Source organism: Saccopteryx leptura, chromosome 1 (assembly GCF_036850995.1).
Source record: "Saccopteryx leptura isolate mSacLep1 chromosome 1, mSacLep1_pri_phased_curated, whole genome shotgun sequence".
NCBI lineage: Eukaryota > Metazoa > Chordata > Mammalia > Chiroptera > Emballonuridae > Saccopteryx > Saccopteryx leptura.
The window spans coordinates 157,705,409-157,849,587 of NC_089503.1; the positions used below are offsets into that span (position 1 = coordinate 157,705,409).

At 42.4% G+C, this 144,179-nt stretch overlaps 2 protein-coding genes and 2 non-coding genes across 4 annotated transcripts; 3 read left to right on the forward strand and 1 right to left on the reverse strand.

Annotated features, from left to right (window-relative positions):
- Positions 1–356: 356 nt before the first annotated feature.
- Positions 357–62,854, forward strand: MROH2B (maestro heat like repeat family member 2B). Its single transcript, XM_066360126.1, has 42 exons — positions 357–402; positions 9,725–9,786; positions 11,211–11,321; positions 12,341–12,500; positions 13,180–13,278; positions 15,897–16,051; positions 19,160–19,300; positions 19,650–19,742; positions 19,833–19,902; positions 21,774–21,887; positions 22,784–22,857; positions 24,438–24,560; positions 25,297–25,410; positions 26,248–26,404; positions 26,547–26,587; positions 27,522–27,663; positions 28,227–28,270; positions 30,376–30,483; positions 31,167–31,283; positions 33,737–33,844; positions 34,342–34,494; positions 37,071–37,097; positions 37,845–37,964; positions 38,185–38,264; positions 43,863–43,998; positions 44,096–44,191; positions 44,469–44,558; positions 44,886–45,006; positions 46,992–47,089; positions 49,354–49,506; positions 51,986–52,143; positions 52,676–52,802; positions 53,329–53,516; positions 54,564–54,704; positions 55,109–55,223; positions 56,109–56,255; positions 56,507–56,689; positions 60,135–60,290; positions 60,619–60,753; positions 61,138–61,240; positions 62,262–62,327; positions 62,748–62,854. The coding sequence occupies exons 1-42, from the start codon at positions 357–359 to the stop codon at positions 62,852–62,854; spliced, it is 4,779 nt and encodes a 1,592-aa protein (XP_066216223.1).
- Positions 62,855–77,969: 15,115 nt separating this feature from the next.
- C7 (complement C7) lies at positions 77,970–133,437 on the reverse strand. The gene is made up of 18 exons (XM_066378453.1): positions 133,280–133,437; positions 129,184–129,239; positions 126,949–127,024; positions 122,003–122,144; positions 119,633–119,780; positions 118,416–118,554; positions 113,936–114,106; positions 112,045–112,288; positions 109,389–109,499; positions 104,901–105,067; positions 102,408–102,636; positions 100,346–100,523; positions 94,757–94,844; positions 93,670–93,802; positions 87,530–87,721; positions 83,618–83,708; positions 81,653–81,837; positions 77,970–78,759 (listed from the first exon to the last, which is right to left on the reverse strand). The coding sequence occupies exons 1-18, from the start codon at positions 133,283–133,285 to the stop codon at positions 78,578–78,580; spliced, it is 2,538 nt and encodes an 845-aa protein (XP_066234550.1). The 5' UTR covers positions 133,286–133,437; the 3' UTR covers positions 77,970–78,577.
- On the forward strand, positions 81,526–81,627 carry LOC136390292 (U6 spliceosomal RNA). The gene has a single exon (XR_010748710.1). It is a non-coding gene; the product is annotated as a U6 spliceosomal RNA (small nuclear RNA).
- On the forward strand, positions 84,152–84,255 carry LOC136390321 (U6 spliceosomal RNA). The gene has a single exon (XR_010748730.1). It is a non-coding gene; the product is annotated as a U6 spliceosomal RNA (small nuclear RNA).
- Positions 133,438–144,179: the final 10,742 nt, after the last annotated feature.

A 144,179-nucleotide genomic window follows, 5' to 3' on the forward strand; every position in this document is an offset into this window, starting at 1 on the left:
ACTAGAGGGCCAGCTGTTCCCCAGGGAGATCCTTCCTCCCTAAATGGAAGATAGAGGAAGTGAGGGCTGTGAGGAGTGTTAACCCCCTTGGCTAGGCAATACTGCTATCCCCTGGATCTGGAGGGTGTGTGAAGCTATAACTTCTGACCTAATTAAGTTTAGCCAGTTGTTTTCCCTTCTTGTTTATTATTACCTAGCTACCTAAACTAATAATTAGAGGGTTAGAACTTTCAATCCCATCCCCTGACCTTCACCTGAGAGAAGGGGAGAAGGGCTGGATATTTGAGTTCAATCATGATGATCAGTGATTTCATTATTCATGGCCTCTGCAATGAAGCCTCTATAAAAAAACCAAAATGGCGGATTCAGAGAGCTTCTGGGCTGGTGACCACATTGAGACGGGCAAGTGCAGTGCCAGCAAGGTCATGACAGCACCTTGCCCTTTGCTCATACTTTGCCCTGTGCATCTCTTCCATCTGGCTCTTCCTGAATGATACCCTTCTATAAAAACTGGTAATCTAGTAAGTAAAATGTTTTTCTGAGTTCTGTAAGCCACTCTAGCAAATTGGACCTGGAGGATTTCATAGAAACCTCCAATCTATAGCTGATCAAGAGCCAGTAAGGGATTTAGCATTTGTTTCATTTCACTAAAAACAAGCACATTCCAAATAACAAAAGTAAACTAGGCAAATTTTATTGACTGTTTAGTTAAGAAATGAGAGGAATTGACAGTATTCTTTACATAGATATGAAATTTCTAAAATCACAATTAAAATCTAGATTAAAAGAGGCATAAGACACATATCAACTAATTGGGTCATATTCAAACCAGTAAACTCTAGACACATAGAATGATACTTAAGGAAATTGAACTGATCAAATACTTAATGATATTAAGAAATTGCTAGGTTTTTTAAGCATAATAATGGTATGCTTATGTTTTCTTTAAGGACTCTTTGAATCTTGAACTTTTAGAGAAACATTCTAAAATATTTGTGAATAAAATTAGATAGTGTCTGGGATTTGCTTCAGAACAGTTCGTGAATGGGGGAAACAAAGGGGACGTAGAGGAGGAAAATGGCTATGACTCGATAATTTTTGAAACTGTTGATAGAAACATATCTGAGCATTTATTATACAATCGTCTCTACTTTTATAAATGCTGATATTTGCCATGTATTACAAAGTAAAATCAAATTTAGACATTTCTCTTCTCTCCCAGACTTTCTTCAACCACCAGTCATCAAAATTTCCCGTTTCACTGCATTTTCTCTCAAACCCCTGTGTTTTCTCCAGCAATTCAACCCTCACCTCACACTTAAACTCCTCAGAGAACAAAAGACTTGAAGCTAACCCCACCTAGTTTTTAAAGGACACGTTAAAGATTATTGACATACTTAAAGTTTATCCCTTGAGATCTTGCTTCCCATGACAAAACATCTGTTTAATCATTTAACCAAATCACAGTTCTCCCTGTAAATTATTACCCTAGAATTTTGAATACAAAGCAAATGTATTCTCATAAATTTTATAAACTCAACAGCATCAAAATTTGTATGTATAACTATATTTACGTGTGTGATCTGGAGGCACAAAAGCTTAAGTGAGAGTTGGAAACTAAGTTTTGAGAGCTCGTTAGATAAAATAATAAACAAGTCAAAATGGAGTAAACCTAACAAATTAGGACAGTGATATGAGGTATAGTCTTCATTTGAATAGATCTTTTATACCCTAAACTAAATTTATAATCTTGCCCTTACTTCTGTTCACTATTGAGGATTCATATAAATCAGCGGTTCTCAACCTGTGGGTAGCGACCCCGGCTGGGGTCAAACGACCAAAACACAGGGGTCGGGACCCACAGGTTGAGGACCGCTGATATAAAGCCAAATGACAAAAAAACACAGAAGGAAAATGTGATCAAACATAGAGACTAAATGGCCGTTTTAGCTGGCTCCCACAGATCTCTTATATTATTTAGGCTTATGGCAATCTATATACCCTTAAACATTTGTAACATGATAGTATATTGTTCTGGCAGACACCCTGGACTGTCTACCCAAAGAGGCTCATAACCCCTTTCTTCCTTTCCTTTCTCAATTGAGAGGCATGGATACTAACATATATGATTTCCCAGACTCCACTGCAGTAAAGAGTGGCCATGTGATCAAATTCTTACCAATGAAATGTGAATGAAATTCACTGTGGATGTTTTCTCTTCCCAAATTAAGAATGCTAATATCTCACACGGAGAAAGCTTCATATTTTTCTGCCTTCTTCCCTCCTGGAATACAAATGGGAGGTCTCTGGGATCATATAGCAATCTTCCTGCAGCTAAGAGGTCAAAAATAGTAAAGCAGAAAAAGAGAAAGAGCCTAGATCTATAATAGCATTGCTGAACAGCTGTTTTAGCTCTGGCTACCTGTCTCCTGATGGAATTTTATATAAGAACAATAATACACTGTATGTTTCAACCACCATTAAAAGTGTTTTCTGGGTTTTTGGTGTGGGGTTTTATTTTGTGTGTGTGATTGGTTGTTTTGTTTTTATTTTACAAGGAAACATATTTCTAACTTATATACTAGTGTTCCTGGGAGTAAACTAGGTGGCAGAAGTTCACAAGACAGAAACACATAAATGTATATAACAATGTTGGCAGGCTTGTGCTCCTGGTAAAGATAAAACAACTGGGATTGGATTTACCTTTCCATATGAAATAACGAAAACAAGAGGCATAACATTAAAAAAAATGACAGTTTTCAGAAACTGAACACGAGGTAGTTCAGAACATTGATCTCTGAGAGTGGAGAAAAATATGAGGTTAGCCCTAATGATTGCCCAACCTTACTTGAGAGAAAGTCTCCAAGCCCCTAAACTGAGTAGAGGAAACCCAGAGGAGGTTGGAGGTCTTAATACCGCAATATACCCCATGCTGCTGCAACGATGTGTCTGCTTAATCTGAATTTGGTTAAATTACAAAGACAATGAGAACAAGAGCAACACAAACCAAACAACAGATAACTACAACTTTCTGATAGCTCAGTGCAACTTATCTCCCTTGCATTACTCAATCTACACATCTAACCACTTCACTGAAGATGGAACTGAGGCTTAGATGGAGTAATAAACATCTCTAATATTTTTTTACAACTTCTTAATTAGTTTTATTTATTTTTTAATTATTTAATTTAATTACTGTGTTTAAATAGATTCTAGGATCACCCCGAATGCATCCTCCCTCCCCCATATTCCCTTCAACATCTCCCTTGTCCCCTCCCCATAGCACCCTCCCCCCTTCCCTTCAGGTTTATCCCATCCTACCATCCCCTTTCCCTCTGTCCTCTTTTCCTCTGGTCCCTTTGATCCCTCCTCTGTCTCAATTTCGTTCCTCAGTTCTCATTGTTCCTTGGATTCCTCAAATGAGTGAGATCACAGATGACTAATGGACAGATAAAAAAATATTCAACATCACTAATCATTAGAGAAATGCAAATTAAAACCACAATGAGATACCACCTCACACCAGTCAGAATAGCGCTCATTAACAAAACAACACAGAATAAGTGCTGGTGAGGATGTGGAGAAAAGGGAACCCTCCTGCACTGCTGGTGGGAATGCACAGGGGTGTGGCCACTGTGGAAAACAGTATGGAGATTCCTCAAAAAATTAAAAATGGAACTGCCTTTTGATCCAGCTATCCCACTTTTAGGAATATACCACAAGAACACCATAGCACTGTTCCAAAAGGAGAAATGCACCCCCATGTTTATGGCAGCATTGTTCACAATAGCGAAGATCAGGAAACAGCCCAAGTGTCCGTCAGTGGACGAGTAGATTAAAAAGCTGTGGTACATACATACAATGGAATACTATGGGGCTATGAAAAAGAAGGAAATATTACCTTTTGCAACAATATGGAAGGACCTGGAAACTATTATGTTGAGTGAAATAAGCCAGGCAGAGAAAGAAAAATATCACCTCTAATCTTTTTTAATGGATAGGTCTTTCTGCTTTAGTAAGCACCAAATGCTGAGATGGGCTCCAGATCCACCTTCTTGAGTTCCTGTGCTCATCTGTACGCCCTAGGAGCAGATGAAGAATTATGTATACTAACACTAGGACCAACCACAAATATTACGGCTTTTTTTGAATTCTTGACCCAGATTATGCTTTTGTGATGGGCCTTTTTTCTGGCAAAATTCATACTCGTATTTCAATGATACTGGTAATGAGAAATTTTATTAATTGAAGTTTTATCTAATATTTTACCATGATTTCTTGACATGTGTTTTTTTGTGTGTATGTTTTGTTTTGTTTTGTTTTACAGGGACAGAGAGAAAGTCAGAGAGAGGGATAGATAGGGACAGACAGACAGGAACAGACAGAGATGAGAAACATCAATCATCAGTTTTTTGTTGTGACAGCTTAGATGTTCATTGATTGCTCTCTCACATGTGCCTTGACCGCGGGCCTTCAGCAGACCGAGTAACCCCTTGCTCGAGCCAGCGACCTTGGGTCCAAGCTGGTGAGCTTTGCTCAAGCCAGATGAGCCCATGCTCAAACTGGCAACCTCAGGGTCTCGAATTTGGATTTACCTTTGGGTCCTCCGCATCCCAGTCCAACGCTCTATCCACTGCGCCACCGCCTGGTCAGGCATTGACTTATGTGTTTTTGAAGTTTCACTTGATAAGTTGTTTTTATAAAAGTCACTGAATATTTATTAGATTCTAAAAGTCTCCAAGTGTACCAGGAAAATATCCACATCTTTATGGCATATCTAGAGACCACTGAAACTACCAAAATAATGAATTTTAAATGTGTTTTTCATCTTATAAAAGGAATCAAAAGACAATAGAGATGTTTGTTTCTCTAAAAAAAAAGAAAAAAAAATATATATATAAGATCTTTTTCTTTGTAAACATAAGATAATCACCCAGAGGTAATAAAATTATCTTTTAATCCTTAAAAATATAATGTTAATTATATTTCTTTTAATATTTATTTACTTAGGAAGTTACAGGACACAAGTAGTTTATTATAAAATGCTGAGACATTAAAAATATCTTACTTTGAATTATCCAGCAACCATTAAAGCTAAATTCCTCAGTCAAAAATATGATGTTTCATTTCACACTAATATGACTTGATGGTTAAAACCTAGTCCCTTTAAGAGCTCTGGCCAAACTTAATAGATCCAGAAAGCAGACAGCCCAGTCCTGTGACGCCAGGCCACCAGCTGAGGTCTCCTGAGGTAAAGGGCTTCCTCACTATCCCAAACTATAAAGTCAGGCCATTCTTCTCCTGACACCTGTTGGTAATGAACCTACAAATGGCTACTTACTCATCTGTAGGGCTTGAATTATCAATTACTGAGAGTGAAATCATATAAATCCATCTGCAAATTCCCTTCTCTGGATTAAATTCTTGAGCATCTCCTGAAGGGATGACTTTAAAACCATTTCTCAGTTTTATTTTACTGTTATTATTTTTTAATTTACTGGCCATTTAAAAATTTTAAAATGTAGTGTGCTCAGCCCTGGCCAGATGGCTTGGTTGGTTAGAGCTCCGTCCCAAAATGCAGGGGTTGCCAGTTCAATCCCCGTTCAGGGCACATACAGGAACAGATCGATGTTCAGGTCTCACTTTCTCACTCCCCTCTGCTCTCTCTCTAAAATTAAAAAATTTAAAAAAAAAAAAAGGAAGAAAGAAAGAAAATTAAAATGCAGCATGCTTAATAATATACAGGAAAGTAACTGCTGTTTACACATGTTTTAGATTAGCAATTCATGGCTAATATCCCTGGGGCTTATTAATCAGAAAACATTAATGAGGCTTAGCCATTATTAGGCTTTGAGGTATATTTGCCTATCTTACTTTGCCTTCTATAGTGATGGCTGCCATACATTCAATCCCCAGATGTTTCTCTGACCTCTTCTCCCTCCATCATCCGCTGCTGCTATCAGTGCGAGGAAGAAGGTAGTCTCCATACCAGGGGTTTATGGGGAAGAGTATAGGAAAGTTTCTACCCCCAAAAGGGCCAATATAAAATAATCATTTGTAAGTTTGCTATTAAGGAATTAAAAACAGCATTGCAAATGATTTTGGCACTATCAAGAAAATGAAAACAAAGTTGATTTATGCAGGAAATAATACTCCTTAGGTCCACTATTTTGATTCTCAGATTTTACAATTGGGAACAAAAGCTCAGCCCAGAGAGGTCAACTTTTCCAGAGTAATACATCTAGTTTGAAGCAGAACTTAGATGCAATTCCAGTTTCTGAACTCCAAGTTCCATGTTGGTTTTTCTCTTTCCTTTTATTTCCTAAATAAATCTTGTCCTGGAAAAAAGAAAAAGGTGTTTTGAATATATATTTCATCATAATAACTGATGAAATATATTTCAATATATAGCCGAAAACCATATATTTACACTAGAAACAATAACTGTCTAACTCTTGGAAAATAGAAAGTCAATCATCACCTAACTTTTCCAATCTCAATGACAAAGTAATTCATTATGTGCAGTCGCAAAATTTTTGCCACCAATTACCAAAGGAGAAAGAAATTGATTAAAACAATACCTAAATGGCTAGCTTTCCTTTCATTGATCCTATGGCATATTGTTCTTTAAGATTTTTTAAGTGCATATACTTCCCAAGGTTTTTATTTCCCTATAGGACATTAGGAGTTTTAGGCTGTCTCCCATCACCTCAACACCTCTTTGACCCACCAATCTCAGCAACTTCTCCAATGAGTGAGTGAGCCATGTGCTTGGGATGAGCTGCTGCTGTTCTTGCCCAACCCAGTGAACGTACTTCAAGGAAGTGCTCAATTCTCCATTGTCCACTAATGGGTGACTAGGCAAGGATCTCAGCCAGTGCTTCTGGGACTTCAGCAAACCTAAGAATCACCAGCGGTACTCATTAAAAATACAGATTTCTGCCTCTCGTTCTAATTGACCAGGTTTGAGATGGGCCTGGAAGGGACGTTTTAAGTACGGACACCAGGTGATTCGTGTTACCCAGCACTTCTGGACCCATCAGAAAATAGAGATGCTGACTTTGGAAGCCAAAAACGTTTTTAAACACAAGCCTACTGAGGACCCTGACAATAAATACAATGCAAAATATCTGCCTGTAGAAAGAATGGTGAGTTCAAAGATTTAGTTGGAAGCATTTTACCTTTGCATCTGCAATAAACTTCACTAATGAAGAAAGATAGCCAGGGAAAGCAGCAGCAGCTGAGAACTGTGCTGAGCCCTCCCCTCGGCCCCGCTGCCATCCAGACCTGTAGACTGCCGGGACCCACTTCCCACCCTCTGACATCTGCCGCATTAACATACCATCTGGACACACCTTGGAACTTGTGCTCCTATAGATTGAGGGTTAGGAGGGCGTGGGACCAGACTTAGGTCTATACTAGTAAAATTGAAAGCATTATAGCCAAGAGGTCTAGATTTAAAAAGAAAAAATGATTTGAAAACCAGAAGAGAGAATGGAGTTAAGAGAAAAGGCTGAGGTTGGAGTGAGGCCACATCCATGATGGGGGTGGGGTGGGAGAGCAGGAAGGGAGGGAAAGGAGGCTTTGCCTCGCTGCTGTCAGTTGGACATTCCATTCAACTGCCCCTAGCAGGGATTCCAGTCCACTGGGCATGCCCAGTTTGTGTGACTGACTCTCACCAAGTAGAACAATCAACATCACCACCATACAGCTTTACCAACACCAAGCCAATAAAGTGACCGCTGAAAATTATTCTCAAATTTGTGATCAATGGACCCAAGGTTAGGGAAAGGAGCTCCTTTGGTCTGCAAAAATGATTTGAGTTCCAGTCTCTAATTTCTTTCTTCTCAGGTGCTCTGGTCTCCACCAAAGGGACCCTATTTGGTGAAATGCAGCCATTTTGTTGTTCAGCAGGAGCTCAGAAGCAAGAACATGTCACAGTGGTAGACTGCAGTATCCTCCTCAACAGCCGACCACCACTCGAAGTGCCCGGGTCGTTGTGCCAATCAAGTAAAGGAGAGACTTTCATTTAGAGAACCTCATGTGAACCTTATGTGAGAAACCTACCGACCTGCTTCTTTGAATTTTTAGCCTTACTGTTTCTGATACTTAGGTGCTATCTCTTAGCCTGAAACAGCGAAGCTATGGCTCAGGGCACAGAGGAGCCTGTGGGTGAGCATCACCATCTCCTGAGGAGCTGGGTGCTTTGTGTCTTTGTGACCATATGCATATGGGGGGTGGGAGATGGTTTTTGTCTCTGTGGGAGGTCTATATGACTTAAAGGTTTTATGGAAAGCTATGCTAAAGTAAGGCTGTTTCTCTCTACTCTCCCTTAATTCCAAAATAATAAAATCACACTGATTGCGAGTGACCAATGATAGATGAGGAGCCTAAGGTATGATTGTGCCTCATCCTCTTTAAAAATGAGTAGTCTACCTGAGAATAAAACAATGAAGAAAGTTTGTTTTTGTCAATGTAAGGAAAAGCCAAGCCTGTACTTAAGTTTTATGAGTTTATTTGAGCCAAACTGATGACGTATGCTGGGAAGCAGTATCTCAGATACTCTGGAGAGTAACCGTTTTGCAGCTTATTTTATGCATTTGAGATTAAGGAAGAAACATAAGGAAGAATACAGGAAAGTGGGAGAAAACAAGGCAAGGATTGGATTACAGGATCACTAATAAGATTATGAGCTCTCTTGAAGCTGGTTACGTCTTATTTCAAATTTGTGTTAATCGAGATGCATGAAAACAATAAACAGGCTTTGCTTAAGGCAAAGATAAACCCTTTACTAAAAGGTTATAGACCCACAGTATGACCACCCAGCATGTCCTGCCCATTTAGGATTTTATGATCAGAGGACTCTGTAAGGTTCCTTTCCTTGACCCCACTTCCTCCTCCTTTTTTTTTTTTACCACGCTCTTTAATCTTAAATACTGGAAGGATGTTTTGGAAATATTTTCCCCAGTTTTCAAAGTATGGTCGCCTTTCTGCGTTGCCAAGAAGAACTGTGCGAAGGGACCATCCTGTTTGACATGGAAGCTCATGGAAAATCACCACCTCCAAAAATATCTCTTCTACCAACTTGCCCTGTGGCCGAAAATTGCTCCATTTTTTTTTTTTTACTTCATTATTTTTTCAGTTTCCCAGAGAGCTTTCTTTAAATGCAAATATTCTAGGAGAGTGCAAGTCAACAACTTTTAGATAGTAATCATAAAAAGACAAGGTTCCACGAGCATGAGACCCTAAGAGAGATGTGGCAGGGTGCGGAGGGAAAGGATTGGGGGAGGAGCTAGAAGGTGTGCTGCTGCCGGAGAGCCGCATCGCACCATCACCTGCCCCTGCTCCGGGCAGGTGGGCGGGGCTCAGCTCACTGAACCTGAACGTTGAGGCTTGCTGGGGGTGTGGGGGGCGGTAAGGCGATGCCTACAGGCAGTGCTGGAGGGTCACATGGGAATCGAGCATCTTTTATCTTTCTCTCCACATTTAATTTAGTTTAAAAAAAAATACTTAGCATCAGCTGGTTTTAAGTATGTCAAGTATAGGAAATATGAATAAGACATAGTTCTTGCCAACAAAGAGCTAGCAGTTAAGGTAAAAAGGCGAGAGTGGGTGAGAAAAACGAGGAAGAAAGAAGAGAGAGAAAGCGAGAAAGCAAAATTTCTATTGATTGTAATTAACAGGAGGGCCTTTCAGTACATACTTCTTTTTCCATGCATTTTAGAGACTTTTGGAGATATTAACCTCACTCTTGGCATGCTGAACAAGGACAATAATACCAGCAAGGTAAGGAAAATAGAGAAAATTCTCTTTCCCATTCACTTTTCCTAGTCCGGCTTTTGCAATATTTTACACATGTCCTTCTTTGCCTTGACCTCCTCTTTTCTGTCTTCTTGTGTAGTAATCAATTTTTCAGAAAATGCTCTTACAATAAAAGTCACTACCATGTCTAGACAATTACATTTGGCATTTGAGGAATCAGAATATCCAGTTCTAGAAGTCAGCAAAAGAATGCCCCCTTCCATAACCTTTTGCAGGAAGATATGGAAAGAGAGGATTGGCAGACTCAACCTCGGGGACATGTGGATTACAGCCTCCTCCTGTCTGATTTCAGGGCTCCTCTGAGAATCCCAGAAGATCTCCCCTAGTCATCTGTAATGCTAACTCACAATTAGAGGTTCTTACCTCTGGGGTTTGAAGATTATTCTGGCTTTATTAACCTTTTCTAAAACAACAATAGCTACCCTGAGCTGAACATTTACTCTTTCCAAACAATAGTGCATCATATTATACTCCCTCCTCACAAATTTATAAGGTAGGTATTGTGATTTTTATTTGGCAACTAAGCAAAAGGAGGCACAGAGAAGTTACGTGACTTGACTAAGAATAGCAGGACTATAGTCAAACATAAGCCTGTCCGACTCCAAAGTAATGCTCCTAATGATTATTCAGTGTAGCCTTCCTGGGAACGGTAATGCCTAGTTCTTGACCCAATGGTTCTCAACCCTGACTTCATATTAGACTCTGTAGGCAGAGAGAATTATTTCACATTTTAAACATAGGCACAGTACCTTGAGGTAGCATGCTTGAGGCTGTTGGAGATTTCAGAACACCTGACTCTCATCTTCCAAAGGCCATGGAGACAACTAAGAGATTTAGAGGACCCTTCACATACTGTGTTGGGTCAAGCCATACAATTCCCAGAGGCTGTAGTTCTATCCAACAACAACAAAAAAATCACAACTCTGTTCCCACAAAGGCATGAATGAAGCAAGGGCCTATAAATCTCCCTTAAGAACAAGTTTCATAGCTTAGTAGCCTCTCTGAAAATCAAACTTGTTCCTTGGTACCATAGTCAATTCCTGGTAGTAAGAGCAGCAGTTAGGTTGATGGGCATTTCCATTCCCCTGAGCGCTCTACTACAGTGATTTCCAAGAGATTTTGGTTGTCAGGTAGCCCGTCCCTGCCTTCAGTTAGACTTTGCAATAGAAGTGCAGTCAAGCTAAAATAGTTTTTAGTATAAACTTTGCTCTACCTAAAAACCTTTGACTCCTAAAGATGTATAATATGTTCGGGAAGCCCCAGTTAAGATGCACATAATCTATCGTGTAGTAGAAATACACTAGTTTAATGATGTTATTCATTTGGACTTCATCTGATTCCTTTAGTTTTGCAACACAAATGTCTGTGTATCCTTTGTATGTTCACAGGAAGAAATTTATAGTCATCTCACTTCTGTTATTCAGAATACTGACATCCTGGATGACGCCATTGTCCAAAGGTTGATTTATTATGCTTCTAAGGACATGAGAGACAACAATGTAAGTCTGATTGTTGACAATGAATCAGCAATGGGTCTTTAAGTGACCCAACTGCACCCATGTAGACATCCATGAGCTTTTTCCACATAGCTGCCAGGATCATGTCATTTGTCTTTGATCTTCATGGTAACTTGAACACAGGAACAGTGCCTGTTACTTACCCTTTCACAGTTGAAGAAACTGAGGCAAAGCTAGGAAAGACATTAGAGGTAATATTACACAATCCACTTTTATAAGAAGCAGTTGATGTTTAGAGAAATTTTTTTCAAAGTAACAAGCTATGTATTGACAGAACAAATGACTAGAAGGCAGTTTTCTTGGCTCCCACATAAATTTTTATCTTTTCATGTGCCTACTTGTCTATGCACATTGGCATTGTAGCTGAAAAAATTATTTGCAGAAATTGAGTCCTAGGAGAATAGTATTTTCTTCCAGGAAGGATTTTTACTTGTTTACCTGCCAAGGGCACTAAGAATTCATTATTAATTTCAGAGCTTGAGAATTTTCTAGGCAACTGCTCAGCGCCAGGGTTGATCGAATTTATCTAGTTTCCCATTACCAAAGGCCCAAGTCCCTCCAAATAGCTCCAGTACCAAAGGTATTATTAGATCAGGATAGTAAATATTAAATATTAAATCCAAAGCTCTAGAGTGGCAGCCCCTGTCTTCTCTCATCGTGGCCTTTCCATCACAGTCATTTGGCCAAAGTGATTCATATCACTCAACCATTACACATAAATCCTATATGTATGGTGCTTGATTCATTAGTGAGAAAATGTACATTGACCCCAAGTTTACAAGATTTCTGTTAAAACCTAGTTTTAAACTGCATTAAAATGACCTCTGCTTCCCCAGCTCCTGATACCTACCCTGAGGCTTTCGCCCCGGGTGTGTAAACAGCCCTTCTCCCTCTGATCTCAAATCCGGGAAGCATACACATACCGTGTACTTTATTTCTCCTCTATGGACTCACCCTGCCCTTCCTCCACTTAGCATTGTCATTCTCCTTTCCTTCTACAGCTCCTCAGAGAAACCAGAATGCTGGCTGGCGAGGTTTTGGTGTCTCTTGCTGCACATGATTTCAACTCTGTGATGTCTGAAGTGCAGAATAACTTCAGGATCCTGGAGCTACCAGATGAGTTTGTTGTGCTCACCCTGGCTGAGCTGGCAACCAGCTACGGTATGGGGGAGGAGAGGGGTGGGTGGAGGGGGTACTCCACGTCTTCCTGGGAAACGAGCCGCCAGACTAATTGGTGAAAACCCCCATGGAAGCAAACAGCAGAAGGGAGAGCATCTGTACCTCGTGCTCAACTAAGGAACACTGATAGAGGGATCTGGGCAGCTGTGCGTGGGCAGGATGAGCCTGCTGACCACCATGGGTCCACACCACTCTGACTTTGGCTGGGTGCTCACCCACCCCCACCTCCCCTTTCCTCCGGCTTTGTGTTGGCAGGAGCACATTTTCCACAAGGCACATTCTGCAAACCAATGAATGCTTACGCAAAGGGTTTCTTAAAGATCTTTTTCTACACCACTGTTTTATTTAACAGATATTTATTGAGCATCTGTGCTAGGCCCTGGGGATAGATACAAGCAAGTTCTGATGGAAAGGATGAACATTAATGAAATAATTATCCAAATAAGTGATTGCTACTAAACATAAGTAGGTACAGGTGGCTCTATAGCTAGTACCTTACATTAAGCCAGTCATTCCCTAATCTTTTAACAACAGCCTGGCATCACAGTTGGGGGCAGGAAAGAGAACATCTCTTGCTGTTGGCTTGAGGAGGGGACGAGGAGGAGTGGCAGACTTCCCAGTGTGAGGAGCTAATGCCTTTCTCCCCTCCTCCTCACGGTAGCGTCCCAGAGCATCCCCTTTATGATGATGACCCTGCTCACCATGCAAACCATGCTCAGGCTGGCAGAGGACGAGGGGATGAAGGGAGCTTTCTGTGTGGGTGAGTACCCTGTGCTTTCCGCTTTGAGACCAGACTATGAACTGAGCGAATACCTCAGTTTTCTTCTCCGCCAGCTCTGTCCTTTCTAATAGCTACCATTTATTGAGTGCCAACCGTATGGAAGGCCCTCTGCAGAGTTCTCTCTCTCAATATTCACAACAGTTCCTCAAAGTAAGTACTTAACTAAATCATTATAAAGACAAGAATCCGAGGGTCATGGAAATGAAACAGTTTTTTTTAAGGTGGTGACACAATCAATGAGATGGCATTCAAACCCAGGTCTCTGTAGCCATCCAATCTATACTCTTGCCACTGCCCTGTGTGGTCCCCATGTCTACTAGCCTCCTTCTGCAATTGAACCACAGTTTCTCTACAATGACTATGAGGGCTTACCTGTTCTTACCAATTGGCTAAATTTTAGCATCTCTTTATAATGCAATATCATAATAACGATAAATAAATGATCTAATCAAATACAAGCAATCATAAAATAAAGGAAAATAGGTAAACAATTACAGTCCTAAAACCCCTCCACTTTCAAGCTGATATACAAGCACAGTGAGAGCTTCCTGCATGAGTCTGGAGACCTAGACGTTTGTCCCTGTTCTGCCCTGAGCCATGAGGTGTCTCCACCCTTAAATCAAGCTCAGTTAAACCTCCGAAAACATGAATGAAGTGAGTGCTAAGATCCCTTTCCCCCCTTAGCACCCCCACTGTTATTATTCTGTATTATTTGAAAGCCCATGCTGTCAAAAGTGTCTTCTTTACCTATAAGCCAAGGCTTTTCTATTCTATTTTGCCCTTTTTCTCTTGTTCTGTCCTCAGTGAAGGTACTATTTCCATCTGATATATGCTGTACTAAGAATTAACAATGAACCTGGATGCTGCTTTGGGTATTTTATTTAACCCTCACAGTAATCCCATTAGGTAGATAACATTTTTTTGCATTTTGGAGATAAGAAAATTAAGGCTTAGAAATGGTAAACAGCTCGCCTGAGAACACAGAAGAGCCAAGATCTGAGCTATAATAGCCTGACTCAAGGACTGGAGCAACTAGACTAGATCAGCCCACTTTTCAATACTTTTTGCTATCTCTATTTACTGTGATAGCTGACCTTGTGTTCTGAAAATAAACTTTGGCACCTCTGATAGCATTTCTACTTGCAAAATTAGCAACTAAGAGAGAAAAAGAAAACACTCTAAAATCAGAAATCCTAATGACAATGAATAAGGGAATCTTCTGTCTTTGTGTCATAAAGTTATCTAGTGTCCTTTGGTCCTAAAGCAACTTCTGTCTGATTGCCACTAAAGAAAAGGTATAAAATTCCACAGCCATCCACCCACTCATCTACCTAACTGTTCAATCAGCAAATAAGCAGACCCTGTATCTGTTGTTTCAAATACCATCAGCAAACAAAACATCATGCCTTCTCTCGCTATACTTATAGGCCTTTGCGATACACACAGAGAAACACACACACACACGTGCGCGCACAAACAATTATGATAAAGTGTAGCAGGAGGTTATCAGAAAGAGTTTGTAGGGAATGTGAATGAGCAATAAATGGCCAGCTTTAAAGCTAAGACACTTAACATCTTTTCTAGAGTTTTCTTTGCATAGGAAATATCCTTGAGAGAGGAAACAATGAATTTTATGTATCATCTGTGAAAAGGGGAGGAGGAGGGCTGAAGGAAAAGATAATATTATTTAATGCATTTGATGCAAATAAATACGGGTTAGTGGCCCAAATGGTATTTTGTGTAGTCCCAAAGTCTTTTCAAATTTTATTAAAGTAAAAGAGACACACAAGAAGACATACAAATCAAAAGTGTCCAGGTTGATGAGCCATAACAAAGTGAACGTATCCATTTGACCATCACTCAGGTCAAGAAGGGACTTGACTAACACCCTAGGAGTCCTCTTCATCTTTTCTTCCAATCACCACCCTCTCTATCCTCTCACAATCTGGACTTCTAACACCATGGATTCTTCTCGCCTATTTGTGAGATTCATACATGCTGCTTTGTGGAACCGTAGTCTCCTTTCACTTTTATCTATTAGTACCTGTCTACACCAAAGTTTAGTTTTCCATTCTCTCAGGTGACAGGTATTTGGACAGTTTTTCTGTTTGAGGCTATTAAAAAAAACTTAATATGAATATTCTTGTACAAGGTTCTAATGCCTATATGAATACATATCTAATGATTATATATATATATATACACACACACACACCTAGGAGTGTAATTTCTGGATCACAGAGATCACACATTCAACTTCAGTAGATAGTGTCAAATGGCTTTCCCAAGTATTTGTATCAATTCATACTCCCACCAGCAGTGTGTGAAAATTCCACCAGCACCTTAGACTTGCCAACACTGGATATCGTCTTAGATTTTAGCCGTGCTGGATAGTATAATAGGGTCTCGTTTTAGTTTTAATTTATATTCCACTATTATAGCTGAACACTTTGCATGTGTTTATTTGGTGTAGTCATAAGAATTTACAGAAACTATTAACACTACATTTGCTAATTATCAGTACTCTTTTGTCAAATTATTTTATGGTCCTTCCAATCTTTATATTTTTCTCAGTCTTGGTTGTTTTTAAAACGCAGCCCTTGAGAAGTTCAGCAAGGCCATTTACAAGTATGTCAACCACTGGAAAGATTTCCCGTACCCCAGACTGGATGCCAACCGGCTATCTGACAAGGTCTTCATGCTGTTCCGGTATATAATGGAGAAGTGGGCCCCCACGGCCTCAGCCATGCTAGTGAGTGGGGCCTCCGACTAGCTCTCCTTTGGTGCTTTGTCGAACTTCCTCTTTCTTTACACTTGCTCATTAATCTCAGTTGTTTTCTAAAACTATGGGTTGTATTTTATCAGGTTTATCAAACCTTTTGTTTTTATTATCTCAAATCAATATTTATCCATTCTTTCAATTATTACTTAGTGGGTCCACGTGACACATCAGACAGGGTACAGCAGAGATGAATCAGACCAGGAGCCCCACCCCCATGGCACTGACATTCCAGGTGTGGAGAGAACAATAAGCAAGATAAAATGCAAAAAGCCTCTAGCATGCCAGCTATTTCATGTCATATATCAGAATTCATATTTGGGCTGAGTCACTGGTTAGGAAAAATGACAGTCCCCAGAAATTTCCTGTGTGTGTGGATATCACAGTGAAATAAAATGACATCTAAAGAATTTGCTAGGCTGCTTCAAAATATTATAATTCTTTACAGAGAATATATCACAAAGTGCATATATATATAATCCCATCTTTATCTCACTTAATTGCTATCGTTTTTTAAAGTTGGCTAAATTATATCCTATTTAATCTTCTACTGCTATATTATAAAACATTTAACATTTAGCTACCTTCTCTAGTTCAGTTTTTTTTCTATACTTTAAGCTAATAAGGCATTTATTTTGCTAACATGCTGGGTTTGTTAAATCATTAGTAAATGTTGAATTTAAAAAATCCCATGGAAGTTTTTTTTTTACAAGACACCTGAAAAAACAAAATTCAATACAGATTTGATAACTACTTTCCTCACTTCCCACAGGAAGAGTCAGGCAGGTGATGGGGGCGGGGGAGGGCATATATACAGTACTCAGGGAGCACAGAGGGAAGCACTGGAAAGGCTGTGACATTGGAACTGAACCTATAACCCTGAAGCCATTTACTCCAGGGAAGGTGCATTCCCTAAAGAGGCAGGGAAACCTTCTGAAGCATGGGTCAGAGTTGGGTTCCACACACGCTTGAACCTGGTGGGAGAAGGCAAAAGGGACAAGGGATATAGAAGCAGAAAGAAACAAAACCAGAAAGGTCTTAGTCACGTAAGGAAGAACCTTGAATACTACTCAGGAACTCGGACTTTTTTTTTTTTTTTTTAAGAAATGAGACACTTTTAAAGGATTTTAAACAAGGATTTGAGTGCCAGAAAAGTCATTGTAATATCAAGGTCAATGTAGATAGGGAGTAGGGGTGGAGTGAGACAGGACTATCCTCGGGGGCTATAGAAACATTCCAGGTTGTCAATGCTGTGAGGGTCAGTTAATGTGCTATCAGTAGTCCAGATCGAAGGAGTCACATGCTGCAAAATAGGTTTGGCAGGACTCGGTATCAATTAGGTATTTACAATGAGGGGAAGGGAGGCATCTGCGAGGATTCTTAAATTTCCAACTTGAATGATCTTGGGGCCATTCATCAAGATGAGAAAAACACATTTGGAGCAATAAGAACAGTGGGTTTGATTTTAGACATTTTGACTTGAACATCTATGGGACATCCAAGTGGACGTATTAATAGGTTTGGGGATATTTAGGATTGGTGTTAAGAAGAAAAGCAGAAACTGGTTATGCAGATTTGGATATTTGCTTTCTATAAGTGACAGCTGAGTAATCAGCTGTGGATAGACTTGTTCAGGAAGACTATGTACTGAATTATCAAAGGGAACATTTTGTAGCCTATAATAAATGTCTCTCCACTGCACTGTACACCTGCAAATGATACCAAGTAGTGTTGAATTCAAACTGTCATCAAAAGATAAAAATGTTAAAAAGAGTATGTAGAATGTAAAAGTACTAAAGATAGAGTTTGGGGTGTTGAGGGTCCCTGTTTAAGGGAAAGCAAAGAAAGAACTCGCGATAGAGAAGTGAGACTGCTGCCTAAGGCCGTGGGTAAAACCAAGTGGAATGAGATCTTATAAACTCAGAAGGGAATTTCCAAGAAGCAAAGAGAGCTCTAGAATCCATTGGCATAGTGCTCAAACAAGAAAAGTCTTGAAAAATATTCATTTCACAGAAATGTGCTAGGAGAACCACTTAGCTAACATAGTCTTGATCGAAATGAAAGGTGGTTGTTATTAGCCATTAAGTGTTGAAGTGGTTTTCTGTACAGCAAAATTTAGCTAATAGAAAACAATTGATAAAATAATATTAGGTAGAAAAAGCAGAATGTAGAACTATATATTAAAGAACAATGTCAATTTTTATAAATTTAAGTCCAAAGAATAAAACATTTTTTAAAAGTCAAATAAAGAACATGTAAAAAATATACCAAACTGTAATTACCTATGAGTACTGTAGGTACCATGTTTTCCTCATCATAACCTTGGGGATTTCTCCACTTATTCTTAAGATTTTATTTATTGATGAGAGAGGAGTGGAGGTGGGGAAGAGCGAGAAACATCAACTCATAGTTGCTTCCCTTTAGTTGTTCATTAATTGCTTGTTGTAAGGGCCTTGATCGAGCAAGCCCAGGACTTCAAACCAGCGACCCCAGCATTCCAAGTCAACGCTTTATCCACTGTGCCACCAGAAGCCAGGCAATTTCTAAACTTTTATAATCTAAATATCACATTTATATTTTACATGTGCTCATTTTTTATGTCAATGGAAGACAGGTGATAGTAGATTGAGGGGTAAATTGGAGTAGGGAAGAGGAAACAGCAAACCACCTCTTCAGAAAGCTTTGCTCTGAGGGTAAGAAAACAGAAACAGAAATGAGTGAGGATGACAGTTGGTCAAAGTAACATGGAATCAAAGAAGGTTTTTAATATGAAGGAAACTTTATATTTGTTAATATAGTGAAAGAAAGTGACAGAGAGAGGTTAAGGAAATAAGAGTGAGCAGATATTGAAATAAGAATCAGTCTAGATACAGACGTAGATACAAGTAGAAATACAAATATAACTATACCTGCCTTGTGCAATGATGTTAACCTAAAGGTTTTCAAACGTTTTGTTGAAATATTTCTCGGTTGAAAGCGGTGAGGGAAGTCTGGGGAGGGATCTGAACCTCCCGGTATTCTGAGACATGGACACAAGCAGATTGAAGAGCTAGACGCACCCTTGCTTTGCCGCCTCTGTAGACTTTGTCCATCGTGAAGGCCCTCGGCCCCACTGTGAGCCTGCTGCTCCATCAGGAGCACCTCTGTGACTACGCCCTGGGCCAGGTGCCCTGGCTCCTGAAGCAGTATAAAGACAAAGAGACTGACTTCCAAGTCACTCAGGTGAGAGTCACACCCCAAAGGAACTGATTCAGGGGGGCCACTGGCCACCATCCTGGGGCACACAAAGTCTCAAGAGGGCCTAAGGGACTTGAAGCCCTGCTTGGGCAGCTGGACTTAAATCCCTCTTGGGAAGTACGAGGTAGCAAGAGGTTGGCACAGCTGGAGGATGAAAACGCCAGGAGGGATGATGAATTATTTTTTCAAGCTGCAGAAGCAGCGGACCAGGTAGAGGGGCCAGATTCACTAGAACAAACTGGCGATTCTGGGAAGATAACGGTTTTGTTCTCACAAAACAAACATCTCTGCCTTCCACATCCAGGGATTGCCTCCAACTAACCTTTGATTCTAGAGCCTGAAGCACATCCTGACTGCGGCTGTCCTTTATGATGTGGGCCTCCCTAGGGACGTGAGAAGGGCTGTCTTCCTCAGCTTGCTCCACCAGGTAGGAAGCCCACGCTGTCCAGTCGCTGGTTGGTTTTTCCCCAGTTAGCTGACTTTCACACCTGCCACCTGCTTTTCCCCTCCCGCTCAGGTGTGCAGAGTTCCAGAGCCGCCAGCAAAGGAAAATGAAATGGAAGCTTCCAGCTGTTTCCTCATTCTAGGTAGGACCAAGCATCCAGAGGGATTTTAGTAAAGAGGTGACAAGGTGATTTAAATGACGATGACAAGGGTGAAGGGTGTGCAAACTGTCACGTTACTTTGACACATACATACAAGAAATGTTTCTTCAACTCACAATATTCTGTGCCTGTCTCCATCTTACCTGTTCCTCAGAAGAGCACAATATATAAATATAGGGTGACTAGTCATCCCAGGAGATAAGGCTTTCAGTTCTAAAACCAGAAAATTGCCAGGTATATTTTGGATATTGATCCCTTGTTGGACATATCATTGGCCATTATTTTTTCCTACCCCATACATTGCCTTTTCATTTGTGTCAATGGTTTCCTTTGCTGAGCAGAAGCTTTCCAGTGTAATGTAATCCCATTTGTTTATTTTTTGCCTTTGTTGCCTCTGCTTTTGGTGTCAAATCTAAGAACTCATAGCCGAGACCCATGTCAAGGAGCTTGCTCACAATGTTTTCTTCTAGTTCTGTGGCTTCAGATCTTATATTCAAGTCTTCAGTCCATTTTTATTTTTATTTTTTGTATATGGTGTATGGTAGGGATTCAGCTGATTTTTATTTTTATTTTTTTTGCACGTGGCTGTCCAGTTTTCCCAGCACCATTTACTGGAGACTGTCCTTTCTCACTGAATAGTCTTGGCTCCTTTGTCAGAAATTAATTGACCATATACACATGGGTTTATTTCCAGGCAAACCAGGGTGAGTTGGTAACTTTAAGGATTGAAAATGTGTTTTTCCTGGTATTTGGGATTATTTCAAATCATCAAACCCAAAGTCATGCTGTTTTGTCCCTGCTCATCTCTTAATATCTACTCCCGTCTGTCTCCCTCCTCCACTCCCCCCTGTTCTTGCTACTCTGGCTCTGCAGTCTCACCCACAGCCTGGGTAGAGTGCCCAACAGGGGTGGCAGAGGAGGTGCCAAGGTCTTGGGGTCAGGATTCAAAACTGTGTTCCTTCCAACATAGCCCCCGAGGATGAAAGACCAGTATAATCCTGTGCCTCTCCAAAATATTCCTCCCAAAATATTCCATTTCTGCTACTTCATTGCATGCCTTTTTCTTGTGTTCTAGTTTTGTCCTGATTCCTCTGTTTCTATATTTCCCTTTGTTCTATGCCCCAGCCAAATTAGCTGTTTCACTTTATCTCGAATGATTTCCAACCCAAACTGCTGCACCCTGACCTCGCTCCCGCTGCATCCTGCCCTTCCCTATGTGTCTCTTGATCTCCACAGCTGGTGAGCCTCACTCCCACTCTGCCTCCACGTTCACAAGGTGCTCTTGTGTGTCCCTGCCTCCTGGCTTTTTCTTATAAAGGCATTAGCCATATTCAATTAGGGCCACCCTACTGACTTCTGCCAATTCATCTTCTTATTTAAAAGATTTTATGTATTGATTTTAGGGGGGGGGTGTATTGAGAAGTATCAACTCATAGTTGCTTCACTTTAGTCGTACAACAATTGCTTCTCATTTGTGCCCTGACCGGGCAAGCCCAAGGTTTTGAACCAGTGACCTCAGCATTCCAGGTTGATGCTTTATCCACTGCACCACCACAGGTCAGGCTCTGCCAGTTATTCTTGACTTGATTTAACATGCCAAGAACCCACTTTCCAAATAAAGTCACATTCACAGATCTGAACAGACGTGGGCCTACTTAAAGAAAGCTCTCTTAGTCATCAACCTGCCTAATTAATTCTATGATTACCAAAGAAGTAAGAACATAATAAAATCTGACTACCAACCTAAGAATCACTAGGACAATCCTTGTAAAATTTCCCTCTTCCCATTCACAAATAATTTTGATTGGGGGTGAAATGAGTTCTTACGACACCAGTGTTTCTTAACCCTGCAGCCCATTCCAACCCTGCACACCTGATGGAATTTTTTGATGAACAAATGAGAAGTAATAATGAAGTCATTCGACGGGGAATCTTGACTTTGTTAAGATCGGCTATCAGTGCTGAAGGTAAGGAGCAGGGATGGAGCCAGACAGTTCATCCCACACCGGGGTAAGCCAAAGCCTGTGCCTGCGCTAACCCTATCTTCTGTCTTTGCATTGTTCATGGAACATCATGTTCATGGGAGACTCTGTCTTTTGGTTGTTAATGTTAAATAGGCATTTTCAGTTACCTCTCTTCTTTTTTCATATTTATGGATGCATTGAATTGAGAATAATCAGTAGAATATTTGAAAACTGAATTTAGAATTTAGAAGATCTAGTTAGCCAGGTAAGTGTCCAATAAACAGGCGGTGGGTGAGAAGAGTGCACAATATTCTGGAGGTTAGTACATTAGATAAAAGTAGAATTGAATAAACTGTCATATTTCATTAAATCCAAGAAGCACATATTTTCATGATATTGGAATATATCTTACAATTGACAGCATTTTAAATTATAATCAGCTGCTACAGTTTTTATTTTCTGAAGCAATGTAAAATCACGGTGCCTCGTAAAGTTGATGACATCTTGGATTAATAAAATATGATCATTTATTTTTGTACTATATCATAATAGTTTTTAAAATTCAGTTAGCACTAGGACTTATTGAAAAATCAAAGAAGAGATATGAAGTGGTTTCACAAAATTTAAAGCTGATCCAATGAATGTGAAGTATTGAATTCACTTTGGACCCTAACTTAATTTTAAACAAGATAAAACCAAATAGAATAAGGAGCGAAGGAAGCAATCGACATCTTGAAAGGGTTGGGGAAGAAGAGGGTGGGAAGGAAGTGAGTGACACGAAATGTTCAGGATGGGAGTCTTTGCGGTCGTGCCCCTTAACTCGACCACGTTTTCCTCAACCCCGGGACATACTGTGCTCCTGCTGTGTCATGCCTGTCAATCCCTCCTCTGCCTTTCAGAGCCCAACTTAAGGGATCACATCACTTCAATCGAAAGAATAGTCAAAGTCGTCATGAGTGACCTCAGTGTAAAAGTAAGAGAATTAATGGGGACTTTTGTTTGGCTGGTGGTAGTTTTAGGAGTAAACAGAACAGTGTTGATGGTTTAAGGGTCCAGCTATGAGATTGCTTTATACAGAACTCTGATCAATTCTATTTTTCAAAGAACTTCATTTTCCTCCAAAATATGAACCAAATCCAGAAACAGTTCTAAAGTACATTCAGTTCAAGAGCTTCTCAGCAAAACAAATACTTTTTTCTCAGAGAACCACTGTGCCATTCTATTCAAATAGAGGATTTAAAAATAAGTTGTTAATTATAAAGATAATATACCTTCCTCCAAAAAAATAACCCCTGAAACTTGTTCTGTGCCTAGACGTTCTATTTTCCAAGCAGAGGGCACCTAGACAAGTCTTGCACATAGTAGATTGCTCAATATTTCCAGATTATTTAATTAAAATATTTCATGTTAAGAAAGATACAGAATTTATGCTAAATTTTTAAAACTCAGCAATTGTATTTTTTGTGTGAAAACCATAATTTGTTTGGATCAAAGCCCTACCTAGAAGTCAACATGAAGAAGAAAAAATTCCCCTAAGAAGCTTTGATTGACTGTAATTGTGTTTAAAATAAAAGTTATGTAATAAATAACAATGGAGAGATTATATGGAAAAATCTGACCCAGTAATTAGCCAAGCCAGTTAAAGAATTAGTAGACGATTTTCAGATAGAATAAAAGAACACAGAAATTTTAAGAAAGGCCAGCTCCTCGGGCAGAAACCGAGAGATGGTGTACCTCTTTTTTCTTCACTTAAGGAGACTACTGGGAGACCTTTTTGATAATTGCCACCATGTAGCTCTGCCTCCCTGTTCCAAATTATTCTTTTCTTCCCACCCTCCATTAAAAGACCCATTCACTAACGAATTAGATCTGAGCTTTCTATCCTCCAGGGAAGCAATCTGATAAACTAATTGAAGCCAAAATTTTAAAAACTTGTAACACAAGTTCATAATCCTTTCTTCCAATCCCTAGGGTGAGATATATTTCAGAATTCATAATTTTTCAGATTTTAGAGAAACATTACCATGACAATAGCTCACAGTCAGAACCATTAATATTTCTACAAGAAATGTATGGCTGTCCACACTCCATAAAATAAAGACTACAAAAAGCTTTAACACAGTTCAGTTGGGGATTTGCAACTAATGAGTTGGCATCAAATTTTTAAAAACTCCCAGTTTTTAGGGTTGTTTGAATTTTGAATTTGTGGATAAGGGATGTGGACTTTTACTTCAATGTGCTAGCTTTCACTGAGGATTTTAAAAGTGAGGCAGTGTAGCCCAAAGTTACCAATATTGTGCAATATGTAATAGGAGAATATATTTCTTGAGATCTAAGGAGAAAGATTTTGGTTAAGGAGAGCTTTTTGCTGGCCTTTTAACCATAACCTATAAATTACTTCCTGTTCCATCTATTGTAACATTATTCAATTTTATTCTCTTTTTAAAAAAAGATTCCCACTAAATGACCCATGAAGGTTTAAGAATAGGAAAAGTTAAATTTTCATTCTGCCCAACATAGTAAAATGTTGCAAATGGGTTTTTCTTACTTTAGGTGAGAAATTCCATCCTCCTCCTCATCCAAACCATGTGTAAAAAATGCTACATCGAAGCCCGGGAAGGATGGCCGCTGATCAATTACATCTTCGCCCAGTTTGCAATGTCCAACAAGAATCTGGTAGGAAGAGGGTGCAGTTTCTGAGTGTTGGCCTGTAATGTAGCAAGCACAGTTGACTCAACTGGGTTTTAAAAGAAGTGGGGGGGGGGGGGTTCTGCTCAATAACTGATTTGGAAGTTATATTTCATTCTCATCATTTCTATTGATAACCTTTTCAGCCTCTATGTTATCAGTTTCCTTTCACATGTATCACTTCTGACTCATACAAAACACAAGGTAGTTAAACCACAGTTTTCCCTAAGGAGGAGGCAGGCTGGCCTCCGAGGCTCGGGAGTGGAGGAGGGAGAGGCCGGGGAAATGAGGAAAGAAGAGACAGCAACCGGCTCAGCCTCTGTTGGAGGAATGGCATGAGAAGCGTGTGTGTAGGATCTCAGTGACCTCAGCAAGCTTGTCACTACTGGAAGTACAGTCCTCTCCACTTAGAAGCATTGTCTTTGACATTTTTTGAAAAAAACGGCAAGGGCCTGAGAGAGGGAGGGAGTATCTGCAGTCCCAGGAGCCTCACAATCTTCACTTTTCTGCTTCAGTAGGGGTGTTTTTGCTAACCCATTCCTCCAAGAAGCATTTTAAAACAAGGAGTCAATGCTGGAGATGCAGATGGCCGGGCTCCATGGCCCCTTCAGTTGAGTGACTGCATTCTCCACCTACCTCAGAGTCTGAGAACACACCCACATCCAGTCAGAGAAGACCCACAGGAGGGATTATTAACATGTCACCCATTTCATGTTTTCTAAAGGAGAAACCATCAAAACCCAACTCCCACGAGGATGAAAAGGGAGAGAAATCTGTCCGAGAAACAAGCCTTTTGATCTTAAAGATGCTGGACCCACTGGTCATTGGGATGCCTGAGGTAAGGGGTCTTTGTCACCCCTTACAGTCACCTAGATCACCTTTCCAAAGCTCTGCCCATGCAGCAGCAAGGACACGAGTTTGTACTCCATGGGTCCTCACTTTTCAATGTTCTGACTACAGGAAGGGGGCGAGATACTTGGTGCATACACTAGTTCCATAAACACAGGTTTAGAATTGATTGATTAATTAATTAATCTCACATCGGGATAGCAAATGATAGTTTATAAGTACCTGAAAATAATATTTCTCTTCTTTCCCTAACATACCGAGACGTGTGATAAGTAGGGAATGGTGATTCTAATGCAGTGAAAGCTAAGCCTCCCCATCCGTCTGGGGAGATGTAAAAAGCACACGTTCTCAGGCCTCCCTTGAAGTTTAATATAATCTGGACTGCAGGGAGAGGAGCCTTATGCTCTGTTTTCCTTAAGCTGAACAACCAGAGAAAGGATTTAGTGGTCAGAAATACCCAGCACAGCCAGGAGACAATCAAAGGCCAGTATGAGTGGACCAGAGGCTCTGTCTGGATGGGGGCACTCCCTACAGTGCCTAGAATACTTCCTCACAATGAAGAATCCACCCTCCTGCCCCAAAATCCAGCAGCAACCCCAGAGAAAAACACCGGCCAACACTCACTCCAGCCAACAGCTGGAGGTGGACGTGCTGTGCAGAGGTTTTGTTTAATGATTTCATTTTGCTTTGGCCTGAACCGCAAAATAATAACAAGTGGGGAAAGGGGAAAATGTTTCTAATGCAGAGGGGTAAACACAGTAAAGACCAAGGAGAAATAACGGAAAAGAATAAGCAACCCTTGTGCCTTGGCCTGGGTTTCCCGCAGGTACTGTGGCCAAGAATCCTGACGTTTGTGGTCCCTGCAGAGTACACAGGGACCCTGGACTATCTGTTCAGCATCATCAGAACTCTGATTATGGCGGAGGAGAGGAAGAAGAACAATGCCTCGGAGTCAACAGCCCTGGTCATCTCTACGGGAGCTGGTGTGTACACTGAGAAGCAAAGCAAAACATTTAGCTGAGGCTCATTCACAGAAAGGCTGCAGGGCTTTGAGCATATACCCAACCCCAATCGGAAACTTTCCAGCCCCCACAGCAATAACGAAAGCTGTTTTCTCTCTTCTAGTGAAACTTCCGTCACCACAACAGCTCCTGGCCAGACTTCTGGTGAGTGAGTTCCGAAAAGCCAAGTGGGGTAAACGGAAGCCGATGGCGGTAACTCAGTTCCAAATAAGTGCTAATAAAAATTACATAGCTGCTCCAAACCAAAAGAAACACCAAAGGCATCATAAATGTTTTGCTGTACTGATGACACTCGTGAAAATTTATCATTGGCAAGATTATCCTCTCACTCTGAAATGCTTGTTAAACTTGATGATTTTGAAACAAGCACAGGCTAAATTTGAACCACGAGTACCATTCAAACAGCTTCCACATCTATTGCTTAAGACTGCATTCTCTTTTTTGTCCCCCATGTGTTATTTACTCAGGCACTATTTCCACATGCCCTTATTTAAGTGTTGGTATCTTTTGTTTATTTCTGCTCTTGAATAAGTGAGAATAGACTGTGGAGGTTTATGAAAGATTAGCTAATGTAGGATTCAAGGGAATCCAGGACAATAGTAAAAAGGAAAAGGTAGGTGGCCTTTTAAATACCCCCAGGCTGGCCCTGGCCAGTTGGCTCAGTGGTAGAGCGTCAGCCTGGCGTGCAGGAGTCCCAGGTTCGATTCCTGGCCAGGGCACACAGGAGAGGTGCCCATCTGCTTCTCCACCCCTCCCCCTCTCCTTCTTCTCTGTCTCTCTCTTCCCCTCCCGCAGCCAGGGCTCCATTGGAGCAAAGTTGGCCTGGGCGCTGAGGATGGCTCTGTGGCCTCTGCCTCAGGCACTAGAATGGCTCTGGTTGCAACAGAGCAACGCCCTGGATGGGCAAAGCATCGCCCCCTGGTGGACGTGCCGGGTGGATCCCGGTCGGGTGCATGCGGGAGTCTGTCTGACTGCCTCCCCGTTTCCAACTTCAGAAAAAAAAATAATAATAATAATAAATAAAATAAAATAAATAAATACCCCCAGGCTAACCAGCATTTGCTCTTCTGTCCTTCAGGTAATATCTATGCTTGCCAGTTCAGGGAAATTATGTGGGGCTGGTGCAATAGGACTTTTGAAGATACTGCCTGAGCTGATTCACCCCAAATTGGTAAAGCTATGGAAAACACGCTTACCTGAACTCCTGCATCCTCTGGAAGGTACAAGGGAATGGGATCAGGTCTTTTATCCAAAAAAGACAAAAACACAGAAAAAGGAGGCACCACTCCTCTGTCTAAAGCCATTGGTTCATTCTAGGCAATAAAAACAATGCACTTGACATACAAAATAGACAGCTATATTTTTTCCTTGCTTGCTCAAGTTCTGTTTCTCTACAAAACACTTGTACTACAAGAAGACCTGGTGGGCAACGTCCTCAGCAGGAACTTTTACTTTTGTGCTGGCCTTTTTCTTGTGCTTAGAGAAACGCTATTTTGGTATTGTCCTAAAATGTTATTACTCATCCATGTTAGAATGTTAAAATATGGTCATTTCGGTAGTTCCTGTTGAGATTAGCAAAGAGCCTAGAGTTTTTCATGGATTGAAGACCCTCTGCCCATCTGACAACAAATAATATTTGGCAACATGGTAAATTTCATCTGAAACAACCATCCTGTATAAAAACAAAGCTTGAAATGCAACTCCAGCATCCTCTGGGGATTTTGCAAAGGAGCTATTGAGCCTTGATTTTGGAAGCAGTTATTGCGTGAATTTCTTTTTCTAGGAAAGAACATGAGTCTTGTGCTGTGGGAAACCATGCTGCTCCAGGTAAGGGTAGCACCTAAATTAACCGTTGATAACGCAGTGATATATGTAATCAGCTACAGTTACCCACCTTAACCAGAAAGAACTGCACTCCAAAGGGCAGTAATCAGCATTTCCTTTACTTAGGAAAAGGACCAGAATGTTAGAAGTCATCATGTAAGAATTATGCTCTTTAAGTCACCATACCTTGAGCAACAGTCTCCAGTCTCCAATTTGATTAGGAGTTCAGATAGCTTTGAGTATTTCATTTGCGAATATTTTTTTCTATGTTTTTCTTAAATCTTCTCCCATTTTCAGAGATATTTTTCTCTCCTTGCAATTGCATTCTTTTACTATTCATTAAAGAAACACAGGCTAACACCATTTTCACTTCTATACTTCTGAATACAACTTTCCTCCTCTATCTGCTTCTCATTGTCTTTTTCCTCATTTCTAAAAGCCAAAGGGCCACATTGTACCCCGGTTGCAGAAAAGAATCTTCCTTTTCTCACACAGAACTTTTTAGATTTTTGCAACTAAATAGTGCCTCAAAGGATGATGAATGCCCCAAATGGCAAATTGCAGGCAAGAGTCATACACTGGACGCACAGGAAGGATTTTGATTCAGGAGCCCACAGGAGGTCAAGGAGCCCGTGAGCAGGGAGCCTTTACTCTAGCAGGATTTCTGTTCATAAACCACCCATGCAGGCATTACATATGACTTTCTTTCTTTATTTTTTTTTTGGAACTTTTTTTCAATTACAGTTTACTTTTAATATATTATTTTTGCATTGATTTTAGGTGTACAGCTTAGTGGTTAGACAATCATATACTTTACACAGTATTCCCTTGATATTTCCAGGAGCTGCCTGGCACCAAATATAGTTATTACAGAATTTTTTACTATATTCCTTATGCTGGTCTTTACATCTCTGTGACTGTTTTGTCACCGACACATGGCTTCTTTTAAAACGTCAGTTTTCAGTGACCTCTCCAGAGCACCCCCCACCTCCCATCGCCCCCTCTCGTAGAATCAGAAACTCTGGGGGAGCTACGTGAGAATAAACATGCTGTATAAACTCCCACAGGGATTCTTACCCAGTAAGAAATGTGAGAGCCACTGTCTACTCTCCTGTCCTTAATTCTAGGACTCACCTCTTCTCCTTGTTCGTGTTTCTTTTATCTGCCCTGCACCCATCAACTGTTCTTACTGGAAAGGAAGGTTCTTTCTCTAAAAAACAAAGCCTTGAGAACAGTTTTGTCCCCCTTCCACTCTTGAGGGTCTCTTAGCCTTCTCTGCAGCTGTTGGCATGTGCCTCCTTCCCTGAAACTTCCAATGCTGTTTAATTCTTTCTCATCAAAGAACGCGCTCCCTGCATGAGTCCCTATAAAGAAAATGCGTGCAGATTTTTTTCATTGGCTTTCATATTAAGTGTTCTTTTCTAGGCATTAAGTAGAAAAAAACATGGAAGAAATAATAGATTTTAGAGACTGCAATGGATTTTGTCCTCCAAAAAGACAAAAACGCCTTTTGATATATTGTTCATGAAGGACATGAGTTCAGATGACTGCCTGTAGCCTTGGCTCAGAACAGTTGGTGACAACACTAACAATAGTTACTAGAGTTCAAGTTAGTCCAAAGTACCTGTGTATCTAATTGGTTCTTTAATACATTTATTTCTTTATTCCAGAAATGTCCCTTTTCTTTTAGTATATAATAATGAAAACTAGAATTGACAGATGGAGTTTGTCCAGATCTATTCACCACTTGAAAACCAGTAACTTCTATTTCAGTATCAAGATAGGTTACTTTCTTTTAAATCTTTAAGCAATTTTTATTTAAGAAGTTAAAAAAAAAAGCACTTACCTAGAGTGACTTCCACATTCTGTGTAACTTATTCTTATGGGAATTAGAAGCATAACAGAATATGGCTTTTAAAATAAACTAAGATGAAAAGTTCCAAAGTAACTAGTAGTTTGTTTTTTGTTTTTCATTTTTCTTTTTTTAATGGGAAACTGAGTCATCCCATTTAATATATATTTATACTTTTGAAAAATAAAGTAACAGAAAAGTACCAGGAAAGCCCACTAACATGCACGTTATGTCTGACTTCCACCTTCTACCACAGTTGCTCAAAGAATCTTTATGGACAATCAACAATGATGCCTGGACCATTCAACTGAGTCGGGATTTCAACCAGCAAATGCGCAGTTACAACAACCCCTCCATTGAGAAGGTTGGTGTAAAGCTAAGGGGCCTCAGCTCTACCTCGTGATGTAAAATGTCTGCTCAGGTCTCACTGGTCTCCACTGCAGTGAAAAAGAGGGAGGAATTGCTAGGAAAATGCTATCTTGTCTTCAGCTCATGCCTGGCCAAAAGTTACCCTGAGGGCCACAGCCTTCTGGGAGGAAAACGAAGTACCATGTCTGCAAGATAGATAGATACAGGGCTAACTGAAAGCTAGGGGTCTGTTCTGGAGAAGGAAGAAGGGTGAGAACTGGGCAGCAGATAGCAGCCCCACACAGTACTTGGCACACAGCCCATGTCACTGGGCCAGCTGTGTGAGGCCACCTACCGAAAAACACCTACCACAGTTTAACAAAAACGTAGAGCTGAAAGGATACTCAAAGGCTGGATCTTTCTCCCCTCTGTCCCCGGCTGGCTCTGCCTAACCCTCCTCACTGCAGCCATCCATTCCACGTGGGGTTTGAATCCACTTTCTGCTACTTACTACTTACGTAGTTTTAGGTAAATTACTTAACCTCTTTGGAGCCTCAGTGCACTCACCAATGAAGCAGAGATTATACCCAACTTTGAGGACTGTGGTGTTAAGAGGCTTCAATGAGATAAAGTACATAAAGTCCTCTGAGTCTTGCTTTCTAACCTTTAATGTTCTGTTGCTTGTCCTTTGTTTCCCAGAAATTCCTTTGGAAAGCCTTGGGAACCACCTTAGCGTCCTGCCAAGACACAAACTTTGTAAGCTCACAGATTGAGGAATTTCTGATCGCTCCCAGCCAACTCGGGAACCAACGACAGGTGATCTCTCCATCTCTTCTTATGACAATGATAATTAATTCCATCCAGAAAATCTTTGACAGTCTTATGATAATGTCTTACGTATCCAGAATCACCCATGAATATACTCAGAATAGCCAAACAGAATTTTCCAGAAAAGTGACACATCCCTGTTTAAATATCAGTGCTTCATTATTTAACCAGATTTGTGAAAATATCAAGGGATGAATCTTAATTGTCCTTACTTAACAAGACTATCTTCAATATATTTTGACATTGGCTTTATAACGAGGCTGATCACAAACATCAAAGTCATTGAGTTTATAAGCTGAAAGTAACTTTATATACCGATGATCTTCAAGCTGGATAGAATGTACGTACACCTGGAGAGCTTCTGCTATTCCCTGCCCTAGCCCGGGCTGGATAGCACGGGAGAATGTGGAGGAAGGAAAGGACCACCTATGAGACTTACAGAATAATTACTGGGTTGTGTTATAGACTCTCCTCAGAAATTCCAAGGATTTTAGGGGGGGGGGGGTTCTCTGCTATTAAATGTGCAGAGACCATTAGACTTACTAAACTTTTGAAACTACTTTTTTAAAATTTTTTATTGCTATTATTTCTTTTGTCCTTGTCAGACATTCAGTTATCTGTTACTGCTCTTGGTATTGTTTCTAACACCATTTTCCCTACCCTGGTTGCCTTTTTAGTTCTTCTGTGGTAGCTGGGAAATAAAATAAACATGTTTTAGATACAAGCATACACACTAAGGCTCTCATTTGAAGTCTAAAGATTTTACAAACTTCCAAAGACAAATTTTGTGACATCCATTTGAGCTCCTCGAATTCCTTTCTTACTTCACTTAAGTCACTGAGAGTGTCCCGCACACTTGAATTGCTTAGTAAGTGATCTCTGAATGGGTATGGTGTTAACACTTAACTTTCTGAAATCTGTGAGCCTGTTGACTTTTCATCTCTTAGGTGTCACTCTCACTCACATAATGCCAGAGCTCAGATTTTGGGATCAGGCTAGATGGATTCAAATCTTGGCTTCCATATACTATCTCTACTCCTGAGGTTCACCCAAAGTAAAGTAAGTGAAAATAGAACACTTCTGGAACCTCTATTCATGGAGCAGTGTCAGCGGAAGAGATTAGAGGCTGCGCATTGTTACTAAGAGGACTGGAGAGAGACATGGATCACCGGAAGACAGTCGGGCATTTGTGCAGATTGGAGGGCCCAGTTGGGCCCTCATCCTCTACTGCTGCTGATGGTCTCTGTGGGGTCACCCTTTTTTCAGTAGCATCCAGAAGACCAGGTGTTGGCATAGTTGGAGAGTCAGATTTTTCCAGAGCTTGGTATTGCCAGACTTAAATGATAAAAGGATGATGGCATGTAGAAAAGTTGTGGGAGGACACGGGAAGTTTGGAGGATGAGTGGGGAGAGGAGAAACGCAGAGCATGATGGGACGAGAACACAAAGAGGGATAAAGACACAGAGAGGAGTCTGTCTGAGGCCTCAACCAAGGAACACGGCAATGTCAAGCTATGAGCATTTGAGTAATTTTTCTAAGTATTTTCTGGTGATGGAAGGTGTGTTGCCTGGTACCTCAGGACTAAGTACAGCGCTGGTTCAGACCCTGGTAACACTGTTCTAACCCCTGGGTTCTCTAGCAGAGATATGTAACCAAATAAAATATAACAGGATTCATGAACAAATCATCAGGAAGGTACCATTGTGAAACCAGCCTGGGACAAGAGAGGTGGACAGGGTGGAAGATGGGTAAGAGGGAACATAATCTTAGAGGGTAAAACAGGAGCTACCAGCTTTCAAAAACTTAACCATTTAAGATAAAGCTTCAGCAACAGAGTAATCCTTTTAAACTGTCAGTCAACTCAAGCTCAAAAAACCCTGCCAATCTAAGACTAAAAATCCAAAACTGAGTACATCTCAGAAGGTTCTACTTAAACCAACCTCTACCTCCTCTTTGACCTCCTCTTGCATGGCTCTCCTCCTTGATAATTCACTCAACCCACCTCAGGGCCTTTGCACTTACTTTTTCTCTATTTGGAACTCTCCTTCCCAGATGGTCCAATGACTCGCTTCCTCACTTATTTTGGGGTTCTGCTTCATGTCACCCTGTTTGTGAGGCTTTCTCTGGCCACCTTCTTTAAATTGCAAACTCCCCCCAACCTGCAGCAACTGTGCCTTTTTATCTATTTCTCTTTTCTCTATAGCAATTATCGCTATCAAAATACTATGTATTTACATTTACTGAATTTGTGTTGGTTTAACGTCACTTCCCTGCCACTTCCCTTGGTTGTACACTCCACAGGGATGAGGAATTGTGTGGGCATCTTTTTACGTCTACATCCCCAGCACCTAGAAAAGTGCCTGAAACAGTAGTTGCTCAGTAAGTGTTTGCTGAATAAATGAACAGATAAAGTCAAAATCACCTATCTTTTCTGATTTTAGGGAATAACATCTATTTTAGGATACTGTGCTGAAAGCCACCTAGATACTGTTTTAAAAGCTCTTAAGACATTCCAGGATTGGGAAAAGCGTTTCATGAATCGATGTAAGGTAAAAAAACAAACAAACAAACATAAAGCCTCACTCCTCTTCAAAGCTTTCAGTCATATATACATACTCCTGTCCCCAGGTATTTATTCCAGGTCAGAACCTGGGCGGGAGCCCAGGCCTGTAGAATGACCAGCTAGATACCAACCATTTTCTGTCACTGATGCTGGCCTGGAGGTCCTGAGGAGCTGTGTGTGTGCCTAGGTTTGTCCCCTCCAGCTGCTCTAGCCTCATGAACAGTTTCCACTGCGTACGTCCCACTTCCCCCGAAAGCGACAAACTTAATAAGCAAAAATGAGCACAAGCCTTCTCGCAGGTGCCCCTATTCAAGCCTGCTGTGTCCACAACACACTCCGGGGTGTTTAAATTTGGACAAACGAGAGTCTCTGTTTTAGACAAATTTTAATCACCCCAGTCTCATTTCCTCATAGGATTAGGGAAAGACACAGAGAAAAAGAAACTCCTTCTGTCCCATTCTTCATGTCTTGCCTCGTCTGTAGGGTCTCTTCAGTGGGAAGAAGAGCCTGAGCAAGACCGACGTCATGGTGACCTACGGAGCTGTGGCGCTCCACGCGCCCCGGGGCCAGCTCCTCGCCAGGCTTGATCAAGACATCGTCCCCCAAGTCCTGTTTCTGTATGGCCAGTGCTCGCAGGTAACAGCCCTAACAGGCCGCCTCACCTCAATGTGCAGGCGGCGGTTCCCAACCCGTGGAGGGCTCAGTCCCCGGGGCTGGGGAAGCCAAGGGCAAGATAGGATCGAGTATGTTTGGGAGATGAGAACATGTGGGAACAGAAGAGTTTATGATGAAACAGGGTCAGGTCATTTGCTTCTTTCCTAAGGTCTTGGGACATTTCTGTCCTACCACCCCCGTGATGCCTGCCCACAATTGTACCCATAGTGGTCTCTCCCACTTTTGAACTTCAAACAACTACTCCCATTCTACTTCAGGGCAGCTGGTTTATTCGGGGCTTCGAAGAGCCTCTACCCTGTTACTAATGGGAGTTGTTTCAACTTTTATATGGCAATATTTATTTATAAATAAATTCATAAATTTATAAATATTTACTTATAAATATAAACCAGTACTTCACAAATAAATGCCATATATGTACTTTTTCTTTTTTATTGATTTTAATTTATTGTGTTTGCAAAGATTCTAGTGTCCCCCTGAATGCATCTCCCCGTGTTGCCATATATGTACTTTTAAGTGAATAAAGTGTCTTTCACCCATCTACCCAATCCACTTCACATTGTACTGTCGTCCCCTCTACATTCATCCCAACCCCCTGGCTGTCCTTGACACTCCACAAACATGTCAAGAATGTTCTAACTAGGCCTGACCTGTGGTGGTGCAGTGGATAAAGCATCGACCTTGGAACACTGAGGTCGCCAGTTCAAAACCCTGGGCTTGCCCAGTCAAGGCACATATGGGAGTTGATGCTTCCTGCTCCTCCCCCCTTCTCTCTCTCTCTCTCTCTATCTATCTATCTCCCCCCCCTCTTCTCTAAAATGAATAAATAAAAATAAAAAAAGAATGTTCTAAGAGCCACAAAATTCAATTAGGATTCATCCAATCATTTCTGCCCCCATGGCACTTTTTATATCTTTAATAAAGTGCTTTACACATATTGTCTGCTCAGCCATTTTGCTGACTACTGCCAAGTTCACCAACTAAGACTCACCTAGCGATCAAGTTTAAAACTGCTCCCCAGAGCCATTTTCCAGAGAAGGCAATTCAGTCAGTGGGGTGGAATCTGACCTCTGTATTTTTCAAAGGTTTACAGATGATTCTTATCCACAGCCAGGTTTAGGGAACTAATTGATTATGGGCACATCTGCTCCTCCCATTAGATTGTTGACATCTTGATGTTAAGGATTGTACCTTATGCTCCTTTATCTCCTCTTCTGTGCCCTCCACAAAACACCTGCTGATACATCTGTGCTCTTCACACTTATTTATGTGTGTATGTGGTAAGAATGGAACCACAGGGAGCTCATGATATACAGATATAAGCCTATGCCAGTAGAGGGAACAGGGCACTGCGTCTCACACCTCAGCTGCATGAGAGTTATTTCCTGGAGCTGTTATAAATAGAGGTCCCTGGTGAATCACAGTCCTCAGGGATGGATCACCGAATCTGTATTTTACATATGCTCCTCAAAGGATGATTCTAACGTACCCAAAATTTAATACACAATGATGAGACAGAAAACATAACAAAAAATATATTTTCAGCTCATCATTGAGAGAAATAATAAAAATAAAAGAAAAAAGGAGATAAAGATGTTTTAGATAAAGATAACTGTATACTTTCAAGGTACAATCAATTTTACTATAACACAACATAGGCACCGAGTAGTATAGGAGAAGCCACAGGGATGATGGCACATGGGTTGAGAGGCACAACATTCAAAAAAATCCATCAATGATACATTAGAAAAAAAAAGAATCTATTTTTTAAAAATTTTTTAATAGTTGAATATATATACTATAAAAATTGTGGCCTTTTTTCCTTTAAAAACTCCAAAAGTCAATTGTGAAAGTTATAAAATATTATGAAATATTGACAAAGGAGGGTTATCTGAAATCTGAATGGACACTTGTAATGCCAGATTTGGATGGGGAACACTCACAACACAGTAAACTGAGGCAGCTGGCAGACGTTTGAGGGGTGTGTATGAGTATTTTTACGTGGTTCAGTTCAACTGGAGCACCATTTTGTTCTCACGGACACAGCTGCGCATAAGCAAACACAAACCCCAGCATTGCTACAAGTATTCCCTCATATACTGGTCTCATTGGAGCAAATTTGCATTTTCAACACTAGAGTCAGAGGAGAACTGACTTTGCCAGCTCCAACGTAAGCTGCCCTTTTAACTTCCCTTTCAGAAGTTCTACTGCTCTTTCTGCCACGAGCCCTTCCCCTTTTTCTTACCAAAGTCTGGAGGAACCTCTGTAAAGTGGGAAGCCCGAATCCCAAAGGCTGGACATCCTTACACTGCCCTTTGTAGCATAGTCATGACTCACTCAAGGGAAAGTTTCTGCCAGTGTATGAGGTCTCACTGTGAAGGTGGGGGAGGAAGTGAGTGGACCCCACTCCTCAGCAAGACGGGGTAGGCTGCTGCCCTGTGTCCTTCAGGTTGGTCCTTCAGGATGCTTCGGTCTTGTTGGGCTCTGGGAACTCCCTCACTGTTGCTCCAGTATCGCTTTTGCCTTTGAATTTTCAGGTTCTGGGCATGTCCATGATGAACAAGGTATGTGATATACTTGAATATATATATTTGAACACAAAGCGTGCTCCCTGGAAGCATAGTCAGCACAGATGTCCTTGTGCATTGATTCCTGAGGAAAGGGTCCTAACTTATAACTAACTCAGTTCTGAAGCCAGGGTCCCAGAACCAGATCTAGGACAGGACAAGCTGCTGCATTTAGTTCCGGTTGGTTTGGAAGTTAGTAAACTACAGCGGGGTTTTTAGGACTGTGCATTGTGACCCACCAGTAGACCATGAAATGAATGTAATAGTTCACAACCAGAAAATGTTTTGTAGTGAAATAAAAGAGAAATGGAAGAATACATTGCTTATAGCAATAAGCATCCTACAACTTTTATTTCATATAGATGGATAGATGATAGATAGAGAGATAGATAGATAGATAGATGATAGATAGATAGATAGATAGATAGATAGATAGATAGATAGATAGATAGATAGATAGACATTGTGTATATAAATACCAGGTGGGATTGTAAACTATTTGAAAGCCACTGCTGTAGAGAAACCTCCGTCCATCAAGCAGGATCGAGATGCAGGGAGGGAGTGGAAATTCATCTTTGTTTTTCAACTTCCCTGCAACCTCGACCCTAGGTGAAGATAGAGGTGGCAAAGGGGCAGAGGTTCTCGCTCCTTCTGGGCACCCATTTCAACTCTGGGGCCCATGTTTTTTGGAGCCGGATGTGCTGCCTAAGACCTCGGCTTGTACCATGGATCACTTTGCTTTAGGACATGGATCTGCAAATGAGCTTCACAAGAAGCATCACGGAGATTGGCATTGCTGTCCACGATGCTGAGGATCCGAGGTTCAAGTTCTCCTACAAGGAGGTTCTGCTGGGTTACATGCTGGTGAGTGAGCGGAGAAAGGGGTACAGGCAAGGCCCTGAGGAGCCCACAACCAAGGGTGTCAGGCTGTCTTTTTAAAAGCGGGTAAAATGTGCCAGCCCCACGGAACAGATCTCTGCCCTATTTCTGCCCATGGCAGCTCAGGGCCCCGTGAGGTTGCAGCTGCGTCTGGAACCTCCCTTGCGCCCTTCTGAAGGGCACCACCTCCTTGTTTGTGCGGCAGGACTTCGTCAGGGACGAGCCCCTGGACTCCTTAGCTAGCCCTGTCCGGTGGAAAGCCTTGATCGCCATCAGATACCTCAGGTAGAGAATTTTTTGTTGTTCTCCTTGAAAAAGTATTTCCTGCCCCATGTCCTCCCTCTGACTTAGGAATAGGTGCGGACTCCAGCGCACCCTCCGGAGGACAAACACCATCCATCAGTGGGTTAGTTCAAACAAGGTCTTTCCTGTTTCCAGAGCAACAGAACTGACAGATGGATCATTTGATGACTGACAGAGACTAGCGAGCTACTTAGAGGAGTCCAATTTATTGATAGATGAAAACTGAAATTTCTATGCGAAAGGAAATTTTTCTTCCTAGATCTAGGCCTGCAGGCAAATTTTAATCTTCCCATTAAAAAATGGTGAATGCCCTAATCACATTCTGGTTGGTTAGTAGCAATAAACCTGAAGCAGAAAAATAATTTCAAGCAAATTTTTTAAATTAAATTCCCCCCCCCCCCCCCGCAACAAAAGAAATACAAGTTCACTGTTAAAACTTGGAAACTATAGACAGCTTGGATGGACCTGGAGAATATTATGCTAAGTGAAGTAAGCCAGTCAGAGAAAGACAAGTACCATATGATTTCACGTATATGTGGAATCTAATGAATAAAATAAACTAACAAGATAGAAACAGACTCATAGATACAGAGAACAGACTGACAGCTGTCCCAAGAGGTGGGGTAGGAGGCTGGGTAAAAAAAAGTGAAGGCATTAAGCAAAAAAAGAAAAATACCTCACAGACACAAGAATGTGGGGACTGCAGGAGGGAGAAGGGTGCAGGAGGTGGAGGAGGGTAGAGGGGACAGATGGTGATGGAGGGAGACGATGTGGGGTGAACACACAATGCAACATACAGATGATGTATTATAGAATTTTACACCTGAAACGTATAATTTTAGTAACTGATATCACCCCAATAAACTTAATAAATGTTTTTTTTAAACTTGGGAACTATATAAAGTTTTCAGTGATACTGAAATCACCTCTGTTTCCTCCCTGTCTTTCAGCACTTTATAGATGGGGCTCCATTTGGATTAGAATTGAGCCCCTACTGCACGTGTGCCTCTTCATCCTGCTTTTTCTTCCCCGCCTTTTATATCCCCAAATCTTCGCTAATTCTTCACAAACATCATTCTTTTTAACTAAAAAAGGTTTTTAAAAATGTTTAACTGTGTTAAAAAACACACACAGCATAAAATGTATCGTCTTAGCTATTTTCAAGTGCATGGTTCAGTAGTATTAAGTAGACTCGCATTGTTGTGCAACCTGCAGCCATTAAACAAGAACTCCCCATTCCCTCACCCACCCGCCCCAGAAACCACCGGTCTACTTTCCGTCTCTGTGAATTTTTTATGTTACCTCATATAAGCAGTCATACAATATTTGTTTTTTTTCATTACTTAATTCACTTCGGATAAATTCCTCAAGGCGTATATGTGTTATATAGCATGTACCAAAATTTCATTTCTTTATAAGGCTGAATAATCTTTCATTTGTATATAAACCATTCAACGAATGAACATTTAGGCTGTTTTCATGTTTTGGCTATTGTGAGTAATGTTGCTGTAAATAGGTATGTAAATAACCCTTCTAGACCCTGCTTTCAATTCTTTTGGTTATTTACCCAAAAGTAAGACTGCTGGATAGTATGGTAATTCTATTTCTGATTTTGTTGTTGTTGTTGTGGAACCACCTTACTGTTTTCTATAGAAGTGGCACCATTTTACATTCCCACCAACAGTGCATGAGGGTTCTTATTTTTCCATATCCTTTCTAACACGTTACTTTTTTAAAATAATAACCAGGTATTTCATAGTGGTTTTGAGTTGCATTTTCTTAATCAGCAGGTTTGGGCATCTTTTAATATGTTTATTACCTATTTCTATGTCTTTGGCAAAATGTCTGTTCAACTCCTTTACCCATTTCTTATACACTTTATAAATTTTTATTTTTTATTTATTCATTTTAGAGAGGAGAGGGAGAGACAGAGAGAGAGAGAGAGAGAGAGAGAGAGAGGAGAGACAGAGAGAGAGAAGGGGGGGAGGAGCTGGAAGCATCAACTCCCATATGTGCCTTGACCAGGCAAGCCCAGGGTTTCAAACTGGCGACCTCAGCATTTCCGGGTCGACACTTTATCCACTGCGCCACCACAGGTCAGGCCTCCTTTACCCATTTCTTATTGTTTCTTTTTTGTTATTGTTGAGTTGTAAGAATTGTTTATATTTTCTGGTTATTAACCCCCTTATCAGATATATGATATATATTTTCAGATATATATTTTCTTTTATGTCATAGGTTGTCTTTTCACTCTATGAGTTGTGTGCTTTGATTCACAGAATTTCTTAATTTTGATGTAGAATCATTCATTTATTTGTACTTTTGTTATCTGTGCTTTTAGCATCCTATTCAATAAAATCATTACCAAATCCAATATCATGAAGATTTCCCCCTGTGTTTTCTCTGAGTTTTTTTTTTTTTTTTTTTTTTTTGTATTTTTTTTTTTTTTTTCTGAAGCTGGAAACGGGCAGAGACAGTCAGACAGACTCCCGCATGCGCCCGACCGGGATCCACCTGGCACGCCCACCAGGGGCGATGCTCTGCCCACCAGGGGGTGATGCTCTGCCCCTCCAGGGCGTTGCTCTGCCGCAACCAGAGCCACTCTAGCGCCTGGGGCAGAGGCCAAGGAGCCATCCCCAGCACCCGGGCCATCTTTGCTCCAATGGAGCCTTGGCTGCGGGAGGGGAAGAGAGAGACAGAGAGGAAGGAGGGGGTGGGGGTGGAGAAGCAAATGGGCGCTTCTCCTATGTGCCCTGGCCAGGAATCGAACCCGGTCCCCCACACGCCAGGCCGACGCTCTACCGCTGAGCCAACCGGCCAGGGCCTTCTCTGAGTTTTAACTCTTATATTTAGGTCTTTAATCCATATTTAGTTGATTTTTGTATATGGTATAAAGTAAGGCTCCAAATTCATTTTTTTCCATGTGGATACCCAGTTTTCCCAACACCATACTGAGTTGTCTTAAAACCTTTGTTGAAACCATTTGAAAGTAAATGCTAGAGTCTATTTCTGGGCACTCATTATATAATATTTTATTGATCAACACATCTGCCCTTTTAAACCAGTACCACACTGTTTTAGTTATAGTGGTTTTGTAATAAACTTTCAAACCAGGAAGTGTGAGATCTCCAACTTAGTTCTTTCTAAAGATCGTTTTAGCTATCTGTAGTCACTTGAGACTCCATATAAATTTTAGAGTAGATTTTTCTATTTGTACAAAAAGTGTCATTGAAATTTAGAGAGGAATTGCAGTAAATTGGTAGACTGTTTTGGATATTATGAACTTGTTAACAATAGTAAGCCCTCAATCCCATGAACATGGGGTGTCTTTCTATTTATTTGTGTTTTCTTTTATTTCCTTCAGCAACATTTGTGGTTTTTAGTGTACAAATATTACACTTCCTTCACTAATTTATTTTGAAGTATTTTATTTTTTCACACTCTTGTAAGTGGAATTATTAATTTTCTTTTTGATTGTTTGTTGTTAGTGTATAAAATACAGTGGTTGTTGTGTGTTGATTTTGTATTCTGCAACTGTAGAATTTATGATTCTAACAGTTTTTACATGGAGACTTTAAGCTTTCTTGTATAAGATCATGTAATCTACAAAGAAAGATAACTATTAAGTGTCATCCTTGTATCAGGCATTGAGCTAGCTTTTTTTTTTTTTTAATTTAGTGAGAGGAGGGAGGCAGAGATAGACTCCCAAATGCACCTCGACCAGGATTCACCAGAAAAACCCACTAGGGGGGGATGATCTGCTCATCTGGGGCCCTTGCTCCACTGCAACCAGAGCCAATTTTTAGAGCTTGAGGCAGAGGCCACAGAGCCATCCTTAGTTCCCAGGGCCAGCTTACTCCAATTAAGCCATGGCTGTGGGAGGAGAGGAGAAGAGAGAGAGACAGACAGAAAGAAGCAAGAGGGGGAGGGGTGGAAAAGCAGATGGTCTCTTCTCCTGTGTGCCCTTACTGGGAATTGAACCAGGGACATCCACACACTGGGTGGACACTCTACCATTGAGCCAACTGACCAGGGCTGAGCTAGCTTCTAAAAGGACAATAATGAACAAGATATGGCTTTGCCCTGAAAGAGTTTTAGCCTACTGGGGAAAAAGATGCAAAACACACCTACTTAATTTCTCTAAAATGTGGAAAGAGTTAAGATAAGGGAAAACACAGGTTACCATGTTTACAAAGATGAAAAAAAATTGAAAACAGCTCAAGTAAATAAACCTTGAACAGGAATTAAGAATTAACCAGATTCTAGGACAGTGTTGTAAAGTAGAAATATAATGCAAGTTACATATGCATTTTAAATTAATTTTAATGATTTTACTTAATCTAATATACTTGGTATATCATCATTTCAACACATAGTCAATATAGAAAATAGTAACAAGTCAATCTGCACAGTTTTTCTTACTAAATGTTTGAAATCCAGTGTGTCTTAGACTTGCAGCTTCTCTTGATTCAGACTAGCCATCACTCATGTGTTTAATAGCCACATGTTAGTGGCTGTCCTCGCTTGGACAGGACACCTATAAACTAATCTGTAATGACAGAAAGCTAATGAGTGTTTTCCTGGAGCCAAGGTGGAGGAAGAGGTGAACTACAAAGGGGTGTAAGGAAAAATCTGGGGTGACGAGAATGTCTTATATTGGTTATAATGGTCATTTCATGGGTGCAAAACTCATTTAATTGCACACTTTAAATGGATACAATTTGTTGTACATAAATTATACCTCAATAAGTTGATTTTTAAAAATTCAGCCAGACAACCAAGATGAGAAGACTACTGGGCACATATCAACACATTTAACCCTTTCAAGGAGCTGTCCCCTCTGTCCTGACTTCTCCTCCCCACTAAGGGGACCAGTTCCACCCTGTCCTGAGAGTGTCATCATTTTTCATTTCTTTGCTCATCTGGTCACTGACAAGTTCTATTATATTGTCCTAATTTACATTTATTTAATAACAAATTGGATTTCTCATGTTTTATGGAATATTTTCATTTACCAAGGTATATCCAGGTTTGTTCATATCCTTGTATATCTATAGTAGATGTAAGAAAGAGAGAGAAGGGGGGAGGGAAGAAGAGATTATTTATTCACTTGTGCATTTATAAGAACATGTAGTATATATGACATCACCTATAACATAAGAGGACAGATTAAATTGGTAAACTCACTACTCAAACTTAGAATCCTTCTCTCTCTCTCTCTCTCTCTCATGCATACACATAGATAGATGCATACACACAAGCACACAAGCCCTGAAGAAAACAAATAGTTAATGTTATCTCAGATTATATACTCAAGGGTTAAATAATGCAGAGCAAGTAATGAGTTGCTTATCCCTCTAATAAACTATAATTGAGGCATGCTGACTGACAACGCTCACCAGTACAGTCGCATTCTATGTCCCCCATCCTTCCCACGACTGTCACCACCTCCCTCAACATCCCAACATGTCAGGAAGCTACCTGACCCTTTCTGATGTGACCGGCAGTTCTCGGAAACTCTCCTGGGTCCTGTCTGTTCAGCCTCCTCAGCCCCACTCCTCCACGTGGTTCTCATTTCAGTAAACTGAAACCTCGGCTCTCACTGAATGACCATCTTAATATTCTTGAAGAGAATGTCCGCAGGCTGCTGCCCCTTCCACCGCTGGAAAAACTCAAAAATGAGGGCGAGACGGACAAGGACAAGGAGCACATTCAAGTATGTGGGTGAGGCCTGAGTGGAACGGAGAGCTCGGGGGGGCCTCTCCTCTCTTACTCAGACTCACAATCCCCCCCCCCCCCACCTCTGATTTCAGTTTCTCTATGAACGGTCCATGGACGCGCTCGGGAAGCTGGTGCGGACCATGATGTGGGACAACCTGAAAGTAGAGGACTGTCAGGAAATGTTCAATGTGAGCAGAGCCGCTGCTCCACCTACTCCCCCCTAGCCCCCAATCCGTGCGCTACGCGCCACCCAAACCTGTGCGCCGTCGTCCTCACAGGGAGACCCAGCCTGACCCGCTTGCCCCACCATAGGGCCAGGCCAGTTATAAGTAGTTTGTGGGGAGGGGAGTACCGGTTCCAGTAGTCAGAGAGAGAGCCGGGCTGAGAGAGGGAGCGAGAGCGATAGAATGGGAAGGGTGGCCATGGAGGGCACTAAGGGAAGGACGCTCATTCTTTCACCAACAGCTTCTCCGAATGTGGCTTGTTTCACAAAAAGAGTGGGAAAGAGAAAGAGCCTTCCAGATCGCCGCGCAAGTGCTGACAAATGACGCGGAGGTGAGTAGTCCTCCCAGGTAACCAGGTCTCATTGCTCACCACCAGCAGGGATCTCTGAGCCCGGGGAACCCGAAAGTCCTCTCCAATGGCTCTCCAGTCCGGACAGTGTGCTTTCCTGAGGGGTGTCTCCCAACCCCAGGGGCTGGTGAGCACCCTGGGCCGAGCTACTTGGTGGTCTTGGCATGCTTGCTTCTTGACTTCTGCACCGCCCTTACGGGCAAGTTCAAAGTCCAGTTCCGTTCTAGGGGCCTTACTCTCCAGTGTTGGGAATATTCACAGCCATTACCAAGCCACCCCATGACCTGGGGGGCCTCCTTTGTCCTGCAGGCACCAGCGAATTTTAAAATCGGCTCACTCCTCGGCCTCCTGGCTCCTCACTCCTGCGACACCCTGCCCACCATCCGCCAGGCGGCAGCCAGCTCCACCATTGCTCTGTTCTGCATCAAAGGTGAGTGGAAGACATATGAAGAGGAGGTGTCTGTTTTTATTTGTTCTCAGTTTTTCTCCTTGTACATCCATGCCCCTCTCCTTTCTCTCCTCTCCTCTCTTCTCTTTCTCTCTCTCTCTCTCTGTCCTTCCCTTCCTCCCTCCACAGCTCAGCCACTTCTGAGTTCTAACACCTTTATGTCACAGAATTTGTATCTTTTTTTCTCAGTGGTTCTGTTTCTCTCTTTTTCAAAATAAAGATAATGACACCAACGCATCTTAAAGAGCCATTCCAGTGGGTAAATTGCTTGGAATGAGTCCAGTTTATGTCACTGAGCAATCGGGCATGTTAGTAATGCTTCCTCTACCACATGGTTTTCTTCAGGGGGAAATGGCATTGTTATTATGGCACTAAGTGACTTTCAAAGGTCTCTACGGGGAGGAATGTTGTGCAGGTTTCCCCAGCTGGCATAGCAGAACCTTGGTCTGCTCTCTGCGTGCATGTGAAGATCTGTCAATCTGAGTGGGTGTAGGAATGGTGAAACCTCCGTCTCGGGCTGACCCCGCACGCAGGGCCTTCTGTCCAGGTTAGCTCAGCAGGTGTTCCAGGGGGCACTCCTGCCTGTGCGCTCCGCTCTGCTACATGGAGACGGGAGGCCTTACACAGGGTCTCAGTTTAGCGTGTCTCACGTTTATGTCTCACTCCCAGTCTTTCAAGGTCCTCAGAAAACACTTCCTGAGTACCTTCTCAGGTGTCACGTACAGTTCTGATACTGGAGACACAGAGATGTTACAGTTCCAAGATGCACATAAGAAAAGTGTGTTAAAGCCAAAAGCTAGGGTTTGGGGGGGGGGGGGACTTGGGAGAGGGAGTAGTGAGTCAACAAGAAAAAAGCTTTTCAAGCAGAGACAGAGTAGGTGTGAAAGGCCTTTGGAATATGGAAAGATAATTCATTAAAAATGTATGCTTTTACCAAGCCAGGGGGGGAAATGAACTGAGGAACCAGTAAGAGGAGAAATGTGTCAGAGCGGAGACCTCCGAGGAAGAGAGGGATTCGAATTCCATTACTCTTTTGCCGATTCTTCCGTTAGCCCCTTCATTTCCTGAAACATGCAAGGTTCAGGTCATCAAATCCTCTTTGTTAACAGGAAATCCCGTAATTTGTTATTCACTTTAACTCTTTCTCTTGATCAGATAAGCACTATAGAGAGAAAGAACATGAGTATTGAACACCTACTAGATACAAGTAACTAATGTGGTACAAAATTTAAAAAACATCTGATAGTCATGGGTGGATGTTGCTCGGTCCATTTTGAGATGAGGGACCTGAGGCTGAAAGTGCACTGGGAGCATGGACTGCTGAGCTCGTGTGACGCCAGAGGCTGTGTGTTTCATTAGGCTAGGTGGCCTTCCACCAAATCATTCAGGTGTGAGTTTCCACAATTACTGCATGTTCTAACGACAAACATGAAATCATTACTGTTTAGGCCTCCTTTTATAAATTGAGATAACAAGCTCCTACTCAGTCGCTGTCATTCCTATTGCAATAGTTCCCTTCCCATTCCCCACACAGTGGCTCCCTGCAGACGGCAAGTCTGACAGAGTCAGCAGGTGGCACAGTGGTAAGAGCCTGGGCGTGGTGTCAGGGTGTCAGACAGATGAGGGGGCAAGTCTGACTTTCCTGTCTTGACTCACCATCATGGGGCCAAATGGCTTCATATCTCTGCCTCAGCTTTCTCATCCGCAAGACAGGGACAATAAGAAGAGAGTCTGTCTCAGATGATCTTTCTTAGTAATAAACGAGATGATTGCGTGTGAGGATTGAACATGGTGCCCAGCAGGTAGAAACCACTCGGTACAAGTTTGTTCTCTTGCTCACTGGCTCCTCAGACAGTCTTTAGTGCGTTTGTTAGAGGTATCCAGCAGCTTAATTAGTGTCACATCAAAATATAGCCAGCCTGTCAGCTGTATGAACTCTTACATACGCTTCCCACTGTCGATTTTAGGTATTCACCTGGAAATGGAAAGACTGCAGGGTTTGCAGGAAGGGCTGCAGTGTGATGATGTGGAGGTCCAGATCAAGATTTCCTCTAAAATAGCAAAGGTAATAGGCTTGAAGGGCTGGCCCAGGGACGAAAAGCTGACTCTGGGTTGACTTTCAAGTGGGTGAGCTGTGTATACCTCACCACCAGCACGGGCAGTAGTATAGCCATTCAAGCCGAATAAAAGACTTTCGTCCTGTTGTTTATAAACTCTGGGTGGACGTGGGCCCAGTCGATGCCTGCCACTGCTCATTTCAGACTCCGGGAAACCCTGCCCACCAAGCGGCCCTCTCGAGTGAGGGAGGCAGTAGGGTGGAGTATAAAGGACAAGGGCTACAGAGTCGATCAGACAGATTCTGTGTGCACTACCCAAAGCTCAGAATCCTCATCTTCAAAAGCAGTACCTAACCTACCTCTCAGAGTTGTGAGGATTGGTCTGATCAATTCATTCGTTTATTCAATCATCCATTCATTCACCTAACATGCACTATACATCAGCCCTCCCTGAGCTTGCACACTAGTAGGTATTATCCACCAAATAAATGTCAGGTAGTGATCATTGAGAAAAATGAAGTCAAGTAAGGGAGGGGTAATCCCTTCGAGAAGGTCACTCTGAGAGAACCATCCAGACATCGAGAAAGGAACATTCCAGGTCGAGGAGAAACAGCAGGTGCAAACACCCTGCAGTGGAGAAAGAAGTAAATAATGAGACCCAAGAGATAGCCCAGGGTCAACTCAGGGACCTTCAAGGCCTTGAAGGGCCCTGGCTTTTACTGTAATTGGAATCTTCTGCTTAAAATTGGATTTTGAGCAGAAGAGTCGGGACCACTACCTACAATTGTGCCAGCTGGAAAAAATGTACTGGGGCACCCCCGAGTGAGGTGGTATCATCCCTAAAGTAGGCATTATAGATTTCTATGCATTATGTCAATTATTCACAGATGGCAGCCAATGGTCCAACAAAACCAGTCAGACTATAGGACAGAGCACTGTTACCTAATTTGCAATGATGTTTTTTAGTGATGGCTCTGTGAGGAGGAAGATGACTGAATTTATATTTCTGAAAGATCATCTGGCTGCTCTGTTTAGACTAGAATATGGGCTGGCCAGAGTGAAGTCAGTTAGGCAACTTTGGAGGAAACTACAAGAATCTAGGTGTGAGATTAGGTGACCGGGACTAAGGAGGTCAGCGGTGACAACGACGGAGTGATCAGATTATGGGAATGAAGCAAAGTGGGGGCTGGGGGAATATATGCCACTTGCCTAAGAAAGTGTCTGACACACAACAGGTGCTCAAAACCACAAGTTCCCTTCTTTCCTTTCTTCTAAACCAACATCCATCACAATGGGATTTTTTTTAAAAGAAAAGAAAAAAGAATGCCATTGAGCTTGGACCCCAGACAGGCATTTGGTGTTACATAGAACAGAAAAGCCTGTGTAGCCCTTTGATCTGGGAACCATAATAACACACAAACTGGCTGGGACACGCAACAGCTCATGTGGAGCAACTCATTCCTCTCTAGGATGGTTCTACCAAACAACGTTAGGCCATTAATACAGCGGAAGTCGGTTGTGAAAAGAAATGTTTTCATACCTGCAGACTTGTAATTATGACCACCTTGCTTGGTTAAAGCCCCAGGTAATGATTCTGGAATTCATTCACACTGCTAACTTTTCACACACACACACACACACACACACTCATACTCGCATACTGCTATCCATCAACATTCTGTATAGTTCCTGTACATAGAGACTAAAATTGCGAACTTTTAATTTCTTGACCTTTTATTGACTACTCTTAATATTGAGACTAGCAGGAGCAAAATACAGGGCTCATAATAGCTCCTACTCTGTGTCTATAGAGGTCCCTGGTATTACGCACAGCACCTGGTACACGGGGATAGATTTTCCTGGGTCTCAGGTCTTGGCTAGTCTTCGGCAATGCAAGACCTACTTCTACATTATAGGAAATGTGTGTGAAGGATGGTGAGGCATGTAAATTACTATGTAAAGGTCATGCACCACTTTTCCTTTATAGAGTACACTATAATAGTTTGGAAAGAAATTGTGTCAGCAGGCCTGGGTTTGGCTAAGTGTGAAACGATAAAAACACAACTCCAGGGAAAGTCTGCTTAGAGGTAAAAGGTCATGTCTATGTCCCCCTTTAGTATTTTCTCTGCTCTCTAAGGCCCCAGTCATCTGCTCACTGTTTGCCACGCCCATTGGTCTCCAATATCCTAAAACAAGAAGCAACTGCTTTTGGTAGGTGTCCAGCTATGAAGTGAGCTGGTTGCTAACATGGCTTTTTCTGTCATGTTCTCAGATTGTTAGTAAACTCATCCCAAGTGAAGAAATTCTCCCATTCCTGGAGGAAACGCTGGACGGTCTGGAGACCCTCAGCCCCACGTGCACAGTGGCCTGTGGCACGTGGATGATCACTGTCCTGAAGGAACAGGGAGTTGCCCTGGAAGACCAGGTAAACTGACAGCCAGTCTGACAGCTGAGCAGAATTCTAACACTTCTGACCTGCCACGTCGGCCGCCATTTCTCACTTTGTCCTCTGCCCAACGCAAGCAAGAGCCTGTGTGTCCTGGGGAGGCCTTGACAGAGACCCAGGTTGTGTATTAATAACCAGGCTCATGCTGAGTGTCTCAGCGGTCTCAGTTGCTTCTCTAGTATGTGATCATTATAACTTTCCAAACTGTCACTCATTGGCCAGAGGAAACAGCCCTTTACCCAGGGATTGGACTGTGGAAAACTGGATTCTTAGATCTGCAAGGATGAGAGTGGTCCTGGGGTTGCCTCCGAGATGGTCACTAAGCACCAGGAGAGTCTCTCATCCCATCACCATGCTGCAAGCTGGTCTTCCACACTCCTTAGAATTTATTTTGGGGTGAGGAGGGAGGGCTGTCACTGAGAGACTGATGAAAGGGAACTGGAGAGGGAAGCAGAGGAACAGGATTTAAATTCAAGAAGCTTGATCAAGAGCTCCAAATGGACATGCTCTATCCTCTCTCTTGAAGTTGGAAGCAGAATGCAAACAATTTGAAAATTAATAAGGAGGGAAAGAATCTTTAACTCAATGAAGGTATCTCAAGGAGAATAGGACAGAGACGTTATGGTCCCCACCGCCTACAGACAACCACACTAAATCAAAGAATTCTCTATAGCATGACTTTTACAAATGATCTCTGTGTTAATTACTTACCAATCAGTTTTTTTTTCAAAACCCCTTATTGATTACATACAATTTGTTGACACTGGGCTAGGCATAGGAGAATCAAATGTTAACAAATTTAGAATGTTCATGAGTTTGTGTTTTGTAAACGAGAGTTACTCACACAATAGGTGACTTAAATCCTCTCCAGGAGTCATTGAAATGAGACTCTGTAGTAATCATGTTATACTTAATCTAAAAATCTTTATCCAAAATAATTAAGAGAAACATCTACTAGAAGCAAGTTACTTTAGCTTAGAGCCATAGCCTGCTCCAAGTCAACAATATAAATATGATATATATAATATCATTCTATGCTATAATATCAACACCCAAGTTCCTAAAGGTGGCCTTCAGTGCCCTCTAGGCTTTGGCATCATCTTTGCTATGAAATTGTCTTTTCTTTATCACCCTCATTCTCTCTGTGCTCCAAACTAGACCATTCTCCGATTCCAGGAATCTTTTCTGCATTTGCTTGTGCCCGTGATCTCATGCTATTTCATTATATAGATATTTTTAATTTTACTTTGTTTTTTAATTAAATTAATCACAGTGACAATGGTTAATAGGATTATATAGGTTTCAAGTGTAGATTTCTATGATACATGATCTGTCTATTGCAATGTGTGTCCACCATCCCCAAAGTCACACCATCTTCTGTCACCATGTATTTGACCCCCTTTCCCTTACACTACCCCTCACCCACCCTTCATCTGGTAACCACTATACTGTTGTGTGTGTCTATGAGTTCTTATCTGTTTGTTTTACTTGTTTGTTCATTTGTTGCCTTCAGTTTTATATCCAACATGTGAGTGAAATCATATGGTTCTTAATTTTTCTGTCTGATTTATTTTGCTTAGCATGATATCCTCAAGAGACAGTTTTTATTTTTTAGAGCCATTTTAGGGTCCCAGCCAAATTGAGCAAAATGTAGAGAGTTCCTCTATGGCTCTTGTCCCCACACACACATATCCTCCTCCACTGTCAATATCACCCACCAGCACAGAGGTACATTGTTTTACAACCAGTGAACCTACATTAACACATAATATAACCACCCAAAGTTCATAGTTTACACTGGGCTATACTCTTGGTGTTGGCAAGTGTATAATGACATGTATTCACCATAGTTGTTTCATCCAAAACAGTTTCCCTGCTCTAAAAATCCTCTATGCTCCACCTAATCTCCCGCTTCTTGATTTTATACCTTTACTTGTGTTCTTTCTTATGAGGATGACTTTCCCCACCATTTCCATGTTGCTTTATGAAATTTCTGTGTATCCTTCCTCAAGTCCTAGAGCAGATGTCCCTCCAAGTGACCTCCATTACTCTGGCTTCCCCTCTCCATCCTGCGTACCACCTGTCTGTCATTGGCCATGCACCGTCTGTGCACCAGACTTTAAGCACATGTTTAACAGCCTTTCTGAGAGTGCCCATGTCTTCTGAGAGAGAGCTACAGCTCATTCATCTTGGGTAAACTTCACACAGTGCCTAACACAACATGACACCTGGCATAACACAGCCTTTCACCGAACATTCACTAAATTGACTTAAGAATAAATACCCAATTCATCAGTAATTCTCCTGAATGAGAGAAAGCCCATGGGTAGAATTAGTTATCAGTTTTAACACTTTTTACAATTCATCATCCACTGACATGCTTACCATTACCCGCCTGAAACGTTTCACATGGAGGGAAGATGACAACTGGGTATTTGATTTGGCCTTTGCTTTTCAGCTGTTGGAGATCTTGAGCATGCTTTACTACCACATGCCAGTCCTCAGACAGAGGGAGGAGAGTTTTCAGTTCTCGCTGGATGCTGTCTCTCAGATAGCTGGCTTCCACATGGATGCGGTCGTGGCCAACCTTTTGCAGAAGCCTCTGCCCTTTGACAGGTAAGTCCTAACTGGCCTGGCTCCTTCTCCAAGGACAGGCTGCTCTGCAAGGCACCAGGGAGGGCTTGCTGTGTGAGAAACAGACAGCAAGTAAAGGCCAAAAACATCTTACTGAGTAATAATTTTGAAATTGGTGTTTGAATCACAAATAATGTTTTCCCAAGCCTTTTCCATATACGTGTGTGTGTGTGTGTGTGTGTGTATGTGTGTGTGCTCATTGAATGATGAGATTTTTCTTAAGCCCACCATAGGAATAAGTGAACATTAGAAAGTGAATATTTCTTCTCTGTTTTGATTGCCCAGAATACACCTATCTGAGAGGTTTCTGTCTTGATGGACATTCACAAGCCTCAGTAACCCAAGCCCAGAATGTTGGATTGCTGAATAAAACATCCTTATTCTCCCCAGGCATGCTAACCTATCCACCTGTCCTTGGAGTGTTGATTACGTCATGTGGTTTCAGAGTGAATTGGAGGGAAAAGCTCATATTCCAAGGAGCTGTGCTTTATCCCTTCCTGCCCTGCCCCCCTAGGGACACCAAGACGCTGTGGACGGCTCTGGCCGAGAAGCCGGCCTCCAGTAGGAAGCTCCTGAGGGCCCTGACTGACAAGCTGGGGGCTGGACTGGAGGATGACCTGGCTGGAATGGACGCCATCTCAGTGAGTTGGACCACCCACCATGCGTCTGGAATGGGTCCCACCCCATGACTTGTCCCCACTTGGAACACAGCGATATATCATTGATCATACTTGTCCTCTCGTGCCCTGATTTTAAATCAACTCCATTTTATAGCAGACAGACAGGGCAGTAGTTGTATCTGTGGCTGCCATTTTTAAAAGCAAATTTCTCATCAGCCCAAAGAAAATCTGTGTATCTGTATTTCCAGATTTGTCTTCAAGATATCCAAAGCACCCTTTTGTTGTTGTTGTTGTTGACATATCCTACTGCTGGAAAACATTTCATTTTACCTACTGGGGTTCCCTGGAGTTGGAGTCACCCAACATGCTAGTCCTGAGTTGAGATGTATCCAGATCAACCCCTCCCTTTTCTGTGTGTTTTACCATGAGCGTGGTCAGCTTGGGTGACAGCTGTCCCGGGAGAAAAGGAACTTGGCAATCAGCTGAGTGAGAGGATGTCCTCGGAGGAAAGCAGCCCACGTGACCACAGGCTCCTTTGTCCCCTCAGGTGGCCTGTGCAATCCAGGAAGTGGTCACAGTAGGCATCCCAGTGACAGTCCTGTACCCAGAGCTGTTCACCCTTCTCCTGAAGCTGGTCAGCTGCACGCTGGGCCAGAAGATGCCCACATCCACCCTGAGCTGCCGGCGGCGGGTGATGCCACACGGGGAGCGGCAGCAGATGGCTGACCCCTGCAGGTACACAGCGGGCCGGGCGAGCCTTCCTGGTCCCGGACGTGCACCTTCTGGCGTGACCTCGGCTACCACAGAGAAACAAGTCTCCAAGGTCCTCAAGCCTTGGGACCATTCTCCCCTGAGCTGGTCCCCAGTGCCACTGCCCAGGATGGCTACGGGACAAATGAGCAGCCGTCTTCTTCCCTCGAGGGCCCACTCGGTTCCCTTTGTTTTCTTTCACTGAGACTTTTCAGGGAAAGCTGGGATTCTACAATATTCAAAACCACCAGGGGGAGGAAAAAAACATAAGGACCATATTTTACTGAGTCTAAGCCTTCGCTGAGCGAAGGAAGCAACCTTGTTCTGCGTACCATTGAGAAAGAAAGGAAAAGACTTAATTGATGCTACATCACGAATTAAGCCATTAACCCATACTTTCTTATACTTTAAAACATGTATTTTGTATTTACCCAAAGAGCTGCTTTAGGATTATGAGGTATATATTTTTATCCAATGTCACATTGTTCTATTTCCCTACCCTTTTGTATAACTTTACATTCCAAGGTCAAGTCAAGACAGTTTAAATAGCAGTTAGGAGAAACACATGTCGTTTCAGTGATACACGTCACTTTACTAAAATGACACCAGTACAGAGAGCCATGCCTAAGTCCGTGCATGTACGTGTGCATGCGCAGGCAAGGGCATCCACCCCACAACTACCGTCGGGCCAACAGCCGTGACACACTGTCTGTCACGAGATGCCCCCTGATCCCCGAGGTGCTGTTTCAGAATCAGGGCAATGTGCTGTTTTGTCGTTGTCCGTGCATAGGGCTGTATTTTCTCATGGGAGGCTGACAAGATTTTGTGGCATTGTTTACCAGCTCAAATCACCTTGAGGTTCCCTTTGACCCCACAGCTAACATGGGAGGCCCAGCTGCCTATCTTCTCCTTGCACGGCGTCCATTAGAGCAGGACTGAGGGGCACCGTGGGGAAGAGGAGGGGAGGACCGGGAAGTCACAGGTCACGGAACGGGGCGGGTCTACTCCTGCAATGCCAGCTGTCGCCCACAGGCTCTCAACCACCACCCTGAAGTGTGTGCAGGCCCAGGCCGTGAAGGAAGGCCTCGCCAAAGAGTCTGATGAAGGAGACAACGTGTGGACGCTGCTCCACACTCCCGGTACCCACCACATCGGAGTGTGTGCACTGGCCAGGTACTGTGCAGAGTGCCTAGCCCTGTACACAACAGAGCAGACAACTAAAAAGAGTAAAAGTGCACTACAGGCAACTTCGCTGAGAGCAGTTGACTCACCCAGGCCCTATATACAGTTGAGGAGAAGAAACAGGGAGGACAGAACAGAAGGGCGTGGGGGGAGATGGTAGGACCAGCCCACAACTCACTACCAGCTCAAAAACCCAGCAATACATTGAACAGTCCTGGGCAAACTACCCTTAAACTGGGCACTTAGTGGGCAATGTTATCATCTGGGCATTAGTGCTCTTCCTTAAGCATCCTCCTTTTAGAGGCTTTACTGTTTTGACAGAAATAGACTGAAATTTCCTCCATTGCTTAGAAAGAAAGAAGCCTCTGCTACAAGCGGCGACTTGCGTTTTCTAGGAGCATGGCGGTGTGGCAGCACAGGCTCATCCTGGACATCATGGGGCAGCTGCTGCCGGCGCTCACCTCGTCCTCGGAGAACTACCGGATAACTGGCACAGCCTTCTTCTCTGAGGCGAGTCCAGACAGCACAGCAGGCTCGCGGGGCCCTGGGGCGTTTACCCAGGGACCTTCCTGGGGGGCTTTGGTGGTGGAGACATACAGCGACCTCCAGGGACATCCAGCCACTGGACAGAGACATCCAGCCACTGGACAGAGAAGGGTGGAGACTGAGTATGAGAGGGACAGAACAGAAAGTAACCGACAGGCTTATTAGTGCCGCTTCCCAGTCTAGGATAATGGTAGTCCCAGCTGATCAGAGAAGGACGATTATCAGTAACTCCTGTTTTCCCCACCCCGTTTTCCTACTTAGCTTAATTAAAAGCATCTTCTTTTTTATTTATTTATTTGTGTGTGTGTATGTGACACAGAGAGGGAGAGACAGAGAGAGAGACAGAGAGAGAGAAGGAGAGAAAGGGACAGACAGGAAGGGAGACAGATGAGAAGCATCAATTCTTTGTTGCGGTGTTCACTGATTGCTTTCTCATGTGTGCCTTGACTGGTGGGAGGCTACAGCAGACTGAGTGACCCCCTTATTCAAGCCAGCGACCTTGAGCCTTGCTCAAACCAGATGAGCCTGCGCTCAAGCTGGTGACCTCAGGGTTTCAAACCTTGGCCCTCTTTGTCCTAGTCTGACGCTCTATCCACTGTGCCACCACCTAGTCAGGCTAGAAGCATCTTCTTAACTAGGCATTCTCTTCCCATCATCACATAACCTTGACCTGTGGGCTGCTCCCATCTAGAGCTCAGTTTCCGCGAGACTGGCCGGCTCACCGCGGGGCTCCTCCCCCTCCGCTCCCCCAGCCAGTGCCCCTGCTCTTAGACAGCAGTTGCAGTGCCCTGGCATGCTCCCGAAGGGGGGCCACTCCCTCCACTGACAGGGAAGAGGTGTCGATTTCAGCTCATGAAGGAGCCCATCCTTTGGAAGAGCTGGAACCTACGGGACGTGCTCATCATGATGGACCAGAGTGCTTGGGACTCCAACGCCACTTTGAGACAAATGGCCATCCGCGGGCTGGGCAATGCAGCTTCTGGAGCCCCTCACAAGGTCACAGGAGTTTTCTTTGGGGGGGGAGGGAGAGGAATAGTTTCCTTAAGTAGAGTTTTAAATAACTTATTTACTAACCCACATCTTGCGGTTGCAAAGAAACTAAGTGCAAATTCAAATACTTTGCTGAAGCTTTAGTTGAAGTCCTTGTGACCTTAACAGGATTTCCATCTCCTTGTCTGCGGTCTCCTACCCTATCCCAGATACTCATGCAACAGCTTCTGCGATTAAGAGACTTCATTTCACAATAGGTGAAGAAGCACAAGCAGGTTCTGTTAGAATCCATCATCAGAGGGCTGTATCACCTGGCCCGCACTGAAGTCGTCTGCGAAAGCTTGAGGGCTCTCAAAAAGATCCTGGAGCTGCTTGCAGATCGAGATGTGAGCTTCTACTTCAAGGAAATAGTGCTTCAAACCAGAACCTTCTTTGAAGACGTAAGTGACCCTGTTCGGGAATCTTCCCTCCCCGGAGGAAGTGAGTGAACACAGAGAGTGTCAGGGCATGCTCGTAGTGAACAAGGTCAGTGCCCTATCCTTCATGGCCTGCCCCAGAGGTCACCACACAGAGGTCACCTGAACAATTCCTATGCAGGCTGTTGGCTTCCTGTGTCTCTCTGTCTGAGGGTACTCACTGGCCCAGGAATCATAATTGATCTGAGCAGGTTGTGTGAGACATTGCAGAAAAACCCTCAAATGATCAGGTGCAGGAGTTTGTAGATTACTCCCCAGCTTCCTCATCACCCCTACCCCGAGGTTGCACTCCACCTTCCCACAGGGGTAATGCCCTCATTAACATTCCTTTTTGTCGCTCTTGTCTCTTCCCTGCCTCGTCCCCACGATCCCATCAGTCAGGCTTCCTGTGCTCACCTCCCAAATATATAAATTATTTATGCCTAAATCCTCATCTCAGAGTTTGCTTTGGGAGGAGCACAAGTTATGGCAGTAACTCAATACAGGAGAAAAGACATTGTCGCCTCCCACACTATCTTTCCCACATCTGAGTTTCAGAGACTCAAAACACTTACATAGTTTATTTCATCCAGGAGTCGGTATGAACTACAACTCATGGGCCAAATCCAGCCCGAGTATCCGTTCATAAACAGTCTTATTGGAACACAGCCATGCTCACTGCTTGCCTTAATGTCTCTGGCCACCTTCCCATTTCATTCACAGAGTTGATTAGTTGTTACAGAAACCAGATGTCTAAAAAGTCCAAATGATTTACTGTCCGGCCTTTTAGAGAAAAGTTTGTCAACCCCCTGAGCCAGTACATAGCCCTAATCTCAGAAAATATGAGGCAGCAATCCTGAGTCATTTCCCTTGATAACTTCTGGGAAGCTGAATTTTATGATTTATTTTTGGTGTATGCACTGTCATTGGTATAAAAACCTGTTTCGCATCTAACTTAACCCTGTATTTCTGTGCTCCACCTCTGTTTTCCCATGTTGAGTTATCAGAGGAGATGGAAGACTGCTCATTGCCTCCTTCTGCAACATGGAGGCTTTATTACATTACCTACTTACCTCCAGTCTCCGGGCTGAAAAGTCTTCACTTCCTTCGTTATTCATCATAAACCTAATTTCTCAGCTCCTTAAGTATTTACAAGCCGGCCACTGTGTTGTATCTCTAAATGAGGCCTGAGAAGTATTGAATAGAATCTGAAGACAAAAAAAAAAAAAAAAAGCTCTCAAGTCCACTCTGTTCCTATTCATTCATTAGATTTTTTTTTTTAATCTAGCCCTTTCTTCCGGACTCTTCAGCCATTTACTAACCACACAGACCTCTAGATGCTGGCCTGCATTATGTACCCACCGTCAATAATTCTCCAGTTCCATATTTCTCAGTGTCCCTTTCTTACTTACCTGCTAACCGAAACCAGACCTTTGACACAAGCTCTCTCCAATGTATCAATATTACTTTTAATTTTCATTTTGTTCTCAACAAGGTTCACTTGGCTCAGTGCTCAATTTGGTGTCTTTTCTAAAGTAACAAATGTGCTCTTTTTCTATTGTTATTATTACACAGATAGCTGGTAATGAACTTTAACAACGAAGGGCTGAAGTCACGCCTGCAGAACCTCATCTGGTTGTTAGGTTTCCCTGGGTTGTTGTTGACCTGGTGATAATAATTCCCTTGGAGCTGAGATTCTAATAATCACAAATTCACCTATGACGTTTGTGGTTAAGATAATGTTTTTCCATCTTACTGCAGAAGAAAAAAATCTAAAGTCTGGCTGATTGTTAGGATAGACTGTTCTCATTCCTAATGGACATCAATTCCATCACATTTGCATAGAAGTTGGATAAAACTTGGGTCATGGCAATGACATGTGATTTATTCTCCAGTAATGTTCTCTTCCTGCAAATATATTTAACTATACTGTATGGAACTTTGCCCCTATAATTTTCTATAGATTAAGCATACCATTTTATAATCTCCAAATCCCTCCCCCCCCCCTTTTTTTTCATTATTTAAGTATGTTCCTGAACCTCTCAGAACATGACCAAACTTCAGTGAAATAGTAGAACAGAAAATACGCCTGCCGTCCCGTGCTCCAGACCCTGTCTGCTACTGTTCCCCACGCTGTCAGCCCCAGCAGCACCTCACTGTCTGTGACTCCATCTTCTCAACTCAAAACAGGACATTAAATTCTAACGTCTCTTTCAGCACCCAAAATGCTTTTGCCGCTTCATTTTGCTCCTTTTTCAACATCCCAATTAGTACATTCTTTCTTAACCTATCATCATTAGGTCATCAATTTTGGAAAATTCAAAAGATTTTTTTTTTAAGTAGATAGCTCTCTACCTTTTGGGTACTTTGTTCTTGGTCAGCTTTCTTTTTAAGAACAACCTCTTTGAAAAATATATCCTGCCCATATCCCTCTGCATGTAAAGAACATTTCTCTCATACGAGATCACACCTCATGCATTCATTTAACTTCTCTGGCGCTTTCACAACATGCTGTCAATTTCTTCTGGAAGATCTTTATTAACTTCCTCTTCCATGGCATTCTGTTTGGGTGCCCACTTATACATTTAATTTGCCATCAAAATTAACTCCATCTTCTCTCATGCATATTCTTGGGAATGCCTTTTGTTGGCCTTTGTTTACTGCTAATCTAAATAAGATTCTGCTATTCAGGGTGACTCCTCATCCCTCTGCCCCCACATGGGTATTTTAAACTAAGTTTTTAGACCCGGGGAAAAGTATTCTCCAGAAAATTCATCAGAGTGTGTTAGAACTCTGGACCATATCACAGAGTGTCTGAAACAATAGGAGGCCGTCATTCTCCACCGTCTCACCCTTTGGTTTTCACTGCTTACCATCCAAGACAAGCGAGGATGTCCCAGAATTTCACATTCACAAGAACAAGGCTAAGCACTTCTTTGTTTATTCTCTCTCTCTGAGACCCAAAGCCCAAATTTCTGATTGGCCTGTCATTGCATTAAGAAGTGTTTGTGATCTGGAAGAAGAGTCCCAGGATATGGGCAATTTAGATGAGAGGCCCTATAACTCTAGGCTCATGATGTAATCAGGCTGATTTGTGTAAATACAAAGTAAGTAGGGACCCTCCCTGGCTCTCTGCTCCCTGCTGCTCTTTCCTGTGGTCACGCTTCCCCATCAGCTACTTGAAGGCAGAAACCAAGTATCCAGTTCTATGGTATCACTTAACCCCAGACCCATGGTCACGTAAACACTTGTTGTGCGGGTTGGAGAGCTGCCAGGAAAGGGACACTCAGGGGCTGTGGCCGGCCAGCACCACGCCTGCGTGCCAGCCTTCCTCAGCTGAACAGGCCAGGCAGGGCAGGGGCGGGGTGGGGGTGCTGGCCGGAAATGGCCCAGAAGGGGTCTCACCCGTGACACGTGTCTGTCACCGCAGGAGCAGGATGATGTGAGACTGACCGCCATCTTATTATTTGAGAATCTGGCATCCTTATCAGGGAGAAAGTGGAAGATTTTTTTCTTGGAAGAAATTAAGAAGAGCATGATTTCATTCCTGCTCCACCTCTGGGACCCCAACCCCAAAGTCGGAGCTGTAAGTGGCCTGGGCCCCGACCCTGGTGCCTTCTCCTCTCCCCGTGGCCTGCAGTGCCGGTGCACCCAGTCTGCCAGGGTTGGAAGCCAGAACTGAAGTCACCCCTCTCAGCTGAGCCTGAAAGAACTTCTCCTTCCCTGGCTTCTTCCTCGCCATCTCTTCCCGAGTTCGCTCTCCATCCTTGAAACTGAGGAGGCGACACCATGGATGAAGAAGCCCTTCACATCACCGGCTTTTCCCGCTCCTTTCCCGACACGAGTTCACTTCCCTCCCCTTCTGCAGGGGTCCAGTGCTATGGACTTGACACAGAGAACTAACTGTTTTTCAGGCTTGCCGTGATGTCCTGATGGTCTCCATCCCTTTTCTGGGCCTCCAGGAACTCTATGGGGTACTAGATCATCTCCTTGATGGTCAGGACCCGCCAAGGGCCAGAGATTTCTACAGGCAATTCTGTGTGAAACTGGTGAGTGTGCACCCGGCGTGGCCAGGAAGGAATGCAGGCAAGAGACCCGGCAGATCTCAGAAAGGCAAACAGCATGGCGAGAGTCTCTGGCCACATGCAGAACGTCTTTGAAAGACAGCAGTGGTTCTCGTTACCCTGCCATGTTTCCCTGGCTGGAATCTGCCCTCCTGGACTTCTGCAACACATCTGTTGATGAATCCCATAATCCCAGTGCCATTCTGATTAAATTTAGGTTGGAATGGCCATAAGACATCTTCCAATAGAATAATGACTGGTGTTGAATTTCACTGACCTTGAGGTTTCCCTTCTTAGCACCTCTAGGATGCGGCTCTTCACGAAGGGTCTCTTTCCAGTTGCCTTCTGTGCAGTACCTGTCTCTTCTAGGCCAAGAAAAACCAGGAGATCCTGTGGATCCTCCAAACACACTCATTCCCCTTCTTCAGCAGCAGCTGGGAGATGATCAGAAGTGCTGCCCTCAAACTCACAGGTGAGGGCACCTGCACGTTCCCTATTCAGGTGTGTCTTCTCTTTGCCACCCCATTGTGCTCTGACTACAGGCTATTCCAGTGTGAACACTGGTGTGACTAGTATGACAAGAAAGAGAGAGAGAGGGAGAGAAAGAAAGAAAAAGGAAGAGAGAAAGAGAAGGGAAGAAGGAGAGAAAAAAAAGGAAAATTTTATGTCTTGCAATATCTCCCCTCAAAGGAACCTACTCTCTTTTGTGAATGAAAGCTTACGTCTGACTTTCCAACACTCACTCTCCATACTGGGCCCTGTGTGCTTCTCCTGATTCTGAGTCATTGCTCCTTCTTTTCCTCATCTTAGCTCCAAGCCTGCTGCCCCTGACCAATGTTTCCCTTTGTATCATCTCTTAACATAAACCATAATAGACTTAAGCTCAGGTCAAACTGAGAGCTTTAGCTGCAAGATGATACAATTGGAAAGAGTGTTGGTGTAGGGACCAGCAGACTATTGTCCTGCTGTGTGATTCCAAACAATTTGCTTAACTTCTCTGTGTTGCCTCTTTGTCTGATCTGTAAAATAAAAGAGGAAGTAAGCGACTCACTGAGGATCCTTCTATTAAGAAATTCTAAGTCTTATCATGATGCCTGTTCCAAGTGATCAAGCCCAGAGTGAATAGACCCACTAGCTTGGCCACTTTAAAGAGTGAAGATTTTTATTGGCTATTGTATATAGTCCCCCAATTCAATTTTAAACTTTTTGAAGATGTTGAAAACCCTGACAATGAATGGCACACACCCCTAGGAGGAAACAGGGTGAGCTTTCTCAAATACACATTGAGTGAGTGAGCGCTTCCATACACAGCAGTCAAGGCCCAATAGCCATGATCCTCGCATGATCCTGGGGCTGCAGGGGGAGTTGTAAGGTTTGCTCATGCACTGACCAGACCATTTAATCTCTGACCAGGGGCAGAGTCTGACCTCACCCGCCCTGCATGGCCTCTTGCTCTATAATGAAACAGTATCTTTTTCTCCTGTCAATTTTAGATGCCCTTGTTCTCAATTTGACCCACCAATATGTGGAATTACTAGAGCGAGAACAACTGACCACACGTGAGTACCAACCCCAGTTTCTGCCTGGCCGATTAGTGTATTCTTAGAGAAAGAGAAACCAACACCGCTCCGGTTTTCATGTTAGCCCAGAAGTTGAAAATCATAGTCTCCCATGCTCCCTAGACCCTGAAGTTTGTTCAGGGTAATAAGGGAGCCCAGCCCTACCCCTGGGCAAGCATCATCCCCAGTAGAGTACAATTTCTCAACTGTCTGTTGATCTCAAGGTCAGGATCTTCTCTCACCTTATTTCAATGTTAAAGTAATTCTCAACTAGTGGCTCCAAATCCAACCTTTTAGGATAATATGAGAGTGGGAACCTGAGCCCACCTCGTGCTGATGCAGGTGGGCAGCCCCCCAGCACTGCATGGCGTGGGCCTGGCTTTCCTAGCTCACCGGACTTTGCTGTTCTCTCCATTTCAGGGCTCCAGGCACTTCGGCAAGACCCCTGTATCAGCGTCCAGAGAGCAGCCGAAGCTGCCTTGCAGACCCTCCTGAGAAGGTGCAAGGAGATAGGCATCCCGCCGTAGACCATCAGGAAATAAACTGCTAGGCTTTTCCCATCACTGGCTCCCATCTTCATCCTCATAACCCACACTGGCAGCATCCTGGGGACACGCAGGCCTGGGGCGGGGATGTGGAAGGGCTGGTGTGCTCCTTACCGGCCACGGACTCCCTGATGGCTTCCACCAGCAAAAATTAAATCCCACAAATTCACTTCAGCACCGACAGCCCCATGGCTTTGCCACAGGTTAGCCCTCCGTCTCGGGAAACTCAAATCCCAGCAGATAACAACAACAACAAAAAGACAGAACCTGAAACAATTCTGCTGCCATCAAGGAGAGGGGCTGCTGCTGTTTTCCACATGCGACCCTTTTTTCACCTGTCCTAGCCAGCTTTGAATTAATGCCTACACTCTTTTCTTTGTAACAAGCGATCTTACAGCCAACTTTAACCTGTGTGTTCTTTTGTTCTTTCTTTTTTATAATTTATGTGTCAGGACGTAGGCCAGGTACTTTTCTACAAAAGACCCTTTCTGACATTCCATTAAATCTCATGGTTTCCTCTCCATTTTTATCCTAGAGCATATTTCACTTTGAATTGTGTGTGTGTGTACACCCGTGCGTGTGTGTGCATTTGTGTGTTAGTTAACCTTCTGTGTAACTCTGAACTCTTCTCCATGGTGCACACCTGACAGGTTACATACATGAAATTACATACCTGAAAAGAAGTTTCTAATACAGAACCTCCCATTCATTTAACAATAATACCACCATCATGGTTATTTATTAGCAACATTATTAAATTGATGTATCTCTTTACAGATTCCTCAGACATATTCTAATCTTTTCATCCTCAAACTCTTTGAGGAAACATCTTTTGTTCCTATAAGTCCTTCTAAGGACCAAAGGAATCTTTTAGGTCAGAGACTTTAGGCCAGAGTTCATGTATTCAGTCATTTAGCAAATATGTATTGAGTGCCTCCAATTTATAAGGCACTGTTCTAGCCACTGGGACTACAACTATGGGGGAAATTAATTCCTACCCTTATGGAGCTTATATTATTCTATGAAATTTGTGTGGAAATTCCAGCAGCTGGAGCCAGCCTCCAGGATGACCTCCAGGGATTCTTGCCTTCTGGGATTCATGTAGTCCCCTCCCACAGTGAATGGGAAAACAGAAATGACCTGCGCAATCAATACATGATTTCACAAATGGCAATGCGTGACTTCTGAGGCAAGGTCGTAAGTGGAGTTGCACTCTCTCTAGTCACTCACTTTGGAAGGATCCAGCTACCCTGACATGAGGTATCTCATGCAGCCCCAAAAGAGTTCCAGAGCAAAAAACTGCTGCCTCCTGCCAACAACCAGGGTTTTTTTCCTGGACATTTTAATGCCCCATCTTGGAAATAATTCCATGAGCCCCAGGGAAAGTCTTTAGATGAGGGAAGCTTCAACTGACATGTTGACGGGATTATGAGATAAAATACAGACTGCCCAATTAAATCTGAATTTCAGGTAAACTTTTTCTTTTAGTAAAAGTATGTCCTGATTATTCCATTGGACATACTGTACTTATAATAAAGAATTACTTCTTGTTTATCTAAAATGCAAATTTTACTGAGCATCTTGTATTTTATTTGCTAAGCCTGACAACCCTACAGCAATCTAATGAGAGTCCCAAGCCACAACCACTCAGCTGAACTCTTCCTGAATTCCTGAACCACAAAACTGCATGAGATAATAAATCTTTGTTTCTTTAAGCCACTGAGTTTTAAGGTAATTTGCTATGCACCAGTGGGTAACTATTACAAAGAGGGTTCGTGATCCCACCAAAGCTGTATGCAAATTTCTGTAATTGCGTAAGTGCAATTTTCTGGATAATGGCTTTCATTACATCCTTAATGGAGTCAGAAGTTATTCCCAAGCCTAGCATATGAAACAGAGCAAGAAAAGAAGGCAAGAGATATGGGTTTAGTTGACCTCTTCTGGCAGGTTCTTTTAAGTCAAATGACTTTTTTTAAAATAACTCTGCCCAAGAGAACTTTCTACAATGATGGGAGTATTCTATTATCTGCACTGATCAATATGGTGGCCACTAGCCACATGTGGTGACTGAATGCTTGAAGTGTGGTTAGGAATTAAATTTTCATCTTTGAGTTTAATTAAATTTAAGTGGTCATAGGTAGCTAATCGCTATGATACTGCACAAGATAGTTTCAGAATGTGGGGTCCAAGAGTTATAATGGAATTTGGGTTGAGCCTCTCCAAAAACTGTAGGACATTCTCAACAGATGTATAAACTCAGTGACACAGCACCTGGACTGACCCTTCTTTATAAATCTCCATTATTACTTTCCACCCCTCCTAGCAACCCTCAAAGAGTCTTCCCCATCATTGACTGATGGAAATAAGGTAGAATGGCCACGTGAAAAATGCATCACCACTGAACCTTTATCTGTCTAAACCCTAATCTTAGAAAAATTCACCCTGACAAGAATTTCCAAGACTCATCTTTAATCATGTCCCAGCTTCACCTCTTAGAGCCATGTTACTTGGGAAAATCATATGACCTCTTTGTCCTTCCATTTCAGCATCTGTACAGTTGGGATAGTGAGTATGTATGCAAAGTGCTGCTGTAAGGATTAAGTGTATTGATGTTCACCTAAGCATCCAGAAACATGGCACAGAACCGTTAAGCAAACATCCACTGTACAATACAAGTAATAACAATATTAGCAAACGTATTACTAGAATCACAAATAGTAACAGAAACTTGGGGATTGGTACATAATACTAGCTAATTATCCAACCCCCACGTGGCACATGTTCATGGCCTTCTTGGGAGGTGACAAAGAGGGGTCAGAAGATCTGAGCTCCGCAGCTCCTACACTACACGTGCTGTGGCCGCCTCTTTGTCACCGCAGTGCCCCATGGAAGCCTTCTGCCCCCGTATCAGACAGAGTCCACCACAGTCAGGCAGTGTGACAGGAGAAATTTAGAACTGCTTGCTCTCCCCGACCCTTCCGCTGATGAATCCCAAAAACTACTCTTCACTCCTGAGAGCTGCCAGCAGCCCTCTCTCGTGACTGGCTGCCTGCCCAGTCGCCCTCCGTCGGGCCCTGCAGTTTATCTCTGGGGATCCGCGCAGGCACATGACTCAAGGCAGCGAGACTTCCTGAGCGTTCTGGGAAACAGGATTCCAGGGAAGCATGTGTCCCCGCACTACTGAGGAAATTACAGATTCTGTTCAGCCTCACTCCTGTTGTTTGCATCCCCCTTGTGAGCACAATTCATCATTTTTCAACTCCTGTTTACTTGAGGATAGAGGGTCTATGATGTCCACACACTGCTTCCTGGGCTCGCACTGTTTGCTGGGCTCTGAACCACGTTGTTTTGCAATTCAGAACACCGCCCTTGAACCCCACAGTGAGAGCCAGTGCTCTGCTGGTAAACTAGGGACATTTAGCTTGGCTGACCTTGCTAAGAAGGCCATTTCACCAGAAAAGAGGAGAGCAAAGATCACAGATGGGAAGAAAGGAGCAAACTTCCCGAGAAAAAGCCATGGGATTGCTTAATTGGGATTGTCCCTGCGTGACCGTAGTTGTAAAGGACAAAAGACAGGAGCAGCCACTTTTGAAGGCCTCGAGAGACTCTCATATTACAGCAAAGACTTTTTTTAATAGTGTCCTGTTATGACTTGATTGAGCCCTCAAACTCACCATGATCCTTCAGTTAGCTGAGTAGAGGACATGCAGGCCAGCCATGGCAGTAACCCGTGAGCCAGCCAGGAGCTGGGATGGAGGCCCCTGACCAAGAGCGACTCTCTGACAAGCAAGTTCACACAGCCGCCACTCGGAATGATCACCTCTTGCAATTTCTCTTCTTTACTCATCTGTTGCAGGTATCCTTAAACGGGGACAGCACAAAACATGGAGACAGTGAAGAGCGACACGAGGAAAAGATAGTGGGTTTCATTCCAGAAATGCGTGTGTATAAAAATACCAAGTCGTGACTTGAGAAATGGCATTTGCTTCTCACCTCTCCTTTGTCAAACTATTTATCCAATGAAACAGCCATCCTTGTTTGTATTCCTTTTGGACACACTGTCCTGGGTTTTATTTGTTGAATTATGTGGTTGTGCTGAAAGCAAGATAAATTTGGAAACACAATTTTATAAATATCCATGACTCACAGCTCCTTTCTCCATTTGAGAGCCACCGAAAAACACAAGATAAGAAACACTTCCTTTGACATTACCTACCACTTCCTGAACATATCCTCAGAGGTGAATCCTGAGGATTAAATTGGTACCTTCCTAACTGCACAGTGGTCAGGAAAAGGCTCTGTCTGGAGATGGAGAGCCTGGAGATTTGCCTGTGGCACAGGCTGACCGGGACCTCTCTCCTTTCAGAGGGAGCAGCGGAAGTTGGGATTTGTCTTTACCCCGATCCCAATGGAATCAGCATAAAACCATTAGTTTCCCCACATCCAAACCTCAGAGGTTTTGCTCAGGGTTGGGATCAAGAGACAGTACCAGGCCTGTGGATGGGATAGACACAGGCCTGTAGGTGGGGCTTGCAGGATGGCCGTTTTCCAGTTTGTAACATTCTATAGAAGACAGAATAAAATGCCACCTGACAGTAGCAGCAAGGTTTTATTAAGAGATAGAAATGGCTAAATAGCAGGGTACCAATATAGAAAGATGAATCTAGTAAGAGGATGGAAACAGTAACCAAAAACCTCCCAACAAAGAAAAGTCCAGGACCAGATGGCTTCACTAGTGGATTCTACCAAACATTTAAACAGGAATTAATACCAATCCTTCTCAAATTCTTCCCCAAAATAGAAGAGAAACTACTTCCTAACTCACTTTATGAGGGCAGCATGACCCTGATACCAAAACCGGCCCAAGTCACCAAGAAAAGAAAATTACAGACCAACACCCCCGATGAACAAGGATGCAAAAGGACTCCACAAAATCTTAGCAAATTCAGCAGTATGTTAAATGGAGTATACACCATGATCAAGTGGGATTTATGTCTTAATTTAGTTCACAGAAATCTTGACCACCTTTTTCTTCTATAAGATATTTCTTCTACAAGATATACCGACTCATTGTATTAATCACTTTATGGTGATCGGACTAAGTGAGCAAGATATTACAACTTCTCTAGACTTATTAATAAGACATTTGCATGTCAGAGGGTGAGAGATAAATCCGCCTGAATTCGAAGGCCTCCACCTCAGTGAAATCTGTAGGGGCCCAGTGGTGTTGGGGTGTGTGTGTGACAAGTAACCTCTTCAAGGTGAAGGGTAAGTTGTTGCATCTGGTGCCCCACAACCAAGAAAGGCACAACACCAAGTGGGCATCTTTAGATTTTAGAGACAACATATTTCTCAACTGGGTGTGTTACCCTGGCCCACTTACTGACTGACCTGAGAGCTGTTAATCTTAAGTGAGATCCAGGATGAGAGAAGGTTCTGCAAAAGATCCAGGCTGTTGTGCAAGCTTCTCTGCCCCGTGAGCCCTATGATCCAGCAGAATCCATAATGCCTGAGGTGGCAGGTAAGGATGCTGTTTGGAGCTCTGGGCAGCCAGATAGGTCTATCTCTTCCATATCAAACTGTAGTGGCCCCATTTCCAAGTGAACCTATTCAAACACACACACACACACACACACACACACACACAGACAGACAAGTTAAGGAGCACTAGAACTCCAAAAAAACTTAAAATTTATTTTAAAAGATGAGTTTAAGAAATATATTATCAGCCCTGGCCGGTTGGCTCAGTGGTAGAGCGTCGGCCTGGCGTGCAAAAGTCCCGGGTTCGATTCCCGGCCAGGGCACACAGGAGAAGCACCCATCTGCTTCTCCACCCCTCCCCCTCTCCTTCCTCCCTGTCTCTCTCTTTCCCTCCTGCAGCCAAGGCTCCATTGGAGCAAAGATGGCCCGGGCGCTGGGGATGGCTCTATGGCCTCTGCCTCAGGCGCTAGAGTGGCTCTGGTCGCAACAGAGCGACACCCCTGATGGGCAGAGCATCGCCCCCTGGTGGGCATGCCGAGTGGATCCTAGTCGGGCGCATGCAGGAGTCTGTCTGACTGTCTCCCCATTTCCAGCTTCAGAAAAATACAAAAAAAAATAAAAAAATAAAAAATAAATATATTATCTTTATCAAATCTTTTTGAAGAATCAGAGTTTTGCTGTTTTTATTTCAGTAACTAAATCATATTCTTATTTTGAACAGGACCAAGTATAGCAAAAATTTCAGACCTTATTAATATTTTACATGAATAAAGAGTGCTATTAGCATCTGCAACATATCAGAATAGTGATGAAGAGTATGATCTGCTGAACCACAGGGATTGGATGTGAATGCTGGTTCTTCCATTTGCTCTCTGTATAAAGTTGTGTAAATTTCTTGGCTTTTCTATGCCTCCATTTCCTCACCTGTGAAATGAGGCTAATTATAGTACTCATTCATAGTGTTGCTGAGCTGATTAAATGAGTTAATATATGTAAAGTGCTCCCAGCCAGGACTGGCACCCACTAAGCACTTAGAAGTTTCAGCTTTAAATATTATAGCTGCTCCTTTACAGCGTTTGGGTCTTCACATCCCAAGACTGAACTCCAGCTGAGAAGAAACGGTACAACCTAGCCTGAGCTGCAAAGGGCCTGTATTAGGCACTGAAGCACTGCATTATGATGTAAGAAAAAACATCTCCCAGAATATGCAAAGAGACTACTACATCAGTCTCCATAAATTTATTTTGATCTCTTTGCATGACTAGCTAAGGTTGTCACAGGCAAGCTTGTAGGCAATCCTCAAAACCCACTGAGTGCAGCAACAGGTTTAACCAGTTAAACACAGCAGTTCATGATCTCTGCTGTTGGCTGAATGTGTGCCCTCCATGTTTGTATGTCAAAGCCCTGATCCCCAATGTGATGGTATTTGGAGATAGAGCCTTTAGAAGGTAATTAGGTTGAGATAAGGTCAAAGGTCATAAAGGAAGAGCCCCCATGATGGGATTTAGCCCCCTTATAAAGGGAAGAAATCAGAGCTCCCTTTGTTTATACCAACTAAGGACAGAACAAGAAGTCAGCCATCTGCAAACCAGGAGGAGGGCCCACACCAGACAGCCAATCTGCGGGAACCTTGATCTTGGGCTTTCTAGCCTCCAGAACTGAGACATAAATGTTTGTTTGTTTTCTAGAGGTTATTATTTATTTCAGAATCATCTTTTTAATTTTTCCCCCAAAAATGTACAAGCAAACAAAAACAAAATTTTTAAGAAACTAATTTCAACTCTGTTGGTATTGAGGGGGGCAAGATTACATTGAATCTGTATGTTCACATAAGGGGAATTTTCATATTTTTGAGGAATCTTCATTCAGATTCCTTATAGTGCTTTCATGGTTTCTTTTTTCTTTCTATATCTTTTGTTTCTTGGTTTAATTCCATCTGATCTTCGGTTACCATTATAAATGGAGTTTTTTCTTCCATTATATCTTTATCAAGCTGATGTTTGTATGTATATTTTGGTATGTTAATTTTATAACCAACCAACTTAATAACTTATTGTTTGTAACATTGCTTTAGTTGATTCCATTTTCCCAGTAAACAATCACATCAACTGAAAATGATCATTTTTACCTTTTTTCCAATTCTCACAAAATAAGCGTTTGCTATTCAAACGAGTCTGCCTTTGGTATTCTGCTAGAGTAGCCAGAACCCACATGAGACAGTCTCGCTCTTTCTCCCACCACAATGGGAGAGAAGGCTTATCACAGGATCGTAACCCAGTCTGTGTCCACGGGAACTGTCAGCTGCAGCCACCTCCACTGGAGAAGTGGGAGCAGCTATCTCCCCAGAAGCCAGCATCCCGAGGTCAGCTCTTTTAGAACTTAGGCTTGTTTGCCCACATTGTTTAGAGCTCAGAAAATTTTAAGGTTCCCTAAATCCTCTGCCTCATTTTCTACCACCACAGCCAGCTTGCTCAGCCTCAGTCAATCCTCCACAGGGCAATTGAGAGGAAATCCCTAATCTGTATTTCAAAGAAAAAAGAGAATGAGAAAGGACATACCTCCAAGGCACAAAGGCAAAGCACACCTATTGAAGTCCAAGTTAATATTTCAGAGTACCAGACCCGTACATGTGGCAAGAGACACCCCCCCCACACACACACACACACACAGCTCATTAACTCCACCCTGTGTAGAAAGACCAGCTCAAACATGACATCCACAGGTCTCAGGACAGGGAAGAGGACAGCGCGGTTATGAAACAGGACGAGTACTCCCTGGGAGGCATAAGAGCCAGCTGCAGATTAGGCCTTCTGCTAACTAGCTGTGTGACTATGGAAAATGAACATTTACAGGGGTCTTCGGGTTACGACAGTCTTGACAGATGGTGTTTTGAGTTTACGGCACTTACTCCCATAAAAACTTCAAAAAATTGAGATGTGAGTGTTTCCGCTTATGCTATTATTGTCGTACTGCAATGACAGATTCGGGAAGGTCTACAGAGCTGTTATGGATGCCTTGCAATGCTATAGGCAGATTTTGGAAGAGAATAAGTCATCAACCTTCCAGACTAGCCTGGAACAATTCTTTAAGAAGGTAGAGAGGCCTGCAACAGACCTTACACCAGGGGTCTCAAACTCGCGGCCCGTGGGCCGCATGCGGCCCGCTGAACAATTTTGTGCGGCCCGCAGACTAATCCACGAAGTTCAAAATATTTTGGATAAAATTAAGTAAGCCTAGGGGCCTACTTGTATTTTTCATTTCTCTAGCATCCTAGCTAGATATTAGCTTAGTTAACAGCAGTTGTGATGCGAACTACAGTTTCTGGTCGTTTTGTGACACTGAGTAAACTGCATGTACGATTGTGCTTGTTGTACTGATTTTTTTTTGTTTTCAACTGCAGTGAGAAAATTTTGTGTTGCGTAACAGTTGCCTTTTGTAGACCTAGTGCGGCCCGCCGAAGGGCTGTGATCTTGCTCTGCGGCCCACATGCTGAGTTGAGTTTGAGACCCCTGCCTTACACCCTCTACATCAGCTGCTTCTCGAGACGAAACACCTGTAGTGCAGGTAGAATCATCCCCAGCATCTCCTGCAGGTTCCTTAGGCAATCCTGATTCACCTGACCCAGTGTCTCCAGCACTTTCTGCAGGTTCTCCTGCCTCTCCAGCTTCCTCCTCCCAACAGGCCACTGTATCCTACCTTGCAATGCCCCTTCCAGTCTGCAAGCCAACCACAGGAATAAAGGTAAAGATTTTTTTTCTTACACTCACTTTTTGTCTTTTTCTGTTACTACAGTACTGTGTACAGTACAATATCTTTATGTCCTTTTCTTTTTTCTGTGGCTTAGTTGTGTTTTCATGTTTTAGATTATGATTTTACAACTCTGTTAGAATAGGTAAGTGACTGAGGCTAGATTGTGTTTTGACTTACACCAAAATTCGGGTCATGTCACTGTGGTAGGAACGCAACTGTGTCATAACCCGAGGACCCCTGTACTGAATATATACAGCAGCATACTTAGCAAGAGGGGGCACTAAACCATGTAAGTCCTGACCCTCACCAGTCTAGAGGAGGTTGTGGACCAGATCTCATTAAAGGTGCCTTCTTCTCACATTCACTGAGTCTGCACACCTTGTCAGTAGTAAACAGCCAGTTACTGCACTTTTAAGAGTCTCAAGATCCTTTGCAAGTCTTCTTCTCATCATACCAAAGCATTTAATCCTATAGGGCTGCAATCATCCAATTAATGAGCTTGTCCACCGTTTTCCATCACACCTGATTTCAGGAGTTCCTCTTGGTGCTCAGTCTCTGTGCAGAGAAGAGTCTGTGCACTCAAAAGAGTTCAGTTAAGACCCTGGCCGGTTGGCTCAGCGGTAGAGCGTCAGCCTGGCGTGTGGGGGACCCGGGTTCGATTCCCGGCCAGGGCACACAGGAGAAGCGCCCATTTGCTTCTCCACCCCTCCCCCCTCCTTCCTCTCTGTCTCTCTCTTCCCCTCCCGCAGCCAAGGCTCCATTGGAGCAAAGATGGCCCGGGCACTGGGGATGGCTCCTTGGCCTCTGCCCCAGGCGCTAGAGTGGCTCTGGTCGCAGCAGAGCGACGCCCTGGAGGGGCAGAGTATCGCCTCCTGATGGGCGTCGCCCCTGGTAGGCGTGCCGGGTGGATCCCAGTCGGGCGCATGCGGGAGTCTGTCTGACTGTCTCTCCCCGTTTCCAGCTTCAGGAAAAAAAAAAAAAAAGAGTTCAGTTAAGGCCCTTTATTAAATACCATCCTAATGCACACTTGGGTTTCATGTGGTCTAACATTACACCAATCTAGAGCCTTTCAAATAAGTCATTTTCTTTTGAGGATGTCTGATAACACTTTCCCTTGATGAGAAAATTCTATTTGACAGTTACAGAAAATTCCTTTGACCTCCCTGCGTTCCCAGCCAGCCAGGCCAGCTGATTGCTGCATAGTGGAAGCTCGTTGAGTAGCCCAGATGCTTCACCCTTCCAGCCAGTGCTTCTCTGTCTTGAGTCATAGGCAGGATTGATCTGCTATGTATGTTCCTACGGCCCCTACCCTAGAATTCAGTACAAGTCTCCTCTCCCAGGGGAGCGTGGAAATGCCAGTGACAACAGACCAATTGTGTGTTTGACCTCAGCCTGGGCACCAAAAGGAACATGTTATTGTCTTTCTTCTGCCACCTTCTCACCTTGAGCCCGGTCCTTGTGGAACAACAACAGTCTCTCCATCGGGTCTTGTTAACCCTGGGCTGAAAGAGCCCATTTTCTGACGTGACTGATATTTTGAATGTAAATCAGGAGTTTTGTATGACAGGAATAAATAGAAAAGCAATGTGTAGGTGCTTTGGTTGTCACAGCAGGGACTCTTATCATGCCATCAGCTTTCTTGTCCCCAAATGTGCCAGCTGCCTGAAAGACCAAGGTAATTGAAAGTTGTGATTATACCTCTGGTTTCTCAGATATTACTGGAAATTGCCTCCTACTGTGGTTGCTTTCTGGCTCAGTGTTCTGAAAGGAAAACAGGCCATTCCATTCCTAGCACCAGTATTGAGTACACTCTAACCAGTTCATCAAGAAGGAAAGATCTCAGTGGGCTGGTGGATAACAGGCCAGTGGCTGCTCATTTCTGCTAATGCTATACTGAGAATGGTCTGATCGCTCTCTCTCTCTCTCTCTCTCTCTCTCTCCCTTTCTCCCCTTCTCATTTCTCTTCTCTTGCTTCTCCTCCCCTCTTTCCTACTTCAAAGAGAGAAAGAGTACTAGATAAACCTGAACACACACTTCACACACTTCACCTTGTACCCAGTGTATGTAACATCTTTGTTTATTTTCAAGTTTATACTAAACACCTGCACTAGTTATTATACTTGTCTTACATACAATCCAAATGCTTATGGTGTGTGTGTGTGTGTGTGTGTGTGTGTGTGTGTGTGTACAAGAAATTTTTGTTGGTATAGAAAGAAAATATAGAACAAATAATAAATTGTGATTACTACACATGCTTATCTTAACCAAAAGGAAAAGTGATTGACAGTTTTTGTGCAGACTCATAATAAGCTATTTGGGGGAATGCTAGCTGAGCCAGCTGCCCAGCCGCTGTAGCTCTGAGTGGCCACTGAACAGCAGGACGGGTTCACAATTCCCACATGAAGCTCAGATCAGCTGTGACCTGCCCAGTGAAGAGGAGGGCCTCAATCAAACTAGCTGCCTCGTCTAGCTAGTCACTGGGTAGAGTTTTAGGGGTCATTTGTCAGGTATCCCTGCTTGCCTCTCTATACCCTCGACATACCCCACCTAAATACCAAGAACATCCCCTCTGTTTCAGGTGTCTTAGGCTGGTGGGGGTCGGGAGAAAGATTGTGGGCAGTATTTGGATGGGGCTCACTAAGCCCCAGGGCACTGAGAAGCAGCACTTCTGCTGGTCAGTGACTAGGAAATGTGTGCGGTGTCACAGGAAGGTGCTGGCCAGTGCAATCAGGAGACCGCCCAAAGCGGTTTCTCTGCCCAGGTGATTTGCAGGGTCCACTTCAATTGTGAAGGGATGATTTCAGGGTGTGGATAGGCCCCCAGGGCCCCCCTGAAGCTAGTGATGGCTAATGCACCAGCCAATCCCCTCCTCTCCCTTGGTCCCTCCCCCACCTCCGAGGTCCCGCTGATCTTCATCTCAGCACTTCCTGCCTTCCCTTCCCAGGCTCCAGGCATCCTTGCCCAGGTGGTCCTCACCCGGCTGAGGCAGAGGAGGGCAGGCAGGGAAGCTCTCACCCTCCCGCTATTCTCTTTGCAGTCCATTTTCGTGGCATAAATAGTCCTTCTAGCTTTCCTCAAAGCTTTCTCTTTAGCTCTTTAAGACCTTATTTTGGAAGTCTTTTAAAGATTTGACACTGAAAGTTACTTTCTCCTTGCAGACTCTGCAATAAACCTAATTCTCTATTATAGACCAGAGTGAATGTCTCTAACTAGAGGAAAGATCAGTATATGGATGCTCAGGGGGTCCCTGGCCAGTTAGTTCAGTCAGTTAAGAGCGTCATCCTGGCCCTCACCAGTTTGCTCAATGGATAGAGTGTCAGACCAGTGTGTGGATATCTCAGGTTCAATCCCCAGTCAGGGTACACATGAGAAGTAACTATCCGCTTCTCTTCCCCTCCCTCTCCTTCTTCTTTCTTGCTTCTCTCCAGTGGCTCATTTGGTTCAAGTGAAGGTCCCAGGCATTGAAGATAGCTCGGTTGATTCAAGTGTCGGCCCCAGATGGAGGTTACCAGGTGGATCCTGGTCAAGGCGCATGTGGGGTCTGTCACACTATCTCCCCTCCTCTCACTTAAAAATAAGAGCATTGGGCCCTGGCCGGTTGGCTCAGTGGTAGAGCGTCGGCCTGGCGTGCAGAAGTCCCGGGTTCGATTCCCGGCCAGGGCACACAGGAGAAGCGCCCATCTGCTTCTCCACCCCTCCCCCTCTCCTTCCTCTCTGTCTCTCTCTTCCCCTCCCACAGCGAGGCTCCATTGGAGCAAGGATGGCCCGGGGCGCTGGGGATGGCTCCTTGGCCTCTGCCCCAGGCGCTAGAGTGGCTCTGGTCACGACAGAGCGACGCCCTGGAGGGGCAGAGCATCGCCCCCTGGTGGGCAGGGCGTCGCCCCTGGTGGGCGTGCCGGGTGGATCCCGGTCGGGCGCATGTGGGAGTCTGTCTGACTGTCTATCCCCGTTTCCAGCTTCGGAAAAATACAAAGAAAAAAAAAAAAAAAGAGCATTGTCCTGAAACACAAGGTTGCAGGTTTGACCCCCAGTTGGGGCACACACAAGGGAAACAACCAATAAATGCATGGCTGAGTGGAACAATAAATGATTGCTTCCCTTCCCCCCTTCCCCTGTCTCTCCCTTCCTCTCTCTGTCTCTCTTAAAAACAATAAATAAATAAAAAAATTAAGCCCTGGCTGGATAGCTCAGTTGGTTACAGCATTGTTCAAGAGCATGGAGGTTGCTGGTTCAGTTCCCCGGTCAGGGCACACAAAGGAACAGCTCGATGTTCCTGTCTCTCTCCCTGCCTTTCTCTAAAAAAAAAAAAAAAAAATGCTCAGGAGAAAAATAAGCATGAAATTATGTATTTCAAAACAGCATTTTTCTACTTCTTTTCCTGCTTCCCGCCTTCTCTGACAACTGGTCATTAATCCCTTACTTCTCCTTGACTAGCTCTGTGAAACTTTTTCTCAAACTTCAGCTGCCGAGTCTGCTGGCTTCTTTTTTCCAGGCTTCTTTCTCCTACAGCATTCGATGATGCTGACCGCGTCTTCTGCACTAGTTAGGACAGGAGGGTGGGGGGATGTAAGCAGCGGACTCCTAACTCCGTGTTAGCTTAAGACAAGAGGAGAAAGTACTGGAAGACTATTGATCTAGCTCCTCCCAAATAAATGACTTGTTCAATCCTTTGTTTTGAGATCTGCTTCTTTTAAAGGTTTGACACTGACAGTTACTTTCTTCTTGCAGACTCTGCAATGAACCTAATTCTCTTATAGACAATAGTGAATTTGGCATACTCAAATCTATCCCCCTATCCAGGGTAGAAATTAGCTCCATAATAACCTCTAGCAAATGTAGTTAGCCTGAAACATTGCTGAATATTATTGTCTCCACTCATTTAAACCTACCTCCTTGTAGTTTCTACATATTGTATCTGAATGTCACTCAAGGGACAATTTGGTATATAAAGCTGGACCTGAGTGAGACCTGGGTATGGCCATTGTGGAAGCAGTATGGACGTTCTCAAAAAAAATTATAAATAAAACTACTATATGATCGAGCAATCCCCCACATGTGGAACTGAAATCAGAATCCTGAAGAGGTATCTGCACTCCCATGATTACTGCAGCATTATTCACGATAGCCAAGCTATGGAAACAACCTAAGTGTCCAATCATGGATAAATGGGTTTTTTTAAATGTGTTATAAACATACACTGAAATGCTATGCAGAATTAAAAGAAGAAGGACAAAAAAGAGGAGGAGGAAAAGGAGAAAAGGAAGAAGAAGAGGAGAAGAAGGAGGAGGAAGGAAAAGAAGAAGAAAAGGAAGAAGGAGGAGAAACCCTGCCATTTGCAAAAATATGGATGGACTGGGAGGACTATGCTGGTGAAATAAGCCAGACCAAAAAAGAAACACTGTCTGACCTCACGTACATGTGGAATCTAAATTAGTCCAGCTCATAGAAGCATATATTAGAATGGGGGATGCCAAGGGCTAAGGAGAGGGGGGGAGGGGGGTGATAGTTCACAGGTACCAAGTGTCAGTTATGTTAAGTCAGAGCGACCAGTCCTAGAGGTCCAGTACACAGCATGGCTACAGCTGTGTGCAAGCTATAGTGCCACTAGCCAACAATACTGTAATGGTGCTTAACACTGTCTGAGAAGAATAATCTTACCTTGTATTCTTACAATAGTAACTATTAATGGGAGTGGGAGGAAACTTTGGGAAGTGATGGATAGATTCATGGCCTAGATGGGAGTATCACCTCCCCAAACTCGTCAAGTTGCATTGTACGTTACATATACACACCTTTTTACATGTCCTTCAAACCCAATAAAGTAGTCTAAAAAACAAAAATATATTTTGAAAGAACACATTAACCATTCTTCAGAGAAAGAGTCTTTAACATTAAACATAATACAGATCAAAAAATCCCAAAGGATAATATCTTTAATGAGTATCATAATCATTGTCATTTTAACTAAAGTTTTGTTGAAATGTATTTACCAGTATCAGAAACATACGGAGATGTTATTTGTATGTAAAAGCAAATTTTCAATTCCATGTAAGCCCACTCATTTTCTCTCCCACCACTGTTTTCTTTTTGTTTTGTTTTGATGAAGAAGGAATAGGAATAAATGGAATGCCAGTCTTTATGTTGTTCTACCCCCACAGCCCCTGAAAAGTCCTGGCATGCATCCACAGTAGAGAAGATTGTACTCCCTAATATACAACCATGCCATAGCTCAGGCCTGACTGATGCTTCCTACCAAAGAAAAAACCAGGGATGAGGTGGGGGCGCAAACTGCAGGTCATGTGTTTGACACATACTAAAAAAAGGCCCAAAAAGAAGACTGAATGGTGTGTGTTCTCAGATGAAAAAGCAGAAGGTGCCTGTAAAGAAGTTGTCTGAAGTGCTCAGCTACGTGGGGGGTTTCATTTCAGCCACAGCAATTGCTGGATTCCAAGCAAGCCGAGGGCACCCGGGAGCCTACTGGGCTCCCCCCTCACAGGGCCCCACGCTGGTGACAGCGATGCTCTGCCCTCGACACCTCAGGGCTCCAGCCATGCACTCCGTCATTGTCTGCTCCTCGCCGTTCACGTCCACGCAGATGCTGATTCCTTCCTCCTCGCACTCCGACGCCTTCCTGCAGACACATTGGCTGTTCTGGTCTGGAAAGTAAGCGAGAGAGGCTTACTGACACAGCATGGACACGGGTGAGTCCAGGCATATCACCCCCAAAGTCACAATGGGGTGACCAGAGACCCACAGAAGCTCATGCCCTCAGGGACAGAACCCACCTCCTGGAAAAGGAGGACCAGGAAACCCGGGCATTTTGCTCCACTCAGAACAAGCAGGTTTGGAAACTGGTGCCAGGTTGCTACTATTGTTTGGACCACGTGGACGGTTCTCCCAAGTCAAGAGTGTGAGGCCCTCTCCTGTTCCCAGCTGCGTGCGTCCAGGTACGTGGGAACCTCAGTGGGACCCTCCAACCCCCCTCCAGCCCTGACCAAATGAGGCAACCTCGGCAAAGAGCTGAGTGACAAGGGTCAAACAGAGACAAAGAACTAAAGAATTCATCTTGCTCTGAGAGAGAGGACATGAAGCACAAACGGCCGCACTTCCCACAAAACAAACGGAAGTCACCTGTGCAGGAGAGCTTCGTGTGCACTGAAGTTTTGGGGCCAGAAGACACCAGGCAAGTGTCCCCAGAAGGAGAGTAACCAAGTCAGCCAGCCAAACCCAAAGTGACCCAGACGCAGCTAGAGTTACCAGCATCATCGTCATTTGCATATGGGGACAGGAGTGAGGGAAAGGTGCCCAGGGGGCACAGGCCGGGGGGTGGGGCCTGAAGAGCTGGCCAAGAGCTTGCCCATCCCGCAGTCCAGCTCCCACATTTACAGGTGTGGAAACTGAGGGCAGGACCCCAGCTATCCCCCTTGACGGTACAGCGGAAACTGTGGGAGGCCGGCCATACTAGTGCCAGTGGGCAAAGTCACTGTAAGTGCCACTTGGACATAGCACTAGAAATATTGAATCACAACTCCAGAAAGTGACTCCTCTCTCTAGTCTCTTCCAATCCCGATCCCTTAGAGGAGAAGGTGCCAGTGTAGCTCTGCAGGTTTCTAACAGCTCCCTAACTCTAAACTCCCTTTGTCCCAAAGACACAGCCTCCCGCAAGCTGCCAGCCGCATCTGCACCCTCCTTTGTCTCATTATATGTATCTTCACAGTTACCTAATATTTATAGCAAGTGAAACTTGCTTTTAAGAAAACAATAGTTTCTGTTTTAAAAATAGTTATTTCTATAAATCTATTTTTTTATGAAATTGAGATTTTTACTAACACACAGCTGTGCTTTAGAGTTATGTTTCCATAAAAAGGTTGTATAAACAATAGAAAATTTCTAGCATGAAGTCTGAAGATGTTAAAAATAGTACAACCCAATAAATGCAGCTCTGCCCTGCACAGCCCCAAGTGCAGAGAGGAGCAGGCAGCTAACGAGTCTGGAGGGAGCCATGCTTTGAGATGGTCTTCACAGTTGACAGAAAGCCCTGAGCACCACCCAGGAAGAGGGGGTGGGGCAAGTCGGTGCCATGGAAACAGCCGCACTGGAAACCAAGCTCTGTTTCCCCAGCTTCGCCTCTTGCTGAGCCTCCCCTGCCTGGGGGCAGCACCAGCTAAAAGCTGTGGCTTCAGTCCACGCTGCACTACGCAGACCAACCCTCGTCCATGATAGAACTGAGGAAAGCCTCTGTCTTTGCGCAGAACACATGGGCACCCACACTATGTGCTTCCCGTATGGATGAGGCTTGTCTATGGCCGGCAATGATCTCCAGGCGAGGGTCCGGCATCCATGTCTCTCCTAAGCTTACCGGACCATCCAGTGACCTCTGGAATGGACCGAAGACTCACAGGGCAGGTTGTGATAGGAGGGGGTATTTTGTTTTGGAAATGGCCTGTGAGAGAAGTGACCAGGGACCTGAAAGATCAGGAGAGGTTTGAAGGCCCCTGGACTCAACCAGTCCTCGGAGAGACCAGTGGTTTTGCGAGCTGCTTGTCACAGTTGCAGGCTGGGTGGTCTGGATTATCCTTAGGTGCCAGTGGTATCCTGTGACCCCAGAGAGGGTACTGTGGCTCTTGTGCCTGAGTGGACCCTGGAGCTGGGGAAACCCCACGGGGAGGTCATTAGCAGAAGGTCACGTTTGAGCTCTACAGAAGATGTTCACACTACAGATGCTGACCCCGGTCCCGGCCCTTAAGGAACTATACTTGATACCACGTGCAGAGCTTAGGTACCACAAATCCCATCAGCTGACCAGATTCTTGCTCAAAACAGAGAGGAAACTGGCCACACTCAGTCCAGCACTCAGCCCCTGACCCAGACATGGCCCTGGGGGATGGGGAGGGATGCCTGCCAGCCCCGCTGCTCCAAGGCTCAGTGGGGCTTGCAATGGTCCAGGTGGAACTCTCGGGCATGAGTAGTCCGGGGCTGAGCCCTTGCCACAAGGCCGGGTAGTTGCCATGTGGGTACAGCACCCCAGTTACTGCTCTGCATGGGAGCACGCTGCATGGGGGCAGGGCTGGGGGAGGGCTGTGGGGAAGGCTGCTCTGCCCTAGCTCTTCTCTCTTGGAAAAGCCAAAGCTCTAAGTACATCAGATGGAGGATACAAGCACAAAGCAAAAGTCATGACGACGGAATGGGAGTCACTGAGGTAGAAGGACATCAGACCATCAGGGTTGGGTTCTTGGCTTCTAGGGAAACAACCCAACCTGCCTCCCAGGGAAGCTGCTAGGGGAGGGTGGTTCACTCTCAGACCGATCTGAGAACTCACCATCCTCAGGCATCGGCTCTGATCTGCTGCTGAACTAGGAAACTACATTTTTAGAAACCCCTGCACTATTGCAGTTACAAACAAGCAAGTCCGCTCTCCTCGCTCGCTCCCGCAGCGCGTGTGCTCAAGTTGGAATGATACAGAGAAGGTTAGCCTGATCCCTGCTCAAGGATACACCCAAACTCATGAAGCATTCCGTATTTTTAAAAAGAAAAAGAAATGCCCCTCACCATCACACTTTTCCCACAGGGGACATGCACCGCAAGCTCTCTGGGCAGGCGCAGGCTGGGCGCAGCTCTCCCTGCCCCTCAGAGTGAAGTTTTTGCCCTGACAGCGGAGAGCGTGCACCTTGCAAACCGTCAGTGGCAGAATCCTTTTGCTTCTCTCGTCCTGAGCACAGACATCCAAGGAGGACCTGCAACACATTTTTCCAAATTGTATTATTTACAAGATTTTCATTCTTAAAAGCTGAGGATGAGAAGTGACAGGTGAGCCTCTGAGACCGGGGTCTCAGGTGCTCACCCACAGCAAAGAGATGACACAGAAGTTCACGTCTCCTCCCCCCTCTTCACAAGGGTCCACCCGCCTCAGAACTTCTAGATGAAGATATTTTGCTCTTTATTTGCTCACAATTTCTAGAGGATTAGAGCTCTAGTGTCGATCTAGTTTCCTCTAGATCAGCTCAGACACAGCAAATCAGAAGAGAAGGCAGGATGTGCTAGGGACAGCGGTGAGAGAGGAGGGGAGATCAAACGCTCAGAGGCAGAAGGAAGAGGGGACCGTGGACAGCAGGAGACATGAGCTCTCCCAGGAGCCCTGAGAGGCCACTTCCCCAGCACAGACCTGGCCAGTGGTCAATGACCAAATCTTCAAGGAAAGACAAAACTGTGTTTCAGTGCTAGTTTTTAGTGTCTATGTTTACAAAATACTTTAGAAATAGTTTCCCTAAAAGAAATGTTACTCTTTCTTTCTTAAGCATTGGTGCCAAAATGATGAGATCTAGCTTTTTGGAAATGTTGCTAAGAAAAACAACCACATTTCTGAATGTTGATGGATAAGGAAGGCATTCCTGTTCGTTCCTTGGACAACAAAGTGTTTTTGTATAGTATACTAAGTCTATGTTTCTTAATGTATATCTGTTAGTTCTAATATTTTCTTCTCTGACCAAGTGCTACATTGACTTGGAGTTATTTACACAACGAATAAAAAAAATCCTTGTTATCTTTCTCCTATCTGCTCATTTAAAATTTAAATAGAACTACTCAGGACACCTTACAAGGTAGCAACTTCACCAGCCAACTAGGACCATGACATGGACGTCTAGTAATTCCTTCAGATCTCCCCATATAGTGGACTGATTTCCAGTCGGGCAGCATTCTTATAAAGCAACCTGGAGACAGACAGTTCAAGAATCAGGAAGAAACCAGCACCTGACCAGGCAGTGGCGCAGTGGATAGAGCGTCAGACTGGGATGCGGAGGACCCAGGTTTGAGAACCCGAGGTCGCCAGTTTGAGCGCGGGCTCATCTGGTTTGAGCAAGGTGCACCAGCTTGAGCCCAAGGTCGCTGGCTCGAGCAAGGGGTTACTTGGTCTGCTGTAGCCCCCCCCCCCCCCAGTCAAGACACATACGAGAAAAAACAATCAATGAACCACTAAGGTGCCACAACCAAGAATTGATGCTTCTCATCTCTCTCCCTTCCTTCCTTCCTGTCTGTCTGTCCCTATCTGTCCCTTTGTCTGACTCTGTCTGCCACAAAAATAAATAAATTAATTAATTAAATAAAATCTTTAAAAAAAATGAATCAGGAAACCAGCTGCTCTCTCTCACTCTCGGTGATGCTCTAAGAGATTACATCTGGGTGGGATTTCAGTCCTAATCCTTTTGGGCTCTAAATCCTCAGGTGACAGTTTTGTCATTCTTCACCATTTTATGCAAAGAATGAGCAATGCTCAAGTAGTCCTTCAGCCTTTCTCTCAGATTAGAACACTGCTAGAACGCTGTGGAAGGCCACCAATTGTCAGCCCTGGTGACCCAGGCAAATGACAAGAGGCAGATGGAACAGATTGAAAGGCAAAGACCCTTAACCCTTGGCAAGCAGCACCTCTGTTCTCACAGGACTAGCATCGAAGGGAGCATTTTGATTGTTATTTTGCATAAAATAAAACAGAGGCAAGTGAGCAAAGACAGGGCTTACCGACATTCGTAGGGCAATTTGCAAACACATCTTGAGTTCCTTACTTTCTCCCAGGGCTGACATATAGGGACCGCTGGCATCAAAGGGGCATCTGCAAAGCAAGAGTCGAGGGAGATGCAGTCACTGGGGGAAAAATGTCTTGGCACCAGACCACGTATTGTTCTCATTGTCAAACTTGGCTCTATAATATTCTCAACAGCCACGAGTTTGGGTAGTAAAAATATAAAGCTGTACAGTCTTTTAAAAGAGAGAGAGTGTGTGTTCTTCAGAGCACACTACAAATGATGTCATTGGTCACAGCAGCTGCCATTTCCTGAGTGTTTACTATTTGCTACATGCTTTTTGCACATGGTGATATTCAAACCTCCTTACACATGCCCATTGAAGAGATGAGGAAAGCGAGGGTCAGGAAAGTTAGGAAGTTGCTGCTTGTTTACACATTTAACAGACTGGCCAAGCCAGGATTCAAGTCCACATTCATCTCACTCTAAGGCCGGTAGAGCAGGCTCCCTCTTACCAAGAAGTTGGTGCTTAGTGATCACTTCGGCAGCACACGTACTAACATTGGGACGATACAGAGATTAGCAAGGTCCCTGCCCAAGGATGACACACAAATTTGTCATAAATTAAAGGCAACAGAATGGTGGTTGCCAAGGGGGAAAGGAGGTGGGGGAGGGTGGAGAGGGGGAAGGGGTCAAATAAAAGCTGACAGGAGACGAGACTTTGGGTGGTGAGCACACAACAGATTATACCAATGTTGTATTATAAAGTTGTATACCTTAAATGTATAGAATGTTATCAACCAATGTTACCCCAAAACCTTTCATTTTTAAAAAAAAAAAAAGGTTGAAATTTGCTATGTAGACTGCATTTTGCCCACTGTAGCCACAATAGGACAGAAAACAAATGTAACTTCATCTATATGTAGATAACTCCCTGGAGTTCAACCACAGACAATTTTTGCACCCCAGGGACCTTTGGCAATATCTAGAGACACTCTTGCTTGTCACACTGGGGGGCGCTACTGACATCTAGTGGGTGGAAATAAGGGACACTGATGAACATTTGAGATTACGTAGGACAATATGTAGGACAGTACGTAGGACAGAACCCAACAAGGAATTACCGAGCTCAAAATCCCAACAGTGTTGGGATTGAGAAAATCTATTCTAGCCTGACCTGTGGTGGCACAGTGGATAAAGCGTCGACGTGGAAACGCTGAGGTCGCTGGTTTGAAACCCTGAGCTTGCCTGGTCAAGGCACATATGGGAGTTGATGCTTCCTGCTCCTCCTCTCTCTCTTTCTCTCTCTCACTCTCTCTCTCTCCCTCTCTCTCTCCTCTCTAAAATGAATAAATAAAAATAATAATTCTAGAACATTTAAAAAAAAGAGAGAGAAAATCTATTCTAAATGGACCAAAATCAAGTTAAATGCCAAACCCGTGTAAATCATTTCTGCATTGTGATTAGAACTTCATTTGCTAATCATTCATAAGAATGAAATTTTAGGTTTTGAATATTTTCTAAAAGTTACTAGAGTTTCTTTGTGAAAAATACTTAGGAATTACCTAGACCAAAGGCTTTTGCATTTAAAAAGAACTTAACTTTGTTTTCTTCATAGCTCATTTAAATAAATAGACATGCTCTTACATGTTGAGTATATATACCTTTACTATTTTAAAACTAAATTATCTTCACATCAAGGCTAAATGCTGATTGGGTGGAAAATGACAAGTTAGTGTTTAATAGGGAGAGAGTTTTAGTTTGGGAAGATGAAAAAGGTCTGAAGATGGATGGTGATGATGAACACAACATTCACAATAATATGAATGTACCTAATGCCACTCGACTGTACATTTAAAAATGGTTACAATGGTAAATTTTGTTATGGGTATTTTGCCACAATAAAAAAGGCTTAATACTGATACAGCAGGTTTTTTAAAATATTGGCATTGGAGGCTGAAAAACCTAGAATATTTTATTTACTATAGGCTTATTTTAAGTGTAGTTATTATTGCTAACCACATCTTCTGAAAAACATACAGGTCTGAAAAACATCCCTAATTAAAACATTAGCAGAATTTACTAAGTGGGAGAAATTTTATACCAAATTGTGCTAAAAAGCAGCTGAAGCAGACATTTTAGAAAGACAAGTATATAATCTTCTTTGGCATTGAAGAGCAACCTCATCAACTGCACATTGCTCTCTTTAATTTTAGACTTACTGGCACAGGTTCATTGCCTCAACTATCCCAAATACATTGGTATATATGCATCAGTGCATGCAGAAGAAAAGCAACTGACTTTGATATGGGCCTATGACAGCTAAAGAGCAGATGGTCGCTGGCATAGTGGGCATTCCATTGGACAGACTGCCCTCCTCTTCTGGCATCTGCTGTCTATTCAGCACCATAGCCCCTGGCTGCTCCAGTTTCCAGGTGCTCCATGCAGCTTGCTCTTTTCAGTCGTGACCATCTAGTTCACTACCATCCATCTTCAGACCTTTTTTAACCTCTCAAACTGAAACTCTCTCCCTATTAAATCCTAGCCTGTCATCTTCCACCCAATCAGGATTTAGCCTTGATGTTAAGATAATTTAGCTTTAAAATAGTAAAAGTATATACTCAATGTGTCAGAGTATGTCTATTTGTTTAACTGAGCTATGAAGAAAACAAAGCTATTTGCACTTTACACTGCAAATCTCACTAGAACAGACAAGTTTCAGCACTGAACTCAAAATCATACACTAGGGAAATGAAAATGCCATATAAAATAGAACGCAAGAGTTTTTTTTTCTTTCTTGTTTTTAATTATTCCAAACATACTTTTTATTTACTTAAAAAATGTAGACCCTGGCTGGTAGATCCGTGGATAGAGTGTTGCCCCGGAACACTGAGGTCACAAGTTTGATTCCTAGTCAGGCACTGATGGGAAGCAACCAATGAGTGCACAACTAAATAAAAAACTAAGTGGAATGAGTTGGTGCTTCTCACTCTCTCCCTTCCTCTCTCTCAAATCAACAAAAACATTTTTTAATGTAAACAATGAAGAGATAAAGGGTTATTTTAAAAACAAATCCATCTTATATTAAATAGCTCTAAAAAATAGTTTGGCTTTCCAAATCTCTTCCTACCTTAAGTCCTTAAAAAGCATTTTAATTTACTAATGTTCAAAATACTAGATTTTTGTATTTACACTATTAAGAACAACTTCACAAACCACAACACTTTTCCTTCTATAACTTTTGATTTGCAGTGTTAAGTGCAAATGCTTTTAAATTTTCCATTTCAATAATACTAATCAACTCCCTGAAACCCCATAAATAAAACATTAAAATTTTTATTTCAATTATCATCTCAACTTTGCACTTAATAAAAAGACACTTAAAAATCAGAAGGGGCCTGACCTGTGGTGGCGCAGTGGATAAAGCATTGACCTGGAACGCTGAGGTCGCTGGTTCAAAACCCTGGGCTTGCCTGGTCAAGGCACATATGGGAGTTGATGCTTCCTGCTCCTCCCTTCTCTCTCTCTCTCTCTCTCTCTCTCTCTCTCTCTAATTCTCTCTCTCTCTCTCCCCTGTCTAAAATGAATAAATAAATTATTTTTAAAAAATCAGAAGGGAACCATAAATTAGCTTTTAAAAATCCTTTTCCTTGGCACCATAAGTGATACAAAGCTAATTTTTGATATAAAGGATTTCGGCTAAAATTTAAGTCACCAGGGCTATTCTCACCTTTCTTTACATACCCTGAGTCTATCTGTGCCATGTAAAATCGTCTATTATTTGGTCTATAAACTGATCTCCTTCTCATAGTGGGGCAGAACAGAGGCAAGGACTCAACACTAATGATGACTCAAGGCCATAAAACACTGCCACTCAGCTAAGTGCGGTGACACACCTGGGACTACTCACCTTTACGCACACAACGGGCATCCTTTATCTCAGGACTCCACTTAAGGCTGGATCCACAGAGAAATGTCGAAGGACCTTCTAAGGACATGCCGCCTGAACAGGAAAAGGTCACCTTATCTCCAATTGTGTAGGAAGGTTTCTTGGGATGACTCTGCATGCCATCGGTCAGTGTAGGTAGAACACAGGCAATTCCTAAAGATAAAAAAAATAAAATTAAAAAGCAGAATACAAGGATTATTGCTTTCTTAAACCATCTTTCTAAACACATACCAGCCTGAATGGTATCAGTATGCTTGCTCTGCTCTTCCACATTAGAAGACAAGAAAGAAGAGGGAAGTTTATGCTTAGGGTGCCCAAAAAGAGATGGCCCACCACGCCCCTCATATAATGGACCAATGAATGACTGAAGACTACAGTTCTCATCCTCCCATGCTGACCCTCAAAGCAATGTGATGACTTAAAATAAATAAGCCTTTTTAAAAATTTTTCTTTTTTTAAATTTTTTTTTATTTTTCTGAAGTTGGAAACAAGAGGCAGACTCCCCAGTTTTCAGACAGACTCCCGCATGCGCCCGACCGGGATCCATCTGGCATGCCCACCAGGGGGCGATGCTCTGCCCACCTGGGGTTTCGCTCTATTGCATCCAGAGCCATTCTAACACCTGAGGCAGAGGCCATGGAGCCATCCTCAGTGCCCGGGCCAACTTTGCTCCAATGGAGCCTTGGCTGCGGGAGGGGAAGAGAGAGACAGAGAGGAAGAAGAGGGGGAGGGGTGGAGAAGCAGATGGGCGCTTCTCCTGTGTGCCCTGGCTAGGAATCGAACCCAGGACTCCTGCATGCCAGGCTGATGTTCTACCACTGAGCCAACCGGCCAGGGCCTAAAATTTTTATTTATTGATTTTAGAGAGAGAGGAAGGGAGAGAGAGACAGAGAGACATCAATCTGTTCCTGTATGTGCCCTGACTGAGGATTGAACCAGAACTTTTGCATATTGGGATGATGCTCTAATCAACCGAGCTATCCAGCCAGGAAAAATATTTACTTTTTTTTTTTTAAGATTCTTATTTTCTTACTAAAGGGGGTTTTCCAACCAGATTCAAAGAACAAAAGAAAACAACACCACAAGTAACAGCTCCACCAAGAACACAATAAAACCAAACTTAAACTGTGACAACAAAGGGAAAAAAAAGGGGGGGAGAGAATGGAGATTAACAGTAGCAAAGGACGATGAAGTGCAGAAATACTTATAAGATAGGGTACTAAAATGAATATGGTAGGTACCCTTTTCATTACTTAATGGTAACCACCCTAGAAAAAACCACCACAAAAACACATGACTTAAAAAAGGTAGCAACAGAGGAAAGAAGTATGGAACACAAACAAACAGAAACAAATGATAGAAAAACAAAAGAGAAGAATCAAACTAGATACAAAACTAACAGAAAGCAATTTATAAAATGGCAGTAGGGAACCCACAAGTGTCAATAATTACACTAAATGTAAATGGATTAAACTTACCAATAAAAAGACACAGAGTAGCAGAATGGATTAAAAAAGAAAATCCAACTATATGCTGCCTACAAGAAACACATCTAAGCAACAAGGATAAAAACAAATTCAAAGTGAAAGGCTGGAAAACAATACTCCAAGCAAACAACACCCAAAAAAAAGCAGGTGTAGCAATACTCATATCTGATAACGCTGACTACAAGACAGAAAAAGTACTCAGAGACAAAAATGGTCACTTCATAATGATTAAGGGGACACTGAATCAAGAAGACATAACAATCCTTAATATATATGCACCAAACCAAGGAGCACCAAAATATATAAGACAGCTACTTATTGACCTTAAAACAAAAACTAACAAAAATACAATCATACTTGGGGACCTCAATACTCCGCTGACGGCTCTAGATCGGTCATCCAAACAGAGAATCAATAAAGATATAGTGGCCTTGAATGAAATACTAGAACACCTGGATATGATAGACATCTACAGGACACTTCATCCCAAAGCGACAGAGTATACATTTTTCTCTAGTGTACATGGAACATTCTCAAGAATTGACCATATGTTGGGCCACAAAGACAATATCAGCAAATTTAGAAAAATTGAAATTGTACCAAGCATATTTTCTGATCATAAAGCCTTGAAACTAGAATTCAACGGCAAAAAAGAGGGGGAAAAACCCACAAAAATGTGGAAACTAAACAACATACTTCTAAAAAATGAATGGGTCAAAGAAGAAATAAGCGCAGAGATCAAAAGATACATACAGACAAATGAAAATGAAAATACGACATATCAGAATCTCTGGGATGCAGCAAAAGCAGTAATAAGAGGAAAGTTCATATCACTTCAGGCCTATATGAACAAACAAGAGAGAGCCGAAGTAAACCACTTAACTTCACACCTTAAGGAACTAGAAAAAGAAGAACAAAGACAACCCAAAACCAGCCGAAGAAAGGAGATAATAAAAATCAGAGCAGAAATAAATGAAATAGAGAACAGAAAAACTATAGAAAAAATCAATAAAACAAGGAGCTGGTTCTTTGAAAAGGTCAACAAAATTGACAAACCCTTGGCAAGACTCACCAAGGAAAAAAGGCACAGGACTCAAATAAATAAAATCCAAAATGAAAGAGGAGAGATCACCACAGACATCATAGATATACAAAGAATTATTGTAGAATACTATGAAAAATTATATGCCACCAAATACAACAATCTAGAAGAAATGGATAAATTCCTAGAACAATACAACCTTCCTAGACTGAGTCATGAAGAAGCAGAAAGCCTAAACAGACCAATCAGCAGGGAGGAAATAGAAAAAACTATTAAAAACCTCCCCAAAAATAAAAGTCCAGGCCCAGACGGTTATACTAGTGAATTCTATCAAACATTCAAAGAAGACTTGGTTCCTATTCTACTCAAAGTCTTCCAAAAAATTGAAGAAGAAGCAATACTTCCAAACACATTTTATGAGGCCAACATAACCCTCATACCAAAACCTGGCAAGGATGGCACAAAGAAAGAAAACTACAGACCAATATCTCTAATGAATACAGATGCTAAAATTCTAAACAAAATACTGGCAAACCGAATACAACAACATATTAAAAAAATAATACATCATGATCAAGTGGGATTCATCCCAGAATCTCAAGGATGGTTCAACATACGCAAAACGGTTAACGTAATACACCATATCAACAAAACAAAGAACAAAAACCACATGATCTTATCAATAGATGCAGAAAAGGCTTTTGATAAAATACAACACAATTTTATGTTTAAGACTCTCAACAAAATGGGTATAGAAGGAAAATATCTCAACATGATAAAGGCCATATATGATAAACCATCAGCTAACATCATATTAAATGGCACTAAACTGAAGGCTTTCCCCCTTAAATCAGGAACAAGACAGGGTTGTCCACTCTCTCCACTCTTATTTAACGTGGTGCTAGAAGTTCTGGCCAGAGCAATTAGACAAGACAAAGAAATAAAAGGCATCCATATTGGAAAAGAAGAAGTAAAGGTATCACTTTTTGCTGATGATATGATCCTATACATCGAAAACCCGAAGGACTCCACAAAAAGATTATTAGAAACAATAAACCAATACAGTAAGGTCGCAGGATACAAAATTAACATACAGAAGTCCATAGCCTTTCTCTATGCCAACAATGAAATATTAGAAAACGAACTCAAAAAAATAATCCCCTTCACGATTGCAACAAAAAAAATAAAATACCTAGGAATAAACATAACAAAGAATGTAAAGAACCTATATAATGAAAATTACAAAGCATTGTTAAGGGAAATCGAAAAAGATACAATGAGATGGAAAAATATTCCTTGTTCTTGGATAGGAAGAATAAATATAATCAAAATGGCCATATTACCCAAAGCAATATACAAATTTAATGCAATTCCCATCAAAATTCCTATGAGATTTTTTAAAGAAATGGAACAAAAAATCATCAGATTTATATGGAACTATAAAAAACCCCGAATAGCCAAAACAATCCTAAGGAAAAAGAATGAAGCTGGGGGCATTACAATACCTGACTTTAAACTATATTATAGGGCCACAATAATCAAAACAGCATGGTATTGGCAGAAAAATAGACACTCAGACCAATGGAACAGAATAGAAATCCCAGAAATAAAACCACATATATATGGTCAAATAATCTTTGATAAAGGGGCCAACAACACACAATGGAGAAAAGAAAGCCTCTTCAACAAATGGTGTTGGGAAAACTGGAAAGCCACATGCAAAAGAATGAAACTCGACTACAGCCTGTCCCCGTGTACTAAAATTAATTCAAAATGGATCAAAGACCTAAATATAAGACCTGAAACAATAAAGTACATAGAAGAAGACATAGGTACTAAACTCATGGACCTGGGTTTTAAAGAACATTTTATGAACTTGACTCCAATGGCAAGAGAAGTGAAGGCAAAGATAAATGAATGGGACTACATCAGAATAAAAAGTTTTTGCTCAGCAAGAGAAACTGATATAAAAATAAACAGACAGCCAACTAAATGGGAAATGATATTTTCAAACAACAGCTCAGATAAGGGCCTAATTTCCAAAATTTACAAAGAACTCATAAAACTCAACAACAAACAAACAAACAATCCAATAAAAAAATGGGAAGAAGACATGAATAGACACTTCTCCCAGGAAGAGATACAAATGGCCAACAGATATATGAAAAAATGCTCAGCTTCATTAGTTATTAGGGAAATGCAAATCAAAACTACAATGAGATACCACCTCACCCCTGTTAGATTAGCTATGATCAACAAGACGGGTAATAGCAAATGTTGGAGAGGCTGTGGAGAAAAAGGAACCCTCATTCACTGTTGGTGGGACTGTAAAGTAGTACAACCATTATGGAGGAAAGTATGGTGGTTCCTCAAAAAACTGCAAATAGAACTACCTTATGACCCAGCAATCCCTCTACTGGGTATATACCCCAAAACCTCAGAAACATTGATACGTGAAGACACATGTAGCCCCATGTTCATTGCAGCACTGTTCACAGTGGCCAAGACATGGAAACAACCAAAAAGCCCTTCAATAGAAGACTGGATAAAGAAGATGTGGCACATATACACTATGGAATACTACTCAGCCATAAGAAACGATGACATCAGATCATTTACAGCAAAATGGTGGGATCTTGATAACATTATAAGGAGTGAAATAAGTAAATCAGAAAAAAACAAGAACTACATGATTCCATACATTGGTGGAACATAAAAATGAGACTAAGAGACATGGACAAGAGTGTGGTGGTTACCAGGGGTGGGGGGAGGGAGGACAGGGGGAGAGTTAGGGGGAGGGGGAGGGGCACAGAGAACTAGATAGAGGGTGGCGAAGGACAATCTGACTTTGGGCGAGGGGTATGCAACATAATTTAATGACAAAATAACCTAGACATGTTTTCTTTGAATATATGTACCCTGATTTATTAATGTCATCCCATTACCATTAATAAAAATTTATTTAAAAAAAAAAAAAAAAAAAAAAAAGATTCTTATTTCTTGATTTTAGAGAGAGGAGAGAGAGAAAGGAAGTCAGGAGGAGGAGCAGGAAGCATTAACTAAAAAGCATTGCTCACATTGCACAGACCAACTGATATAGGAAAAATGTATCCTCACATACTGTCTGTCCATCTGCTGAACAAACTTACGTTGCAGTACATCCGAGATGGAAGCCAAAGAGCAGTGTTAAGGGGACACAATATGCCTACATCTGAACAGATTAGGAGCCAAAGCATCTAAGAAAGTAGACTGATTGTGGTAGACTCCTACTGACTGAACTTTAGAGGATGTCCTCATGCTCTGAGCCAGAACTGAACTTCCTGGCCAATCCTCATTTGTCCCAGGTGCTTTTAAATCACAATACAATGTGCCCCGCCTATCAGAAGCTCTATGGACTAGAGAGTACCGAGGGCTTTTCCAAGGCACTCCTGAAACTTAGACAGGATCATATGAGCCTTTCAGAAAAGAGAGGGCAGGACTTGGGATTCACAGTGAGTGATAATTTAGCGTGATTCATTCTCTTCCATATTATTATCTCATCTTTAATTTATGCTACAGCCCAGGCCACTCACTCTGACAGTGCATTTCCCCAACAAGCCACTGCAAATCATCCCCACATCTGGCAACAGAGTCTCCTACAAGGGAGTATCCTTCCCTGCAGTTATACATTATGTTTTTCCCAACAGGAAACTTGGTGTCTTCACCCTAAACAGAAATAAAAGCGAGAGAAAGAATATGCCTTTTTTTGTATTAACAAAATGTTTCTTTAGATATATTTGGTCTATAAATCGTGCCTTCTTTTAATTATCAGGCAACTCTCTCTCTCTCTCTACACACACACACACACACACACACACACACCCCACTCTTCCATCTCTCAACAGTACCTACATTTGGGGAAACTTCAGTAAAAATCTCAATGTATATATAATGTAGGAAATTGAGAGGCAAGATTGTTCATGGAGATAGTAAGTCTAGCTGTACAAAGGGAACCCTGATAAACAGCATCTCCTATGTGAGTGAGGAGCAGCCTTCACTGAGTCCAGGGCTCAATCCTCATCATAACAAGGAGTGAGAAAGGCACAAACTAACAGGGCCCCACAGCCAAGGGAATTCCCTAGAATGACAAGTAGCAGACAACTCGTGTTCCTTCCTGATGAAGAAAATTGCCCCGAGTACAATGACCCAGATCTCGCTAACACCAGCTGACTGTCTGATTGGCTCCTGGGATAAATCTAATATTTCACCTTAAACCCATATTTATGAAGTTTTATTTTTTTTTTTTTTAAAAAAAGACTTCTTTCAGGGGCAAGAATAGGGAAAGTCCTCATGTTGAAGAACTATTTATTTTTATTTTAGTGAGAATAAAAATCTTTAGCTGCCCTCTGGCATGAGTATATTTCTAACTCATTGGGTGGCAGTATTGACTTACCTTGCCCCAGAAGATATACTGCCTTCTGCAGAATTCTAATCACCTTGGGCCAAAGAATAGAAGTCACAATCTAAAACCCTCATCACTAAAACTAAGACGCACTCATAAAATATTTTTAGTGCTGCTTCATCATCAAAGAAGGACATGGATTATGGCATCAGTAGAGAGGCAGAACCTGAAGCAAAGAGTATACGTAAAAGAAACTATGTATCTCTCTCAAAACCAACTTGAACAAATCCGTGCTCCAAGGCAGGGGGTGGCGAACAGAATTCCGTTGGATCCAAAGACAAAGGAAAACAATGGGGCTCAAGCAACCTGGAAAGGAAAGGAAACAAAATATGACTGATAAGATGAAGTTCCACAGTATCAACAACATTTTGCACCACAGCAAATATTTCATTGGCATCTGAAAGGACGCCATTTATGTAAGTATGTTGATGTGATACTTCTGTCATTGTCAGGACCAAATATCTGAGCCCAACCTGTGATAGAAAACTCAAACATAAACTCAGGCTTGCAAAAGAGAGCTATAACTCAGTGGTAGAAGGATAAAAAACAGCAGAAAAAAAAGAAAAATAAATAAGTCTTTGAAAAACACACATACTTTATGTGATTTTTAGAAGTCACCTGTTTCAGACCTATTTTTTCCTCTTGCTGTTTGGTTCTGAAATTCTTTTTTTTTTTAAGTGAGAGGAGGGGAGATAGTGAGGCAGACTCCCACATGCTCCCCAGTAGGGATCCACCCAGCAACCCCTATCTGTGGCCGATGCTCAAAGCAATGGAGCCATCTTCAGCACCTGGGGCCAATGCTCAAACCAATTGAGCCACTGGGTGCTGGAGGGGGAGAGGGAGGGAAGGAGGAAAAAAAGGAGAGAGAAGCAGATGGTAGCTTCTCTTGTGTGCCCTGATTGGGAATCGAACACGGGACATCCATACACTGGGCCAATGCTCTATCCATTGATCTAACTGGCCAGGGTCAGTTCTGAAATTCTTTTAACACAGAATTAATTCTCTGTTAAAAATATGATAATTAGCCTGACCAAGCAGTGGAGCAGTGGATAGAGTGTCAGACTGGGATGCGGAAGACCCAGGTTCAAGACCCCGAGGTTGCTAGCTTGAGCAAAGGCTCATCTGGTTTGAGCAAAACTTACCAGCTTGGACCCAAGGTTGCTAGCTCAAGCAAGGGGTTACTCAGTCTGCTGTAGCCCCACAGTCAAGGCACATATGAGAAGGCAATCAATGAACAACTAAGGTGTCACAACAAAAATCTAATGATTGATGCTTCTCATCTCTCTCTGTTCCTGTCTGTCTGTCCCTATCTATCCCTCTCTCTGATTCTCTCTCTATGTCTCTGTAAAAAAAATCCGATTGAATGTTTACTACGTGTTTGGGACCTTCGCAGTCACTCTACACGTGTTGCCTTAGTTCACTGTAACGATGAGATATGTAGAGAAAACAAAGACTTGGAGAGTTTGAATAAGTTGTCCAAGATCACAAAGTAAAAAATACCAGGGCTAGATTCCTGTCTAATTAGGCTCTTACAATCATGCTCTTTCTACCTCTCACAAGGCAAGCCCTAGAGGGAGCTCATAATTATGATAGTGATAACAATGACATCCATCATTAAACAATGGTTTTCCATAGTGCCTGTGAGGTCAATACATTGCCAGTATTACCTCCACTCCAGGGATATGGAATCCGAGAGAAAGCATTAGAAATAGCCCATCTGGCCCTGGCCAGTTGGCTCAGTGGTAGAGCGTCAGCCTGGCGTGCAGGGGACCCGGGTTCGATTCCTGGCCAGGGCACACAGGAGAAGCGCCCATTTGCTTCTCCACCCCCCTCCCCCCCTTTCTCTCTGTCTCTCTCTTCCCCTCCCGCAGCAGAGGCTCCATTGGAACAAAGATGGCCCGGGTGCTGGGGATGGCTCCTTGGCCTCTGCCCCAGGCGCTAGAGTGGCTCTGGTCGCGGCAGAGCAACGCCCCGGAGGGGCAGAGCATCGCCCCCTGGTGGGCAGAGCGTGGCCCCTGGTGGGCGTGCTGGGTGGATCCCGGTCGGGCGCATGCGGGAGTCTGTCTGACTGTCTCTCCCCGTTTCCAGCTTCAGAAAAATACAAAAAAAAAAAAAAAAAGAAAAGAAATAGCCCATTAGTGTTGCCTCCTCTGAACTCAGCTCCTTGGACTCTTGCCACACTCTAAGGAAACTCAGAAGTGTGAAGTGTCAGTCATCGTTTTCCTCTTTGTACTGAGGAGGAGGAGATTTTTCCCTCCTTGGAGCACTGAGAAGAGTCAAAGTCCCTCAGTGACTTCTTTAGGGCATCCCTTTCCACCTGGCTCTCTGTATGAAGTCAGGGAAGTATTCTAGAGAGCAGAGACCTCCCCTGAGATCTCATCTCTCCAGAGACCTGTGCCCCAAGGCCAGCCTTCTCCTCCCACCGTAATTCTGCATGCTCACCACCTTCCTTGGTCAAGAGACATTGCTTACTTTAGATTATGAGGCACCAAAGACCTAGGAATCAAGCATCACACCTCCAGATACCCAAGTATCATGCTTTTTTCAACTCCCATGACCTTCATATTATCTGACTAGAACCTTTTTCCCCGTTGATTTGAGGGTGAGCATGGGAGACATTGAGAGAGAGAGAAGAAGGGAGAGACAGAGAAAGAGAGAAGCATCAAATCACGGGTTCACTTAGTTGTTCAATTTAGTTGTGCACTCATTGAATGCTTCTCATATGGACCATGACTTGGGATCAAACCTGTGACCTCTGGCTCAGCAGGACAATACTTTATCCACTGAGCCACCTGGCCAAGGCAGATGAGAACATTTTGCCAATCTTGACTAGAAGAGGTTAGGAAGAACAGTGTAAAAACAGTGGGGCGTGACACAAAGAATGCCAACCCAGGGGTATGATTCTTCAACTCAGCATTTTTGAGATAGCATTTGCAAGGTCTTAACAATAGGAGTGAGTGCCAGACAACTGGGCTAAGTGGTGGAGGCATTCGCTGTCTCTGGTGCCCACACTGAGACGCAGGTCAAGCTTCTACAGTAGGAGTCAGACAAACATGAGTGTGGCAGGAACACTGGGCCAGGTACAGAGGGTCACCAGGGCAGAGTGCCTTGGGTGCCCAGCCACAGGCAACACTAGGAGCCTTCAGCACTAAGCCCTGAAGATGTAGGCTAGACCTCTCTGTGTTTCCACTCAGGGCCCAGAAAAGCAGCAAAAGCAGGGGCAGCAACACCATGGCTGACACCAGGACCAGTTGTGGTGACTAATGACCCCATCAGCCCCAGTGGTGAAGAATCAGTGAAGGCCATGCCCCTCAGGAGATCCACCTGGAAGGTTGGTAAGTATTCTGTTGAGATCCTTCCGAGACTCAAGATAGAAGCCCTCAGGACAGAGGACCCAATGTGGCTCTCTATGGAGCACACCCATGCCTTTCCTTACCCCTTCTTCCCCAGGCGCTCGCTCTTTCTCTCTCTTTCTCTTTCATAGGTGAGTCTTGGCTCTGAGTTCTTTCCTAGCCAGAACTCAAGACTGAGGTTGCTAAGCCTGAGGTCCAATCTGTCCCCAATCTCGGATCACAGCTGGTGCTGTTGGGTCACTAACATTCCCATTGCAGTAAGCTTTCTGCAGTGGTGACAACCAGCCCTATAGCATGTTTTGCCAGGCTCATGCATAAAAATTGGATGCAACATTGCCTGACCAGGCAGTAGCACAGTGGATAGAATGTCGGACTGGGATGCAGAAGACCCAGGTTCGAGATCCCGAGGTCACCAGCTTGAGTGCGGGCTCATCTGGTTTGAGCAAAAGCTCACCAGCTTGAGCCCAAGGTTGCTGGCTGGAGCAAGGGGTTACTCAGTCTGCTGAAGGCCCATGGTCAAGGCATATATGAGAAAGCAATCAATGAACAACTAAGGTGTTGCAACGCGCAACAAAAAACTAATGATTGATGCTTCTCATCTCTCCGTTCCTGTCTGTCTGTCCCTATCTATCCCTCTCTCTGACTCTCTCTCTCTCTCTCTCTCTCTCTGTCTCTAAAAAACCAAAACAAAAATTGGATGCAACAAGACTTTTCCAATATTAGAAACAATTGAGATTTTAGATCATTTGCTAAAATTGTGATATGCTTCCCACAGTTTAACTTCAAGGGAACTATTAAAGTAAATGCTTAAAGAAACTGGATCCCAAAGATGGCAGGTGGGCACTTTTTGGAAGTATATATTCAAGTGGAGATCAAAGAATTGTGGGCTCTTGGTGTTATGATATACAGAAGTGGAGAAGTATTAAACCATATTTAAGAATTAAAAAAAACAAAACAGGCCCTGGCCAGTTGGTTAGCAATAGGAGCGTCGGCCCGGCGTGTAAAAGTCCTGGGTTCAATTTCCGGCCAGGACACACAGGAGAAGTGCCCATCTGCTTCTCAACCCCTCTCCTCTCCTTTCTCTCTCTATCTTCCCCTTCCGCAGCCAAGGCTCCATTGGAGCAAAGTTGGCCCAGGCACTGAGGATGGCTCCATGGCCTCCACCTCAGGCACTAGAATGGCTCTGGTCACAACAGAGCAACACCCCAGATGGGCAGAGCATCGCCCCCTGGTGGGCATGCCAGGGTGGATCCTGGTCAGATGCATATGGGAGTCTGTCTGTCTCCCTGCTTCTACCTTCAGAAAAACACAAAAAATTAAAAATTTTAAAAATATATAAAATAGGGCCCTGGCCGGTTGGCTCAGCGGTGGAGCGTCAGCCTGGCGTGTGGGGGACCCGGGTTCGATTCCCGGCCAGGGCACATAGGAGAGGCACTCATTTGCTTCTCCACCCCCCCCCCTCCTTCCTCTCTGTCTCTCTCTTCCCCTCCCGCAGCCAAGGCTCCATTGGAGCGGAGATGGCCCGGGCGCTGGGGCTGGCTCCTTGGCCTCTGCCCCAGGCGCTGGAGTGGCTCTGGTCATGGCAGAACAACGCCCTGGAGGGGCAGAGCATCGCCCCCTGGTGGGCAGAGCGTGGCCCCTGATGGGCGTGCCGGGTGGATCCCGGTCGGGCGCATGCGGGAGTCTGTCTGACTGTCTCTCCCCATTTCCAGCTTCAGAAAAATACAAAAAAAAAAAAATTATATATATATATATATATATATATATAAATAAAATAGAAGACTTGTGGACAGACTGGCAAGACATTGAGCAGCAGGGCTAACTTGAAGATTATGGCTCGGAGTCAGGAAGAACTAGAACAGTGGAAGGCGTCACATGATACTCCTTAAATAAAAATATGTTGACTTTTTAAAAAGATATTAGCCATCTCAAGCACCTGGTCTTTTGATTCACCATAAATAAATAAATAAATAAATAAATAAATAAATAAATAAATAAGAAGGCATGGTCTGTTGGAAAAGTAATACAGCTATTATTGAATGCTTATTCACTGCCAGGCATTGTACTAATCATTCTATGTGCTTAATCTCATTCCATTCTGACAGTATCCTATTATTGTTTTATCTGCTATGATGATCTTAATTTTAGAGGTGTGGCAAGTAACTTGCCCTGCGTCACACAGCAAGGAAGTGGCAGATTGACTTGATGCCAGCAGTGCTGCTCAGATCCACGGGGCCAGATGTCTCCCAGGTCCACAGCCTTTTCTAACAATGAGTCGGGAAGACTTGAGACATAAGTCCAAGCTGGCCACTACTGCCTCTGTCCTCCAACTGACCCCAGTGCTAACAGGCAAAGCGGCCACTGGTAAAATCACCGCCTAACTTCTGAATCTTTCAGTAGCCGCAGTGGATCAGTGTGTGTCCTGTTTTTGCCTGGAGGTCTGGGGTTTGTTACCGGAGGTGCTTCAGCTCCTCGTCTTCCTCTCCACATTGCCTGCTCTCCAACGTCTCCCCAGTGCAGGACTCTCCTCCCCCACTGGGAGCTGGGTTATTGCATTCTCGATGCCTTGTTTTCTTTCCGTCCACACAGGGGCCCCAAGTGGACCAGCAACTCCAGCCTCCATCAACCTTTCCTGTAGGGTTTGAGAGAGGGTGGTCAGAAAGTACTTAGAGAGGAGGGTTTCAAAGTGTAGTGCTCACTAACCTTCCTGCTCAGTGGTTATGGGGAAGAGGACAACCAGGGGACTTCCTACCTTCCTGTTCATGGGGGTCTCCTACAATGGCCGGAAGGTCTCTGCACACCAGCCAGGTCAGCCCGTATCAAGGCTGCATTAGCACACTTCTTGCAATAATACCTTATGTTTGTTCATCATTTCACAAGTGTTTCAAATCACTTTCACTTGCATCCTATTATTTATTTACTTCTCACAAGAATGAATCCAGGTGGCAGGAGGTCAGTTACCATTATTTTTTTCAGTTACCATTCTTGTTTGATAGGCATGGAACGTAACCCAAAGTGGTTGAATTCCATGCCGATGCTACAACGGCTGCTAGGAGCCACATCCAGACTGCCACCCGGTCTTACAACAGAGTTCGGGTTCTTATCCTCAACCACAGTCTCTCAGTAAAGCAAATAAGTTCCTGTTGTTAACGCAGCGACAGGTCATGCAAAGGACATAATGTACTGGGTACCCCAGGGTGCCAACCCCAGGGCTGGCACTGTGCAAAGTAAGGAAGTGTCTGAGCAGGTGAAACGCTTTTATCTCCCACCAGCATCCTCCTCTCGAAGGCGCAAGGCACTGCCTCAAGACACCCTGGCCACCTTCCACCGCTGGGCTGAGGCATGATGCACAGTTCTTTTAATATTTCTCCCCATCTTAGTCCTTAGGGGAGGCAAGAGAGAACTTGTATCATATTCTAATAACTTTACTAATTAGAAACTAATCTCAGGAACATTATTTTCTCATACTAGATGGGTGTGCTTACTGTTCCTTAGCTATTTCTACTGCACAACCTGTATCCCTCTTTGCCCCACTCCACCCCATTCCTCAGTGTTATTCACCAAACTGAACTAATGTGTATAATATTTCCCCATGATTTTTCTTATGCTTTCTTCCATAATTAGAACCTGAGTTAATAAAGTGTATTAATAGGGAGTAATAATAGTTCCACCTATTATGATCGCTACTCCATTCCTTACCAATAGGGGGAGCTTCCATTTTATCAAAAACAAACAAACTGAAAATCCAAACCACAAAGGAAAGAAATCAGTGGTAGAATTTCAATTTACCCAGACAGACCATTTGGGGAGATGTTTGGAGGCAAGGATGCCTTCCTGATGCTTGTCCATAAGCAACCAAAGTTCAGTCATGTATTTATTTATTTATAAGACTTTTATTAAGTGACTTCTATTAATCAAGCTCTATGTCAGGCTCTAGAAATAAAGAAATAAAACAGCCCTGATCTTAAGAAATGAGCTTCTAGATAAGAGAGACATATAAATAAATGTCACAAAGGCATACACTGTCTCCAACTTTGCCTACACATAATGTGACTCCACAGAGCCCTGTACAAAAAAGTGCTTACAGCACTAAGCACACAGTTGAGCACACAGCAGAGAGTCAACACACATGTATGAATAATTGATGAGTGGGACAGAATGCAAAGTATAAATAAAGATGTTTCAAAGAGCTGGCCATCAGAGAGTTTAGGCAACTCAAACCCAAGCTCCACAGACCTTGGCTATGACAGAAACCTCAATGAGGTGACTATGGAGGGATGGAAGGGGTTTCAGGCACCAATCTAACCTAATGGAGCATGTGGAATGGTAGCAGGTAGCAGATGGAAAAATAGAGACATCCAAAGGTCTTGAGCTAGTGTGTATAACCCAGAAGTGGAGCAGGGAGGGAAATACTGAATTATGGAAATACTATCTCCTCTCCATTCAGCAAGAAGCGCAGTCTCAGGGCCCAGAGAGAAAGGGTCCGGCAGAACTAGAGGAAGTTCAGCACACTGACCTACTTCATCCTGTACGAGGACTCCGTGCTCACATGCCATACCAAACGTGTACGGTTTGCAATGGCACTGACACTCGGTCCCCTCCACAGTGGCGACTCCGCCGTTTTGGCAAGGCTGACAATGGCAGGGGTCGTATTCGTCCAGATATTCCTCGAGAGCCCGTCTCAGATAGAGTCTTTTCACCGAGGCACAGGGCACTTCCTTTACCAGCTCGTACAGAGGGGTCAGCTACCCAGGAAAAGATGTCATAGTCAGAAATCAGGGTTTTCGGTGACAGTATTTTCTTTTTGGTATTTAAGCTCTATTTCCATTAAAACAAAATCAAATCTTGTTCAAATAAAAAGAGAAAGCAATTCACTTTCTTTGCAAGAATAAACTAGGGAAAATTAGGACCAGATAGGGAAGGATTATTTTTTTGGATCTTGTGTGCACACACAAAATTTTTTATGAACCTAACAGAACATTCATTTTCTAGTTATTGAAAAATTCTTTTGAAGATAATACATTTCCACCCCAGCAGAGGCCAGAAGAAAAGGAACTGCACTTATATTTCAGAAAAGAAGCACATGCTATTATATTTAAATTTCAATATCCAGACTCTGGGAGATTTAACATGTCTCCCGAGTGGAGACCATGACTCTTTCAACCCTGAAGAAATTTAAAGCAGGTAGGCATCATTGCTCTGTGTAGGATATATCCAACGCTTCGAGATCATAGCTGCTCAGGCTAAATTTCAACAATCTGTTCTCCCAGGGTAGAAAAAAAGGCTCTGGTTGGTAACATTTGCCAAGTTCTCCAGGATAACTATTGTCACCACCATGGCTGATTTCAAGCTACCTCATGTCACTGAGCACAGTATGGGGATGCGATGAGCATCGTTGACTTTGAAGAGAGTCAGTCCGCGCTGGCTGCAGTACAGGACTGGGATTAACGCGGTCACATTTCCCTCTGCCTCTGCCCAAGCTCTTCCGAACTGGATGGCATTGCACAGTCGTAGAGCTATATCATGTCTGTACTTTCTCTGTTCCTTTGCTGCCTGGCTAATCAGTCAGCACAGCTAACTATGACAGTTACAGTCCTATCTGGGAAAGAGCAGAGTTGAGCACAGAAAACAATGTCTGTTTTTCCTTAATCAACTTTAAGATTTTTAAAGATTTATATGGGATACTGACAATGAAAACAGGTTACTTTGAACCATAATGAATGGCACTTTAAGTTGAGACTTCCTGGGAACAATTTTCCCTTCCCCATCACTCTTATGAGGAGGTAAATGAGCACAGATTATGTTAGGGAAGTAATTTGAGAAGCTACTATAATTTTTGAGTTTATAATATGTTCAAGTTTCTTAATCTCCGAAAATCAAGTTTCACCTGGGACTTTGCTTGACTCCTATGGTAGGGAACAGATCACAGGATCAATTCTCCCATAGCATTTGTTTTGACAACATAAAACTTTTCCCATTGAGATTATTGTATTAAGGAACATCATGACCATACGGCACAAATTTTGCTTTTTCTTACATACAATTGTGTCCACACAGAAAACTGGACAGAACTGAACCAAACAACATAGGAATTCACAAAACACACAAACACACACCTCAAACATCTATCTAGTTTGCCACCTGTATGATAAACTACACCCCTCCACATCTGGGGTTACGACCGTCTGTCCTTTCTGATTACTGTTCTCCTACCACTTCCTAACAATTCACAAGCTATAACTGTTCCATCACCCAACAAGCTTCAGATATTTTTCTAGGTCACATGCCACATTTATTATACTATATGCTTTCTCCAGAATTTAACACTTCTAAAACTGTGCTTGTTCTGTTTTGGGTGCCTAATTTCTTTTTTCTTTTTTTTTTTTTCAATGAGTAGCACAGATTAAATTTTTGACTGTTGCATCGCTAATCTCATTTTCCCCATAAACCCTGTAGTCTTTTTACTGTGCAGTTTTGCCTAGCTCTCTGATTTTTAGAAACACATTTGTTTCATTATAAAAGGACCTCTGGCTGTATCGATAAAACATCCTAAAATGCTCACCGCCAAATTGGTTCCATCTTAATTTACATGACTCTGGAAGCCTCTGAGCTGTGACCATGACCACAGGAGGAAATGTGACCTGGTGAATGTAACAAAACTGAATGCCTTCCTCCAGCAAGAATCTATAGCTCCTCTGAATTGGAGAACAAAGAAAATAATCAAATTTAGGGCAAAAGCTTAAAATGCCAATTCCGTCACTGATTTCTCTTGGGATTCACTAAATATTTTACCTCTACAACTGAAACATGGACATACAAGATAGCAAATCTTCTGTTTCTTCTTATTATTATTATATAGGCATTTATTTTATCATACAGAACATAGACTGGGATTCATAAAATGCTAATTACAGCCTTCTCTGTTTAACCGCCTTGATGGAATCGCCTTTCCCCCAGGGCAAGCCCAACCTGTCTGCTTCCTGCTGCTAGAAACTGAGCCAGCCAATACCTTTTGTTTTATGACTTGGGGAAGAGCAGTCACAGACCCCGCCCAGGAAGAATAGCGTTGTTGGTTTCCAGCAGGGTTATTCAGCTCCAGGTAACTGAGGCCAGACACGAAGCCCGGACCTCCCCCTCGGACAAAGGGGTTCCCTCGCAGCACGTTGCCCTGAGTTGCTGCATGAGAAGAAATCCAGTGAAGTAAGTCAGGACATACCAAGGAAAAGGAAAATGAGACCATAAATGTGAAAAGTCTATCAAGTATTAAAACACAACCCATCCAACTCTATGACATTCTGGAAAAGGCAAAGCCATGGAAACAGTAAAAAAAAAAAAGATCAGTGATAGCCAGGTGAGCACTGGGCAGGATGTCGGAACACACTGGGCAGGATGTCGGAACACAGAGGGTCGTTAGGGCAGTGAAGTTGTTTTCTATGATACTGCCATGGTGGTGGATAGATGTCATCATACATCTGTGCAAACCCACAGAATGTACACCAAGAACAAACCTCACGTGAACCCTCATGTGTCAATGTAGGTTCATGGGTTGTAACAAATGTACCGTTGTGGCACTGGCTGTGATAGCAGGCAGGCTGTGTCTATGTGGGGACAAAGGGTATATGGGAACTCTGTCCTATCTGCTCGGTTGTGCCCTGAACCTAAAGCTACTGTGAAGAACAATATCTGGGCCCTGGCCGGTTGGCTCAGCGGTAGAGCATCGGCCTGGCGTGCGGGGGGACCCGGGTTCGATTCCCAGCCAGGGCACATAGGAGAAGCGCCTATTTGCTTCTCCACCGCCCCCTCCTTCCTCTTGTCTCTCTCTTCCCCTCCCGCAGCCAAGGCTCCATTGGAGCAAAGATGGCCCGGGCGCTGGGGATGGCTCCTTGGCCTCTGCCCCAGGCGCTAGAGTGGCTCTGGTCGAGGCAGAGGGATGCCCCGGAGGGGCAGAGCATCGCCCCCTGGTGGGCAGAGCGTCGCCCCTGGTGGGCGTGCCGGGTGGATCCTGGTCGGGTGCATGCGGGAGTCTGTCTGACTATCTCTCCCCGTTTCCAGCTTCAGAAAAAAAAAAAAAAAAAAAGAACAATATCTGTTGAAATAGAAAAGATAAACAGTCATTACCTGACAGTAGATGACATCAGGGAATGATTGTTCATATTCTTCATGTTCTTAAGTGTAATAAGAATATTATGTGACACAAGAATAATATTTCTTGAAAGATACTTGCATATATTTAGGGATCAAGCATTGTGATGTTACTTCCAAATGGTTCAACACATACTACAAATATTTTAAATATGTTATATTTATACATTGCTAGAGTCAATATTATAAATGTTATATACAGATATAGACAGCAAAATGTCAACATAATAAATGTTACACAGAGGAGCTGAGTATATGGGTGTTTATTACTGTGTTCTTTCAACTTGCCTGTATGTTTAAAATTTTTTTTTAATGTTTTTTTTTTAAGACTTTATTCAATTTTCAGAGAGGAGAGAGAGGGAGAGGAAGAGAGAGAGAGAGAGAGAAGGGGGGAGGAGCAGCAAGCATCAACTCCCATATGTGCTTTGACCGGGCAAGCCCAGGGTTTTGAACCGGCAACCTCAGTGTTCCAGGTCGACGCTTTATCCCACTGCACCACCACAGGTCAGGCTGTTTAAAATTTTTTATGATAAAATGGGGGGAGTTCATTGCATCTGGAATACGAACAATAGCAAAAAAGCTATTGATAAACAAGCATACAGTTACACACAAAAAGTGTTTTGAAAATTTTGACTACTAATTGAATACTTTTTTCCCACTGATGTGCCTTATAACTTCAGAAATTTTTTTTTTTTTTTTTTTTTTTTTTTCATTTTTCTGAAGCTGGAAACAGGGAGAGACAGTCAGACAGACTCCCGCATGCGCCTGACCGGGATCCACCCGGCACGCCCACCAGGGGCGACGCTCTGCCCACCAGGGGGCGATGCTCTGCCCATCCTGGGTGTCGCCATGTTGCGACCAGAGCCACTCTAGCGCCTGAGGCAGAGGCCACAGAGCCATCCCCAGCGCCCGGGCCATCTTTGCTCCAATGGAGCCTTGGCTGTGGGAGGGGAAGAGAGAGACAGAGAGGAAAGCGCGGCGGAGGGGTGGAGAAGCAAATGGGCGCTTCTCCTGTGTGCCCTGGCCGGGAATCGAACCCGGGTCCTCCGCACGCTAGGCCGACGCTCTACCGCTGAGCCAACCGGCCAGGGCCCAGAAATATTTTTTATCTCCATGTGTAATTGATTTTTACACTTGTCATGGCCAGAAATTCTTAACTTGCACATCACATTTGGGGTGATTTTCATTTCCTTTCTTTTACTAAAGTCCATAAAATTTTCAGAAAGTTTTGCAAGTTCAAAAATTGTAGTTTTATCATCAGAAACTATTAAATAAATTGCCTGAGTGCTTCCTCATCTTCCGTGTCAGCTAATTTTTAATTTATGCAAATAGTCACCCATTCAATGAAGTGCATCGCAAAGTTCAGTCCTTGAACTACCTGAGTCAGGGTTGTCTGGAGTGACTGCAGATCTCTGGGCTCCAACCAAGCCCGATGAGAGAAAAACTGAGAGGATAGCCTCGGAGTCAGCATTTCAACAGGCTACCCCTGGTCATTATCCTGCATACTGCGAATCACTGCCTTAACGGGAACCCTGTTTATTCTTAAACCTGGAGTGCTCCAGCCCACACCCCAGTGGGCTCTGTACTGCTGCTTCTCCTAGACCAGGGGTCGAGGACCTTTTTGGCTGAGAGAGCCATGAATGCCACATATTTTAAAATGTAATTCCATGAGAGCCATACAACGACCCATGTACGTTATGCATTATCCAATAAAAATTTGGCGTTGTCCCGGAGGACAGCTGTGATTGGCTCCAGCCACCCACAACCATGAACATGAGCGGTATTGTAATACATGAGAATGTTTTATATTGTAATACATGAGAATGTTTTATATTTTTAATGTTATTTTTTTTTATTAAAGATTTGTCTGCGAGCCAGATGCAGCCATCAAAAGAGCCACATCTGGCTCGCGAGCCATAGGTTTCCGACCCTTGTCCTAGACGCCAGCCTGGTGTAACAGTGAAGAATCTACACTGTGAAGCCAGATTTTGTGCATTTGTATCTTACGCCTGATGCTTACCAACTATGACCTTGGGCAACCTTTCTGTGCCCCAGTACCTCAGTCTGTAAAATGGGAACATGAATGAGACCTAACTCTTAAGTAGGTGGAATGAGTATATTGGTTAACTTTTGTAAATCACTTAAAATAGTGCTGGGCACATAGTGTTGTGTATTTATTAAATATTACACAAAATAAAATAAAATGAATGAACAGCTTCCAGTTGGCAGCCGAGCTGATTACTGATATCGACATCTTCCCAAAGCTCCTACTTCCATTTCTATTTGCAGATCAGTATATTTCTGTTCTGCACACAAACGTGGACTCCTCCTCTGTTGTGTCAGCTCCTTAAGGACAAATCCAGCACCGCATTCCCAGTGCATTCCCACAACAATCCCCGGCACATTCTATGGGCTTCATAAGCAGTTGCCGAATGAAGTAAATACACTGGGTTACACTAGGCTGTCTCCCTCCATCTTGCAGTCATCACCCATATTCCAAGAACCTCCCACTTGTCTGATGAGAACTTGGGTACCTGGGTCAGTCTTCACCTCCCCAGTTTTTCCAATGCTGCTCAGTCCATGGCCTCACACAACACGCTAAGGTCTCACTTCTATCCCTACCACACAAAGAATCTCAGTTTAAAGCAATTAAGCCAAATCCAATGAAGATTCCTCAGTCCTTTTCTTGCTCACCTACTCCCTAGCATTTCTCTCTGTTGACCTCTCCTCCTTTATTTTCCTTGTTACTGGTCTTTTCTGATTCTAATCCTATCAGATTCTTATTTCTCAATCCTTCTTCTTTCTCTACAACTGTATCCTTATAAACTTTCATTTCATCACTCCCTATATTAAATCCTTTAATGGTGCCCCTGTCATCAGGATGAAATCCAAATTCTTTCACTTGGCATCTAGACACAGTCTAAATCAGCTCACTCTTCTGCTACTTCTTTACTCGAAGACTCGCACCCCATACCCCCCCCCCCCCGGTACAATCACCACCAGCAATATGCACCAAAGACTTCCATCGCACGGGGGATCCATGTCACAGAGCGAACCTGAATCTTCTCCTGATGGGACATTTTTCTAGGCATGTTTGCCAGCCGTCAGCACAGGGGCGAGAGGTGGTATACACTGAGGACATATTTACAGTCCACAGGAGATACCCGGTGAACTTTTCACTCTGTGTGAGCCTCATTGCCTTGACATATGAAAGGGAGATCAGAGGCAAAAATAACCAAACAGAAGATAAAACAGGGCACGTGGTAAAACTGCAGAGGACCTTGGCGACCAGGAAGTAACCAAAGAGAGGGGTGGAGATGAAGCTTGTAATGCACACGCTCCCCTTCCCATTTACCTGCAGCCTGTTTTAAGGCGTCCTCCATCTCCTTGCATTTGCTTGAAGAATAATGAAAAAAAAAATTGACACTTTTGGAAGAACATTCCTTCATACTTTTTGAACTGAGACCTGGTGGGAAAAATGAAAAGGGGCTTCATTTCAGTATTTGTTGAAGACCTGTGAGACATAGCCAGGTATGAGAGGGAGATTAAGAGGTTGCTTCCCACTACTGTGCCCATCTAATTAAGAGTAATATTCTACGTACATTTTCAAGTGCTCTAGAAGAGTCAAGGGTAGAAAAAAAGGATCTTTGTAGTTAAACAAAGGAATAGTTGCTAAATCTTCCTTTCAAATGCTTGAGCAAATATTGGCTCCTATTAGTTTTGACTAGAGAAAGAAAGAAGTGGGGGTGATTTCTACATGAAACAGTAGAGGGAGCAGTAGCACTCCCCAAGGAGTGATATTTTTCACCCATCCATAGTCAGCTTCTCAGGCATAAAGCTAATAGATGAAAGTAGATGTGTAGTGGCCTCCAGCCCACCTACTGGAGACCCCAAAAGTTTGGTTCTGGTTCTTAGCAATTAATTCCTAAAACTTTAGTTCTACAGTCTCCATCTCTCCATCTTTAACATCTCCAGTTTCTAACATTTCCTACCCCGACTCATAATCTTAGTATGTGAAAATTACTACTCGTTATATAATGCACTTATTTTCTTTTAAAAAATGAGGATAGGAAATAATAAAGTGTGGAAACATATTTTTCTTATATGATTTTATTAATTATATTAACCCTCAGTTTTTCTTTAAGAACAACTAGGGGCATATACAAGATGGCACAAAAGTAGGTTTACAGTTATTTGTATGGAAAATAATACAAATAGTTAATAAATAATAACACAAAAGTAAACTCTGTGTTTTGTGTACTTACAACTGTAACCCTGCTTTTGACCCACCCTGTATTATATCCCAAGAGATTTGATTATATTTAAATTAAAATATTTAGAAAAAACAGAAACTGCCCAAAAATAAAGTTTTCCTCAAAAAAAAAAAAAAAAAGAATACTTTTACCAACTTGAAATGCTTTAAAATAATTTTCCTTCATTTCTTCTAAGTGTAAAAGAAAAAAAAATTGGCAGCGAAACTGAGTTTAGGTCAAGCCACTAACTGGATTAATTTTCCAAAGAAATGTTGCCTCTGTCATTGTTATAAAACTTACACTTGTGCAACTACTATATTTCCAACCTGTAAAGTTAGAAAAGTTCAAATATTACTTACATATTAATTGGTAAAAATTAAGCCTGCTGGAAAAAAATTAGCCAAGGGAAACAGAAAAATATTGTAGTTCACCCATAATAAGAGGCAACAAAGACCTTGTCCGAAACTCTTGTAAGAACTCTTATTCTCACTCACTCTGAAATTCATAATGGAAGCAACTACTGTAAGTTGCATCCTATTTGGTAAGAATGTAATTGGACAATTTGGGACACTTCCATATAATTTTCTAACAACAGTGTATCAACTAGCTATGTGACCTGAATCCTGCAATATCAGGTCTTTTAAACCTACTGCTTTAATTTTACCATCATATTTTAATAGCAGCTATTCACTAATTATTTCAGTTATAGAGAAGTAAATGTAGTATGCTATCTAGCATTGTTAAACTGCTGCTTTAAGGAAATATGTAAACATATCAAAAGAAAAAGAAGTCCCACTCTCCTCCAAGGAGGTAAGGGCACCTCACCTGATAGGAAACGTCCTGAAGAGGTGACTGGCATGGAGAAAGAAGTGTGGGTGTCAGCTTAGGGACAAAGTTGGGGAGGAGCAGGTTTGACTTGGAATATTAGTATGTCAGAGCCAAAGGGTCTCCAGAGAGGAAAAGTGGATACTAAGCCCCCAGTCTCTCCCTTCCCACACTGGGGCAGCTGGTGAGGATCTCACCGTGAAGTCAACAAGCATGAACTCAGTGGTGTGCTCTGATTTTAACAAAAATCAGGCATCTCTGTCAGCCACATAGCAGAAGGAAAAAACCAAGCTCGCTTTGGAGCCAGTTAGACCATCTTATGATCTATATGTCCTTTGATGAGAATTCTCAGGACACTGAGTCTCCATTTCTCAGTTTGTGGGACAAGAATGATACTGATTATCACCCTGGATAAGAGTGACAACCACTGCTAACATACCTAACTGACCTGTTGTAAGGAAGATAGTCAATACATTTACAAGCAAACTTGTGACATTCAGAGATTTTTTTAAAGGAATGTGAGTAGTAAAGAACAGAGATAAATAAAATACTTCTTTAAAACATCTTAATCTCTGCAATAACAGTCAATTCCTCATTAGTTTTGGGTTTTTTTTCCTGAGGAATATTGGTTAATCTGAGAAACAGGAAAGATGAAAAAGTATTCTAAAAACCAGTCAACACCCTCTGGAGAGAATCGATCATCATAATGGCTTTCCTCATATTTCAGGGCACTGTCTAAAACAGTAGGCAGAATTTTCTTAAAGCCTAGACGATATCGAATAAAGTCTAATGGATTCTTGCAGTTTGGGATTCCTTTGCAATTTAATTTCTATTTATCTTATTTTAAAGCTCTAAAGTTTAAGTTAACTACATGTTATTTCCCTATTTCAATCCCTGCAATGTTTTTATATAACATTAAAAAAAATACTCTACCGCTTTGTTTCATTTTCTCTGAGTCCAAATAAAATAGAAGTTGGTACTCTCCTCCTAAGGATCCAGACTGCAGAAAATGTGTCCCATACTTGTCGATTAGTTTTCGGTAGGCGCTGTAGTCATACAGGGAGGGGAGGTAGGAGAGTTCCCTCCAGAATGGCTCAGAGAGTTGTAAAAATTCTGGATTGTTATTAATGAATTGAGCAACTTCCACAGTGTTCTGAATAATCAACAACTGATAATTCTGTGGGAAGAAGAAAGAGTAAAAGGAGTTTTAGGGCGAAGATGAAAAGGTCATGGAGATCGTTTCCCCTCTAACGTGTCCATCAACTGCCATCTTCACCAACTGCCACTGTCAACCCAGGCTATATGAATTTTCATTTTGATGCATGATAAGGTCTCTTCTGGGCCCACTCACTTGAAGCAATCTAAGGAATTTTGGGGATCCCAAGAAGGAAAAATATCTGAAGGATGTCATGGTAATTTCTTTTATGCATGATCTTTAAAACTCCATGACCAACTTGTTATGCCTTCCTCAACTACAAAAAGGGAGCCAACTTCATTAACTATTAAATAATTTCACAAATAAATACATAAAATAATTTGTCCCTAAGGTCCACATCTTGGCATTGACTTATAGGTAGGGTGACTGTATAATTTTCTCCCATACTGAAGTATTTACAAGTTAAGTCACTTATTAATAAGGTCTTTTAACTACTTCTTAAGCACGTTTTGATGATGTTCAAAACAGAACCCCTTATACAAAATCCTCACTTACGTGAACAATATGGATATGATAAATGTTTTCATAGCTCGTATTTACACAGTTTCTTAGTCATAAAACAAATAAAGTATTTTATACACTTTTTGTGGGATTTATTAATCAAGTTACTAACTATAAGATGAGATAAAATGGCCCTGGCCAGTTGGCTCAGCAGTAGAGCACCGGCCCAGCATGTGGAAGTCCCAGATTCAATTCCCAGTCAGGGCACACAGGAAAAATGACCATCTGCTTCTCCACCCCTTCCCCTTCTCTCTCTCTCTTTCTCTCCTCTCCTGCATCCATAGCTTATTTGAACAAGTTGGCTCTGGGTGCTAAAGATGGAACCATGGCTTTACTTTAGGCATTAAAATAGCTCGGTTCCTGAGCAATGGAGCAATGGCCCCAGATGGGCAAAGCATCACCCCTTAGTGGGCTTGCTGGGTGGATCCTGGTTCAGGCGCATGTAGAAATCTGTCTCTCTGCCTCCCTGCCTCTCACTGAATAATAATAATAATAATAATAATAGTAATAGTAATAAATGAGATAAACTATGCAGATTGTGAATGATGATCAGTCTGAAAGGTTTTTCAGCAGTAAGTGTATATCAATTAGCACAGTTTACGTCAACTGTTTAGGTTGCCAAGATGAAAGTTTTGAAATTTAAAAACAACAAAGTGTCTTAAGTCTTTCAACTTACTTATATGAAAATTTTGATATCTCAAAAATAACAAAGTATTTTAAACATTTTCTGGTATTAGCATTTAAGAAGCACATATTAATTAGATTTTTAAATTATAATTGTAACACTTAAAAAAGTAGTATTAGTAATCATGGATGAGAAATTTAGAAAAGTAGTAAGTAGAAGATTTGGAAATAAGTTTTTTTTTTAGATTTTCAAATAAGTACAAATACTTTAATGAAAAAAATAAAAGTATAAATAAACATATCAAAGAGAATTAACCAGACAAGACCATACCTTTTAAAGAAATGTATTGTCTCCCTGAAGAAGATACTGTTGCCCTGTTTTAAAAAATGGGAGCTAATTCTTTTGGTAAACACACTTTTGTTAATGTTATAAACACTTAAACCAGTAAAAAAGGGAAAAGCTAACTAATATTTCATACTAACCTTTTCCTTCTGATTTTCATTGCAATTTGAGAAATGCCTCTGTGAAGAAGATGATGATGAATGAAAAAAAGAGCGTTTCCTTTTAGATGATGAATAGTGTGTTGATGTTTCTTTCACATAAGACCAGCTACTGTTGTAAAATTCATGATTAAAATCATTATTTATTTTCACCTGTAGAGAAAAGGAAAAAATTTTACTATAACCAAATAGTAAAATTTGGTTATAGTAGGCCTTGGACATAATCAAGAATCTTTTGTCATAGATCTTTTAATATACTTTCTTTCTACAATATCCCAAAGACAAAGCTCTTCATTGACCCAGAATTGCTGGCCCTCTCATTAAGACTAGGCCTGCCCGAGTATCAGGAATATAATCACTCTTTGTTAAAGCAGGAAACATGGTATTAATAATGTGCACAAACATCTTCCATTTTCCTTTAATGTCAACATTTAGCCCAGAAGTGAACAAATTCACAAGGTTACACTTAAAAAGAAAATTACGAAGCATTTGGTTCTTGATTTCTTTTTTTTCTGAGAGGAATAGAAATGAAAATAAGCTGTATAAAGCAGTTAAATTATACGGACTTTGTTTTGGAATGGTCTATGTGATCCTGTAGTAGATTTAACTTTCCAAGTCTATTATGATTTATGTGAGTAAGCTTCTTAATTGCTTAGTTCAGCAGCTCCTCATTCCCATCTATTCTACACATAACTGCAAGAATCATCTTTTTTTAAGGTAGTGTCATCTTCATAAATTTTCTTTAATTAATCCCTTCTTCCTTCCAGCTTAGATCCTGGATTCCCTCAAACTGACTCTTCCTCTGAAATCATAAATTCAAATATCCTACACTCTGACGTCGCTTACTCTTTTGACTCTCATTCTATACTGCTCACAAAAATTAGGGGACATTTCAAAATTAATATGAAGCTGTAAAATATCCCCTAATTTTTGTTAGCAGTATATTATCACCGTATCTGTTATTTAGCTGCATAGAGACAAGTTCATCAGTTTCTTTTTCCTTCTTTCTCCCTGTCAGCACCTCCATTTTATCACTTCCTTCCTGTTGCACTTCTGACTTCCACCATTGTCTCACCAGCAGACTTAACCTCCTTGCCTAGCTGTGTCCTACCATCATATTTGCCTGGCGAACACCTAACCCTGATTCCATGCTTGCAGCTGAACTGCTTAGCACTACTATAGAAAACCCACACAACTACAGACTGGTGTCACTATAAGTCCATTCATGGTGTCCAGCCTCAGTGGAACCCTCAGTGCAGTCTGGCAGACCTGTTTTTCCAGTCAATTTTTTTTCTCTCCCATTCTTTACAGTCTCTGTTTCACAAGTTCCGCACCTCCCTCAACCTCTAGTCACACAACCACTTGCTTTACTCTAAGACTATGAACTTACATTCCAATAAACCAAAAGCCACCTTTCACCTCACAGAGAGCTCTGTACCCAGTGGCACTAGGTCCACTTGAACTAGCGTGGACCCCCCCATATCTGCACCTGGGTCTAGCACTTTAATAACTGACTCACTGCCCATGGCTTTCACCCCACTTCTCTCCAGCTGGATCCTCAATTTCCTCAGCAACAGGCTACAGTTTCCCTCCATTCAGACAAACATCCATAAATCCAGTGGCTGGAAAGGCATCTTGGATGACAGCTCCCGAACCGGGCCACACTGTGGAACACAAATGTCAGGAGTATGCTGTCTTAAACTCTTCCTCTTCCTCAGCAGCTGTGGACTGCGGGTGTGTCCACCTTCCAGCTATGTCGGAAACGCTCTTCCCTATTCTTGTCTCTGCTCCCTAACTGTCTAAATTACACCCAAATGCATACATGTGTATTTTTTTCAATTCTCTCTCATAATTATATATATTAAAAAGTACCAACACATCCTTCTAGGAATAGAAGGAGAAAAAAAATGTCTGCAAATGCCTCTCTCACAGTCTTGCTCCTGGCCACAGGTTAAATTTGAATGCATAGTATTCATCACATAGAATTCAGAGTTGAAATGCAATTAACTACAATACATTGGGAGAGTAACACATAGAAAAATAAAGGACTGTGAAGTCTGACCAACTGCATCCAAGTGCTACTACTTAAGAGTTTGGTGACTTAGAATAAGTCTCTCTGAGCCTTGATCTCTACATATATAAAATAGTAAAATACTACTGGTCTTCCAAAGATATGGTGAAGATTAAACCTATACAAATTGGCAATGATGTTCAGGTGCCACAGTAAATATTCAAAATTGGTGATTATGATTATTTTTCAGATCAGTTTTACTTTTCATTTTCATGATTCAATAGCTCTTCGACGCAATGTATTCTGTCATACATTAGAAGCTAATGAGTTTGCTGTTCCTAATTGAAACTACCTTTGGAGAGGGTTAGTTTTGGTACACAAGGGCCCTTCTATCTGAGCATCCTGATAGTGTTGGTTTACAAATTTGGAAGTAAGAGATAGGGAGCACTGAGTCGGAGGTTTGGGGCATTCTGGGGAGACGGGTTGGAAAGCACTGAGACAGAAGATCCTGGGAGAGGAGGGCACGGCAGAGGGGGGAGGGCAGCTGGGACCTGCTCAGTGGGTGCTCGCCACTGATAAGTCTGACCAGCAGCGCTGCTATGATAAAGTAAAAGCTATCTCTGCAGAAGGAAGAAACGGAGGAAGAGAGGAAGAGAGGGAGGGAAGAAGGGAGGGAGGGAGGGATGGAGGGAGGAAGGGAGGGAAGAAGAGAGGAAGGAAGGGAATTTAAAAGAGAATGAGACCAAAACCTTCATTTTGTTGAGCTTGTGGAAGGGCAGACATTTTAAGACAATATCAACTGTTTTTGTTGAAATGTGTTTGCATTACTACAACAGAAAAATGTCTCTTATATATCCCCTACAGATCTTTAAGAATGTCCCCCAAAGCCCTAACTGGTTTTGGTGTAGTACATTTTGTGTTTAAATCACGGAATCAGATGAGTTTCCATGTGTCTGACAGAAGCCACTTGTGAGAAGCAGCAGCCTAGAGCCAGAGCAGAGACTGAGACCGTGATCAAATGATTAAAATTTACGAGCCAGGCAATACAGATGACATTGGCAGGGGTTTGAAGTACAGCCCACTCTTCACAGGGCTGGTGGCAGTATGAATTGATACGTGCATGTTGGGAACGTTACTTAGTAATGAGTATCATAGACAAGGCAGCGATATGAGTTCCAGGCATGCCCTAGGGAAATTCTCCCTCATTTTCATGGAACTCATGCACAAGAATGTTCAAGGCATTTTCATAAGAAACAGCAATAAAAATGCCTTCTACATCAGCATAAACAAAATTTAAAATCATAATTTGAGTGAAAAAAATAACAATCCATAGAAGGATATCTACTATATGAGTTGCTGTATTTCTATAAATGGTCAAAAACTAAATTATACATTTTTATTTAGACACAAAGACACAGGGATACACATACACAAATAAACAAGAAATGATTAATATGAAAGATGAAATGGTGGTTGCCGGAGAATTGGGGGCAGGGGGAAGGGGCGTTGACCAGAGAGGGATGAATATCACTAGTAATATTCTATTTCCTCCGGTGGGTAGTGAGCATATATGGGTATTTGTTTTATTAGTTTTCTTTTTCCAACTGCATGTAGATGTTATTCACACTCTTTTGTATATTTAAAAGATTTCACAATTGAAACATAAAATCATTTTTAAGAGACACTGTGGCAGTTCTAAGAAAATCATTAGACCAGTCATGGGCAGTGCCTTGAGTTCTAACACCCACGCAGAGACAGACCACAAGGTTCTGAGCCCGTGTGCAGCAGATGCAAAATGAAAAGGAGGCAAAAGGATATTTCAGCTTCAATGATACAAGTTGAAAGCACCATTGCCCTGGACTCCAGAGTCATGCGCTAAGGATTTTTTTTTTTTTTTTTGTATTTTTCTGAAGCTGGAAACGGGGAGGCAGTCAGACAGACTCCCGCATGCACCTGACCGGGATCCACCCGGCACGCCCACCAGGGGCGACGCTCTGTCCACCAGGGGGCAATGCTCTGCCCCTCTGGGGCGTCGCTCTGCAGCGACCAGAGCCACTCTAGCGCCTGGGGCAGAGGCCACAGAGCCATCCTCAGCGCCCGGGCCATCTTTGCTCCAATGGAGCCTCGGCTGTGGGAAGGGAAGAGAGAGACAAAGAGGAAGGAGAGGGGGAGGGGTGGAGAAGCAGATGGGTGCCTCTCCTGTGTGCCCTGGCCGGGAATCGAACCTGGGACTTTTGCACACCAGGCCGACGCTCTACCACTGAGCCAACTGGCCAGGGCCAGGATTTTTTTTAAATCAATAGAAAACATTTATTGGAACTGACCACATATTGGGCACAAGTAAATTCTCCACAAATAAATAAATAAACAAACAAACAAACATCACAACGAGAAAGATCTCTGGCCTCAACTCCCAGGTGAGAAATAAGTAAAATCAATGGAAGGACGCACCTGAAATGTGTAGGAGAGGATATTGGAGCTCAGTCTGTAATAATCTTTCCCGTCCCCACTGAACACCTTTCTGCACTGACCACCAAAGCTTTTCGTGTTGATGACTCTGCTCCCCAACTTGCCGGTGAGTGCGTTGTAACTGTTTGTTTTGTTTTTAAAAGAAGAATAGATAGTTAAAAATCAAATAGTGCTTGCTGAAAAGAGGTCATTAGAGAACTCTAGAAATACATTACGGTCAAGTATGTCTTTGAGAGAGCTCAATGAGAGAGAACAGCATTCCAATGCATACTGCTCATCCTCCAGCCTCTCCTTCCTGGCACAGTACACTGCTCACAAAGAGTAGGGGACATTTCAAAGTGACTATGCAGCTATAAAATATCCCCTACTTCCTGTGAGCAGTGTAGCTAAAACTGATATCTGGGGAAACCCAACACCTTCTTAGCCTCAGAACATGTTTGGCAAACACAGCCCTTTTGTATCTATGGCAACAGCTGTGTTTGAATTGAATCTATAGATAAAACCAATACAAATTAAGATTACTCTTGAGAGCCCTCTACAACAAATTTCAAACAATTGCCTCTTGGAATGTTGACTGCTATCCTCTTTACAGTAATCTTACTATCTTTCTGTGAATGAACTTTAAAATGTCATAGACAAAAAAAAAAAAATCCATCATTCTATCACAGATTATTTTCAAGCCTTGAAATCTTAGCTCGGATCTGACCCTTAAAAAGTCTTCAGAATCCTCTTCGAAAAAGCAAACACACAGGATGGTACCAAGTTGACTTGTAAATGAAATTTCTCAGCCAGTTTGAGCAACTGACTACTTCATTAAACCAGTTCCCTCGTCTCTCTCTCCCTCCCTCCTTCCTTCCCTCTCTTCCTCTCTCCCTCCCTCCCTTCCTCCCCCATAGTGTGACCAACTATGCAGATTTTTACAGATCTATGAGGTTTCTCATAATGTAGGGTTTGGGGTGCTAAAAACAGGACCATCCAGGGACAATTGGGCACTCTATATTTTACTGCATATATTTACAGGTATATAGATATGAATTAAAAAATTGTTTCAGGATGAGGCAAAGAGCTCTGAACCAAAGGCTTGGCTGTTAGGTCATGTGCTATTAGCCTCACCAAAAAATAATAATAATGATAATAAAACAAAACAAAATGAAGAATTATAACCCGCCAATGTGCACAGGAGACTCCCAACACCTTACCCATTCCCAGTAAGTTCTATGTTGGGAGGAGGTTTATCGAGGTCACAGGAACGTCTGCTTTCTGTGTCCTCACATCTGTCTTCATCAGTGCCGTCCTCATCACAGTCAAAATCACCGTTGCAGACCAAAGACTTGCTGATGCACTGCCCTGGCCATGAGAAGCCACCACACAATAAGAGAGGGAAGAAAGGAAACACAACATGGAATCACCTTGGGCATTCTAATGAGAATTTAACATCAGACCTCAGCTGTCCAGTGAAGGCTTGGCCATTATTTGGGCCCTCATTTTGCAACACACAAAATTGATGCTGATCTTGGCTGGATGCAAAATTGAAAATAAAACCTGAATTCCTGTTCCAGGCTTTCTCCCAGAGGCACCAGGCCGTTTGTCTGAATCCTGCAGAGCCATTGGAAAGACAAACTGACCCTCTGCCCTTCCACATTCGGTGTCTTTTCTGTAATCACTGTCCCAAATGCCAAAGTCCTGCTTTTCTTGGCGATTTAGATTTGCAGGCTTTCAGAGCATGGGAACTGAGCCAAAAGTTAAAACTCAACAATGTTTTAGCACCTACTCTGTGTGAGGCACTCTTCTGGGTGTGGGGATACAAATATGAATAAAAATGGTATTTGTCAGGCTTTGTATATACTTTTAACATACTTTACTTTACAGTCTTTAGTAATAGGAAAGACTAAAAACATAGATCATTATAATTCCACAACATAACTGTCACAGTGAACATCAGCCCAGAGCTCCAAGGAAGCACAGGAGCATACAGATGATCTAGTCCCTGCCTGGCTCCCCTACATCACCTGCAGACAGGCGTCTAGCTTCCCACGCCTTAGTCATATAGGACCACTTACATGAAGAAAGGCTGGCTTTCTGTCCTCTCCACTGACCCTGCACTTATCCTTCTCTCAGCCCAGAAAGGTTTTCTCTACCTATTACCTGCTTGCCTTCAAGAATCAAATTATACATTGTGTCCTCTCAGAAACCATCCCTACCCCACAGTCTAGGATGCGTGTCCCCCCCTCTTATCCCCATAGTATTTATATCTATAGGTCAATATAAATTGCACACAACTGTCCTGACAGTAAGCATCTATCCCACTGAGCTGCCACTCAATTCAATGTACCAAACATTTGCTGAGAGTCAACCATGTACCAGGCACTCCAGATTCAAAAATTGAATATAACACAGGGTGTCACAAAAGGAGGTTCATATGAGAAACACAAGGATTGATAAATAAATAAATAAAATACAAGAATAAACTCTGTGTCTCACCTACTCACAACTGTAAACCTATGTTTGCCACACCCTGTATGTCTCCAAAGAGTTCACAGTCTGCCAAGACACATCCAGGCCAACAAATACTCCAGATTACAGAAGGGGCAATGTACATAGGGAACACAGAGATGTGATCTGTTAACTCACTGTCAGTTAAGGATTTAAGAAAGGCTTCTCAGGCCTGACCTGTGGTGGCACAGTGGGATAAAGCGTTGACCTGGAACACTGAGGTTGCTGGTTCGAAACCTTGGGCTTGCCTGGTCAAGGCACATATGGGAGTTGATGCTTCCTGCTCCTCCCCCTTCTCTCTCTCTCTCCCCTCTCTCTAAAAATCCATAAATAAAATATTTTTAAAAATTTTAAAAAAAAAAAGAAAGAAAGGCTTCTCAGAGGCAGTGTCATTTGATTTGGGTTTTGAACGTAAAATAGGAGTTTGATAGGTATCGTTGAAGAACAGTTCTAACACAGTGATTATTTATGTTATAGACTTTTTAAAACTTTAATATTTTAAGGAAGAAATTATGTGTTTAATTTCTAAATCCACAACCCTCGTCACTCTATTAGAAACATAAAAATAATAAATGTTTGCTAAAGGTTGTTGAATTAATCTGACTGCACAAATGCAACATAGACAATAAATCAAATAATAAAGGATAAACTATGTTTTAATCACCCATGCATAATGGTGACCTAAATTTGCTCCTTGATTAGCTATTATAGTTGCTTTTCTTATAAACATAATTATCTTAGTAGTACCATTGTTTTTGCCCAGTTTCCGTGTTCATACCAGATCTTCACCAAAAATGCAATGCCAAGAATTGTTTGGGTCTGTCAATAGTCTTATTTCTCTTCAGAGAAGCAAAGAATATCCCCACTTTTATTACTACATGCCTCCCCTTGTGTTTGAAAAAATAATAGCTGAGTGAGTGGTTATTGTACCAATAAAAGATAATACTGATATTAGGGGAAAATTAACTTGTAGGTCAATATAAATTCAGTAAAATTCAATAAATATATATTGAGCAAGTTAAAGAAATAACATTCGAATTCACATGCTGCATACTCAACCTAGAGAACACAAATACCTGAAAAACACCTGAAGCGCTCTCCACACCCCTCCTCTACGGGGCATCCTTGTGTAGGTTCACATGCCTGTGTTTGAAACGCACTTCCAGCACAAGGTTGGCCGCCATACTGCCCGTACACAGCAATGGTCCTCCTGCGAGTCTAAACAGAAAACAGGGCATGCCTATCGATAGCTCCAGAGTCCTTTCTCTGAGACATAAAACCTGAGAGAAATTAATGCTATTGGAGAAGCAATGCTTGGGAAATGGTTCTGGTGTCCTACACAGTAAAGCCTCCAAAATCAAATAACCCCCAGACACACTTGTCCTTGAGTCCAGTTATGATTACAGATAATATATATATATTTTTATATGTTGACTCTCAGGACTGAGTAGTAAAAAAATATATATATATTAGTGAATATTTAAGAAAGTGACCCGATGGCATCAGCTGGATACACCTGTATGCAAATAGACGGCAGTATAGAATGATTCATGTTTTTGCCAAAACTATGTACCAAGAGCCAATCAGAAAGTCAACAATGAATTTGGCTGGAGAGAGGTTAATGGTATTGGGAAGGGGCTTGGGATGAAGGGGGGTTATGGGAAACTTTACCAAAGTGGTAGCAATTAATTTGAGGTGGATGTTAACCCTTCTTTAGAAAGGCAAGGCCGGGCAACAGAATCTGGAGAGAAATATGTTAATATGGAAGTCTGATTTATGAAGCAGAAATGTAAGTAGTGTAGTCCAAAGGTGAAGCTACACCTACAATGGGATTTTATGACACAATCAAAATCACTGACCTCTGACTTATGGCAAATATGTCAAAAGCAAACTGCTGGGAGGGGGGATGTAGGGGAAAATTGAGGAAATCGTCAAACCAAATGAGCAACAACTAAACGTCCTAAAATGCTCTAGGTACATCTTTTAAGCCTCTTCCTATACTCAGCTGTTCCCTGTTCATTAGAGTGAACACAATCTGAGATTCCAGAAAATTTAAACCTTGAGCAAAGACCAACCGGGAAGATTAGATATGTTAAAGCTATGTATGCATCTTCAACTGGGTTAGAAGTGGGGATTCCTCGGGACAAAGGGTCGCGGTAATGTGGTTTGAACTCTGAGCAGTTTTACACCAGCCTGGGCCTGGCTCTGGCATTTTTTAGTGCAGGGTAGAACTCAGCACAGTCTCTTGCTAAGTTTTTAGTTTCTGTATTTAATTGATGAATACACCTCTCATGGATGACCTATTAGTTTGTTGTTATCCTCTGAAGTTCCAAAGCACAGACTGTGTTGTGTTTATAAGTAACGCTTCCCCTCCCTGTCTACCAGAACAACCTCAATGGTCTCAGGACAACCCGTCTCAGCAGTCTCCTCCTCACCTGTCAAAGTCTGATCTTACAACCCCTTTTTCATTTTCACTTGTCTCCTTCCAAATGAAAATTTTGATTATGTAAGCTAAGGATGTATCCATCACATGCTGACCTTCACTCAAAGAAAAATAAGTTGCTAATATGAAAAATACCTTCTATCTACTTTTATTTGGTGTTCTTTCTCAACCTGTCTTTAAATTATAAAATGTTTTTTGCAGTTAGTGTTTGTTTGGCATTTGCTGTTAATGTACTTCTTTGCCTATAATCAGAATTGCCATCAATTAATTTGCCAGAAGCCAAATTCCTAATTTGTGTAACTTATTTTGTAAATACCACTCAAGGCGGTACTAAATGATGAAAATGATGACTATGATGATGCTTTAAAATGATCTTCTGTGACATGTGTTTGTTGTTCTAATAACTAAAAAATTAAATTTTGAATACACATTTTTATCCAAACAGAACCACCTCTAAAATATTTTACAAGTATTGAACAGGAAACTATTATAATGTTACATGTCAATTATATTTCAATAAAAAATTTTTAACCATTCAAGTGTTCAGAACCTTTGAAATAAACATTATATTTTTGGAATTTATCCTTAGAAAATTATCAGAAAAGAGGATATATGCCTGTGTATAATAATGTCTATTAGAATTTTATTTATAATAATCAAAGATGTAAATAATCTAAACCTGAAACAATTAGAAAGTAGATAAACAGCCACAATAATCAAAACAGCATGGTATTGGCAGAAAAATAGACACTCAGACCAATGGAACAGAATAGAAAGCCCAGAAATAAAACCACATATATATGGTCAAATAATCTTTGATAAAGGGGCCAACAACACACAATGGAGAAAAGAAAGCCTCTTCAACAAATGGTGTTGGGAAAACTGGAAAGCCACATGCAAAAGAATGAAACTCGACTACAGCCTGTCCCCGTGTACTAAAATTAATTCAAAATGGATCAAAGACCTAAATATAAGACCTGAAACAATAAAGTACATAGAAGAAGACATAGGTACTAAACTCATGGACCTGGGTTTTAAAGAACATTTTATGAACTTGACTCCAATGGCAAGAGAAGTGAAGGCAAAGATAAATGAATGGGACTACATCAGAATAAAAAGTTTTTGCTCAGCAAGAGAAACTGATATAAAAATAAACAGACAGCCAACTAAATGGGAAATGATATTTTCAAACAACAGCTCAGATAAGGGCCTAATTTCCAAAATTTACAAAGAACTCATAAAACTCAACAACAAACAAACAAACAATCCAATAAAAAAATGGGAAGAGGACATGAATAGACACTTCTCCCAGGAAGAGATACAAATGGCCAACAGATATATGAAAAAATGCTCAGCTTCATTAGTTATTAGGGAAATGCAAATCAAAACTACAATGAGATACCACCTCACCCCTGTTAGATTAGCTATGATCAACAAGACGGGTAATAGCAAATGTTGGAGAGGCTGTGGAGAAAAAGGAACCCTCATTCACTGTTGGTGGGACTGTAAAGTAGTACAACCATTATGGAGGAAAGTATGGTGGTTCCTCAAAAAACTGCAAATAGAACTACCTTATGACCCAGCAATCCCTCTACTGGGTATATACCCCAAAACCTCAGAAACATTGATACGTGAAGACACATGTAGCCCCATGTTCATTGCAGCACTGTTCAGAGTGGCCAAGACATGGAAACAACCAAAAAGCCCTTCAATAGAAGACTGGATAAAGAAGATGTGGCACATATACACTATGGAATACTACTCAGCCATAAGAAACGATGACATCAGATCATTTACAGCAAAATGGTGGGATCTTGATAACATTATAAGGAGTGAAATAAGTAAATCAGAAAAAAACAAGAACTACATGATTCCATACATTGGTGGAACATAAAAATGAGACTAAGAGACATGGACAAGAGTGTGGTGGTTACCAGGGGTGGGGGGAGGGAGGACAGGGGGAGAGTTAGGGGGAGGGGGAGGGGCACAGAGAACTAGATAGAGGGTGGCGAAGGACAATCTGACTTTGGGCGAGGGGTATGCAACATAATTTAATGACAAAATAACCTAGACATGTTTTCTTTGAATATATGTACCCTGATTTATTAATGTCATCCCATTACCATTAATAAAAATTTATTTTAAAAAAAAAAAAGAAAGTAGATAAACAAATTTAGTGTATTTATATAAGGGAACAGAATGTAACTATTAAAGTGCATGCTGGTCCTGGCCGGTTGGCTCAGTGGTAGAGCGTCGGCCTGGCGTGCAGGAGTCCCGGGTTCAATTCCCAGCCAGGGTACACAGGAGAAGCGCCCATCTGCTTCCCCACCCTTTCCCCTCTCCTTCCTCTCTGTCACTCTCTTCCCTTCCCACAGCCAAGGCTCCACTGGAGGAAAGTTGGCCCGGGCACTGAGGATGGCTCTATGGCCTCTGCCTCAGGCACTAGGAGGGCTCTGGTTACAAAAGAGCGACGCCCCAGTTGGGCAGAGCATCGCCCCCAGGTGGGCATGCCGGGTGGATCCCGGTTGGGTGCAAGCGGGAGTCTGTCTGACTGCCTCCCTGTTTCCAACTTCAGAAAAAAACAAAACAAAACAAACAAACAGACAAATAAATAAATAAATAAATAAAGTGCATGCTGATAGTACACTGGGTTAAAATAGTAGAATAGAAAACTGCCTGACCTGTGGTGGCGCAGTGGATCAAGTGTCAACCTGGAAACGCTGAGGTTGCCGGTTCAAAACCCTGGGCTTGCCTGGTCAAGGCACATATGGGAGTTGATGCTTCCTGCTCCTCCCCCCCCCTTCTCTATAACAAATAAATAAAATCTTAAAAAAAAAATAAAAGAAAACTATGATCAAATAATTGTATTTTTTAAAAATCATAAACATGCAGAAAAAAATAAAATGAAAGAAATAAATACCAAAATGCTGGTATATGGTTTCTTCTAAATGATGAAATTGTAAGTAGTATTTTTTTATTTATACTTTTCTATTTTTTTTGCCAATGAATAATTTATAACAAGAAAAGAAGCAGACATTTTTAGAAGTACTTTGTAGTACTAGGAGTTTATTTGTATTACTTAACAAATTTTAGACCATGGCAAAGTGTTTGACGTCTCATGGCCACTAACTACACTGCTTACCAAAATCAGGCGATATTTCAAAATGAATAGGAAGCGATAAAATATCCCCTAATTTTTGTGAGCAGTATATTTGTCAGGTAACACAAAGCAGGAATTTTGCTACTTGCCAGTAAACATGAAACAGATTTGAATGTCTACTAATGTCATTATTTCTCTAATAGCTCAGGAATTAGTGAGTTGCTTTTATTTTTTATCCTATGTCTACTTCTTGGCTCAATTGTAAGATTTAGAAAACTCTTGCAAGAAAACCTAGAATGCAGAAATTACTTTATTATGATATTAATTATTATACAAGTGATACTATTTTTTCCTTTAAAATTACTAATTATATTTTCAAGAAACATAAAAAATAATATTCAAAAGGTAAGTCCACTTTGTCCATACCTAAGACATTTTAGCATATAAGTAATAAATACAAACTTTTTGCACAGTCCTACCTGAGACTTAGTACAACCATTGCATTCTGACCAAGGGCCAAAGGAATCCCACTGGCAATTGATTGGAGAGGAGGTGCTGTCAAATTGTTTATCATAAAGCAGGTAGAAAGATAAGAGACAGGGAACACAAAGAATGGTAAGAATCGTCAAAAACTGTCAAATACAGTCAAAAGTTGCTGCACAATTTTTTTCCTAAGAAAAGCCAAAAGTATCCCAAAATGTATTTTTTAAATATGTAAAAGGGACCTATTTTTTTTTTAGAGATTAACATTTATTAAATATCTATAATGTACCAGGCACTATTTAGACACTAGAATTGTAGACATATTCAAAGAGATAGGTCACTCACAATTGCTAGAGCAGAGGACAGAGACACAGATGCATAAACAAATAATCATAATGCAATAATAATACAACCATAGCCCATAATACAATGCATGTAATTTGAAAGATTTTATAATAGAAATGTGTACATTGTGATATGTTACAGAACTATAGCTAAGGGTGTGTTCAGAGCTGGGAGGAATGAGTGAGAACACATAGGAGGAAGGTATCATGGGCTTTGACAGGATTCTGACTGGTGAATAAAGATTATTCAGAATCTCAGAACTGGGAGACCAGGAGTTCTACAAAGACCGTGTCAGAAATGGGATACTAAAACAACTGGCAAAGGCTAACTGGACAAGAATTTATTTTTCAACGCTCCCCTGCTCATTTAGGTCACTTCTTAAGCACACACCCAGATAGGGGAACTTCGAGCTTACCCAATTCCACTCAAATAAAATACACGTGGAAAATGGAGAGCTGATGTTCCTATGACACTTAACTCCAGCTGTATCCAGGTCACCTGGCTTACACCTAAAAAACTAAGGAAGCCTAGCCTACAGCACACATACAAAGCGTAAAGGGATGAAGACTCCTGATTTCTGGATTTCGAGCACATTTCTAGCCTCGGAAACATCTTCAGTTAAGGTGAGTTGTGCTTATCCTAAAGCTGTCAGGTGACCTTGAACATAAGGAGCCCCATTCTGCAGCACTTGTGTCTCTGGTGCATTTGCGGCTCCCACCTTGCTAACCTGTTGACGTGGCACTTGTGATCCAAATGCCTTTGTACTGTTGACCCTCACACAAGCTGAACCTGCTATTTTTCTGTTTGGGTCCCAGGGCCAGGCTGCAGCCTTCCCCAGAAGCAGAGGCTTGGGGGCGGGGGGCAAGCGTGGTCTTCTCCTCCCCTGTGCTCTGTGCCTGACCCTGGTCAGGCCTTCTGTAGACAGAGCCCTCTGAGCATTTGTGCTGAAGTCCGTCCCCTGTGTCCAGATCTGACTCACACAGTGACTCTCAGTGCTGGTTTGGTCCTCTTTGCGTCCCCTGTCACCAGCACAGAGCCTGACACATATTCTGCTCATTGGATCAAGTGAACTACCCTGGTCCTGTCCCACCAGACTGACCACAAAAGCAAAAGGCAAGGCCTTGGGTAAATGGTACTGCTCTTCGCTAGGTCTCAAAGCGCCAGTAAAAACATTTTCTTCCAAAACTCTTCAACCTTTAAATCCAAAGACTGTTTTGCAATGTCCCCACTGAGAGATCCCATTCTGCTCAGAGCTGCAGGGGGCGGATGTGATTCTCCGAAATGCAGGCAAAACCACACCACTGGGACATAAAGGAAACCCTGCAGTCTTCTCGCCTTCGTGTTTCTTCTTACAGCCAATAAAATAAAATAAGAATAAAACAAGCTTGGCTACCTTTGCCTTTTCTCAAAATGTGGAAGGTGAAGCGCTGCAGGGACAAACTTGCACCGGCCGCCAGGGAGCCATCAGGTAAACCAGGGGCAGTCAACCTTTTCACACCTACCGCCCACTTTTGTATCTGTGAGTAGTAAAATTTTCTAACCGCCCACCGGTTCCACAGTAATGGTGATTTATAAAGTAGGGAAGTAACTTTATAAAATTTATAAAGCAGAGTTACAGCAAGTTAAAGCATATAATAATAATTACTTACCAAGTACTTTATGTTGGATTTTCTCTAAGTTTGGCAGAATAAATCTTTATAAAACAACTTACTATAGTTAAATCTATCTTTTTATTTATACTTTGGTTGCTCCGCTACCACCCACCATGAAAGCTGGAACACCCACTAGTGGGTGGTAGGGACCAGGTTGACTACCACTGGAAAGCATTCCCTGAGAACAAAAAGAATGTTTTTAATGATTTCCACATACAACCCAAATATTCTCACCTTGAGAAAACTGGGAACTCTCCTATAAATCCCAGCAAGATGAATACACTTACTGCCTGGGGGGGAAAAAAAGCATTGTTTTAGTTGGCATTTCTTTAATGAATTGAAAGTGAATTCATTTGTACAAGTCAAGATTTGGTGATTAAAAAATAGAGTGAAGAACCCTGGAGAAGGCTTGACAACTCTACTTGTCTTTTAAGTTTCCATTTTAAATAAAAGTTTAATAGAATTTTGTTAAGCTCGCCTCCTACTATTCATTTCTGTAAAAATACCAAGGGGCTGGGTGATGTCGTGGACACATTACACATGCTCACTGGAGTTCAATTGTCACCAGCATTTCTTTAGGTTCCCGTCATCTTTTAACTCCTTTTTTCAACTGTCCTTCTAACTTCAGCACCCACGCGACACCCAGGGAGGAAAAGTATGGAAGAAAGAGCTGTGCCGAGGGCTAAGAAGTTCAAGGGGAAAGAAGCTTCATAAATGAGGAATCAAAAGTGGCTACACACCAATGTCGGAGGCCGTTTGTCACACTCCTTCACTCTTTGAAAAATCTCTGAGGCCTGTTGGTAATCACCTTACCCGATCACACCAGCTAACTACTGAGGATCTGACAGGTGGCAGAACTATATGTGAAATGTAATTACAGTGTTTAAAAAAACAAATAGGTACTGAAAACACCTCTAAAAAGAAATATAACACAGGATAAGAGTTTATTTCCAGTTGTGAAATTATAAGGGATTCTATTCTCTTACTTTGACTTTTAAGTATCTTGCTACTTTACTGACCACTGAAGGCATAGGGACTACAATTCAGATTTTTTTTTTTTTTTTTTTTTAGAGAGAGAGAGAGATGGAGGGAGGGACAGACAGACAGAGAGATGAGAAGCATCAATCATCAGTTTTTCGTTGTGACACCTTAGTTGTTCATTGATTGCTTTCTCATATGTGCTTGACCAGGGGGCTACAGTGGAGCCACTGACCCCTTGCTCAAGCCAGCGATCTTGGGCTCAAGCCATCAACTTTGGGTTTCAAGCCAGCGACCATGGGATCATGTCTATGATCTCATACTCAAGCTGATGACCCCATGCTAAAGCTGGTGAGCCCACACTCAAGGTGGCGACCTCCAGGTTTCAAACCTGGGTCCTCAGTATCCCAGGTCGAAGCTCTATCCATTGTGCCACTGCCTGGTCGGGCTACAATTCAGATATTTATTGGAGATGCTCTAAGAATATTAAATGCATTCAATTCAGTACTCAGTATAAGTCTTTAAAATCATCTTACCCCTCATGTGAACCAGCCAACACTCTCTTCTGCCCCTAACTTCCTTTCTCTCAGTGTAGCTGTAGAGTGGCTTCCCAACATTTTTCCAGACCCTTCTAATCGCCCTCTGAGATCACCTGTCCTCATATTAGGTATCTTCCTTCAGTTGTGAGATCCTTCTTTCCTACCTCTGTCTCTTATACTTCTACAAATAATTTATTCTCATTAACACAACCAGGAAGCTGTGGGCAACAGGAGAATGAGTAAATAATGGCAAGGGAGGCTAGGACACTTCCTGAGTTTTTAACAAACACCTGAACCATATAATGTAAAGCAACATCTTTGAAAAGTTTTTTCTTGGCAGTGGATAAAGCCTCGACCTGGAACACTGAGGTCGCCGGTTCAGAACCCTGGGCCTGCCCAGTCAAGGCACATATGGGAGTTGGGAGTTGATGCTTCCTGCTCCTCCCCCCTTGTGTCTCCCTTCTCTCTCTCTTTCTTTCTCTCTTTCTCTCTCCTCTCTCAAATGAATAAATAAAATCTTTAAAAAATAAAAAAAAAATTTAAAAAGCTTTTTCTTTTCTTTCAATGTAAACTGTATGAGGTTCTTTTTCCTTTTTTCCATATGTCTCATTTTTCTGCCCCTGGGAAAGCCTATCTCAATAGCTTTCTTAGTCACTCCCAGGCATTAACAAATTTTCAGAAAATAGAAATTCTGAAACAATTTCATAGTCAAACATTAATTTATCATCTGATTTTAAATTTCTCTCCTACTCCCAGTTCCTGGTGCTTGTAATGAGGGAGGGGTGTTCAGCTTCTCTTCCCTACCCGGTCCCCCAAGCTGCCTCTATCTTTTTCCAGGTCAGAGGTCAGAGCAGCATGAGTGAAAGAAAAGAGACCCGAATAGGATCGTTTTTGGTGTGTGTAATTAAATTTTGGGGGTGACATAACTTGACTCATTCAGCAGGAGTCTGGTCATGATAAATGAGGGTGTTCTGGGGCTTGAAATCAATTGTTTATCTCTCACAGAGTTTTTGTAATTCTTTGGATCCCTCCCCCCCCCCCCCCGGCCCGTTCCCACTGGGCATCAAAAACCATGGTTTTCTGGCACAAAGAGTTCATCTTTCTGTCTATTTCTCCACACAATACCAACACAGTACAACTGAGAGAAGACAGCAGATAACATCAGGTCAGCTCCAGGTGCAGGGAAAAACAGAGCGGCCCTGACCAGACTATCATGGTGCCTGACCGCATCCCAGCCCAGGAGAATCGTGCCTTCAGTTCACAAACCCCAGGTTCATCTCAGTCCAGGGAGGAGAGGGCAAAGGACTGGAGATCACAGGGAAGCCCTTTTGTCCTGAAGTCCCTCTTAAACACTTCAGACCCAAGTTATCACCTAACCAAGGGATACAGAAAGAACCAAGGGGCTTCTGGGACCACCTTTTTGAACTTAGTTCACATGAACAGCAGGAGAAGACAAAAGCATGCTTCGCCTTAAAAGGGCGGACCTGGAAGTCATGTGTAGTGGTGTCTTCGCAGCCCAGGGTTTCCTTCTCTGAAACGTATCACAAAAGTATACTCTCAGGTCTCGTGTGAAAATATGAATACCTACTTTCAAAGAAAAAACTCTTCATGTATCCTGCAGGGAAGTAATTTTTTTATTTGTTGGTATTTTATTGGCCAAAAGAAGGACAAAAGTATATTTATTACCGTGGTAGAATAATACCGTAATAATGATTGTGAACAAATTTTTAAGCACAAAACAATTAAGATGTCTCATAAAATAAATGAGGAAATTAGTTAATGGTTAACACAAATAGTAGGAGAAGGTATATTAGTTAGAGGACCCTAAGAAAAGCACCATATTCTATTTGGGCTAACAAGTATTCTAAAATTTTTAATAAAAATAGAAGACAGAGTAATAAAAATTAGATTATATCATAATTCTAACTTTGTTATGTTACTTGGTGTTCTAACATCATAGCATTAAACAAATTAACTTTGTCATTTGTGTTTAATTTTTAATCATTTAATTTCATCCATGAGTTATTCAAATCCCATATCTCAGTCTTCCTCTAACCCCCTTGGAAACTGAACATAGATTCAATATCACAAATGAACAGCAGAGAGATCACAAGGGCAATCTAATAGCTGACAAGACTGGCAAATTCTTATTTCAGCATTATAATGCAGCACTTTTAAAGTTTAAGTACCAAAATTTTCAAAAATAAAAGTATGGGACCACTTTCAAGTTGTTTTCTGCATCCCAGAAATATAGTCTATGAGAGTCATTTTTGTCGCTGGTCCTGTCTTCGATTGAATAGTAAAGTTTTTATCATCCGGCCATTTCATATTGGGCCAATGTGCCTATTTGCTAAACCTTTTGTTTCATTCCAACTACCTGTACTTTCTACTGTCACAATACTGACCCTAAGAAGTTCCAAGTCTCTGAATTCTCTTTTCTATAAAGCTGTTAGAAAAGTCAGATAAGGGAGGCTCGTTGCTTAGCTCCAAATCAAACACACAAAGATTTACTGGAGGGAATTTTTCCCTAAGAAGTGACAATAGTACTATTGTACTTCTTAATGGCTTTCTCAGGACTCCCATAAACGTCTCCAGTTTCTGTTTCCCAGAACTCTGAACCAATCATTTAACTGCAGGACAAGAAAAAGGAATTTCACTTTGGCTGAACTATTAAATACACTTATATAAAGATTTAAAATATCACCCTCATTTTCCATATTTCCTATGTCCTCTTCTTATTTAAGTTCTTCTGGTGCACTTTACCATCATTTGAAATACCTTTGTTTACCAATGTAATAAAATAATTATCTTACCTCCATGGTTGGGAAAACATTCAGGGCAGAAGAGAGGATAAAATTTTCCGCTGGGAGTGCCCAGTGAATTCTCAACTGCTGAAGAGCCCAGCGCTCCGCGTCCTCTCTGGTTCTCCCCACTGGGGTTTCCTCGGTGCTCTTATACAGAGCGAGTGCTCCTGGGACTCTGCCCCCTCCCTGCCAGATTCTCCAGGAGGAGGACGAGGAGCCTGCCCTATGACCAGTCTGTGTCTAGAAGCCGGATGTATTTTATCAATCTACATAGGCCTTCGCTTCAGCCAGCTGGGACTATTTAGAAGTGTCGTTCGAAGGAAACATCTGTAAAGAAAAGCATAAAATGTTCTTAGTTCAACATTTAAGTGATTTTTCGACCAAAAGAGACTCTGCATAAGACAAGGAATAAGACTTCATCCTGTTCCAATCGAGTAAACCAGAGGTTTTCAACCTTTTTCATTTCATGCACACATAAACTAATTCCTAAAATTCTGCAGCACACCAAAAAACATAGTTTTTGCCAATCTGACAAAAAATAAAAGTATTATTTTGATTTATTCACACAAGATCGCTGTTGTTATTTTGGCTGTTGTCCTTTTTTTACTTGGCAATCTAATGGGAAAGAGATCAGGTATTGCATGTTTTACAATTTCTTGCAGCACAACTTAAAAATTGCTGTACTAGGCCCTGGCTGGTTGGTTCAGTGGTAGAGCGTCGGCCTGGCATGTGGAAGTCCTGGGTTCGATTTCCGGTCAGGGCACACAGGAGATGTGCCCGCCCATCTGCTTCTCCCCCCTCCCCCCTCTCCTTTCTCTCTATCTCTCTCTTCCCCTCCAGCAGCCAAGGCTCCAATGGAGCAAAGTTGGCCCGGGCACTAAGGATGGCTTCATAGTCTCCACCTCAGGTGCTAGAATGGCTATGGCCACAACAGAGCAATGCCCCAGATGGGCAGAGCATTGTCCCTGGTGGGCATGCTGGGTAGATCCCAGTTGGGCGCATGCAGGAGTCTGTCTGACTGCCTCCTTGCTTCTAACTTCGGAAAAATACAAAACAAGAAAAAGCTTGTGAGAAAAACAAAATAAATGTCCCACTGGCAAAAAAATAAAAATTGCTGTACTGCTCTAGCCGGTTAGATCAGTGGTAGAGCATCAGTCTGGTATGTGGATGTCCCGGGTTTGATTCCAGGTCAGGGCACACAGTAGAAGCTCCCATCTGCTTCTCCACCCTTCCCTGTCCTCTTCTTTCTCTCTTTCTCTCTCTCTCTCTTCCCCTCCCATAGCCATGGCTCTATTGGTTTGAATGCATCGGCCCTGGGCGCTGAGTATGGCTCCATGGAGCCTCTGCCTCAGGTGTTAAAAAATAGCTTGGTTATGAGCATGGCTCCAGATGGGAAGAGCATCAGCCCCAGACAGGGGTTGCCAGGTTGATCCTAGTCGAGGTATGTGCAAGAGTCTGTCTCTCTAATTCCCCTCCTCTCACTTGGAAAAAGAAGAAAAAGGAAAAAAAATGCTATACTAAACTAAGCAAATTTCATGATTCTTTTAAAGGGTGTTTGTTATACACCAGACTTAGAGATTAAGCATTTTGTGGGAGAAAAGATCTAACTGAAGTTCCATCACTCAAAATGTAAATGGAACATTCTGGAGTGGAAGCCATACTGGTGGCATCATATTGTTTCAGTCCATATAGATAATATATATAGGCCCTGTATATCATATATCCATCTTTTCATGCTTGACTTTCATAGAATGATCAAAAAGAGCATCTTTTTTTTTTTTTTGCAAACATATTTAAAGGCATCATTAATTTTCACAAGAACTTCCATTTGTCCTTTGATACTCAGATCATTCTGCTGGAAAATTCTTTTCATGGGCATCATCCACATTCATTCTCCCTTCTTTGGTTGTTGTTGCCTTTTATTAGTCTGCCAGACCTTATTTTCCATGGCTTTGCATTGATTCTAGGAGTTCTCCAACATCATTTTCGTCAGTTCCATAAAACACTGCGTTTTTGGTGAGATTTTCAGACTTGCTGTGAAGTTGAGCTACAGCTTTATTCGCATGGTTTGGCTAAGCTTTCTGACACTTGCTACGAAGGCATTCTGAGCAAGAGAGCCATACGCGTTAAGTGGGAGGAAGCATCCAACATGTGCCTGGAAGTGTAGATGTCTCGGGGAAGAAATGTCTTGGAAAGGGCTATGGCTAGTGCCACGGGCATGAGGACACAAGTGAAGTCAGAGGAGACTGGTCACAGCAGAGAACAGAACCACAAAAAATGTTCCTAATCAAGGGAGCAAGGAGACAGAAAAGCCAAAAGGGACAGAGGAAGAGGTGACCGAGGAGAAAGAGAATGAAAACGCTGCATGTCAAGCCTGCTGAGGAGCACCAGGAGAGCTCGGTCCACAGTGACAAGCGTCACATGGTGGTCCCAGAGCCGGGTGCTGACAAAGACCACACCACCCGCAGTTACAATACAGTGGTTGAACAGAGAGCAGAGCGTCCCAACATATGTTCTGCTCTGGTGCTGCAAGCTCTTCAGAATAATTAATTTTGTGGTTAAGTGTAAGGGGCTGTGTATATTCTAAAGCGGGGCTTCTCAGCAGCTGAGTTACTGATCTTTGGGGCCTGGTTGTTCTTCATTGGTGGAGGGGGAGCTGCCCCGTGCACCTCGTCTCCACCCACTAGACAACAGTCACAGCCACCCCAGTGTGACAACGCAAACTGTGTCAGGACATGCTAACTCTCCCTGGGGAGGAGGGGGGATTACGCATACACACCCTCCACTGAGAAGCACTGGAATAGTGTCCCCTCCTAGCAAACACCCAGTCTCAGATTCACAGAGCACAGTGCATTACAAATAAAATGTCCTGAAAGGTCTATACCAAGTAATATTTTTTATTTTTTTACTTTTTTCAAACCATAGTTTCCCAAAGTTCATGTGACCACAGAACTTGCATTTTTAACAACCCCCCAAAACTGGTACATGTGACGTGCTTTGACAAAGGGTGCCTGAAACCAAACTGAATGGGTAGAGGGGGAAAAGTTGAATTCTGCCCGACTGAGGAGGGGTCTGCAAGAGCCCCGCCTTTCCCACATCTCTTACTAGGGCACACCCCCTTGTCCCCCCCCCCCGTTCGTCCTCACGTCCCTGTTGACCCTCAAAGCTGTTAACATCCCCAGAACTAAATAAAACTATTAGACCACTGATTATATCAAGAAGCAGTTCTGGTCCACCTAGGGGAGCTCTTTGAAAACATTTTAACAAGCTTATTTCATTACTAGGCATTCTGGGTTTGTTCTGAATTGTTGCAACAGACTCCACTCACTCCGGAGGTGGAGGAGACAGGAAGTCACTGGGGAAAGATATAGCCTCCTTTTCTCCCTCCTGTTGAGACCGGGAAGGTTGGCGCTGGAACTGCAGAGATTGGAGCAAAGAAGCAACAGCACCCCAGAGTGGCAGGCATGCTCCAGTCCACTGGAGAAAGAATAGCATGGGGCTCTGGAGTTAAACCACTGGAAAGCAGTGAGAAACACTGAATCTTCTTAGGTTCCCGGCCAAGTGCTTGTTAAGGTAATAAATACTCCATGTGTTACTTCTTTGTCCATTAAAGTGTCACTTATAAATGCCTTATCCAAAGGAAGTTTTCTGCAAAGTAATGATTGTTAAATGTTTTATCATTACACCTGGAAGATGCTGCCCATCTCTGCCAGTAGCACGTCATGAAATATTATAATTTGTGTGTTAGTTTAACGTGAAGTCACTAGAATGAGGTCACTCTGATGGCACCCAGTCCTTCATATGAATGTTGTTTAAGGTTTAAATAGAATCAGAAACATTTACAAGGCTTCTCACTTCCCTTCTAGGCAGATGTCATTGCCTGTTAGAACACTGCACAAGCCTTTGCCCCATAGTTATGATGGCTGCACAAGGCAAGGATCTTATTACCATCAGGAGGCGGTAAAGCTTTATGTCATTTTGTTGTTATGGCTTCCAACAGTGACAGGCACTTGCTAAATTTAGGAGGAGGCCGGATTTGTTTGGGTTTCTAACTGTCATCCAAGTTATTTAGTTATCTGCTGTGCACACAGGAGCAGTAGCCTGCAAGTCCAAGATACATTTCATTGGGTTTACATTTGAATTAAGCCAAGCAGCTCGGAGAAAGGCGATAGAAACACAGAGCTTTCCACGGTTCCTTAACTGCTTTGTGGGAAGTCCCACAGTGGAAGGGTGAGTATTCAGAGACAAGGCCATTTACTTCCTCTACGCTTTGAACTTGTGGTGCCTACAAAGAAAGTTGGGTTTGTTAGTCTTTGTTTTTGTTTTCCAGATGAAGAGCATAGCTTATTATAGCCCTAAAATAAAAATTAATCACTCTCAGGTAATGTCAATTTGTCCCCTAATTTTAGGCTTTTCCTCCTGAAACTACCTCAGATCCATCATTTACATAATCCACAGGAAGGAAGGAAGGAAGGAAGGAAGGAAGGAAGGAAGGAAGGAAGGAAGGAAGGAAGGAAGGAAGGAAGGAAGGAAGGAAGGAAGGAAGGAGAAAGAAAGAAAGAAAGAAAGAAAGAAAGAAAGAAAGAAAGAAAGAAAGAAAGAAAGAAAGAAAGAAAAAGAAAGAGAGAGAAAAGTAAAATCTTGAATTGTACAAACTCTTCAAATATTTGTGAAAAAACTTTGGAAAAAAGCGAAGAACAGTCACAGACACATGACCAGAAATTCCTTAAGAGAAAGAATTTTTCTAAAATCAATAAAGGGTACTAATTTGTTACACTACTTAAAAAAAAGAAATGCTCCAAAGGCAGACAGTCTGAGTTCAAGTCTTAGGTAAGCTACTTAGCTACTTTAATTCTCTTGGTTCCTTGTCTAAAATCCCTGGCCAGGTAGCTCAGTTTGTTACATCGTCATCCTAATATGACAAGGTTATGGGTTTGGTCCCTGGTCAGGGAATATACAAGAATCCACTAATGAGTGTATAAATAAGTGGAACAGCAAATGAATGTTTCTATCTCTCCCTTTTTCTCTCTCTAAAATCAATGCAAATTGTGAATAATATTATCTAACTGATAGCGTTCTTACATGAAATGAATCCAAGGAAGCAGTTAGCACTGTTCTTAGTTCAACAAATGTGAGCTATTGTGCAAAGGATTAGAAACAACTCAAATATTCATCAGTCATGACTTAGTTAAGTAAATTATAGTATACATGTTAAATGGAATATTATACAGCTATAAAAATTGAAGAAATTTATCCATTGAAATGAAAAGATTTACAAAGTACATTGCTAAGGAGAAAAATAGATACAGAACAGTGAGTTTCTTTGGGTTTAAAAGGAGGAAAGATAAGAAAAACATATTCATAGGTGTTTGTGTTTGCATGAAGCAACTCTGGAACGATACCCAAGAAACTAATAAAAATAAACACCTGATTCGGGATACATGTAAGAAAGGGGCTGAGGGAAAAGATGGAAACAGGATCAATAAAAAAAGAGATGGGACTAGGATTTTTTACCTCCTAATGGTTTAATACATTAATGAATGTATTACCTATTCAAAAATAAAATTTAATTGTTAACTAAAACATTTTATTATTCAGAGGGCAATAGAATAAGCAGCCTAAAGGTTCTTTGTCTTTTGTTTGCTTATGTGTTCATTCACTCGTTTGAAGGAGCCGGGTTATACTGGAAGGGTGTGCCCTGCAATGATAGACTTACTGCACAGCCTCACAGAGGGATGCCAGGGGCAGAGGAGCGGTCTGTCTGGATGCAAGGGAGACCGAGTCATTCACACACCCTCACCTTCCTGACTGCTCGTGCAGTCCCTAGATTTTTAGGTGACCATGTTTCCAAATGTACGCTCTTGCACAGGGAGCACAGGAGTGAAGTGCACTGATCACACATTCTTAAACAGGCATGAGGATGTGTTGTTACCGATTCTCCGAGGAGGTTAGTTTCCCTCTCTCCTTGCTCCTCCTTCAGCGGCTGGTAGGGCGAGCCTGCTTCTTGGAGAAAACGTGGCTGCCAGAAAGAGCATCTGACAAAACCTTGTCTCTAATCCAGGCTTTGCCATTTGCTGTCTGTGTTATTCTTCTATGCCTCTGTTTTCTTAATGCAAAAATAGCAAGGTAGGAGAGGGTAAAGGGGGATAGATGGTGATGGAAGGAGACTTGACACTCAGTGGTGAACACACAACACAGTGTACAGACCATATATTATAGAAGTGTGTACCTGAAGTCTATATAATTTATTAATCAATGTCACCAAAATATATAATTCAATTAAAATTAAAATTAATAATAAAAATGTTTGCAGTAAAAAAAGTCCATTTCCTTTCCATGACTCAAGAGTGCCATCTAGTGACCACACAAGCACTTGCCAAACATACAGGCATTCCATCAAATTAAAATAGAAATTTTTATAATTAAAACAAAATAAAAAGAATGAAACATTTTTCATGGGGTTGATAAAATTTAAGATATATAAAATGCACATTGCAGCATCTTGAGCACATATAGGTCTCCACACCCTCCAAACCCATGAACAATAAATGAATTTTTCAAAAAATGTGCATAAGCAAATGTAAGCCAAAGAAAAATTTTAGCAAACTAGTTTATCCAAAGATATTCCTCCAATAATACACAATTTGGGCACCAGACTTCTTGAGAACAATAAAATCAACTTGCAAACAGTCTAGAATGAACTTAATTAATAATTACCAATTATGTGAACTTAGCATCTTTGGGGCCTGTGAAGATAGTCTTCGGAGGACCTAGAGCTATTTTACTGATCTAAACATACATGTTCTAAAATGAAAATGTACAGGCTTATCAAATTATCAAGATCCTTTTCTTTACTTTTTTTTTATTTATTCATTTTTTAGAGATGAGAGAGAGAGAGACAGAGAAAGAGAGAGAGGAGAGACAGAAAAGGAGGGGAGGAGCTGGAAGCATCAACTCCCATACGTGCCTTGACCAGGCAAGCCCAGGGTTTCGAACCAGCGACCTCAGCATTTCCAGGTCGACACTTTATCCACTGCGCCACCACAGGTCAGGCAAGATCCTTTTCTTTTCATTGAAAAGACATCAACTAGCCCTGTGCTAAGGAGGGTCCAGTTCACACCAATGAGAACATCCAATTGACAGTTGCGTCATTGTAACTTTGATTGACAAAAAGTGAAAACAATTATGATAATAAATGCATTGTTTGCCCCAAAAATGTTTCACATGTCATTCAAGGTGAAATGAAGAGGGCACCTCACTTGTGAGAAAGTCGGAAAGAACTCTGCAGATCATTTAACACTTAATGTAGAGTTAATACAGGTTAGTGGCTCCTCTTGTCGACACTAAAATGGGGCCACCTGCCCTGGCCGGGTTGCTCAGTTGCTTGGAGCATGCCCAGATGTCTCAGGGTTACTGTTCGATCCCCAGTGGGGGCATGTACAAGTCAACCAGTAATGCAGGAGCGGGTGGAGTGGCAAGTCGGTCTCTCTCCCTTTCTTCCTCTCTCGCTCTGAATAGCAACCACTAAATAAAATTTAAAAGTACAATAAAATGGGGAAACCTCAAAATGGGAAGCTGACTTTCAAACTATCCAAACATAGGAAGTAACTCTGTTCACAGGAAAAAATGAGCAATTGAATTGTATAAAGAAGACCCATAATAATGAATATACCTGTCGTTTTATCTGAAGTGTGTCTAAAAAATAGCCACTTCTCCACCCACCCACCCCCAATAGGCCCTATGTTTTTATCCAGTGTATGCTGAGAGACACATATTCTAATAGGGTGGGCAAATACATAATAAATCAATGGAATAGAAGGTGACAAGGTGACTCGAACCATTCCTGAATTCTTCCTTCACCCCACTGCCTCCCACACACAATCAGTCCAGCTCTGTAGAACATACAGTACTTTTCATCTATACCTCTCTTCACTGGGTCTACTGTCCATGGTTAACCAGGTCCTCCATATCATTTGCTCCCTTATCCTCTGTCTGGTATATTTATGGATTGGGATAGAATTCACATGCCATAAAACTCACTCTTTTAAAGTATATAATTCAGTGGCCTAAAAAATATTCACATGAGTCTGACCTGTGCTGGCACAGTGGATAAACCATCAACCTGGACTGCTGAGTTCACCGGCCAAAACCCTGGGCTTGCCGGGTCAAGGCACATATGAGAAGCAACTACTACTATGCTTCCCACTCCTGCTCCACCTTTCTCTCTCTCTCCTCTCTCTAAAATCAATAAGTAAAATCTTTTTTTATTTTTATTTTGTATTTTTCTGAAGCTGGAAACGGGGAGAGACAGTCAGATAGACTTCCGCATGCGCCCGACCGGGATCCACCCGGCACGCCCACCAGGGGCGACGCTCTGCCCACCAGGGAGCGATGCTCTGCTCCTCCGGGGCTTCGTTCTGTCGCGACCAGAGCCACTCTAGCACCTGGGGCAGAGGCCAAGGAGCCATCCCCAGCGCCCGGGCCATTTTTGCTCCAATGGAGCCTCGGCTGCGGGAGGGGAAGAGAGAGACAGAGAGGAAGGAGAGGGGGAGGGATGGAGAAGCAGATGGGCGCTTCTCCTGTGTGCCCTGGTCGGGAATCGAACCCAGGACTCCTGCACGCCAGGCCAACACTCTACCACTGAGCCAATCGGCTAGGGCAATAAGTAAAATCTTAAAAAAAAAAAATAGTCACATGAGTGTGAAACCACCACCACCATCTAACTCCAGAATATTTTCATTATTCCCAAATGAAATTCTATTAACAGCCAGTCCCCATGTATTCTGGGTCCTGAAAACCACTAATCTAATTTCTGTCTCTATGAATTTGCCTCTTCTAGACATTTTGTATATAAATATATCATACAATATGTGGTTGACTTCTTCACTTAACATTATGTTTTTAAGTTTTATCTATGTTGTAGCATGTTATCAGTATTTCATTCCTTTTTTTTTTTTGACAGAATAATATTCTGTGGATAAACCACATTTTATTAATCCACATCTGCACATGTGAGTTGTTTCACTTTTCAGCAGTTATAAGTAATACTGCAATGAATGTTCATGTACAAGTTTCTATATAGACATGTCTTTGATTCTTTTGAGAATATAGCTAAGAAGGAAGTTATAGGTTATATGGCAACTCTTTAAGATTTGAGGAGCTATCAAAATTGTTTTCAAAATCAACTGCACCATTTTGCATTCCATTAACAATGTATGAGAGCTCTAATTCCTCTACACCCTCTCTGATACTTCTTGCTGTCTATCTTTTTCATTATAGCCATAGAGAGGGTGTGGAGGGGTATCTTATTGTAGCTTTGATATTCATCTTTACAAGTAATAATGTTGAGCACCTTTTCATGTGCCTTTTGGTTATTTGTATTTTTCTTTGGAGAAATGTCATTTACCCATTTTCTTCATTGGGTTTCTTGTCTTTTAGTTATTGGGTTGTAAAGAGTTCTTTTTATATTTTTAGATACTAGACCCTTATCAGATGAATAATTTATAAATATTCTCTCCCATTCTGTAGGTTGTCCTTTCACTTTTTTTTTTTTTTCTTCAGAGACAGAGAGTCAGAGAGAGGGATAGACAGGGACAAACAGACAAGAATGGAGAGATGAGAAGCATCAATCATTAGTTTATCGTTGTGTGTTGCAACACCTTAGTTGTTCATTGATTGCTTTCTCACATGTGCCTTGACCGTGGGCCTTCAGCAGACCAAGTAACCCCTTGCTCAAGCCAGTGACCTTGGGTCTAAGCTGGTGAGCTTTTTGCTCAAACCAGATGAGCCTGCGCTCAAGCTGGCGACCTCGGGGTCTTGAAACTGGGTCCTCTGCATCCCAGTCCAACACTCTACCCACTGTACCACTGCCTGGTCAGGCATCCTTTCACTTTTTGATAGTGTCCTTTTATGAAAAAAAGCTTTTAATTTTGGTGGTTTAATTAATTTATTTATTAATTTTTTGCTGTTGTTGTTCCCTTGTTTTTGGTGTCATACCTATGAATCCATTGCCAAATCCAAGATCATAAAGATTTAGCTCTGGTTTTTGTTTTGTTTTTCAGAGTTTCATAGCTCTTTTTGGGTCTTATTTATTCTGAGTTAACTTTGTATATGTTGTGAGGCAGTGGTCCAACTTTATTCTTTTGCATGTGGATATCCAGTTGTCCCAGTGGTATTTGTTAAAGAGACTTTATTTACATGCTGAATGCTGTGTGTCTGTTGACAGAGAGAGACTGGATGAGTGAACAGAGAGAAGTATGAGACAGTTATCCACAAGTCTTTCTGTATAAGCATTTTTTTATTCTTTCCGTCAAAGCTACTCTTACCAATACTCCCCTTGCACCCCACCACCTATTCCTAGTATATATATATTTGTCAAAATCACAACCCTAGTTTAACCCAGTCCACCTAGTCTCTGTCTCTACCCTATGATTGGTCTTACTTTAAATTCATGACCATGAGTTTCAGTTGGGCCTTTAAGTGGTAATCACTTGTTCACTATGACTATTTTTAACTTCCTTTTCGGAAACCTCTTCCCACAAACTCACTCTCTGGTAAAACTTTGATCTCTACTTCACTGAACAAACTGAACCAAAAAGGAGAGCTTCTGAGTACTCCAACTGAACCGATGTTCTCTGCTTTCCCTCTGGTTATGGTATGTTGCTCCTTTACACTCCTAACTCGGTAGCTAGAAATCCTACTTCATGTTTCTGTACTATCAGCCCCAGAGAGAAGGAAGAAGACAACTTTGAACTCGTACTCAGTCCTTGTGGTCTCCAGCATCCCTGGGGTACCCGTCAGAGCAAATTCATTCAGAAGGCTCTTGGGCAAGCATTTCAGACAGGACAGGGGCCCCTCTGTCAACCCTAAGCCCTGGAACTAAGCTGGTGTCTTTTGGGGGCACTGGACT

Bases quoted from the DNA above. Each gene is read 5' to 3' on its own strand.
- C7 (XM_066378453.1), bottom strand. The intron at 122,145-126,948 runs GTAGGACTGTGC...TTTTCTGTTTAG, and splicing joins ATGGTTGTACTAAGTCTCAG to ACTCGCAGGAGGACCATTGC. The intron at 118,555-119,632 runs GTAAGGTGTTGG...CAAAACAAACAG, and splicing joins ATAGAACTTACTGGGAATGG to TTACAACGCACTCACCGGCA.
- MROH2B (XM_066360126.1), top strand. From the start codon at position 357: ATGGCGGATTCAGAGAGCTTCTGGGCTGGTGACCACATTGAGACGG. The intron at 19,301-19,649 runs GTGAGAGTCACA...CTTTGATTCTAG, and splicing joins CTGACTTCCAAGTCACTCAG to AGCCTGAAGCACATCCTGAC. The intron at 62,328-62,747 runs GTGAGTACCAAC...TCTCCATTTCAG, and splicing joins GCGAGAACAACTGACCACAC to GGCTCCAGGCACTTCGGCAA.